Raw genomic sequence first — 144,179 nt, 5'->3', positions numbered from 1 at the left:
TCTGTGGGGACTGATATCCATGTGAAGGTCTGAGGCCAAGGTTGCTGCAGAAATCCAAAGGAGGTGAAGCAAGCTGAAGTTAGACAGCCCCTGCAGCTGCCACTTTTGCACTGGCAGGTACGCTAATATTAGCAAGAATAAAACATGAAGAAGAAGCCCATCAGATTAATGCAACAGAGATCAGGACAAAACTATTAGCAGGGCTTTAGATTTGTTTGGTTTGAGGAATCAAAACCATTCTCAAGAAGTCTTCAGGCTAATGGTAGCTCATCACAAAAACTGCAAGATATTTAACATAAAAAATATTGATAAAAGGAACAAATTTGCATGCCATTTTCAAGTTTACTGTATCGGGTTAATGTTACAAAATAACCATCGCCAGGTTAATGCAGCATCTGTAAAATACGGTAATGCTACGTCACACAAGAGAAAACAGTGGTTGGAGACTGTGGCACAACCAAAATTATTGCAACTGTGTGCAATGATTTTGTTACCTTTAGAATGTTTGCTTTGAAGATGGGGACCAGGTCTGCAATCGCTCAAAGTCAACTGCCGTCTTCAGAGCAACTTTGGTCTGCCAACATGGTGATAAAATGATAATAAAAACAGAGTCAGTCTGATATCAGTTTGAGATTGAATGAGTGCTTTAACCCTAAAATGACACAAGCACTCACACAATACAGCCAGTGGGCAACCAGTTGAGTCGAGTCCCCTATTGCAAAGATACGGGTTGCTGATGAGTTACAACCATTTGTACAGTCTGACTCAGATTGATTGCAACATGCTGGCAATCTTTCTGTTTATAAATTTGATGGCAGCTATTTGCAAACCTTCAAACCGTCCAAGTGGGACCATTATTGTTTGGAGGCAGTTTGCTTCTTGCTGAGTGAGCTGTGCGATCAACTTGCAATCAAAGGTGGTGGCCCAGAGTGACCAGTTGGTTGTACAACTACTTGCTGGCAGTCACTGAATGCAAAAACTTCAGTGCAACTGACGATTTTTCTCTGTCACAAGAAAGCTGCTGTCCTATTTTACTATCATTATTGCTAGGTAAGCTGATCCACTGTACTAACTGTATTTTATCAAATTGTACAGCGTAAAGTTGTATTACTATTGCTTTGTACTAGCACTACCTCTCAGCAGTGCAAGAGAGGGTTGGTTAACTAGCTGAGTTTGATATGCAGCATGTATCTACTGTTGGCAGCTTCATCACATCTACGTGAACTTTGTTATAGTGAGAGATACAGTATACATGCTGGTCTATCAGTTCAAGATTCAAGATTCAAGATTCAAGAAGTTTATTGTCATGTACACCACAAAACCCTGTGGTTATGCTGAGCAATGAAATTCTTACTTGCGACTGCTTTACAAACAATTGAAATAAGCAACTAAGTTAAAATAAAATTTAAGAACTAGTATATTAGGAAAGTAAAAGTAGAAAATAAAAATAAATAAATAATAAAGCAAGTGCAATATATACAGATATATACAGATGAAAGAAAGGCAGGTAATCACAGTTTGGTAATCATGCACTACAATATGCATGACACACAGTACAACAGGGCAACATAAGAGTGCAGGACAGTTTTATGAAGGCCTTTGTCTAATTGCCACTTTGGCCAGTGCCAGCAACAGGATGCAGATTGCAGTTCCAGCCACAAATGTTGTTTTCTAGATGCTATTCAGAAAACCATTAAATGATGATTAGCTGCAGAGGTGATACCGATCCTACTTTCTATTCTGTCACCTTGTTTAGAAAACAGCTGTGTAAAATTATCAACACGTCTGTTATCTCTTGCTGCTTTGACAGATGGACACATGTTTACAGTGTATCACAAAAGTGAGTACACCCCTCACATTTCTGCAGATATTTAAGTATATCTTTTCATGGGAGAACACTGACAAAATGACACTTTGACGCAATGAAAAGTAGTCTGTGTGCAGCTTATATAACAGTGTAAATTAATTCTTCCCTCAAAATAACTCAATATACAGCCATTAATGTCTAAACCAGCGGCAAAAAAAGTGAGTACACCCCTAAGAGACTACACCTGTAAATGTCCAAATTGAGCACTGCTTGTCATTTCCCTTCCAAAATGTCATGTGACTCATTAGTGTTACTAGGTCTCAGGTGTGCATAGGGAGCTGGTGTGTTCAGTTTTGTAGTACAGCTCTCACACTCTCTCATACTGGTCACTGAAAGTTCCAACATGGCACCTCATGGCAAAGAACTCTCTGAGGATCTTAAAAGACGAATTGTTCACATGAAGACTGTTATATAAGCTGCACACAGACTACTTTTCATTGTGTCAAAGTGTCATTTTGTCAGTGTTGTCCAATGAAAAGATATACTTAAATATATGCAGACATGTGAGGGGTGTACTCACTTTTGTGATACACCGCAAAAGGGTTTTACAGCAAAGACAAACCCAGTCTGCTAGGACACACACACACACGCACACACACACGCACACGCACGCACGCACGCACACACACACACACACACACACACACACACCACACACACACACACACACACACACACAGTTTCCCACTGAGCTAGTGGAACTTGAATACATATATGTCTGGTTTGTTGCCATGGTTTCTCTCACCTTAGCACCTGCTACTGTGTCTTGCGAAAGTCCCCCAAAATAAAACTTATTACTAAGGCATGAGGGGATTGATTTCATATTGCTGTGGAAATGTAAAGTGTATATTTATGAATAATCAATGAGGTTCACTAAACATTCACTCTGGCGTTGCACTCCGACTTGATAGAGTTTCTGTCTCCTGGTCTGTGATGTTTATCTATTTTCAGCACTGTTTGATTTGAACCATTACGACCAAAATAGCTGCCTTTTGTTTTTGTCCTGTCTTTGTTTGTGTAGTGCTGTTTGATCAAATGCAGTATCAGCTTCCCTTAGGGCAAAGCACCAGAGCTGCCATGCATGATTATTAAACAACAGCCATGGACTCACAAAAGGGCATATTCATGGCTAAAATTAAATGATGTGATTTCATTTTGTGGTTGAAGAAATCTTAAATTTACAGCTGCTAATGGAGGCGACAGCTAAACTTTTTTTAATTATTATTTCGGCTAAATCTGGTTATTGTTTACAGAGCTGTGTAATCTAAAGAAACTGATCTATTTAAAATAGTCAGGTTAGGTTGTTGTTGAATTTCTGTGCTGTTTGTTCTGGATCAGAGAACTAAAATTATACACGGCTGATGTGAATAAACAAAAGAAATAGGAGTGTGTGTCTGGAACAATTTATGAAACACAAACCAACAAACAGCATCTTGTTACATTGTTACTGTATTAATATGAATTGTTTTCCTTCTAACTTTTTTTTTCTTACAACAACTTAAAAGATTCAAACCAGATTTAAATCATTTCTATACAGCAAAACAGAGTTTCCATGAAAGCTGCATCTATGATTGTTCTCCTGCTGGTATTAACCCAGATTATGCTCTGCAGTATTGATTATAATGAGAGAAAGCAAGTACATTATTCACACACACACACACACACACACACACACACACACACACACACACACACACACACACACACACACACACACACACACACACACACACACACACACACACACACACAAATATATCTGTATGCAGCTCCACAGTTCACAGTGAAAACATGACAGGAAAAAGGGCCTTATTCCAATAATGAAGAGAGAGGCTCCTGCCAGGAGGCAGATGACGCTGCATTACTCTTCTCTGCCTGGAAAGAGAGATGGGGAGAGGGAGAGAAAGAGAGAAGACTCTGTTCTTCTTACATAATAGGTGATTTTAAGAGTACTAGGATTCCTGCATCCACCCTGAATGAATGCATGGTTGAGCAGAGGACACTGAAACTGAAATTATTTGAAAACAGTCATGGCTCTTTTGCGTTTTTGTATACATAGAGCTCCCATCCTGGTATGGTGCTCTGACAATATTTGCACATCACAGGACACCAGACACAAAAGCTTGACTTGTTAAACATACAGAATTTATGAGCTTTCAGGACCGCAAAGCCCCGTCAGTGATACTGACAGCAACAAGCATGAAAGCTGTTGGACAGAGCCCCATGATAGACTGCTCTGTAATGGAGTAGAGCGTAATGATAGTGCTACCAGCAGCCATCCTACTGAGAGAAGAAAAATGAGCCTGTCAGGAGAAAGAAAGGGAAAGAGACAGAATGAAAAAATGCCTTCTCAAAGTTCTGATGAGAAGTTTGGCTCAATATCTGCTTTTCGCAGCCAAGTCTCTCCTCAGATTAAAATGCGCTTATTCCATCAACATCCAGGAAACCAACCTGCCAGTTATCCAGCTGCTGTTTGTTTACAGGGTGGAAGAATCTGGCTTTTTCCAAATGAGGACTGAGAGCAGGTCTTTTCCGCGGTTGGGGACTTGTGGCATGCGTGCAACAAGAACCGCCAGGTGTCTAGCAGAAGGAATTTTCACTGTTACAATAATGTGCCTTTCATAAGCCTGATAATTGCAAGTAATCATTTTCCAGATAAATAAACTAATGCATGTTTCCTAAATTATCAGACAGTAACACCACTTTCACTCTTAGCATATGAAAGTGGCTGTTATCATAAATGAAAGTGAGGGTTCAGGCTGAATGCCAACTGTGCCTTGATGTAGCTTACAGTGAATTTCAAGCTGTTGGGAAGCTTATTTCTTGCTCTGGCTGAAGTACAGAACAGACTGGTGGGGTCTATAGTGGAAGGTAAGATAGAGCCAGCTCAGTTTCCTGCCTTCAGCTGGTAAAGCAGATGGCCTGAGAGTCCTGAGGGCCAGTACTGCCACCAATCACCTAACTCTCTATCAGCAGCACTTGTTTCCCCATCACTGTAATTTAACATTTGACAACACTGCAAGGTGTTATGATAAAAAAAATTATTAATAATAAACTGAACCCAGTGTACCTGTCTGCGTCTTAAGCAAACACAGTGTAATTCATTTGTGGCAGCTTTATTATATATGTGACTCTCTCTGCAGTTGAGAGGTATTAAGGTAATTTTAGATTGAAATACCTTCTGGCACAACAGGTCAATCAGAAGCCAGAGGTCACATGTGTTCACTGCTCCCTCTAGTGAACAAGCACAGATAAAGTGTGTGGCCCAGAGGCCCACATAAATCCAACGTTAACTCATTTTCTGTGGAGAAATGCTAATATTTAGAGCTGCAGTTTATTTAAAACAAAAAAAATGTTCAAAAATTTCTCCAAAGCCAAACTTAATCAGTGATTGATTATCTGATACAAAATACGTCCAATTCTCCTCCAAGTAACAGATTTGGCAAATAAACAACAACTGAAAGGTTTGTGTTGTTGCTAAAGGAACTTAATACATCCAAAACGATTGTTTTTGCTTGTATTTAATAAACCTCCAGTGCCTGTTTCAGTGCCACAGTTAATGTTTTAATGACTTAATCAAAACATACATTTTGAATGATTAAAGACAAACAGTTCCTCGGTGCGGAGGAAAAGGCAGAGTATGTCAGCCAAGGATACTGAATACTTTGTTTGAAAAATCAGCACATTTTTCCTGATCAAACTTATTCTGAAAGAAACCCGGGATGGGTGTAGGAATCTGGTACCTTATATTTCCTTCTGCTGTACACCTGCACAGACAGCCACAACTCTGACCATGTAGGAAGCCCTTATTAAGTCAGTCTGAAACAGGGACAAAGAATACAACAATAAATACTCATCCACATATTATCTCTAAAGACATAAAATAAAAAGCATGCACAACAACAACTGCTGACAGCTTCCAGGCTTTTAAAAAATGAAATAATGAAGACTAGCTGCACTGTCTGCTGGAAGATAGACTTCAGACTTCGTTGCGCACACACACAAGGGTGGGTGCAAATGAATGAATAAGTGCAGACACGTAATAACGCACACATGAGCAGGCACAAAGGCACACAGGGTTTGTATTATCACAGATACTTGGAAGTAGCCACAAAGAACAGAAGCCTGCCCACTTCTTCCCAGAACTGTTGGCTAGTTTAGTCGAGCTTAATCAAAGGAGCTGAAGAGCGTGAGTGTGAGAGAATGACAAAGACGCGGGTATGCAGAAGCCCAGACACGCACAAAAACGTTTATGATATTTCAATCAGTTTTAATGATTAAAAAAAAGTGATGCTTCCTCTAATTAGGAGCGTTAGTTTTCACAAAGTACAAACATAAAGAAACGCTAGGATGCAGAGAAAAGGGGGGAGAAGTGAATGAAAAAACATATTTACTTCAGCGTGCACTGTGTTCAATTTCCCCTCCTTCTTCCATTTCCTCTCCTGTCTGTCGTTTTCTCTCTCTCTCTTACCAAGAACAATTTAGAGAGACATTCTTCTTCCCTTGTTTCTCTTCATGTGCTGCCTCTCCCTCTCTATCTCCCCAGTCATCTTGCTCTCTTTGCCAGTCGTCTGTTGCTTTGAAGTGCTTTGCGCTTTCCACACTCAGACAGCCTTCCTCTCCCGTGCACGGAAGGGCCAAGCACAGATATGCTGCTAATTACAGCGGAGTGCGTTAGTGTGTCTGCGTGTGAGATGGCACATCAACCCCACCAAGCCTTTCTCTGTGTAATCACACCAAGTAATATCTTCTCACTGCTTGTGATTCCTGGATTATCCTAGACATGCACTTAATATTCTAAGTATTCTATATTTTTGTTTTCTTTGGAGTAGCTCTGTTATTGTGATCCATAAAGCTGGCTCTCTTAGTGCCACGCTGCACAGGGAGGCCCTGTACTAGATCAGAGAATTTCTTGGCTCAGATATCTTCAATCAAGCAGCCATTTTCCAGAGTGTAAGAGTGAGCCCAGATTATTTTTAGAGCTTTTTTAGATGCAGGAAATTACACCTTCTCCTGTTTTCTGACTCAAAGGAACATGAGCCTTACCTGTCCTCCCAATCTCTCATCATCTCCAAACTGTGATGGAGACAAACTGGCAGACATGTCATCCATCAGCAGAAATCTATTTGACATTTACAGGGAATAAAGGAAGGGAATGAGGTGTGAGACCACAGCAGGGGTGAGAGCAGAGAGGAAGAGAACTACAATATAGTGAGAGGGAGACAGATTTGTGTTGAAATATTTTGGCTGCACAGCACCAGTGTCCACATGTTCACATTTTATGGACAAGAGTAGCAAAGGGAATGCACTGAAAATGTGGGACGGTTTGACTGTTGGATCCAGCACTGAAACAATTTGATCTGGGAGTACAGACAAGAAGTTAGGGCCTTAATGAATATGTCTGGGATCTTGGAGAATATAAAAAGAGTTTTTTTGCATGTGGTTATGTAGCTCTGCAGCAGTTCGATTTCTGCCAGGATACCACTTTAAACATTTGAAGTGAAAGAATAAGCTGCTTTTATGGAGGTGAATACTTGGCTTACAGCAGCAATGATCAATCGAATCAATGAAATTTTCCACAGTCAAACTAGCAAGAAAGGAAACTGACTCCATATTTATTTTTCATGTTTATTCCACTAATATTTATTGGCTATTTCTGGTTTTGGGCATATGAAATATATGGTTAGTTCAAGTTCATAATTCAGGGTACCATGGCTAATGTTTAAATCATTGCATCAAACAGAAACAACTACAGCAATAAAATGGGCCATATGAACATGATGACAGCAATCTTGTACAGGAAGGAAGGAGAAATTCCAGCTGTCATGTGGCAGAAAGTGTAACCAGACTGCAACAACAATCAGAGCACACTCACAGGAAACAAATATGCAGAAAGAGACAATCATAGAAGGATGTGATCAGGGAAGAGGGTGAAGACAGTGACCAAGGACACTTTTAATCACCCAATAAACAAAAAGGATACACACAGCGACAGAAAGAGTACCCGTCAGCACCTAGAAAGGAGCTGAATAATTACAGGGTGGGGGACAGTTGTCTTATGACTCTGAGCCTGTCCTTAATGCTGCAGCCATGAGAACGGCACTTGTTCCGTCACCGCAAAGGACAAATGAAAGAACAGATCCAAAGAACACATCAGCTAATAGCTCTTCATTGTAGTAGATGAAACTTAAACCATTCGCCATCTGGATGGAATTAGATTAATTACAGCGAGAGCCATGTTCAGCCTGCTAATCTAAAATGATATTACACAGAGAGACAAAGAGAGAGAGAGAGGGGATCTGAAAGGTTTGCCTGCAAAATGGTAGTAGTGCCAGAATACAAGCTGTATTGTAATTCCATCTAAAACAGCTTATGATATATGATTTTGGATGGGGGGACCACAGTTGCTCAGGTTGAACAATCAGGACTTCTGCGGCCTGTAGCTCTTTCTCTACATCGAACCATTCAGTAGGAGCACAGTGTGGCCTTTTAATGACTGTAGGCTCAAGCATAGAACATCATACATGTACAGCGATCTCATTCGGGTCAAGTTAAGTCAAACCACATACAGTGCATGCACACTTTTGGGTATTCAAATATGCACACATTCTGGCCAAGCTGGAGTTGTTTGTTTTTTTTTTTTCATTATTTTCAGGTGGAAATTCTTTTTATTCACAATTTATTCAGGTCACCCATGGTGGGGGAAAAAGGAAAATGTTAATGTGCCTGTCAGTATAAATATCAACTGTATGTGTGACCACAAAATAATCAGTCATACCTTGACATAGGGCAATATGAGTCACAGGAGACAGGTATAAAATCACTCCTCCCACCATAATAATGGCAATAATTCATAATCTGAAAACAGAAAGATCATTGATCACGAAACCTTATAAAATTTACAAAGATTACCTTTAAAAAAATAATTCTTTTAAGTTGCTACAACACACACTGAATTGCTGTATGTGAAAATAGCACCAAATGGACATTTTTGCGACATCATTTTTCTTTTGTTTTTTCTTCTTTTTTTTTTAAAGAGGATAAATAAAGTAAAATAGTTCTTTTTACCACGAGCCTTACTTGATCACAAGTATACACTCCATTATTCTGATTTATTTCCAGTTCACACTGCTTTCACCAAACTAGTGTGCTTTAATCAGGTATCAGCAGCTCCACATGGGTACTATGGTATGGGTAGGGGAGCTGTGGCCTTGGTTTCAGAACTGGTTTCAGTTATAGCCCTATAAAATGAGCCTGTGAGGACCAGTAGCTTATGCATCCAACAGGTATGGAGCAACATTATTAGATCATTAACTTGTCAAAATATATACAATATGTGTTTCATGTAGGCACACCCATGACAAAGGTAGTTGGATGAGGCTGGCACAGGTGACTGAATGGAAAGTTTTGGAACCTCTTAATTTTCTTTATTCACAGAACAAATTTTGGACTTGTAAAACAGACTTTTCTAGGTGGTTGAATCCACCCGTGGATCATCTGAACAGTCCAATAATGTTTTAAGTTCTTCTTGTTACACATATTTGCACCTGCAAAATTGGTTAGGTTGGTGTAGATTTCCCTGAATGAGACTACAGTGAGTGGAGCAATAGGCTCTGCCCTGGACGCAACCCAACACATGCCTGTCTAATGGCTGTGATATGTGAGTGGGACCGAACATGCTCTGCACACTGCACCTCATTGATGAAGACGGGAAGATTTTCCTCTGAGCAGGCATGGAATAGCCAGGTGGTCTGCCCTTGACATTTTTCATCTGTGAAAATTGGTTTGTGTGGGGTAAAGAGCATGAGAGAGGACGAGAGAGAGAGAGAGGAAGAGAGACCGACACACACACACACACACACACACACACACACACACACACACACACACACACACACACACACACACAGAGTGATCAAGTGGGAGAGAGAGAATTATGCTTTTCTTACTCCAAAGTTTGTGTTGTCCAAAACTAGCATAGGTGTACGGTAACCAGACTGGAAGAGGACAGATGAAGTGGTTTGGAACAAGGGCCTTGCTGCCAATGTCAGACTGCTGTTCTTCCATTAACACAGTTCAGTAGCATGTCTGCCCAGTGGATTCGTGAAAAGCACCATTGTATTTAACAATTAACTGGTTTATTCTTACCTTCATTTATCTGGGCAGGCTTCAGAACACATGGTTTTATGTAATATGTCACATTCTTTAGTTATGCACAATCTCTCCTGCACTTCTACTGCTGCTGGCGTCTGACAGCTTCAATTATGTGCTTCGCCCAAGGACTGCTAAAATATACAGTAGTTACCATGGAGGAACATTAGTAAAGGATTAATCTTAGTCTATAGCCTATTGTGTGTAAATAATCTGCATATGCTAGATTTTTGTAACAAAAAGGTGATCCCTCTATTGAGCTTTTTTTTTTTTACATTCAGTGTTTAATAGGTGTGGTTACACTTCAGTCTCTTTATCTCTTTGAGCTAAAAGCAATATGTTGTAGGTGGTGCTAGACAAAACTGTCAAATGAGAGTGGTATAATGTTCCTTTATTTATTTTAATTTTTGGTTTACCTGTATACTTCTTAGACATATTAAACAAGGGAGGTCAAGAGATAAATCTTTACTACAGTAACAATTACGCTTAGTTTTATATAAAGAAAAAGTCTGCTTGCTGTTTCATGTGCCTGGGAAAAACTAGATGACTTAAATTAGCTGGAAATGTGGTTTATATTTTTTCCCATCTGATTGAACTTCATTTCATTTTGATCTTGGACTGAAATAACCCTGAGTGCTGTCACTGTGTCCATAATACTGATTACTGGAGAACAACCAGAATTTTTATTGCAATGACATCATTAAAGAGTCGTTACTCTCTTGCTTTTGACTTTGTGTCAGCGTTGTTCATGTTGATAAATGTGGAAGGCTGTGAAAATAACCTTGTGAGGGCTGCTGCAAGGGAAACTCAACATTTCAATAACAAAGCACCCATAAAACACTACAGAAGGAAAACAGAAACACGCAGTTGCACACGCCACCGGCCAAGATGCGATTTTATTGTTCTTCCATTACAGAAAAGTATCAGTTTAAGTTTGCCAACTTTATTAAATCACATGACATTCATTTCAAGAAGCAGTTTTGAGGTATCAGATGCATTTAGATGATGTTTACCAGTTGTTCCAGCTCATTTCTGAAAAGCACCCTCATGAACTATTTTTCTATGGTACAGTAGGCTTGAGGTTCAAAGGAGAATCTATTTTAAATTCTATTTTACAAATCTTTGATAGTTTTCTGGCTTTTAGTGTGAGCGGGAGACCTTTGTAAAAGTTTTTAAATAGCGACTGCTGAATGCTGGCATTAATGCCAAGACCTGTTCTCACTGCAATCCTGGGAAAATCCTTTCCTATTTGTTGAAACCCATATCTATCTATTTCCCAACAGAGGTGAGGTCTGATCCTTAACTGATGACCCTGGCCATTACTGAGACAAGCAGCGAGGGCATGTGGATACACATGCACATAAACAAAAAGATGAAGAGATAGTGTGAAGAGGAAAAATGGTCTCCGACTGTCCTTGCTTCACATACTTGGGAATGTATGTTGAAAGACATGCAGATGGGTTGATAGACACACAACAAACACACACACATGTACACATACACACACATACACACACAGCAAATAGATCAGGTGGCAGGAAAGTGTCTAACGGTGATGTCTACAGATCATAAATCACAGCAGATGTTGCAGCAACAGCCTAAACACGCCACTCACATTTGGGTTCACATTACAAACAGTAACACTTGGAACAACACCAACGAGTAAAAGCCGTGCAGCAGTGCAGCAGCTCACCTACAGGTTATGAGTAAAACTGATGCATTTAAAGACGATTTCGGTCCATTCTAAAATATTTAAAATCCTCTGCCTAAATAAACTAGCATTTCAGAGGTTCCACATATATTTATTCTGCATACCTGATCATAGCTTGAATTGTGAGTTCTCATTCTGAACTGTGGCTGTTTTAAGCACTGAATTTTACATTATCTCTTCCACCTAAAGAAACCCACTAACAACTGAGTCAGGCTCCTCTGGCTGGAACTTGCTGGACTTCTGTTGAATCTTCAAAACTAATAAAATCTCTTCTTTGAAGTGTTCCCATCTGATTTCCTCAAAAATGTCTGCATCAAGTGGTAACATGTCATGATAAGTGTCAACTTGGTCCAGCTTGTAATGAAGTTAGTCAAATCAGTCAAAAGAAGTTTCCGTCTTTTTGAGTTAAGACTAAATGTTCCTCGAATGTGCTTTGTCTGTGAAATCTAATTTCCTCTGTGGGATGTATTCTTAACGCCAGTGCTCTTTTCACCTTTTTACTGTCTGCTGTTCTCCTCTTCCATTTCATTAGTCTACTAGCTGACTACCCATTTCTGAGAATAAAAAGTATACTGAATGATGAGACTGAATGTGTCACTTGCAAACTCCAGCTGGATGATACGCAGTTTTCCATGTAGAAGTGCAAACTGGATATGTGAGCATGCTCACGCTTACACACATGCGCCAAATGTGTGAAATCTAGCACCGTGGTAGCAAGTTCACGTAAAATGCTGACAAGAGCCATCATTTATGGCCCTTTTACAGTAATGCACTGTTGGAGGTGAGCTGCTGCTTGTGTTCATAGTACGTGTGTGTCAAAAGATTGAGAGGAAGTGTCCCATCACTCATAAAAAGAAAAGCCCTCAGTCGACGTTTGGGTCTCCCTTTCTCCACTCTGTCTCTTTACACTGGGTTCCACGACGGTGAGCTGGTCAAAGCTCCTTTACAAGGACTACGACTTGGTAAGCTGGAGCGAGTTGTTAAGGGTTTAAGCTGACAATCAAGTGAGCTGTGTGTGTGTGTGTCTGTGTCTAAGTGTGTAGCAGGAAGGTAAAGGGATAAGAAGTTGACTAATTCTCTGTCTGACTGTGTGAGTGATTGTACCTTCTGACTCCCACTGCGCCAGCCATGGCATCTAAAAGAGGAGAATCCAGTGACACAGCAGTGCAATAGTGCCAGGAGTGATGATAGAAACAGACAAAGAAAGTAAGCAAACATCAAAGAAAATATTTGAGATAACAGTGTGAGAGAGTTCCAAAGACAGAAGATAGCAGTCACTTACGTGCAGCATATCTCTGCATCACTGCCCCTGTGTGACGGGTATCTGCGGTTATAGCGCTTTACTGTGTGCTGCTAAAGTCTTCTAACATAATTTCATCACATTTCAGCAGCTATGTGCAAAAGTACCATCTGACAAAGTCATTCCTCACCTCAGGACTCAGTGGACAAGCTGAACTGAGGCAGACCTCATTCAAATCTCATAAGCCTGATATTTCCTGGTGGCACTAGCAGTTATTGAACAAATCAGGAATGGACATGTAGAACTAAAGCTCTCTGATTATTTCTTTTGTTTGGGATTGTGTCTGCCTGTGTGGAGTTCATTTACCTTATCCACTGTGATCCGTACTTCTCTATAAATAGTGTTGTGCCTACAGATTCTACATATGAATATACAGAATCTGTAGCTAAGACACAAGATTTTGGGCACTGAAAAATCAGCAGACTTTTGTTGTGTGCAGGTAAATGGTCTACTTGAAAAAGATACAATTTAGCTTTTTAAAAAGCTTTTTCAAAGTGTATCTGCATTTGGAAGTACTGACAACACAAGGAAGAGAAAGCTCAAAATCCGTTGGTTACACCTGAAGTCTGACATATTGGCCATTATCTCCCGTGTCAAAAAGGCACATATAATCCAGTTACCACTGCCAAGGAGGTTATGTTTTTGTTAGCATTTACATGTGGGGGTACCATTCTGTTTGTAAAACTTTGTAGGGGTGTAGAGTGGGGGCATGTTAATAATCCATTAAAATTTGCTTCACATCCACCAAGCTCTTCAAGGTCAACTTAATGATTTATTGGTCAAAAACTGACAAAAAGCCTTTTAACTTAGAAACTGTGATTCTAATATGTGTGGTGTGTATCACCAACATATAGAAAGTACTTTATAAATATTTTAAATATGTCACATTTGACCTTTGACCACTCCTTCAAGGTCAATGAAGTGATCTATAATGCTAGATAATGCTCTAAATATCACATTACAGTTTGCACCCAAATATCACATTACACTGGACCTCTGATCTCACTTTTACATTTAATATCTGCCTTTTTTTTAAGCTGCCTAGTTAGAAATATACTGTCGTACAATATTATATAATAAGCTCAAGTAATTCATATCCAGTTTGCAAATTATTACCTATTACCCATTACCTCCTCCTACATAATATTTGTGTAAACAAAGTAAACATCTGTCATGCTGACCTCATTCTTACTGCACTACAAACTTCATAAAGTATGTTTAAAAAGAAAACAAAATCACCACATACAAAACGCAATACTATTCCCTTAAAAGTAAATACTACCCAGAGAGTGAGGAGCCTTGGAATAAGTCTGCGATCCCAGAATGCTTCTTGTTGATAATTTTTTAATGCATATAAAATTTAAGAGTAAACTGAGAAAGCAAATAAAAAGCAAGCCTTACTGCAAGTTGCCATTACTGCTTCTGCAGCTTAAAAAAAATAATCAGACTAATGGAAACTCCTTTTGTGTGGGTGTTGGTACATCTGTTTGTGTGTGTGTGTGTGTGTGTGTGTGTGTGTGTGTGTGTGTGTGTGTGTGTGTGTGTGTGTGTGTGTGTGTGTGTGTGCTTCACAAGTGTAGGAAAAAAAAATCCTGAATTCAATTTTTAAAGAATAAAATGACACTAAATCAAAGAATTAAATAATGGTTTAGTTAAATTTGGGTGTGTGCTCTTGTAAGTGTGTAAGAAAATTGCAAGGTGGTGTGTGTGTGTGTGTGTGTGTGCATGAGCGTGCATAGTGAGGAGAAGTGGTTCACTCAAAACTGCATGGTTAAAGCCTTTGTACTACCTCCTCTGCTGATATTATATTTACTTTTCATTCACTTGAGTAACATATTTTGCAGAGGAGCATCTGCTGAGAGTTTTGAATCTCTCTTACTTTCTGCTTATTTCACTGAATGAATACATTTTCAAAGGTTATGGAAAATCTGATGAAGTGGCCATGCTGTACAGCATCTAAAAACATTCTGGTAGACTTTTGAGGTTCTCTTTATGCAGCTGACTTGAATATACCTGACGTAACTCATTTCTGAGCTTGGTTTGTTAAAGACACTGCCTTCACTTTCTGTTGCTTGTGTACACAAGTTCAGTTAGAGAAAGACATGCAAAATGCTGTCATGTCTGTTGTCTTTTACATCATCTCCTCCATCTTCTTGTGTGGTTTGGTATTCAAACCCTGCTTGGAGGGAATATCTGGGCAGCTGGCCACCTCACCCACTCTCAAGCCTTTCCTCTTTAGAATCGCCCTGACTCTCTCCCTCTCTCTCTCTCTCTCACACACACACACACACACACACACACACACACACACACACACACACACACACCCATACCCACTGCCGCCATCTCCAAACACACAGGCATACTCACACAATTGCTGAGACACTCTTTTCAAACCATGCTAAATCTTTAGGCCTAACAATGCAGGCTGGACCTAATCTTATAACCCCCGTCCAATCAGAAGGCTGGAAACTGAAGAGTGGAATTGATTGGCTGGTGGCCACAGGGGCCAGTTAGGGGAAGGAGAACAAGAGGAGACAACCATTGTTGATTGATTACCATGAAAGACACTTTTGTTACTGACTTGAAGGTAGGACACTGCGCTTGTATCAAGAGGAAACACTAGCAGTCTTAAAATAGGTCACCACTGCGCTAACGTGCATACAAGATACTTCACCAAGATAGTGAGGTATGCACAAAACAGTCCCACCACCCCTTCTTAAAAGAGTAAGGTCCACAAATCATTAGCTGTGAGCCATATTGATTTGTTGCAGTGCAAAGGTTAACAGAGCACTTTCTGTCAGTGTAGCATGTTGAAGGATGAAAGCATTAGAGCTGGAAGAGAAGCAGTGAGGAAACATAGTTGAATAAGCCTTGGCTGTGAGGTTATGAAAATAAAACGAGGGCTTTGTGCTCACTCGACAATGTTTTTATTTATAATTTTTCTTTTTAAAAATTGGCTACATGAGCAAACAACCATCGTATCTTTCTTCATTGTAGGTTATGAAAACTGCAGATCTTGTTTGCTCTGTTGGCAGCTTCTCCCATCCACTTCCCGAAAAAAATCCTCAGTAGTATCCGCACACACCCAGGGTATACAAACAGGGATTTGAAGTGCAGCTCAGCATGATGAGGCTGAAACATATTCAACTCCATTGTCAAGTTAAAAAACGATTTGATGGTGCAGTAATCTTCTTCAGTCCCCTGGGTTTGGAAATAACTGAAAGTGTGGTCATGATACTATAAAACTATATGGGCGCTTGTACAATGTGGACTGGGATTTTATTCATGTGCCTGTTAACGGATATTAAAACATGATTTTCTCTATTTCATATAATCTTATTGAATTAGGTTTTATGGACTAACTGCTGTTTCTAGAATTTTATCTTCCACCCTACAGGCGCAGAACAATACTGTCCCTGATTCTCATTCAAGTACACCACCAACTGTTTGCAAAACACACATGCACGCACTTTCCCAGTCTCCTTGTTTGTACTGCCACATACAGTCTGCTTACTTCATCTTAGTCTCTGCACAGTCCAGCTGCAGGATGATCCATAGGGTGTCTCCACAATCCGCATATATCTTGTATTGGCCTGCATTTACAGTCTATTCACATGAGGGAAAGCATTAATGCGTGACGCAGATCAAATAGCAAATGCAGGAACACCTTCCAAGTGAGCCGCTGATCCCACATCCTGTTCACAATGCTACAGGCTTTTGAATCTGAATGTGACCCTGCAAGGGAATTTGCTCCAAAGATGAAGGCCCTCACTGTGTCAGTGGCACTGATAGAAAGAGACAGATAGACAGCGTGCCTCTATTCACAGCCAACATACACATTAGCATAACTCCCTTGGAGCGGGTAAACCACCTAGACACCTGTAGCTGCGCAACTCAGTAACCTCACTTCTCCCATGCTGCTGCCACAACTTAATTCATATTCTCCTCTTGCATTTCTTGCATTTACAATTGTGTACATGAATGTGTGCAGTTGTAAGTTTCTTCACTGCTGATGCCAGCCAAAGCCTGCTGCCAGACTGTTTTGAGCTAATGAAGTGAGCGGGCTTGAATGGCAAGCAGACATCCTTTGTTACGCATGGAGCAATCTGGAAAGAGCTTTGTAGAGTCTGTCTCTCATGAGTAAATGGAAGGGGAGTAAAGAGTTTAGAAATCCAAAACAAAGACAACATGACTAAGAGGATGATAGTGTCTTCTGGGTGTGTTTCTAACTAAAGAATCTTGTGCATATCTGAGAGATCAATTTTAAAAAATACAGCTGGAGGAACTTGCCATAGGCTGCTCTCTCTTTCTCTCATGTTAAGTTGTTCTAGAGGAGGGCTTTTGATGAAAATAACGGGGCAGAAGGAGTGTCCTGAAGGCCAGTGGGAGCCTCCCCCTGAGGTTGTGATTGGCTGGAGCTGCTGTGAGTGAGTCCAGGGGAGTCCAGTAGGAAGGTGAATGGTCTGGGAGCCTGCTAGGGGGCAGGCAGCAGAAGAGAGCAGCTACCACAGCCTCTTAAAACCTAGGTACTCCTCATTACAGCTACAGACTGATAGATAGAGAGCAGGAGAGGGTTGGAGACAGATCTAAGAGAGGTTGAGGGAAGAAAAGTGAGAAACTGAGCAGGGAAAGTTAGAAAAATAAGAAGTCCTACTTGTTTTCCCACCCTTCCCTGACTGCTGCCTCCCCACTCCACCACCTGAGGCACACATACACACACACATAGGAAAGTGTTTCAGGGAGGCTTAGAGGGTCGACTCTCCAGGGAAGAAGGGAATTAAACACTTTTGTTTTCAATCCGCTGCGTTCATACTCAGGAGAAAAAAAAGGGATTACAGCTTGTACGCCTGCCCCCCTTGTTTCTCTCTTCTCCTTGCATTTTTTTTTTCACTGAGTTACTTTGGAGACTTTGGATATAACCTTCTTGAATTGTTGTTCTGAACTCATAGAGGCATGGCACCCGGACAAAAGAGCCCCAGGTGGGCATTAACCCAGGGCTCCTTCAGCTTGGCACTGGGCCTGTCGCCCTTCTCCCTCCTCCTTCTCCTCCTCACGGTCTCGGCCGCAGATGAGTATGACTACTACAGCTGGCAGTCGGACAACTTCCACAATGGCCGCTTCTACACCAAGCAGCCCCAGTGTTTGGACATACCAGCTGACCTGCGCTTGTGCCACAATGTGGGCTACAAGAAGATGAGGCTGCCCAACCTCCTGGACCATGAGACCATGCCAGAAGTCAAGCAGCAGGCAGGCAGTTGGGTGCCCCTTCTGGCCAAACGGTGCCATGCTGATACGCAGGTCTTCCTATGTTCACTGTTTGCGCCGATATGTCTTGACAGGCCCATCTACCCCTGCCGCTCACTTTGTGAGGCTGTCAGGGACAGCTGTGCCCCAGTAATGGAGACCTATGGCTTTCCCTGGCCGGAGATGTTGACCTGCGACAAGTTCCCCATTGATAACGACCTCTGCATCCCCATGCAGTTCACCGGGAACCATGCAACCCAGCCACCAGGTAGGGCACAATCATTCAAGCACACTCATACAAAATACAACCAAGTTAAATCCCAATGAAATCATAAGTTATTTTAGTTTGTATGGCTCCTGAAGAGGTTACTGGTTAAAATTATAGCTTTTGCAGCTGGTCAGAGGATTTTCTGGTGCTATTAAAATGACACTTTCCACAGATTGTATTTTGAATATAAATATAACTTAAAATATCACCTGACTGTTTTAGAAATCACTTTTTTAAAAAGGCTTAATAATTTAATAAGTATAACTTTAACACAACTTTGTTGATCTTTTTTAGCTTCAAAAGCATTACTGTATTGACCGTGTGCTTAAATATTCTATCCTAAATACGGCTTATGTTTTATAAAGTTAGATTTAAAGGGTTTAAAAGACATTGCCATGAAAAATACTGTGTTGTGTTTTGCAGATGCAGATGCTGAGATGAAAAACTATTAGCAGAAAATAAGTGAGGAAATACAGTTTGCCTCTGCGTTCTGAATTTTCATCGCGTTTAAAATATTACTTTAGCGTATGATCGCTCAAGTCCTTGCAGTCGGAGACACTGAGAGCCTGTAAACTGTGAGGAGGACAGAATCAGATGGCTTCCGTGCATTGCCATAATGACAGATGAGCGTTTAAGTGGGAGACTATTTAGAGGAGGTCAGCGAAAGAGACAGGAGCAGGAAGATGCTACAGGGGAAAGTTCTATGTGGACAGTTAAGGACGGCTCCGTGCCATCTGCATATGCCTCAGGGAGGTACAGAGACAGACCGACAGAGCCAGGAGACTTAGAGACTCCAGAAGCCAGATCGCTCACTGAGTTAAGATAGATGGACTGTGAGGTATTAACTGAAAAAGTTACACAGAAGCACAGGCACGGACACACACCTTTATCAGTAGTCATCCATCTACAGCTAAACAGTCAGTCAAAGAGTGAATGAATAATGTTTTCGTTCATGGTTTGCAGAGTGTCAAATTACCCAATTAACACTAGCTTGATGAAACAAAAAGGCATATGTCATGTGAGGGTTTCTGAGAGTGATTTGATTTGAAAAATTGAAAATATTATAATATTTTTCTCAGGCAATGAGTAGGAGTACCAATAGTGAATAGTGGGACTGAGTGGGAACTAAATCCAAAGAGGTGTGCAAATGCTTGTGTGTATGTCTGAGTGTGTGTGTGTGTGTGTGTGTGTGTGAAGCTCAACTACTTAAGCAGCCTCTTCACAAAAGCAGTCAGTGCTGAGAGGGAGAGAGAGGGAGTTGATGAGAGTCTTTAGACACTGGAGGGGGACAGTCCCCACTGTGCCCCAGTCCGCTCAGCCTTTGTTGGGTCTGGCAGCAAGCAGGCCAATTAGCTAGAAGGCCAATTACTGAGTTCCCACTAATTAGTCGACATGACAGGACAAGAGACGCAGGCAGAGAATGGGAATCACGAAAGTCTGATTGTCCCTGAGAGAGCAGAATGAAGAGGAGTGAAAGGAGAGGGAAGCAGGAAAGTAAAGACAGGCACACAGCTTACAAAAGAGGAGAAAAGCTGCTTCCTGCAGCATAAGAAGTGTTTGCCTCTGCTTTCAATAAGAACTTGAAGAAAACGGTTTAGATCCGGTTTAGAAAATAGTGCAGCTCTTTTTAACTATTCCCAGAATTAGATCTAAGTGTGCTGAGGGTGCTTTCAGTTACTGTCCATTCATCCATCCATCCATCCATCCATCCACATTCAAAAATAAACTCAGTTTTTTTATTCTCACAGGCTTAGACTTACTTGCCATCTTTTTTTTTTCTTTTTTGGTGGAAAGGTTCCCGTTTCATTTAAGATAATTATGAAATCTCCGTTCTGTTACTTGAGCTGTTCTTTGATAGTTTAAACAAATTTCCTAAAGTACTGAAAGGCAGTCATTAGAACAATATTGTTTCAGTCTTGTCAGTCAGTTGTGTGGCATATCTTTGCTTTTTATCAACAATGGTCACAGCATACTGACATCTAACTATCTAATCTGATTTACAAAAGAAGTGGGAAAAGATCATAGGAGGATTCTTGGATGAATTAATGTGGTTCCTTTTCCATTAGGGAAAATGGCTGTTCTGTTTTTGTAGGACTCGTATCAACTATGTGACATTTTGGTTTTGCAGAGTTATAATTCATTCTTCTACATGCTCTCTGAGAAGGAGGCAGCTTGAAGTTCATCTGTCGCCTCCCCAAACAGGCAACTGTTTGTTGATCCCATCTCTTCAAACAATGATGATAGGAGGATAGATTACAGAAGGTCCTGGAGAATCAGTGAAAATCTGAAGACGGATTTTTGGCATTACAAAATTTTATGCGCAAAGAGCAAAAGATAAAAAAAAAAATGCTGAATTCAATTTTTAAAGAATAAAATGACACTAAATCAAAAAATTAAATAATGGTTTAGTTAAATTTGGGTGTGTGCTCTTGTAAGTGTGTGCATGTGTGTGTGTGTGTGTGTATTCATGTGAGCATTTGAAACTGAGAGTGAACCCATATCACTTCTAGCCTGAAGGCTCAGTCACTGACATTTTGCTAAGAACCAGAGATTCTCAGATGTGCCGATGAGGCCATCCTGAGGACAAGCTTTTGGCTCCTAAATCCACATGCACGCACGCCCACATGCACACACACACATATGCACACACATGAAAACACAGCCAGCAATAATAAAAAGGAATTTCAGCTAACAGCTCTTAGAAGTGAGTTTCCTGGGAAGCCTCTGTGTCATTGGAGGACACTGATGATTTTCTTTACACTGGCTCATATGAAGAATCTTGTGGTAATCCAGGTGAATCTTTGGGAGTTGGATCAATCACAGGAATTAGTATTGCTTTACCCGCTGTTCTCCCCTGTCCGAGAGGCCCCAATGCTATCTGAGCTATTCTGCAATTACATGATATAGCATGGTTCGAGGACTCCTGTGGAAACTAACAGTACAGAGTAAGATTCACTTTCCATCTCTCTGTCACAGCCAAAACTGGGAGAAACTCACCACCACCTGAGCTTAGGTTGTGTGTTGGCGCATGTGCCTACTGTATGTGTGTGTGTGTGTGTGTGTGTGTGAAGAGCCCAAGGGGTGTGATTATGTGAAATATAAGTCTCTATATTACACCGCAGAAGACAAGCTGACTGCTGACAAAAGAGGGCCCAGGCATCCCGGAGCGGGAAAAGGCCAACCAAGCTGAGTCTGTCAGGCAGGGAACAATTAATGCCACACCATCAGCTACATCTCATTGTTTTATGTTTACACCAGAAATTAATACTCAACATATATCCATGCCAGTGAAATTTCATGGTATGAAAGCTCTGTCCCTGCTTCAGACTGTGATATGACTAGTGTGATTTACATCCATATTAAAGAAGACAGACAGCACTGTCAGGACCCCAGCAGCATAACAGGCACTGCTCATATGAATTTGGTTGCTATATGAAATGGAAAATATGATCCAAATCTCTGGGTATGGAGGACTGCTGAGGCCTTTTGAGAATGTATTTTCTTTTCTGTATAGGCTTCCTACAGATGCAAGAAGCATGCTGTGTTTTAGGGGCCCCATGGGTTTCCTGAGGGCTGTGTTTTAGCTCTCCTCTGTCCTTCTGCAGGCCACATTTTAACAGATGTAAATCACGCTGAATTTCATCTCCGTCATAATACCATTTTATGGCATAAGTGCTGCTGCTCATAACTTAAAAGACCCAAATGAGGCATAAGATAGTGACCGGCACACACTTTAAATGGAGCATTCTTGCTATGAAAGTTGCTGTGAAGCTCAGGCAACAACAGATGAGGTACAAGAAATGTCAGGGAACCAGATGACAGTGTGGTCATCTTATTTGTGAAGACATGCGTTTGTGTTTATTCAAAGTGTGCATGAGAGAAAGAGGCAGCGGTGGCATGTTAACTTCTTCCATTTTTACCCAACTGTTAAACTGATTCCAAGCAAATCAGTCAAATGTAACAAGTATGATTTACAGTGTTTGTGTTTTCAGCTGCACGTCTGAAGCAAGTTAATGAGGTTGTTACATGTAATGTAATGACAAGTGGTGTCTTTTAGGAATTCACTGTGAACGGGCAAGATGATTTGCGCGATGACCATAATTTATATTACCCATTAAATTTCATGCCAGAAAGCAATTTCCTAAGCTACATGTAAGTAGAACAAAATGACATTAACTATGTGATTAAAGAGAACAAATATTCCTTTGCGTTGATGCACAATGCCATGTCTTTGTGTGGCTTTCTATTCCCAGATTATTTTGTAAATCACTTTTCACTTTTATAAGTTTAATAGGTTTTGTTGGAGACACTGCAGAAAGACTGAAGCGTTATTAACCTCAGAGCTATGAGTAAGTGAAGTTTTGGAGAAGTTCTCCCCTCTTGCTTTGTACCATTTCCACTTTGGCTTGCTGTTTAAAGATTAACAGCAGTGCCTTCCACAAGATCTTCTCCCTACTCTCCCTCTTCCCATTATCCCTTTCCTCTTATCCTTAATCATCAACTCCCAACCTCCTTATCCTCCACAAGTTCTGTAAGCCCTGTAAGACAATAACATTTGTCTCAGTAAACTGGAACATTAAAATTTCTATGATTAAGTTTATAACCCAGTAGGTAAATGCCAAAAGTAGCACACAAGAGGTGGTCAAGTCCAAAGTCAACCAGAGCGAGAGCATGATTTTCACAATTTAATCACATGGTGAAAAATTCTTCAGCTGCTTTGAGATGATGGCAAAAATACGTTAATGAGCTCAAAGTCAAAATATTTACTGAGCAGAAATGCGTCCAGGAAAAAAAGCAGCAAGCCACGCAGCAGTGACTCCCATCAGAACATGACGGTGATTCCCTCGACAGAGACCGGCGATGAGGGCAGTTGTTCCTTAAGTGATTTCTCAGCACCATCCAAATGCTGGTTTTCGATCCAAGCTCAACTAAGTTTCACGGAGGGACCGCTTTCTCCTGACACATGCTCTGGCATCAACGCAACCAGGCCTTCTGCCAAAATACCACCCCTGTGAAACCAGAATGAATTACCGCAGAATCTGAATAAGACCAAACGGCTTCAAGGGAACCATTCAAGACTTACAAATCCAGAGAAGTTTTGTTGTCTCTTGTTCTGGGGTGGTGTGTGTGTGTGTGTGTGTGTGTGTGTGTGTGTGTGTGTGTGTGTGTGTGTGTGTGTGTGTGTGTGTGTGTGTGTGTGCGCATGTGTTTCCATGCTTCTGTCCCAGTCTTCATGTCAGCACCAAACAATTAGAATCCTGACCTTGTAGGTCTCCTGCCTATGAAAGCATGGGAACCCTCAGAGGAGAAAAAACTGGCAGTTAGTCTACAAGAACATGGTTCAGCTACCTCCAACACACACATATGCAGACACACACATGAATATACTCAGTGGTGGTTAGGGGGTTCACCTCCCCATGACCCAAGCAGCGAAGCATGCTAAACTTTGACCCATCTCATTATCTGGCCAGACGCTGAGGTTTGGGCTGGGGTGATAACCTCTGAACCCTGACTTTTAACCCAGGGCCTGCACTGTGCAAGGATAGGCGTGTTTTTTTGTTTGTTTTTTTTTTTTGCATAGGTGTGTTTTAGAAGTGTGAGGCACAGAAAGAAAGAGAAAGAATAGGGAGCTGGGGGGGTAATAACATATTTTGGATCTTGTGATGAGCGAATGTCAGAATAATTTAACTCTCCTATAAGCAGTCATCTCAAAAAAGGCTGCTAACTCAGCAAAAGGTCTGCACTGTTTTCCCTTGCAGCTGTCAAATTTGTCATCTAGGTGTATAGGTATGTTGTGAGGGCAAGATTTCTATACCACATCCTTCTCTCTGTGGCCCTTTCTAATATTATAGTTTGGATTTTTTTTTTTTTTTTTGCTCACTTGGCTCAAGGCTCTGTTTTGTGGATGAGTAGCCTGATATTAGATGCGTAGAGCTGGAACCAGCCTCTGAAATTACATGGAGTTGATGCAGTAATTGTCGTGATAATGTTTTATATTGAGGAGAAAATTACAAGGTGGTGTGTGTGAGTGTGTGTGTGTGTGTGTGTGTGTGTGTGTGTGTGTGTGTGTGTGTGTGTGTGTGTGTGTGTGTGTGAGAGAGAGAGAGAGAGAGAGAGAGAGAGAGGATGACTCCAGAAGTCTTGGGACTCCTATAAGTTTTATAAATTGATTGAATTGCTAGTCTGCTTCAGCTGTAAACATATTAAAATGTAGAAACAAGCTGTAAATACATAAAAAGGACTTTATGCAGGCCTGTATTACTTCCCTCTTGTGATCTGTCTTCACTGTGTGGGCACACAACAACAATCACAAAGATCCATATCAAAGTTAGACAGGCCAGACATGCTCTTGAGTAAAACATGCATGACAGTAAATTTTGAGTTAAAAATAAACTGAACTTGTTGCTTTGGTTTCCCCTTGCTCTTTCACAATATGTGGTTGCTGTGTGGCCTAAGTGCTGGCTGTGTCTGTGTACTGAATCACTTTTCACCATGTTCAGCAGCTCCTGCCACAGCGTTTACCTTTCTGCACAGCCAAGACCACGCCTGCGCCACCAAAATATACAACGGCCAGAATAAAAACATTTTCGCCAGTGTAATTGCAGGGCAAACATCAGTCAGCCTACTGGACTCTGCATTCACTCAGCAGCAAATAGCCTCTGACAAGGGGGGGGGTTGCAAATAAGTGCTCCAGAAGTGCTCAGAGCTTAACGATTTCATACTGACACAGCTTTGGTTTTGCTGGCTGCACTTGACCTCAACACAGCCGTTACATATAAGCTAATCTGGTCTTAAAAACACCAGATTCAGTCTAGGTGATGACAATTTTTTTTTTCTTGTCCCCTCAGTGTCAAAGGTGTGCCCACCCTGTGACAATGAGCTGAAAACAGACAACATCATGGAGCACTACTGTGCAAGTGACTTTGGTAAGTAGCAAAAATTTAAAAGAATAAGACCTGCATATGGATACAAACACTAACGCACAGCAGGGTCGCCCTAACCGAGAGTCTGCAGTCAGGTAAACTTTAAAAAGTGAGTGTGAGAGACTGACAACGCAGAAAAGTGCAATCGCTTTGTGCCCAATAGTCAGCCAAGTATAGTGTGAACAAAATATTTCATCACAGGCTTGATTTGGATTTACAAGTCTGTTCGTGAGGTAATAATAAAATTGATTATTTAAATATTGTGTTGAAAATTAGTAATAACACACTAAAAAGTCAAAGCACTGTGTCCTTAAAAGCTCCCATCAACATGAATGGACAGAATTTTACGACAGTGTAAAAAGCTACATATTTACAAAAAGCGTAATCACACTAAAACACAGATTTAGGGTGTCCGTAGTTAAATAATATGAAGATTAATGGTATTTATACCATTTATGTTTGCTTATTAGATTAAAAAAAAAAATGAAAGCAAATCTCACCTGTGCATCCCTTTTCTCACTTCTGATCTTCCCTTGTATTAAATCTCATGTTTGTGGCATTCATTTTGCAGCACTAGAACAAACTTTTTCTTCTCATGAACTGATAAATTACTGAGCTTCAACACCCTTTTCCAAACTTTCCGCTTTCCAGCTTTCCTGTTTCACAACAGTAATGACCTTCACGCAAAGCCAGAGTATAATTATATAATTATTCCATTATTTGTGTTTGTCGAGGCTTCTGGCCCATCATTCTCCACAGCAGCTGAATTTCTGTTTGTATAGACTCTTCCCCCAATGTTTAGAGTTAATGATACAGTGCTGTCTATTTGCTCTGGTCCAAACATTTTGAGCACCAAATAAGGAATGGTGACAAAAAAAAAAAATTGTGAAATTATAAAAGATGTGTGGCCAGCATGATGCAGAAAGCCATTTTCTGTGTTTGGTAAAATCTCAAATGAATATGACCCATGACCCATAATAAATGATAAAGCCCCATCCAACAACAACAAAATACGCCTTTGTGCACCTTCCTCACACGCTGAGCTGCAGCCAAAGTACAGACTCGTCCCTTGTAATTAATCATGACATTACCAAATCACAGATATTTATTTGTTTGATTGATTATAGGATTACATATCTCAATCTTTTAACATGAGGTTGCTTCAGGGATCAGAAAGCAAAACACAGATTCTTTCTATTCATTAATGCAAAACATGATTAATGCAGATTCAAGCAGATAGCCACAGAAAGACATTTTAGTGGCTTAGCATTTATGTGGCTGGAGGAGACGAAAAGATAACTGTGACATATGGATTTGGAGATCAAGGAAAGCATGACTCTACAATGTTATTCTATATGGTGAGAGCTTGATCTCATGCCTCATGAATGCTGCTACCTATTCATCTTCAGACACTGTTAACCCTCAGAGAGGGTTTGTTACGATCTACTTTTCATGTGTAATCTCTTGATATTCCAGCCGGACAAATGGCAGGAGTCTTGTCTAGCCTACACCTGGTTGTTAGAGTAGGTTGCTTGCTTTTGCTTTAAGAAAACCTGTTTCTCCTCAAAACGACAGCACGCTTCCAGCTGCTTCTACCTCTATGCCCTCCTCTGCTCACTTTAAAGAGAGTGACTTTGTATAAAGACGTGGGTCCAGCTTGTCACAAAGATGCTGGCCAGGCTACACAGAGGGCCCCACTGCACCACGTATGACTAAATATGACTGATTATGGGTGGGCATTTAAAGTGAATCAGAGGGAGATGAATTATCCTTCGTACCTTTAGTGAGCACGTGCCGTACATACACATGAATGCAGTCTTTCACAAAAATACACACAGCTCAGGCACGCAAATATATTGCATAAACATACTCACAGTGAAGGAGCTGGATGTGAAACAGGACGTGAACAAGGGGCAACTCAATGCACACATTCCTTTTTGAACACGCTATCACTTCACATGTACTGTATACCTATCTGAGTGTACTGAGGGATGTTTATGCAACCATAGACAAGCAGGCGAGAAGTGAACTGGCGATCTTCCAACAGGTCTGGGTACATAGCGATGCTTCATACCAACCCCACACCTTTGCCCGACCCATGATTAATTTCACCTGTCAAAATGTTCACCCAGAGAATTCCCCTCTTGAATGTCTGGCAGTTCAATTTTAATCTCTCACATATAAAAAAATATGAACTTATAAACACAAGGTGCAATGGGAGATACAACTCAGTACTTCATTAGGCTGATAAACTTTGAGTTTGTTGCAACCAAATTGTGCACATAATAAAAACACAGAGGTTCTGTGTTCTGTTTCTGCCTAAAAATATGCAACAGTTCACAAAACACTGCACTGAAAGTGTGTAAACAATGACACAGGCAGTGCAGACTGACAACAGATGATAGTGACTGCATATAGTAATATTAATCATCTTACACTATAAGCAATGCTTTAGACTTAAACCTTTACACTTGGATATAGGTTTTAGTAGCACTTAGAGGTTGACCTAAACCTGACTACAAACCTGACATGATGTGAGACATGAGACAACAGGAATAACTCAACAATAACAAAGAGAAGACTTGCGTTTTGAATTGCCAAAAGAGATGTTTTACTGTGGAGTTTTTCCCCGAGTCAGACATTCATAAGGATGCAGTTTTTGCACACTGCTGAGGAAAGTCTAAATGATGATACTCAGGGGAGGTGTAAAATAGCTACTGCTTTAGAACAGAACAGAGCTCAGTGCTAGAATTCCAGAAAGAAAAAAAATACCACAGCTGCTTAAGTAAAAATGAAACAGGGGAATCATAGTGACACATTAACAGCTTTAGGGTTTTATTGGATAAAAGTGGCTTTAAATATCTCCTTCTTTCCTCCTTCAGTCCTAAAGATGAAAATCAAGGAGGTGAAAAAGGAGAAGGGTGACCGGAAGTTGATTGCAGCGCAGAAGAAGAAGAAAGTATTAAAGCAGGGTGTGCTGAGGAAGAAGGACCTGAAGAAGCTGACCCTGTACATTAAGAATGGTGCCAACTGTCCATGCTCCCAGCTGGACAGCCTAGGCTCTAACTTCCTCATCATGGGCCGCAAAGTGGACCAGCAACTGCTGCTCACGTCCATTCACAAGTGGGACAAGAAGAGCAAGGAGCTTAAGTTTGCCATCAAGTTGATGAAGTCCTATCAGTGCCCCACCTACCACACCGTCTTCCAGTGACGTGGTTCACTGCAATGTTTGCTGAACTTTCCAAAACTTTGCTTTTCAGATTCAACCCTGTTTCACTTAGATCATAGCTGTTATTTCACTAATGCAAAATCCTTGCAAAATCTATTACCAGCCCTGAAGCTAAACATAAATCAGGTAGTTGTCCTGATCTCCACTGATGTCAGAGATTATTCTTATTCTTATTGGAGAAGGGAAAACTACTCTCCAAATAAGTCAAGTCCCCCACCACCACCAAGAAAAAAACAAAAAAAACAAACAAAAAAAAACATTAGGATGATTTCGTATTGATTTGCACTCTACTGTACTCTTTATTAACAATCCTGCTTCCCTCTTCTGATATTATAGAATCATTTAAATCATATCTTAAAGCAATCTTCTTAGATAGCAGCATTAAGAAATGGAAATTTAACCATTGGAAAGAAAACACACTCAATACTGCAGTGAAATAGAGGGGATGGGAAGGTTTGTTTCTGTGTAAAAAGAGCAGAGAGCAATGATAGAGTAAACATATGAGGACTGTGCAGTGTGCCAGTGCACATGCTGGCACAGTGCTCCGAGGAACAACATCAAAGCAGAGAAATATTGATGATCCACTTAACTGCATGTTGTAAAAAGGAGGTAATTCAGACCTATTCTAAATGCTTAGAAAACTGGGATTTTTTTTTCTTTCTTTTTATCCGTGATGGGAAAGAAGAAGACTGATGGAATGAGACAGACTGATGCTTTCACTGACTTTGTACAGAACCATTTTTGTGGCCTGAAAGAGGGAAACTTGAATATTTTTTTACTTTTTCATTTTGAGAAAGAATAAAGTTAGGGCAGAGAAGACATCTTCCTGAAAACAAGTGGAGAATTAAAGAGAGAGAAAGAGAGAGAAAGAGACTCTGGACAGAGCCAAAAACGTTGGATTGATAAGTCTCTTGTACTTCCTATTTTTCACTATCGGTCTTCAAATGTTTCTTTTTCTTTTACTTGTTATTTTTTAATTTGCTTCAGTTAAACATCTATGGTATGAAAGCAGAACTCATACACAAAGACCTTAGCACCTGAACACACTGTTGCTGTAGCAATGAGAGATATTTTTTTTCTAACCTATTAACCTGTAAGTAGTTCTGTTACTGAAATAGATCTTTGTTTTACAAAAAGTTAATGAATAAAATATATTTGAAATTTTTATAAAGAAAACCTGCTTGAAATGTCATGTTTCTTTAGTTATCACAGATAAACCACAAACTGTATATTGATGCCTAAAAAAATCATTTTCAGACCATCATCTGCATGAAATGTTTGCTTGGTTGAAAAACAAACAAACCCTCTAAGTTACTGACACACACTTAAATGAGGAGGCACTTGCCTGTATCTGTTTCTCCTCAGTAGTTTAAGCCTGCATTTATTTTTAACATATTTCATAGTAAACAGAAATTTTTCTCACTGACCAATTAGATGGAGTCAAGCAATGGGATAGATAGAAATGGAAACTACTCTGATTTACCGCTTTTTAAATTTTTTAATCTATCACTCAAACTGTCAAAGCATAAAATAAAGTTGACAAGTTGAAAATTTCTTGGTCTGATGTGATTGTCTGATAATCTTTAAATTATTCTGAACACTCTCCAGGCTTCAAGTATTTCTGATTGTTAACATAGGCTGTATATATAAGATGGATGTAGCCATAGTGATGTCAATGCCAATTTTTATGTTTGGTACTTTGGCCGTCTCTCTTGTGATTTGACTAGTACAGGAGCCATTTGGACCCAGTTTCCACGGAAAAGAAAACACTGAGAGCCGCAAATACTACCGGAAGCCAGTAGCCGCTACCGGCTTCCGCGAGTGATGCATATATTGAGAGATGAAAATAATAATAATAATAATAATAAATTTATTTATTTTAATATTTCAAGATCATAATAATGTTCCAATTTAGAGCTACAACAAAAAAATGAACTAACAAAAATAGGGCCAAGACACACAGAGCCGCAGCATGAGGACGAAAGAGCCGCATGAGTCGCGGGTTGCCGACCCCTGGACTAGTACATAACAGGCTTGAAACAAAATATAATCTCCTTACCGTACTAGAGAACCTGAAAAGTCAGATCCTCATGCTACAGTCACACTAGAAAAAACAGTGGTTGGAGACCGCATTATGATCAGAATTATTGTGACTGTTAGCAATTAACTTGCAATCTTGCTGCCTTTGAAATGGTTGCTTCAAAGACAGGGACCAGGTCTGCAACCACTTGCAGTCAGTTACCATCTTCAAAACAACTTCGGTGCATCATGATGACAATAGTTGCTGCAGGGTGGTGATTTACCCAGATAAAAACATAGTTGCAACCTTGGCAATCTTGCTTATAGAAATGTATAACCAGAATACAACCAGTTGGAAAGCTTTTGAGTTGAGTTCCGTATTGCGAAGACACACATCACAGATGTGTTGCACTCTTCGGCGCAGACTGATTCAGATTGAGTGCAACATGTTTATTTGCAAACCTTTGCTGATTTGTCTGAGTGTGGTTGCAATCAGTCTCAGATCTGACCACAGTTGTTGGAGACACGATTTTCTCCCACCAGACAACTTGTACAATAACCTTGTGACTGAAAGTGGTTACGGGTGTTGCACATTTAAGTACACATACAATATGCCAACTATGTGCAATTGGTCTCCAAAACTGAAAAAAAAAAAAATTGAATGCAATCATTGGGCAACCACTGATTTTCTGCTGTCCTTTACTCTAGTGTGGCTGAACCATCAGTATATGTCTTAATACAACTGAACACTGTACAAGACACCTATCATTCAGAACATCCATGATCTTAGTTATCCATCATTTTAAACATTAATAATTTAAACAAATGAATTGTATAAAATAAATCTCTGCATAGTTGTCTTGAATACAGATATTAGTGATTAGGACCAAAACTGTTTTCTGTAACAGGATGAAAATGAGTTTGTTTGTTTGATTGTTTGTTTGGTTGGTTGGTTGGTGTTTTTTTTTCCACTGGAAATTTACCATGGTAGTTGATGGGGGACGGCTTGCTTGTGTGGCCAGTGGTCATTCAAGGAAACAGGTGGCACATTATTTTAGGTTACCAAAGGTAGAGTTACACATACCCAGTATAAGCTGTAGCTTTTCCAAAAACATTATGGATAAGGATCGTGAAAAGGCACATGGTCTGCCATGCACCTTCATTTCCATTTACAAAAGGAAACAAAGAGGTGAAATCTCATTTACTCTCTGCTCAGTTCCAAAACCTTCCAGATCCACACTGGGCCCTCAGCTCTCAGCAAAGCCTCGGCTACAAAACCACCAGTATTTATTGTCAGAATAAAGGGGTGATGCAGATAGACAGCAGGCTGCGATGAAACCGACCAACTTTATCAAAACCATACATAGCTTGATCACTCCGGACACATACACTACTAATTTACAACAATAAAAAAGGTTTGGCATCTTTGTTCTCCAAAATGCATGACGGATCAACTGTGACACATTACAGTGTTTACTGTCTTCCACCCATATTTCCCGGAATGTGGAGACTTTTGGAGACTGTTTCAAGCGTAAACGCCAATGGAGTGGTGACCTATTTCCAAGTGATTGTCGAGATAGAGCACAGTCTTTAGACTGTGGAATGACAGAAACAGGACGGGACAGGCATATTCGGTAGAAATAGGTTGGTCAAGACTGCTTTTACTGAAAACTGAATCAAAACGATTAAAAACTGAGATAAAAATGTAAATGCTACAGAGCTGATATGAGGAAGCCTTTGTTGGAAAGTGCTGACCTCTCCTTTAGAAGCGAATCAGCACACATGCAGTAGGTTAAAATGTACCTTCAAAGAAACTGATGAGCAGCTTTCATTAATCAAGACATGACTTAAAGCAAAGGAAGGCGCAGAGGGAAGGTGGAAAAGGAGACAAGGAAAAACTTGGCTGAGTCCCAAAGACACCCATCAGCACCTCCTCAAAGGTCACTTGTGTAGTTAATGAGGGCCTGATGAGGGACCAGCGACAGATGAAAAATGCTCACATACATTCAAGAGACACACATGTTGGGAATATTTAATAAGATGACAAGCTTACATTACATTGTCTATTTCTAAAGAGACCTCGATTCAACTAAATTTTGCTTCTAGCAAACATGCAGTGTATGCACTATAACACTGATTAAGTTCAGAAAAAAATAGTAGAGAAAAGGGATCACTGCATGTGCACACACACACACACACACACACACACACACACACACACACACACACACACACACACACACACATGCACAGAGTAGAAGAATGGCCACATTGTCTGTTTTTATTGCAGAATCTTGATAAGCGCCACCTTTTTCTCAGTTAAATTGTGGCTGTCAGTCAGGCTGTCAACTGTATGCACACACATGTACAGTAAGCACATCTCAGACCACGGTCACTCACACAGTGTCATACGTTGTACATTTCAGGAGTGATTTTGCTTTTTTATTAAAAAAAAAATTTACATATTTTCCACCATCCACCCACTGGTTCTATTTAGGCTGCTGATTTTCTGCATTTTCCTTAGTTTCTTTTGACAAAACCCAGAGTGCTGGGTGTGATCGACTTTATAACCATTTTCTTTTTTCAACATTTGAAAAAATATTTTTCTTGTGTGATAACATTCATTTGGGAAACGAGCTTATGAAACATGAATGTATGTACTGTAAAACTGATTTACAATGAAATCAGTTGCTATTAAATACTGATTTTTTTCAAGTAATCTTAAAACTCTTTATCGCTTAAATTTGATTTTATTTCTTTTTGAGTTACGGGCAATAAAAGGGAAAGAAATGTCTAGTGATCCAGTATTCAGGGTGGGGGAAGAGAGAACTGCAGAAAAGCCTAGATGGAAACCTTCACTTTTCAATTTAACTGACAAAAAGACTCGCATTAAATGCTGCATTAAAATTGGAGGACTGGGTACTGGCAACAAGTTATATTTTTTCTTAATAACACAAAAATACCATCCATTTTCTTAACCGCTTATCCAATTTAGGTTCACAGGGAGGGCTGGAGCCTATCCCAGCTGTCATTGGGCAAAAGGTGGGGTACACCCATGCTCACATTCATACCTATGGCCAATCACTAATTACCCGAATATGATGTCTTTGGACTGTGGGAGGAAGCCAGAATACCCAAAGAGAACTCTTGCAAGTACAGGGAGAACATGCAGGTTCAAACCAGGACCCTTCTAGCAATGAAGCAGCTGTGCTAACCAGTGCACCATAATGCTGCCTTTAAAATGCCATTAACACCTGAAATTGTGTATTTACAAGAATAAGTTTCATTCATTGGTATTTATCAGAATAATTATGAATAATCTCAATGTTGGTTCAGGTTTTTAAAACTTCTTCAAACAAAAACATGATGCAGACACAAACATCAACTTTCAGGCCAGTCAGCATATGAATGAACATGCACACACATACAGGTTAATGAGATTTGACTAGCCTGCCTCCAAAGAATGAGACCATTATATAACATCCTGGAGAGTCAGAATAATTTCTATTAGGTGCTGCACGCCTTCCTCCACCCACCACACAAGGTACCATTAAAACAGCATTAGACAGTAAGCCAACATCCTTCTGGTCTGAAGCACTAGACCACCTTTCTGCAGGAAGGGTGGACACACAGACTTGTTCTTTCATTTAGAAGAAGAGAGCGCAAGAGAGAATGGAAACTGTAGCACACTGACAGAAGCACTGCACTGGCTCTTAGCCCTGTCCTGTCTTGTTCAATAAAATGCAATAAAGATGTTTGATATTGTTGTTGTTGTTGTTGTTGTTGCTGTTGTTGTTGTTGTGTATTTGTGCATGTGCATAAGTTTGCTATGAACACTCTTTTTAAAAGGCCTAGAGCGAGCCAGTGAATCATTTTCTCCCTATAATAAAGTCAGAGAAACTTTTTACATGTGGTACTCCCAGTGAGAAGTCTGTTTTCCACAGCATTGTTCTTATTTACATGCAGACCTGCTCATGCTAATACACCAGTTCCAATAGCGGCATTTGTCATCATTTCTCTGTGGTCTCTGTGAGACCCTGAGTTAAAGAAAATGCCAACAGTGTAGTCAATATTTAAAGGTGTTCACATGTGCTCATACTGCGTCCTGTCTCTCATAACAAGATGAAATTGCAAAATAATATGTGTGTCGTGCACCTCAATCATCACTTTAGGTTACTTATCTGTCTGCATCGATGTTGAGCTCTTCTCTCTTCTCCAAAGGGTGCACCTGAAACTGCTTGAAAGTGTAATTGCTAAATAAATAAATGATTAATCTGTCAGAATCATGCAGATCATTTGGTAGTTTCTTTCTTCTTTGATCTTCTTTAATAAATGAGAATTAGAATATATGGGGATAAACTGTATATAAAACCCATGAAATGAGATGCATCTTCCTTTAAACTTCTTTTAAAACTGGCTAGATTGTAAGCTAAGCTACATCCAGAACAGGGGACAAAGTTCAACATGACTGCACCAACCACTTCTTAGCAATCCAACTGCAATTCTTCCAAAAAGCTGACTGCATTTAAATTTTTTTTTAATTTACTTTAAATAGCTATCCTATGCACAAAATATGCACAAGTGTGAAATACTACATGCCCCACACTGCCTCACCAACACAAAGATTCTATGACAATGATAATCAAAGCATGTCAGCTAGCCTGTAGCACAAAGATTAGATGCACAGAACATGCACAACAACACTGACATGGGGGGAAGAGGGCATGGGACAGGGGCTTTGGAAAAGAATGAGAGGGCAGAAAAGACTGGATAAGAAACCAACCAAGCTCCTCTTAAGGAACTTTGGCATTCGGAAACAATCACACTGCCTCAATGTCTCCTCTGCAGTGGAAAATGAATAAATTAATACTGTAGGTGACATAGAAGGCCTCCCATGGGCAGGGCCCTAAAGCCATCTGTGAAGGCCATCAGTGTGTCCCAAACCTGCTGTTTCACTACTGAACCAACATGTCAGTCTGGAGATTTACTGCCACATGGAAAGCGCACACATAAACACATGCCCACACACCGACACCATCACACATACAAAAACCAAAGAGGGTACACCCATAGGTGCAGCCAAACACACATCCACACGTATTTATACAGAATCGTGCCAGGATGCAATGGGTCAGACAAAACAAATATTGGCATAAACACATAAGTAGAAACTAATGCTCACACTCTTCACACGCCCACGTGTGTGCACAAACACTTGGCTGGAGTGGAGATTTACACCCGTTTGGAAAGACAAGCATCAGCCAATAAATAAATCTGTTTCCCTGGAGACCTGCTGACCCTCTGTGGCTCTCTTTTTTTTTCACATGCACAACAGCAGAGGTCAAGGTCAGTCAGAAGGTCAGAGGGAGGTGAAAGTGTGTTGTTCAGTGTGTTTGTGTGGGGGGGCTTGTAGGCTGACAAAACTCGCACACAGTCAAAGCCCTCATTTGCAGCTGGGGGTTAGGAGCCCCCATGTTTTGGCAGTGAGGTCATGAACCCTGACCCCATCAGACCCTGAGAGACAAGGAGGTTTGGTCAGGTGGGACAGTGGCCACTAAATGACATAATCTCCCATCTCCCACTTGCCAGTCTCTTTTCAAACAGATCAGGCTAATCACCATGTTTCAGAGAGAGTGTGTTTGGGTGGCATTCTATTATTCGTGCGGTGAAAATAGTCCCAGTGTTTGCACTGTCCTTCTCTTCCCTAGCAGATCTGAATTTTTTTTATTGCTTGGTTAGAAAATATTCAGTATAATCAGAACCAATAGTGAATGTAAATTGCCTAGTAAGATTTGGATTCCTTAACAGCTCTGGAAAAGTTGGCAGTGTGTGTTGGATTGTTACAGGCCAACTGTGGGGAGGCTTGTGTGGTGTGTTGCAGTCCAAGACTTACCAGAACTAATTACAGGGTTTCATATTGGCAGGCGGAGAGTGAGCCTGAACAGAAGTCACTTATAAAATGCAAAGAAATGAAAAGAGAAAGGAAATATTCGGTATAGTTTCTTTTTGACTTACAGGCAGACAATAAAATCAGCAAATGAACTCCTTCAAGTTTGTCTTTCAAAAATAATTCTGCAGTATGCGCCATTCTAACAGTAAAGCTGGATTTACTTGCACAAATGTTCTCATGTTAATCAGCTTTGTCGAGCATTATTTCAGCTCTCCTAAACCCTACCTAAGCCTGTTTTTGCTTTCTTTTAGGCTTTCAATTCTCTGCATCGCTATATTTTCAGGCTAGCAGTCTCACTTTTTCTTCTCATCTTCTTTTGCTTCTCTTTGCCCTGATCACAAGCCATACAGTTCATGCTTTACTCACACTCAGACTGCACTCTTTTTTTTTGTTATCATTAACTCATTGATCTTGTAACCACATGAGTCAATACACTACACACAGTTGGATACATCTACAACATTTAATTAGTAAAAATGTGATATCACTCAAGCTTAATTAAGGCAATTACTTCTGTCTTTGATTTTAAGAAAAAAGCAAAATCAGATGTTAATACCTTGGCATGAGCATCACTGCCTATCTTTAGTGCTAACATAGGATGTGTGCACAATGTGTTTAGAAGTTTGTTTTTTTGGTTTGTTTTGCTTTTTTTTTTCTAGTCCTCTAAACTTTGCAATATATCATAAAGACTTGGAAATCTTTGCCAGAGTTTTTACAATAAAGTGTAATGCAGTAAATATTCATGGAAATCAGCTATAACTGAGGTTCTTAAATGTTTCCCACTGGTATTTGTCCTTGGTGTGAATACAGACTGCAAAGCTTTAATCATCTGATTCCTTTCCATGAGCAGATTGCTCACCCAAAGAAAAAGAAAAAAAAAAATCAGTACTTTCCCCCTGCTGCCTAAAACAATAACCCCACCAAATGTAGCTCAGTTTCAGAGAAATTGCTCTTCAGTGTTTGAAGTGTTTATGGACATTAATGGTCCAACATTTCAAAAGAGCAGCACATGTTTGGCATAGCAGAGCACTTGGGTAAGCAGAGAGAGCATGCTTCAATGGAAAATGTTTCATCGGAAGAGTTGTGTTGTTTTATAGTGTGGGATTTGAGGGCTGTGTGGTCTGGGTTGGGTGAGCACTCCAGGGATGTCAAAACATCAAGTGTCCAACCACAAAGACATCTAAGACGACCAATGAAAAACAGGTGTTTAAGTAGAAGTCAGAGCTCCTCGGCCACAAATACAGATTTCAGATTTACAGATGTCATGTCCTCCTCTTGTCAGATCAGCTCCTTCATTTGATATATATACTGTTGGGATACAACTATTCGCTCCCCTGTCATTATCAGTCAGTCTGTTAACTATTTTCTTGACTGTTCAATGGCATCAGAAGAATTTTCTAACAGCCGAACATGACATCTTCAAACTGCTTGTTTCTGTCCAATCATGCTTTGTCGAAACTATTAGGGATTAAAACTATGACTGGGAAACTGAAACTAGATAATATCTAATATCAAACTAAATAATACTACAGATTATTAAAAGACCTAATGATTAATAATCAAATAGAAACTTGACAAATGCATTAATTATCTCAAAGTAGGGCAGCTTGATTGTGACAAAAATCATAATCACAACTGTTCTGGTCTATAATGAGATCAGGATTAAAGATGAGTTTGAAAACAAAACAAACATTTGTTACGCTTTTTGTTTTTTTACTTAAATTCAACTGACTGGAGTAAACATGTCACAGCTGGGTGGTAAGTGAGATTAGACTTTGGATAAGGGTAAAAGCCTCCCCTGGGGAAAAAAAGGGGGATATGCCCAATTTAACGCACAAGGCAAATACTGAGCATCATTGCAAAACAGAATGACTTTGTTTTAATCATTAGACTTCAAAGTCATAATTGAAAATTAAATTTGATCAACTGCCCAGCAGTATTTTAACGTAGAATTTAGTTACTGACTCAAAAAAAATCTGGATTTTTATTCTTCATTCATTCTGTTGTATGTGGTTGAGGCACCCAGGTCCTGTGGCTGGACAACAAGCCCAAATCTTCACCCCTCCACCACTACACAGTGGTGAAGGGGTGAAGATTTGGCATGTGATTTTTCTGTGATTTTTCAGATTTTTTTTTTTGTACAAAGATTTGAGGGTAACTATGTGGTAAACTATGAGGTAACTATGTGGTAACTATGAGGTAAACATCTCATTTGGCATGAGATGTTTGTGCTGATCTTTGGTTTTGATCAAAGGTCACGCTGTGCACTATGGCCAAATATCTTCACTTTGGCCTCATCTGTCCAAAGAACATTTTTCCAAAGGGCTTGTGTTTTGCACAGATGCAACTTTGTAAACCTGAGCTGTGCTGTCATGTTGTTTTTAGAGAGAACCCCTCCAAACAAGCCATACACTTTTTTTATTTTTTTATTTTACTGTCATGGACTTTAGAATTTTACATGCTAACTGAGGTCTGTAGAGTCTAAGATGTGGCTCTTGGGTGTTTTGCAAACTTCTGCTTTTATAGAAGAATTTTTATGGAGGTTGTCACGCTTGCTGATCAGTTTAAGTGCATTATCAGCAACAACAGCAACAGTATTTTTCAGAGGACTGTATACATAAATAATGAAATAGTTACCCTCAAATCTTTGTACAAAAAAAAAACAAAAAAATCAGAAAAATCACAGAAATTATGCAGACGAGAGATTCAAGCAGTACAGGCCAGAGTTTTTGTGGTTGCTTAGAGCAGTGGTTTCCAAATGGTGTTGGAGGCATACTGGTGTGCCGTGAGGCAAGTTCAGGATTTTGTTACAACCACTGCATTATTATTGCAACATACAACTGCACAAAAAGTCATGAATTGTCAATTTATTGTATCAGTACTTTGTACACACTTTTCTCCAAGAAGGCCCCTTTTTGGAATTGGAAGCAAAACATCCCTTTTGAGAGATACTTGGCTTACTTCAAACAGCACTGGATCTGTAACAAAAGCTGACAAGTCAATGGAGGCAATGTAGCTGTGGCAAGCTTGCAAAGAAATCACAGGTGTCATGCTAGGTCCCCATACCTAGCATGACAAATGGGCTGTCAAAAGTGCATTAGTCTGAAAAGAATAAGGGATAGAATTTATGATAACAGGCTATCTTGCTGTATTCTTATGAATAGAAGTGTGCCCTGAAATCTTTGGCTTGTCACCTGGTGTGACTTCATAACAAAAAGTTTAAAATCACTGGTCCAGAAGGACAGAGTCAGTACCACCATCTTTACAAAAACTTTACACAATACAATTTTTCATAAATTGTGTAAAAGTTGCTTTTTTCCGTGTGACCCACTGACAACCCCTCTCACATGTGGTAAAAACATGAAACAATGGAACAGACCCCAAGCATGTCCACACGTTTTATGTGTAAGTACAGTAAAGGCAAGTGCAGCTGAAAGCATTTATGTCAATAATATACATCCATGAAGTCATTCCTCAAGGGATTATTACAGTAACTTCAATAATTTGCAAAAACATTGAACTCAACACATGGCAAGTTAGGCTGTCCTTCATATTAAGGGGAAAAAGTAATCAATTTCCTACAGAAGTCATGGAACACTTAAATCACCATGCAGCACTTTATATAAAGCCATCGCATACAGGCTGTGCATGAAAGATATACAAAGACTGGCTCTGAAAAGTGAGTTTAATGTTGAGCCTGCCTTGTTCTTAATGGCCAGCAGGGGGCAACTCATCTGGTTGCCGAAACTCACATAAAAGGTTTTTTTTTAACCCTAAACAAAGGGTAAAAATTATACTGCTGCTCACATGATGTATGACCACAGTAACACTTTATTATGTCTGTCCTTTAAATACAGTCTATCTTGTCATGTTGTGTGCTCCTTTGTTAAGAATTAAACTCAACGGATAAGAATGATTTTGCAGCTCATGGTGAAAGTCTGGGATGCTTGTTCCTATATATGGAAGTCTTTTCGATGGTGCCTATTTTATTTATTATTTATTTATTAAAATTAAAACACATTACTATATGATGCATGTTAAAGATTTCTCTTGCTCTGGCTCATAGTGTCTGCACCAAACCGTTCCTGCTTCACAGAGGGATAGATAGTTTTATGTGCTACTGTATGAGATTCAGTGAAATCACATTTGCTGAGAGGGAACCGCGTTATGGGACATCACAATGCATCACAAAATGTACAAGATGCTCCTATTACTGTACCTGGGTTACATGTGCTATAACTGCAGGCGTTGGGCAGAACAGGAATAGGTTTATTAGTTAATGCTGAGTATCAGTTAATTTAACAGAAAATAACTTCCTAAATAAAGAATGGAAAATGTTCCAGATTAGTGGAATAATGTGGTGTGTGTTATACTGTGACAGCCACATAGAAACTAAACATCCCATGTTCAGTGATATCACTGCATAGTTATTTATCAGTGAAAGAAACAGCCTTGCTTTCACATGGACTACAATGCAGCTTTGTTGTTTCCCTATTGAACATAAAGGGTGCTTTACAGAAGTGTCGAAAAGGCCTCTGCCTGCATGGTAATTAAAACTGATTGGATGTGACACATGACATTTTGTGAAACAACTACTGTAGGTGCACTGAGTTCCTACAGCCTACATGTCCATTTGCCCATCTGCATGATCTACATGTTTGCAGCTGCTTGAAATTCTAGTTTATGATTTGCAAAATATTTGCCTAACTTTTTAGTTTTGTTGTACTTTTTTATCCATGTTTAGAGCAACCCTACTGATGATTGTGTGCTTTTTTTTTTCTTTAACCATCAGTAAAAAGCATAGGGATGACTTTGTTGTTGTATATTCCTGTAAGTACTGTAAAGAAGAGCACAGTGGTCTGTGCAGTTGATGTGAGTGAGTGATGATGAAACCCTAGAAGGTAGTTTTGACCTTCAGCTATCTGAAAGAGCTTCCCTGACTCTTTAATCATACTCTAAACAACCTCTGTCTCTGTCTGTCGACACCAGCTTATAAAGATGAAAAGTCATCACAGACCGACAGCACACACAAACATACACTCGTTTTTGATTGTCTGCTCTGCTATCATAGGTTTTACTAGTGTATTGTTTTGCAATTAGTATATTTATATTTTTGTCTCGTCCTCCTTTAGTTGTCAGCTTGTTTGTGTTCCCTGGCTGCCTCCGGCCATCGTCTGTGTTTCTTGAGTCACTCAAGTTGGTGTGCATTTTGTTATCTTTAGTATCCTGCCTCTGCTCATTTTCTGTGCTTCTTGTTGGCTTATCTTTAGTTTTTATTCTTGGATTCTGCCCCAGCTTGCTCACTCGGTTTTTATTGCTCACCTGCTGTGGTTTTGTTATCAGCTTTATTTCAGTGAAGTTCATCTTCTGAAGCATTTACTTCTTGCCTGCTTGTGTCCTGCATCGGTATCCTGCCTTTTCTTTCTGAGATATAACAGACTGGCAGAATCAAAAGAGAGATTCCCAGCCTATGAATGTGTGCTGCCAGTAAAAGAGGTTTATCTGCTCTCGGTGCAGAACAAACACTGCCACCCCACTGCCTTACCCCTTCTTGTCCTGTATTATCCCTTAGACCCCTTTCCTGGAAACACACCCCTCCACTAATATACATTTATCAAATAGCCCCATCCATCCACCTTACATTCATCATTCTGACTCTGACCAGTTCTGACATCAACTTTCTTTTTACTCAGCACTCAAAGGCTTGGATGAGCTTTACTTTGCTGGATGTGTCACTGGTGCTACCCATGGGACCAACCCTTTGCCTGGAAGGCATGGCGTCAGGTTTTAATCCAAGCTAAGACTCACCACGCAAAAATTCATGTGTAGTGACCCCATTCTTCTAAATTTCACCCACAGGAACAGCTTTTTTCATGTGTTTTGTGCTCTGCATGCAAGGAGTTTGAATTACATTATAAAGATCACTTAAATCAATGTATGGCTCACCAGCCTTAATACAATTAACATGCATTTAATCATTGTCAAAGTTGTTTAAAATAGATGCAGCACATGACATGTGGATAAGGTTATTACAATGTACTGTTACTGGTGAAAGCACTTGTGGTAAAAGTGGTGAAAGCGCTGTTATATACGTCCAAGTGCGATCCAAAGCACATGAGCCTCTACAGTGCCAAAACAATTGTTTCAGTTACAGAAAATTAATTGATTAGAGTTGAATGACTGATTAACTGTCCTGTGGGCAACATTTGCTTGTGCTAGACGGCAAATTTGAAGATGTTCATTATAAAACCATTACATGTTTAGGCTTTGGACTGTTGATCACTCAAATTGAGCCATTTTAAGTCATCAGTTTGCACTCTTGGAAACTTTAGCCCACCCCCAAATGAATGATAAATGCGTACGTTGACAGTATGACTGCTGTCTGGTGTGTGTGTGTATCCTCAGGACGCAGTTTACAGGAGATTATGATCAGTTTGGTGCCAGTCCCGCACTGTGGTCCAGCCCAGTCTCTGCTCCCCTCAACTTCTCTTCCTCTCTTTCTGCCATTTCACTGGCTGTAGATCAACTGCTGGCAGCTCTGTTGGTGTAGAGGGACAAGTCAACAAACGAGCAGCTTCCTGTGCTAAACTCATCATACAACACTCAAACTGTGCTGCACCGGCTCATCCACACATATACACACAGGAGTTTGCATATATACGTGTACATACCAGCAGCACAAACATATACATACAAATGCCTGTGATTAGTCTCATGGTTATACTTGAAACACACAGGATTGTCACTGATGTGCATTTTTAATCTATATTTACCCTGTGCAAACATGACACAGTAACTCACTTCACAGCCAGCAGCTTGGCAGCTGCCTGATTTAATTTTTCAAAGGCTTAGAATACACTTTTACAAGTTTGCCCTACGCCAAAGCAAACACCAACACATTTTCACAACAACAACAAGAGCTCTGAGAGTCATTCAGATCAGCCAGAGATTCCAGTAGAAGCTACAGCTAACTGAGTCAGTTTGTAACATGGGGATTCTTAAACACACACAAAAAACATAGTTCTCCTTATCAGCTGTTCCTCTGTTGTCTTTGCTTTCTGAAATTTAGTATAGCCAAAGGAACAGCAGCAAATCAACCATTCTATATTGTGACATGTAAAAATCAGGCAGCACATGTGCAACAACTGTTCAAATTTTATTAGTCAAGCCAAATGCTTGAGAGTCTCAAAGTTCTTTTCTTTTTTCAAAGATTAAACATACTCACATAAGGGTATTTGAAAAGGAACAGTATGCTCTAAGGGATGTGGATGTACCAGTAAAAAGCAAGTAATGATAAAGTTGCAGGCCTCAAGAATGCAAAGTGGGTCATGTCTTTGTCAAAGGAACTACAGGGGAAGAAGAATGTGTGCATTTAGAAAGAGACAGGGACAGAATGGTTACAATAATTCATCCTGTCGCTCCAGAAAATGATGGCTTTATTGGCCACCTGTCAACAAGAAATGCCTTTGGAGAAGATACCATATCAGAGCGGGATAGTTGTGTGTGTGTGTGTGTGTGTGTGTGTGTGTGTGTTGGTGTGTTATGACCGGTCATGGTCAATGGCAAATAACAATCAATTAGGGTGTGTGCTGAGGCTTCTGGGTAAAGGTTCTTCCTCCTAGACAAGGTCAAAAACATCAGACGGAAAAGTGTCGCAAAAGTTTCATCTAATAATTTAATTTCCAACAAATAAATGGCTAAAGGATGAAACGTCTTTTATTCGCTGAGACTTTTGACTCAAGTGCCATTAAAGACTCCCATGCGGTGAGGCATTAGGACCTAACCTTGAAGAACAACCTGTGGTGTGTCACCTGTGCATGAGTGTGTGTCTATGTGTATGTATGTGCATGTGTGTGACTAACAGCAGCAGGGGCCTCTCAGAGCACTAATGGCAGCTGATGATAGGCTGAGAAGAACAGCTCTTTGACTGATGAAAGCGGCTGCAGTACTGCAGCAGAGGCAGGGGTCAGATTGTGGTAGGGTGCGCCACATCATACAAAAGATAACACTAATGACAGCTATTTCACTATTTACTGCTTGGCCAACACACTGACAAAGAAAAATAAAAGCCATGCCAAATGACCAAATTAGATCATGGTCCTGAAAACCACCTTTCTGAATAAGATTTTTAATGTGATAGATGGTGGTCTAAATTTAGAAAAGTGCTGGCTACATCACAAGAGACTTTTGTAGCATATTTGTGTTTTTGTCAAAATTGTTTTGTGTGGGAAAAAATTATATCATACATTACTACATATATTACAAGAAGGCCACTAACCAGTCTGTAGGCCTGTGTGACTGAGGCCCAGCATACTAGCAATAGCTCATAATGTGAGGTTTGTCCAAATGTGATGTTTGTGTTTCTGTGTATGTCTTTGTTTCATCACAAGCTGTTGTTTCACTCGTTCATCTTTGTCTGTTTTTTAATAGAAAAGTTTATTTAGAATTTGGTATTACTTTTGGGCTTCGATAGTCTTGGGCAAGGTGCACGTCACTTTCTCATGACATGTTTCAGATCCATGCCACGAGGAAATGACGGTGAGCAGGATGGCACTGGTCAGATCATCGGGTCTCGGTGATCTCTAAAATATTTTACGAGCATGGAAATAACGTGAGGCGTACCGTGGGGTCATGACCATATCAGCCACATCCTAACACTTATGAAACTGGACATTTCAGATTGGGACATGAGGCAATCAAATAATTACCAATTAATAAAAAATAATGTCAACGCTCATGGAATAAAAACGCTGTCATATCCAGGTCTAACATGATCAGTAAATGGGACTGATTTAACATTGTAATCGGAGTTACAACATTACATGATAACCATGGTGCCATTATACATGCGGTGTTACTGTACATATATTATTTTAAACATTTACTGTCATTTCTGTCAGTTAAGTTAATTAGCTCTCTGATTTGTTTCTCCTACTTTCCATTATTTTCCCAACTGATTTTCTTTGTTTTATTTTAAATGCCAGTTATTTAACTCCTGTTCACGTTACCCTCATTCATGGTAATTAAGGAATTATAAGCAGCCCCATAAGGGAATCGGGGGGGAGCACCTTCAAGCTAAAAAATCAGTATTGTGTGTTGCTAATTATATTGCAAGTGGAAGTGATAAGATATCCATACCAATATTTTGTCTCTTCTCTGTTCAGCAAAGTAGGAACATTTTTATTAAAATTTTTATTTGAGGACCTGATTCCAGAAAATACTTAAATTCTTGAAGCATGATGAGGGAGGCTGAAACATTTCTTTGGCAAATGATGACTGACCTCATCAACATCAAAGGCCAGCCAAGTTTCTACTGTATAGCCTCAGGCAGACTACTCAACAGTCTGGAGACAGCACTGAGATGGTGCTATAGATTCAGTAGATAGCATCATACATCAAACAAACCCTGGAAATACAACCCTGCTCTTTGGCTGCAGTGGAAAGTGATCTGGTTTAAGTCCACACAAGGCTTCCCGTGGAAAGCGTGCATGTGAAATGTTTCAGTACATGTTTCTATAACTGTGAACGTCCAGCCTCAGCATCCATTTCACAATCTCACTTCACAATCAGCATACTAAGCCTGCATGTTGATTTTAAACTCACAGCACTGGGATGCACAGTAAAATAGGATTTGACAGCTGTTTCTTCTTTAAAATCAAAGGTCTAATGTGCACCTGGTGCTTGACTGCTAGGAGTATTTTGAACATTCAGTACTCCTCCACTCATTCCTTTGCTAAATAGTTGGACGGTGTGTTAAAAGAGAGTAGGAGTTACACCCAAAATGAGGGAGAAAGGGATGGTGGTCATCCCCTTGCTCAATCACACTTGATAAGGGAAAATTTAGATTTTATCTGATGTAAGAAAAATCAACAATATAAACCTCAGCAGTGTGTGTTCCTGGAGACATGTACCGCACACCACAGACAAACATGTACACATGATAAGTTATAAATACAAGAGACGGAAGATGTTTGGATAGAGCTGCACACTCTAACCTCACTAATCTCTCTTCAGACTCATAACAAGTGATATACAGACTCTTTATTACTGTCCACACAGAGAGCATACAGATACTCAGTTGATACAGTATACGCAGACAGCAGACACAACCTGTAAGCATTATACAGGACATGGCACCAGGGAGCCCACACACCACACTGAGTCCTCTGCCCTCAGGCTGAGAGCAAAAGAAGCTTCCGTGGTGAAAAGCTGTAATTGCAGCCTAAGTATGCAGTACAAACACAAACAATTTGGTCATATCCTGTATAGATAAAAACAAACAAAGGCAGGGGGAGGAAAAGCACAGGAACACCAAACATATGATGCTGACAAGTCTGCGTGCTTTTACAGACATTTACAGATGAGTTAATATGATGAGAGGACTGAAGAGAAAGGGAAATCTGGTTGATGCCAGAACTATTAGTGGAGCTATGAAAAAGGCAATAGACTGAACTAACATGTAAGGGAATGAAAGTGGGCAAAAGGTTTTTTGTTTTTTGGGGGGTTTTTTTGTTGGGGGGGGGGGTCTGAGTTTAGGAGACCAAGGAATGTTAATCCTCTTTGTTTCCCAGCAATGATTAAACTTTTCTAATATCAGGCATGACAAGAAAAACCAGGTCAGAAATGGGTCAGCTGTGGGAGAAGAGGAAAAAACAATAGCAAAGCTGGTGGTTATGCTTCACAGCATTAGAGCTTTTTTTAAAAAAAAGATCTCACAAAGAAAAGCCACAAGCAAGCTGGAGTTACTGCCTGCAGGCATTTATGTACAACATCAGAACCAAAGCCTGTTGGTAGTTAACATGTCTCAACTCCACTGGACTGGCTGCAGATCAGTCGTAAAGTGGACATGCATAATTGCATCCTAAATGAAGCCAAGCTACCTGAACTGTAACATACTGGCCTGCTAAGTCATACCCATTCATCGCAACACCTGGGACCATGTGACTTTAAAAATATATCATGCACGCTCCTACTGTGTGAAAAAGGCTTTAGATCTGGCAGGCTGAGCAGAGGAGTCGCAGAGAACCACTTAGCAGCTACGCAAGGCTAATCAGGGGTGGGAGGTCACTACAAAACTGTGTGTGCATAACCCCTGCGCTTCCTGGAAACTGTGTTCTCTGGAGAAGGATGAAGAGACGACGAGCACACATTTTCCACAGTTTGAGAATTCCCTGAGGCTCTAGGGACTGGATGTATCCCCCCCCCCCCCTTCCACCACTTTCAATGAGCTGCATCATTACCAGCAGATTTAAGGGCAGGGCAGATGAAGAGCAATACAGGGAAGTGAAAGGCAAAGGGTGGGTTAAGTGGAGCATGTACGTGTCTGTTATGCACTGGTGTCAGCAGGGAGACAGATTGGAGAAGTATTTCCTTGCCTTTCAGAGGAAAGGCCCTCTCACAGGAGGGCTCAGACATCATAAATCCTCAGCGATTTTTTTTCCATGCCCTTCTCTCTCTCTCTCTCTGAGCCCCAATTCTAGTTGTAGTGTCGAAAAGGATCTGATTCATAATTTCCCCCCGCAGCACAGCATTAGCAGGCCTCACTTTCACATGGACTATTCATCAGGGTCTGTAGTCACACACTCTTAACCTGCATTAACTTACAGTACCAGCCTGTCCAGCACCCACAGCCACACTGGACTGTTCCCTCCGATGTGATATGTGATTCTGCTATGTATCACGTCAAGTATTACAAGTACTTTATTGCTTTTATTGCAAAATGCCATAGACACCCACTTAAGCCTTTCACACGCTCTCACTTGACTCTATATATATTCTTCCATCAAAAGCAGTGCAGCCCTGATCATTAACATTCTTACATCCAAAGGGAGTTTTATCACTCCAACCACACAAAGCAGCCCCTCCTTTGAAGTTGAGTTATGGACAGCGTCAGATGAGCAAAAACAGTTGAATCTGGCTGTTTGAGAAGGAAAAGGGCCACTGTGTATCTGCTGAGTATGTGACAGAAGGATTTACACCCTCACCACTGGACCAGTTCACTCATCAGGTCATTGCTTCGCAGGGAAAACCCACTATACAGTATGAATCCCTCTCCCCACGACCACCATGCCCCCAAGAGATAAAATCTCATATACAAACATACATATATCTAAAAACATACATGGGTGCAGGCCAGTAATTATTTGTCCTGCACATGACTGCCCTCTTCTGGTCTTTAACCTTTAAAGTGAATGGTTTCATATATTTTCAATTAGTAAAAAGGGGATTTTTACTGATGTCATCTGTTGCGATAAGTATGCGGCAGCTTTAAACCTGATGTCTAAGACTGTGATTTTTTTTTCAATGAAATTCAAAATATTTTAAAAACTGGTTAGAGAAACAGTGATACTGTAGGTAACTGCATTTTTTGCCTGTCAATTCAACTCAATTCAATTTATATAGCATGGATTCATAACAAATGTCATCTCAAAGCACTGTAGGCTATAGACCCTACAATATCAAACAAAAAAGAAAAGAAAAGAAAAGAAAAGTCATGAACTAGATAATTTTAGGTTTGCTGTGACAAGCTGCCATGAGGATTTTTTGATTTTTATTTTTTTAATAATTCAGAAGATGGAAGCTGGGTTCGTCATTTTCAAACCTGAAACAGCAGCCCATTTGCTCCAGGAGGCTTGAAGGGGACCTTTTATGGTCCGTTTTTAGCTCTATATTAAGACATTTTAGTAATTTAACTAATTATTCATTTAACAAACAGGGGTCTCAGTAGCATATGGAAGAACTATACAAAGCCACAAAAGCCTGGTACCTCCTCCTCATGCTGGTCACCAGCTTGGTCACACTGGTGTGGGATGGCATCCCATTCTTCAGCCAGCATTTGTCACAAGTCAGTCAGTGTGGTTGTGCTGGTCACTCTGGCACGAACAGTACGCCCAAATTGGTCTCACAACAGTTCAGCGCGGTTGAGGTCAGGCCGCTCCATTCTCTCCACTCCCAAATTCTGGAGGTAGTCCCTGATAAACTTCCACTCTCTGGAGGCAAGTTTTGTCATCTTGGAGGATAAAGTTTGGGGAATGCCACTGTTTGCAAAATCTAGATATCTCTCTGCATTGAGATTGTCTTTTCATCTGCACAACTCACATACTCAACTCTGCTGCTCAACCCACAAATGCATTTTAAATAAACAGGTTTTCACGTCCACTGTGGTCTTCCTTTTTTCCTTCCACCTCCATCTTCAACATCCCTTGCCCAATATATCCACTTTCCCTCCTCTGTACTCATCCAAACAATCTCAAACTTGCCTCTCCAATTTTGGTTCCAAACCACTCAACCTGAGCTGTCCCTCAGATATAATTTCTAATCCTGTCCATCCTGGTCATTCCTAATGACAATCCTCAACCCTGCCACCTCCAGCTCGGCCTCCTGTCTTTCTATTAGTGCCACCAGCTCCAAACCATACATCATAGCAGGTCTCACTGCTGTATTACAAACTCTCTCCCTCCTTTCTTTTTGACAGGAGTTGAAAAAAATTTCTGGAACTGAGCAGTTAGAGCAGACTGAAGCCTGAGTTTTTGGCCCACATGGATTTGTTGCACTTACTCTGACCTCATTAATTGAATCTTTGGCCATGTTTAATATGGCCATTCATCACTGTAACAGTATATATACGACAGAATTTAGGGAATGTATAATAGGTCCACTTTAAGCTCTAAGTGGACCTATTATTAAGCTCAAATAAAATAGAAATAGAAACGTGCCCATCCTAGAAAACCTACTTTTCACTTTTGCTTGAAAGCTTGTGTTCTGCAGAATGACACTTTTTCTCCATTTCTAACAGCAAAGGTTTTGATTTTTAAAATTTTCCTCTCCTGTCTGCCATCAGAAGGCTGATGTGATGATAACTTACAAAAATATTTTTATTTCAATAATATTACTCAGCTCCAGGTTACGGTGGTTTGGACTACTTAAGAAAAGCTAAGGACAGTTCCATTGGGGGGGGATTTTCTTCAGGAACCTATTGTCCTAGAGTCCTTTTTGTCTCGTACTATGATTTACTGACGAAAATGGCATGTCCTGCATCATTTTGCTGCACACAACATGTCTACTTGATGCTTCTTTTTTTTCTTTTAAAATATTTCTCTGTATAGTCCCTAATGAAAAAATTTATTTTTCATTAGAGACTATACAAAGCTTGTATCCTTTTGGATGAAATGTACAGTAATAGGTTACTAACTTGTAATACATCACCAACACCAACTGTAGTGCCCCTTGGGAAAGCTGCCTGTCAGCATCATTGTAGTCTGTGCAAACACACACACTGGTATCTCAACTTGCCACACACTAACACATGCATACCTTATGCACACACTTTTCTTGTGTCCACCACGAATGGTCGCTTAGATGGTGTTGATGTGCAGCAGATGCGCACCACTGAACCACATGTGCTCATTATTGTAATTGCATATTTCCGGATGTTTGTTTACAGAATGGCTACTTGTAATTCTGAAATAAACCACATCTACTGTCTCTGACTCTCAATCCTGTTTAGTCTCACACACACACGTGCAAACACGCAGGTAAAGCATGTTTAGTCTGGTTATATTATTTCCCCTTTAATTTCCTCTAAATGCTACGTCACTTTAAATAAAAGCAGCTTGGACGGCCCAGGTGCACAAAACATGTGAAGAGTCTGAGTCAGATAATGACAAATTACAAATCACATAAACAAACGCATACACATGCACGCTTGAAGATCGGTGATTGGTGCTATTTGAGCCACTGATATTGAAATTTCAGCAGATGAAGTGTTTGTTTTAAAAGGGTGAAGAAGTGAAGTGGTGTATGAATGTTCAGAGGTGCGTTCATACACCCAAACACACACATTTGTTACTTGTGAGGTCCCTCATTAAAAACACTGTACTGTAACTCTGGCTAGGATTGGTCTAAAACATCAAGTGGCCATTAGAAAACAGACATTAAAAAAAAAGTCATACACCCATGTTCCCTGTCTGTCTTGCTCTCTCCTTCTCTGTCTCTTTACTTCTCTCTCTCTGACCCAGCTCCACTGAAGCAGCTAAATGCCAATTAGACACTGGTGAAAGACATGAACAGAGGAATTTACTAACTGAAAGTTTAATCCTTCCTCGTCCAATCTTCACTGTGGGTTCCCTGTTGAATGGTCAGTTTCACCAGGTCTGATCATGTTTATAAATTACATGCATACATCTGTGTTTGTGTCAGCGTGAGCATGTGTTCCTGTATGCGACAGTGTTCGTCACTTAACAGGAGCAGTCTGTATGTGCACTGGCTTTCTTAATGTATGTGTAAAAGACTGACTAAAAGAATTCAGCACTGCAGAGGAAAACAAAAAAACATCTCGGGTCTTTTAGGGATTTAATTCATTTGTGATTTAACAGTGTCAAATACCGGGTTTCTTCTGAAACAGTCTCTGATTCAGGTTGGCCTACTTTCCAAACTTTTCATTTTAGATCTCTTAATCGCAACAGTTTTTCTAAAGTCTCTGTTCTTACGCCAGCCATGCTTAAATGTACATTAATATCATATAATTTTGTGGATGCTAGCTTCAGCAAAGCACAGAAAAAAAAAAGTTACAGAACACCTTCAAAAGATGTGTGGCTCTTGCTGTGAGACACATGCCTGACAAAGAGCCTATGGATCAAAAACTTTCATTATAGAAATGTTTTAAGAATTAAATTATTAATTGAAGCTAATTATTGTGCAAACCTTTTCACATTGTATGTTTTGGACAGCACCTAAAACGTATTGCCTGGATGTGTGCACATTTGCTCTTTTTTTTTCTTTTCCTCTGAGCTGCCATGTATGTTTTTCTTTCCATCTTGGACATAAAATGCAACAGAGAGAAAAGGCTTGAAACTAACTAGTTCCTTGGTTACCGCTAGGTAGCTTAAAAACAATACATAAAACACACCTCAGTGTGCTGGACAGACCCATAAAGCATGGCTGGTACACCCACTGGACCACTTCATTTGAATGGCAAAACTACCCACTACATCATAAAAAAGAAGTGCTACCACACTCTATGTAGGTCATACACATACTGTATGTATGATATATAACCCTGCACAGTCCTCACTTCTGACCTAATGGAGACCCTCAGGTGGGTAAAACTGCCCCTCCATTCTGTGCCTGATTATCTGGAATCCACATCTGGAGCTAACCAAGCCCTCAGGGCCTGGGGTGAACCAGAGTGTATCCCGTCATGGTCAACACATGCTGCAGCAGAACAGCTAAAGCACCTGGGCTCAGGATGCCAGGGCTGAAAGCCTCCAGGTGAATGATACAGCACAGAGTGATACTTCAATCTGTGCCCTGAAGGAGCTTTTCAGATTGGTAACAATTTAATCATCCATCTGCACCTAATAAATCACATGCAAAATACATGCAAACCCTCCTTCTCCCTGTCTATTCATTTTGAATGTGTTACTGTTTTACAGACAGAAGAATGGCAAAGACATTTTCTCTAAGCATTTGAAGGAAAATGTGTTTCTGTGTGTGTGTGTGGTCATATGTGAGTGTATATATTGGCCTGCCCTGCGTATTGAATATGTGTATGTATCCTGGGATCTTCTTGGCTATAAGTGTTTATGATTATTCTTTATCTAAAAGCCTGACTGAGCATTACCAACATGAGTAAGGCCTGTGTCCGCCTCAGCACCTCATAAATCTCCTCCCCACCCTGTCCCTGCCTGATGACACATTTCTGCGTCTCACTAAATATCTTGTTCCAAAACGTTACTTATTCCAAATGCCACGTCATTAAGGGACACATTTTCATTACCAGAGAGTGCACATGGCCTTTGGCTTATTTATACAGTATACCCACATAGAGACACACACAGAACATGCCAAATCATAAGAGCACAGAGATACATAATATCCAAAAACAGTTAGAGGAAACAGACAGATGGGGCTTTCTGTTACGATACATAGTGAGAAAACATAGAGACAGCTTCAGGGGAGCAGATGTGAAGCAACAGGATGCAGTGCAGCAACCAGTGGGACAGAGTGCTCATGTGATGGTGTGGCCAGCAGTCTTCTGCATGGTGGATCTCCAGGTGTGATTAAGCAAACAGCCTGTTATCAGCAGCTGTAATGGATGTAAAATACAGTGCCAAGGAGACATGCCTCTTCCCCTGTTTACCTTTCATCCACACTGGCCTGAGAGCCATCATTACTGATCACTGTATCATCTGATATTTCCCCCAGAAACTGTATGTCCACCTGAGAGACATCAATCACTGCCACTGAACCTACTGAGGCAGGAGCAAACACAAGAGAGCCACCTTGGCACAGCAGTCAATCATGTTTTGGCAAAACACACCAGAAGTGGAAAAGAAAAATTTAGGAAATGATGGCTATTGAATTAGTGGTATAACAGTCTTCTCTATCACACACACACACACACACACACACACACACACACACACACGCACACACACACACACACACACACACACACGCGCTACAGTATAGGCCTCACAGGTAATTCTGTTTGATGACTTTGACAAGTCACCACTTCCATTTTTCTTGGAATGTCTGTTTAAACACTTGCAGTGTAATATGAAATTTTATGTTTGCTCTGGCCAAACTGGAACAGGGTAAGAAGTGCACGCAGCAGATTCCAGTGTGCACAGCAGACTAGAGTACCCTTGTGAAGTGATATTGTCACATTTATTAATTTGTGAGGAGTGACGGGAGAAAAAAGTGTTTCCATTTAAAATCATTTTACATACACCTGCATGGAACAGATTTGGGTTTGAAAACAGATGTTTGCACTATCGGTCCAGGGTTCACTTCACAAATTGGTCTGTTTGTCTAAGACATTTTTACATATCAGATTCTCTCCATTTCCCCTCAGTTTCTTGGGTCAAAAGTGTTTGAAAAACCAGGTCGATCCAGTTGTTATAGCATAACTGCTTCTACTTAAAGCTTTAAGCAGATTTTAACTTAAGGTCAGATTTAAAGCCAATTTTGTCTGAGACTACATTTTCTACAAAGACCGATGGCGATATGGTCTGGCAATATTATCAGCCAATGTTGGTCTATTGTCTATATATATATATATATATATATATATATATATATATATATATATATATATATATATATATATATTTGGAATAATTTAGAAATGATGACATCATGTAATTTCCACAGCAGACTCTCAACACTGTCTGCAGCACATGAAGCAGAACAGGCATCAGAGAGTGGTGTATGCGTCCTTCATCAATTATCACATTTGTGCAATATATTGGCCATAAATAAACACATTTAAAGTTAATTCATTTCCTCTGCTTTCTTTCTCTCTTTTTCCTTTTGAAGTTTGATATAACTGCTCTAAAAAGTATCTGTTCCATCTGTGCATTGCTTCAAAATGCACCATGAGCCATAATTCATCAAAATAAACATCGTATACTATCCCACATAAACCAATGGCCAATCCCTGGAATGCTGCCATTTGAAAGTTTAAATCTCTTCTGACTCAGTTCATTTTGAAACTTTTCAAAATATACCACATTCGTCCCCTCAAGTTCCTTTGGTCGAAACGTCTCTAACATTTTGAGGGGAGACAAAAACATGTTTGTTTTGTTTATTTCTTTCTTTTTTTTTCCTAAACAATTAATCAAATTGACTCCAGATGTGAAAGGAAGCATCATGTGCGTTCAGCTTATTGACACAGTTTTGAGACTTTAAACTGTTTGGCTGTGATGTCCAAGTGAATTTGGCAGCAAACGCATGAACAGGAAGCGAGCCATTATTCTGCAGGGATGAGCATTCAACAGTTGTTTTGTGCCTGTGTGTAAACTGTGAGCTGTATTTGTTGGTGAGTTCCTATTGTTGGTTGTAAGTGCAACTCAGAAGATGGGTCACGGTGTAAAGTTTCGCACTCTGTGTAAGTCACTGGTAAACTGTAATTTTATCATCTACTAGAACAATGAACTGCAGGAGACGAGTGGTCAAGGTACAGGTCAAAACCCCAGCAAATATGTAGAAACTAGTACCACACACACACACACACACATGCACACAGTCACCAACACAAATACATGGATGTGACTGCACAGAGACCCTACAGCATACGGACCCCGTTAATGTTTTTGTTCGTTTCCAACCACCAAACCATGAGTTCAGTCTTGTTAGCTGGAAAGCTGAGTCCCTTTTGTTTAGAAGAAAAAGAATAATGGCTTGTTGGAAAGGGTTCCTATGCTTTACTGTCATGCTGGTGGTTGTTACGGATTTCTGGGGATTTTAAATAAAGCCATTTGAGGATCATGTCATTGTTCAGAGCGGCATGGATACATAGGGAATGGAAATTCACAAAGCTTAGGTACAACTTGCGGTTCAGCGTGTTTGGAAAAGATGATGGAAAGATTAATCTGCAAACTCAACTGTAGGTGTGTTTATGTACATTCTGAGCCATGCAAATACATGAATTTCAATGTGTGCGCATGTGCATGTGCATGTGCATACATACGGGATTCTTAATCTGAGAGCTGTGGGAAAATCCATCCTGCTTAAATATACCAGACAGATCTAGATAAGACCTGAATGAGCAAAGGGAAAACTCGGGAATGGAAGCTCGAGATGTGATGAGGTAGAAAGTGGGGTTTAAGGAATTAAGATGACCCCCACTTCCTCAGCAAGATAGGAACCGGATCGTGAGTCACACAGATTGTTGGTCAGGAAGCAAAGTACTTTATGTGGCTGGGAACATTAGTGATGCATTGCAAGAACACGCTCTTCAACCAGTATGGCAAAGAATACATACCACAATGCACACAGAATGTAAATACATGTATGTACTGTAACATAATTAAAATCATCTGGGTACAAAGACACACACACACACACACAAACCCAAGCAAAGGGAGACACACAGCGAGTCAACGCAACCGTCTAAATTCCAAGGAGACATCTGTAATGAGGGCTTAGTCATTTGGATGTAATTACAGGCAACCAAGTGGAAAAGATGAAGTAAATCAACTCAAAGTGATTTCAGTAAAGAAAAACTCAATTCCGCTGTGTAAACTCAATTCGCCGTAAATTTAATTAATGTTGGTTTAAATGGAAGCGCTCAGCCTATTGTGTGCCATAAAACACTGCTGAGGTTTTGACTTGACTCCTTCTGTCTCTCTTACTCATGTACTCTCATTTGTTTCTCCTCTAATCTCAGCTCGGCTAGTGTGGAGTGAAACTGCAGTGCTCTAGCGCCATCTTGAGTTCTCTAGTTACCCCTACAACAAATGAATCTGTCCTCTACCCTTGTTTTAGACAGATAGTCACCAGTCATTCTTTTGGGCACATGCCAAAACTTTAATGCAATCCAATACAACACCTGTGCTACATATGATACACTTTCATTTTCTGTTGACGTTCTCAAAAATGTGATAATTCAGTTTTATTGTCAAGGTAGTTTTTTGTTATATTGTTTTTAAAAAAAAATAATAAATTTAAAAGTGCCCCTATGATTATTTCCAGGTAAAGTCTGAGTTATATAACACATTTAAAAACAACAGGAGTTGGCCCAAAGGGCTTTCCAGTCATCAAGTATACAAAGTATACAACATAGATAGTGACAGCCATGAATAGGAGGCACAAAAGAATATGAAAGTATATACAAAATGTGGCAAATAGAACCAATAAAAGTAGATTTTAATGAAATTTAAAAAAAAAAACACCCTATGAACAAATGTTTTAACATATAAATTAATTGCATTTCACCTCACAGGCATACCTAATAAAGTGGTCAGTAGATGTAAATCTACATGAATGGAAAGGGTCTACACGGCGTCTACAGACTCTTTCATGCCTGTCACAAGTGCTCACAGTGACAGGCTAATGCCAATCAAGCTGCACGGCGCTGGGCTGTGAGTACAGATCCCACTGAAGCATGGCGGGCCCTCGTGCAATCTGATTCTGACAGTTTGGGCAGAAACATGCACGAGTACTCTGCTGGAGGTCATTTTGTATGGCTATGGTAGTGTTCCTCATATTCCTCCCCACACAGAGCAGCAGAGAACACCTGCTGCTGAGTTGAGGCCCTTCTACAAACCTGTGCAGCTCTCTTCATCTAATAACCTGTCTCTTGGCATCTCGAGACTAGTGGGAGACACAACAAGCCTTTTTGTGCCATCCTGGAGGAGTTGGATCAGCTGTGCAACCTGAATAGGCTGCAGGTACCGTCTCATGCTACCAGCAGTGACAAGCACACAAGCAACAAGCAAAAGTAGAGAAAAACCAGTCAGGGAAAATCAGAGGAATAAGGAGAGAGCAACAGTCTTTAGCCACCATCTGCAAAACCATTTCTTTTGTGGGGGGTTTTCTTGTTGTTGCTTCTGCAGTGCAGCTGTTGTCACATTCATTAGTGCCAAAGCAGGTGAAATCAATTCATCATGGTTTCTGCTGCCTAACTGGACAGACTGATATCCCTGAAGTTTAAGTGGCTTTTTTTTTTTTTATACTGTGATGATCAAGTGTTCCCTTAATGTTTCTGAGCAGTGTTTGATATATACAGCATTTCCCCCCCACACACACAAACTGGTATTAATTAAACAAATTTCACAGTTGTTTTAGAGCAAGTGGAGCCTGAAACAGTGAAACAAAGAAAAATGATGATAAATAACAAAATCAATTTCATGGAGGTTGCATTTCTTATAATTATGTTTTTTTTATATATAAACAAACCTACCTAAATTAATATGAGTTCCTCTCAAAAATTACAAGGAATTCGGTGTGTAACAAATTTTTCAGATTGTTCCTTTTATTATTTTTATTGGTAACTGTAATAATCTGCTTAATTTGCATATTTTTCCTCTTGTTTGTAGTTCAAACTTTTTTTTGCTCATGATTTGACAAGTAAGCTCATCAAAGACACATTTCTCTATCACTTTTCTCTTAGTGAATGTCTGACTTTCATATGTGATCAATTTGGACTTCTTTACAGTTGCCTTAATAGCCATTTGTAATAACTTGTGGTGTAAACAACGATTTTATGCAAATGATAAAGTCAGCAAGTGTTGGCTTAAAATGAAAGTGGAAATTTTCCTGAATGACCTAAAAACATGAAAAAAGAATGCACATGCACATTTCTTTCCTTGTGCATGAACACAGATTTTGTCATAAATCCACAAAATATTTTTGCATCTGGCAAATAGAGGTACCAAGGGCTGCCAAGGGGCAGTCATAAGATAAATGTCAGATAACTAACAGGATCATAAGGAAGAAAATATAGCTCTTTGCTTTATTTTTTAAGACACTAACCCTAAATTGTTCTTTTTTCTTGGTGAAAACCAGCTAATAGAGTGGGAGAGCTTTTAGAATAAGGCACGCTTATGGACCCTGCATTGTGCTCATTTCTCCTCTAGATGGACACAGCTACCAACTGCAGACTAGACGGTTAAAGGAGGACAGCATTTGCAGCACCACAGGACTTATTAAAAATGCGTGAAGGTCAAAAAAAGTCATTGTTCTCTAATTGCAACATCTTCTTCATCATATACTCATCAGCACTTCAGTCGTCGTAGCTGCAGATTTGTGCGTGCTATTTTGTCGAGAAACCGAAAAGGAAGAAAGACAAGAAAATACACGTAGAGCTGTGTGTGTGTGTGTGTGTGTGTGTGTGTGTGTGTGTGTGTGTGTGTGTGTGTGTGTGTGTGTGTGTGTGTGAGAGAGAGTGGGAGGGGGGTATAAAATGAGCAGTGTCGGTATTTTACAAAGACAAATACGACAGAAATTGATTCACAAGTGTCCAGCTAATTTGTTTTTCACACATCCGTTTCATGACAGAATCTCATGCATATTCCGCCGACACCGTTAAAAATACAGCTCTTGGCATCTGATGACAAGTATCGCGTCTGTACAGTGGGGCTGACATAGATCTGTCTGTCACCTCATGATAAATCATTTTCACACAAGCTGAGGTCACACAGGTTCGATGATGGGTTTCTTGATTTGGTACGAGGAGAGAAGCTGAATATTGGGTGGAACAAATAAACGGGTGGAGCTGATGGTGAAAACATTTGTAATGTTTGCCTTAGAGGCAAAATAGGGCTCGGTGTTTGGATTGCTTTTATTAGGTTGTTGATAAAGGAAGAACACACTAATCACAAAGATGAATCTGTGTTTGAGCTGACTCTGTAGATATTACTTTTATGTTCTCACTCTATCTTGCCAGCCTGGTGTTCAGGGTGGTGACAAGATCATGTTAATTTTGATTTAGCTCCCTCTGCACACCCTCAGTGTCAGCTGTCCTCTATATATGGCTGTTTGTAAGTGATCCAAGCTGTAAGTGTACAAGCTGCTGATGCTCCTGAAATTAAATCTCTCTCTCTCTGGATTTGCTCTCACCTGTTACCAATAAACACTTTATTGGAGAGAACATCGGACCTTTATTTGTCAGTATCCACTTAGTTTTACATTCACTTAACTCTTACACACACACACAGGCACACTCCACATTCATGCACTCTCACGTATGTTGATGCATTTCTGTGTCTCTGACCTGTGGCGGACAAACAGGCATATCAGTTTTGCAAATACTTTGGGGACCACGATTCTTGGAGCCGGCCCTTCTTCTTTTTCTTTCTCCAGCTATAATGGGCAATCCACCCTGCTCGGCTCGCCACCAACTGGCAGTGCCGGCAGGCTGCCCCCAGACCTTGGAACAGTATCAAGCAGACCGGGCCAGTATCCTAGCAGCCAGAACCCAACAGATGCACCACACTGAAGACAACATCACAAAATCAGGGGACTTACATTTACAATATTCTCCCTCACACATAAACACATATTCAGAGCTAAATATAAACACTGCCTCAGCTACGGAGTTTAGCAGATGAGTGGAAATAAAATCTGGTGTATCAGTTTGATCTCTGCTGTTTCTCTTTGTCCTTGTGGGTGCTTCGCTGTGTCATGAAACAAAGTTTCACATGTTCAGATGAGGGTCTTACAGTGTCCTCAAAAAGGTCAGTGTTAATAATAATATCATAAATTAATTTAAAAGGATATGCTTCTTGCTTTGAGGAGTATTGCAGTCCACCTGTGTTAATTCACTGTACCCTCAGGAACGTTTCTACTGATTTACATGTGTGTTATATTTAATCTATTCATTGAGACCATAATAAAGAGATTATTTCCAGCACATAATCTTCTCCTCAAGTCACTGTGATCCACAGCCACCACCACATCTGTTCTACGGGATCAAACATCTGCACAAAATAACTGAAGTAAGTGAATTAAGGGTGCAAAAAAAAAAAAAAGGTGTATCAGTAACGTCATGACTGATCTGCCACTATCAAATATCAACTTCTAAATTATTTCTATTTGTGTCTGTTTCTCTTTTTCCCCCCCTGTACAGCATTGAAAGACAGTTTCAATAATTCACTTCATGCTAAAGCTGACCAGTGCTGTCACCTCACAACAATGTTCTGTGCAATCCCTGTTAGGTGTTTTGGTGTAGGAACATTACCATCTCATTTGTTTTTCATTTCAACAGAACACTGCTTGTTTTCTTTGCCGTGAGGCCCTCTAATACTGGATTAGTTGTTAGGGCTTGTAAATGCTGTAAAAGTCTGAGAACAAACATCGATCTTGCAGTTTAATGAGAAATAACATGGGAGAGACCCCTGGATCGTCTCTCCCTCCCTCTCTTTGGCACTCCATCTCTTTCTAGTTTCTTTTTATTGACACAGAGGCACCTGGCAATCAAAGGAACCACAAATCCCCCCATCGTGCAGTCACATCAGCAGGCATCAGCAGCTGGTGCGTTTTACCTGAGAAAATTAGCCAAAGGCAAAAGTGCATATTATGATAGGAAAATTGATTTTACTGTCAAGGAAAGTCACACAAAGTTACACACAAACACAGAGAGAGAGAGGCACATCCTGTCCTCTTTCTACAGACCAGTGCTGACACTATGCGTCCTCGGGCCTGCCTTAGCTGGTGGTTTGATAAATTGGTCCTTTCATCTCGTCAATGTGCATTGTGTCAGTGGGTTTGTGTGTATTTGAATCTGTGAGTGCATGCTCGCGTGTGTGTGTGTGTGTGTGTGTGTGTGTGTGTGTGTGTGTGTGTGTGTGTGTGTGTGTGTGTGTGTGTGTGTGTGTATGTGTGTGTGTGTGTGCATGCACGTCTGCCTGGGTACATTGTCTGAGCTGTGAAGTGTTTGGCTTCCTCACTGAGGGCTGCTGTCACAGCCTCTGAAAGCATGTAATAGGCGCCCATTCTCCCGGAATGAATACACATCCATACACTAGTGAGAAAATGTGGCATTTCAAAAAGACTCGGGATAATCGAACAGCAAAATTATTAAAAAAAAAAAAAGGGCATGGCAATGTCATTCTTTTCAGCTAAGCGCTAAATTTGATGCACGATTGCTTTGGGAACTGTTTGCAGGCCACAGTTAATTAATGCCATTTCTGATAGATCAAGAGCAGTTTTTTTGTTGTTGTTGTTGTTGTTGGCTGTGGTAAACATCGTGGCTTCAGACATTGGGTTTCTGTGAGTTTCACTGGGATTTACGGCTGTGTTAAATTGACTCGGTTTGATTAGGATTCAGAAGCAATGGTTTGTTTATTCAGATTCCACTTCAAAATAATTCCTCTTGAAACTTTGGGTTCATTTGCAGCTATTTATTTTCTGAGATCATCATTTATAGACTTTGCCAGGTTTAACATGACAGAGTTTTGCTCCAGCAGGTATTTCCACTCTATGAATCATCTCCACTCTGTGACTTCTCTTCTGACAAATCATTGTTTTCCACTAACATAATATTGAAATATCCATAGGAAATTGTACTATGAAAGGGAAAACTTTAAGCTATAGGAAATATATTTATAAAATATTTTTAGTATAACTGATTATTTTTATTATTCACTTTTTAAATTAAAATCTGGCATAGATCTAACATATTACTTGTTTGATATTCTAACAGAGTAATAAAGATCATTTCCATTTGGCCCAAAGGTCATTTCTAATTTAATCCCTACAGAAATATTCTAGGAATCCTGTGAACTGTCCAGCACACTTCCCTGTGTTCAGTCAAATGCATGCTGGGAATGGTGTGCAAAGTTGCAATACCTACAACACCTCACCTGTGGCTGATGACCTGTTCACAGAAGAAAAGTCACACTGGCTCTATGTTTTGCAGGTCTGCAGGCTGCCACCCTGTCTAAGAAGTTGCATTAGTGGACTGTAAGCAATACAACTAAAGACTGTTTCATTTTTTTTTTTTTTTTTTTAAAGTTCAGGGGTCTTATAGGACCATTTTAGGTTGAAGAGAACAAACTTTTTAATGTAAAATGCATTGTTTATTCTTAAAATCTATCAGGAATGAGAAGATGCTGATCTCAAAATCTCACCATTGTCCCTGTGTGGCTTACATGTAAGTGCGTATAGGTGCCCAGCTAAATGGGTGGTCAGAAGGAAAGGAACGGTGGGGGAGAGAGAGAGACCGTTTGGTGTGCTGAGTTGTTTGTATCTTGTGAATTTTTGCAGGTGTGAATGTGTTAGGGATTATTAAATGTTATTAAATGTTTGCAGCACCCAGAGCCATAACAAAACTTTAAAATTTGTTATACAAATGCATTAGTAAGTACCAATTTTGGAGCCCTTTTTAAAATCTGGATAACTTTTTTTTTCCACAAATAAACACAAACTATTTATGATTAGTCTTGTATTACATCAACATAGTGATTTAGCCTACAAATGGAACTAGGAATGTGGCGCTTTGTTTGACAGTGTCCTGAGATGAAGTCAAGTTTCCAGCCTTAATTACGGTTTAAGTGCACCTTCGCACATCGAGTACATCGATGAAGACCACACAACTGGAAACTACAGCACACCTTATCGTCTAGACAGTAACCATGTGTCCTGCGCCTCATAATCAAATTACAGCCATTAAAAAGTGTAACTGAGTGTGAACAGAGACGCGTCAATTAGGGGTACATCAGGATATGGAAAGAATGCATCGATATTACAACGATTATGTGACAGGAGATTTGGGTGCTCTCTCGGTTTATGTTTATGTAAAATGACATGCATGTGGGTGCACAGTGCGGAGACCTACTCACTCGACCAGTGCTCCCACTCACTCACTCTACAAATCGAGCGTTCCGTGTATCACACACGCTGCGTAAGCCGAGAGCGCTTTCTGCCTTTCATTCATCCCAGTGAAGGCTGCTCACACTTTCTTCTTCTTCTCTGCTCCCCCCCTCTCGCCTACTTCAGGCTGGGATAGCTCCCTTTCTGTGCGTGTATGCGTGTGTGTGTGTGTGTGTGTGCGTGTGTGTGTGTGTGTGTTTGCGTGCGTGTTTTTTTTTTTGTTTGTTTGTTTTGTTTTTTTTATTTAATTTTATTTGTTTCCCCTCCGCGGTGCCTTTCGCACGGAGTAGTGGTGGATGATATCAACAGAGCTTCGTTTCTTCTTACCTCCGCGATACTGAGGATTGGAGATTGGAGTCGCTAGAGGACACGCGCATCACGACAGACGGCAGCGCGAGGGAGTTTTTCTTGGAGGGGGACATCGCAGCTTAAAACGAGGAACAAATAAAATACCTAAACTGGGCAGACTGTCGTTAAGTTTTTGCGGATTTTACGGTGCAGGTGCACAGGTGCATCGGGTTCGTGGAGAGGAGTCACTGCCTCTGCGGAAGGTGAGCGATGGACTCCAAACTCTACTGTCGCTATGCCCCATCAGTTTGTTCAGTAGATGACTTATTGGCCAGTATTGACTGACCTTGTTATTTGACTTGTGTGTAGAATAGCTAAGTTTTTACAGCGCTCAGTACTGGATCAGTATCCCAGTGGATTTGCTGGGATACTGATCGTCAGTTTGGGGAAACCTCTGCAAACTTTGCTTTGTTCTTAAACTGCAGACAAACTTGAAACGTGGCATTAGTGCACAAAGTGTTGCTGCATGGTGTCACAGTTTTCATATGATCCTCAAAACATCTTTCGTAACTGTTTTATAATTTAAAAAAGCTGCACTTTGGGTTATTTATTATTAATTTCTCCAAAGGGTCCCCTCTGAGTGTATTGACTATAAGAAGTTAAATTGATGTGGACAAATCTGATTTAGGTCTGCAACAGTTATTATCTAGGTTGTTATTTATAATGTAGTTATTTATCTGGTCTGCAAAATATCATAAAATCCGTTACAGGATGCCACGGTCCAATCTGAGGTCCCCAAACGTTTTACTTGTAAAAATCCAAGGAGTGTAGTTTACAGTGACACAAAGAGAATACCTGCTACACTGGAAAAAAAATTACACCAGAGAACAGATGGACTTTTTTTGCTGTATAAATGACTTTAATGAATAGTGCATTATTAAAATAGCTTTACATCAATTTTCTGGCAATCGGTTATTGAAATATTTTACTAAACACTGCAGCTCTAGTTCACTCTTGAATTAACTCAGAAAGTTGGCCACATGATTTAGTTTAAATTGGATGCAGGAAATTTCCCCATTCTCAACCTTTTCAAAGCATCTGGCCCACATTCAGTAATGACTTTCTGTGAAGTCTGAAAATGAGACACGTCAGATATAATATGGAATAGTTTTGATGCTGCATGTAGTTTCACTGCTGCCTATCCATTCTCATTAAGAGCACTCGTGTTGCAAGCATCTGTCACTTTGGGAGGAATGTCCAGTGAGCCTGATACCAGGTGTCTGTAGCAGAGTGATAAGAGCTCATGGTCTTTTCAGAGCACTCACCTGCCCGTCAACAGAACAGACACATATACAGACGCACATATACAGCGCAGGCTTTCCATAAAAATCACTCACTCAAGCATGATGTAATGAAATTCATTTGGACAGTTGCATTTATTAATATCACAAGCAGCCATCATCTCGGACTTCAGAATGTGTCCTGTTCAGAGTTGAGTCTGTTTTTTTCTGCAACAAAATGAACTCTACACTGAGCATATATGACTTCCACTGAGTGGCACTCGGTCAGTGTTTCCGCATGTAGCCCAGCTGTCCGAACTGCCGAAGCCTCATGCTCCGTTTACACGGACTTACACTATTGATCACAAGTAATTGCAAGTGATCTTCAGTCCTGCGCTGTCATGGATTCAGCCTGTGCTGAGTTTTACTGTACTTCAGGTCAGTGCAGCAGAGAGGCAAGCTGAGTGTCAGAGCACTGGAACAGAAAAGAAAACCTCCTCTCAGAGCAACAATTAACTAATTATTTACATCACTGTGAAATTTGTCAGATAAAGGCAGTGAAAGGCTCCCAATGCCCACAAGAAACCACAGTTCTAAACTGTGAGCGTTAGGTTACTGACATAAATAATAAAAAGTAGGAAATGATGAATTGAGATGATTTAGAGTACACACATTGCTAAATCAACTAACTCAGCTTTACAACATATTCATTTTATTTGCAACTGTAAATATGTTTTATGCTGCACATTTCATTGTACTGCTCCCTTTCAGTTTTATGCAGTGTATAATAGCTCAAATAAAGTATTGTTATTGACATAAATATAATCGTTCCAGGTATTTGTGCCAGTTCCTTCTATGCAGCATCAGTATTCATGCGCTAACTGAAGATTTTAACAAAATCACCCCTCAAAAAAATAAAGCAAGTTTACTGGCATGCTCATTAGAATACACTTTATGCAGTGTAGTTCTTTCCAACTCTGAGGCATCAAGAAGCATGATAGCCTTCTTCATTCTCCCCCTCTCTGTCTCTCTGAGACTCTCTGGTGAAGAATCTGATTAACCAACTGGCATAATTTACCCTGTCCTGAAGGAACAAATGGAAGAGCAATGCTGTTCTTGAAAAGTGCCCCCTTTTCTTTTCTAAATATAAATAAAACACATGAAGGAAAAGACACAAACGCTGAGATATAAACACACAGAGTCCGAGAGCAGTAACTGAAGCTGTGATGCTCTCGAAAGTGGCCGCAGCTCCATCACTTTCTTTGGATGCAGGACAGGACAATGACTGATCGAGCATGTGCGTATCTATACACGCGTGTGTCTGTGTTTATGTTCGCGGGTGTGCGATTGCTCCCTTTTCTTTAGGATTGATAGAGCGTCATGTGTAGGTGTGTGTCTTTCTGTGTATGTTTTCCTCTCAGAGTGCTCCATAGCAACAGGCAGCATATCTTCAAATATCTTCTCCTCAGTCACTGTGCACCGTGACCTTACTGCTCACTGTGTGCTGTCTTTGCATGGGTGCATCTGCTTCTGTGCTAATGTGTGTATGTGCAAGAGAGACTGTGTACATCAGTGTGCAGGCCATTTGGCTTCTCATAGTGTATGTTCATTAATAGCATTATAGTAACTAATATGGACCCGCCCGCTCTGACTGTCTACACAATCAAGATACTGAGTCCGTCTCATAGCAGCATCAGTGCAACTAGAGCTTTTTGTTCTCTTTTTTCTCTCAAACAAAGTAGATATCATCACAACTGTGCAATACTGACATTGATTTGGTATGCTTTGAACAAGTGGCAGTTTATCATTTTTGGCCTTTTTTTGTGTATCTCTCAAAGGAAACAAGAGCGACATCTTTAATATATATCTCGACACGGTTGTCGTGTTGTGTTAATATCAGGGTTAGACTAATAACTGGTTACGTATTTCATATCCGGGCATAGCAGCTCTTTAGAAATCAATTTTCTTTTGCTACATCACCATGTTAGGAAACTGGCCTGCTGCCAGAGAGGGAGGGAGCATGGGGAGGAGAGGGGAATATTGTGGGTGCATTAGTGAATGAGGAAAGAAAAAATATGCTTATCAGATGTAGAATGCATGCTTTTGTCTTTATTTCTTTCTCAAACTGCATTCTCAAAAACACACTCGCACCAAAAGCAACAGATGCAAGTTGAAGAAGCAAAGACACTTTATACAGGCTATTTATACGGGCTAGGTGCTGCAAGGTCATACCCTATTTACTTCATGCCAGTGTGTGTCTCTGTGAGTATACATGTGTTTGTGTGATGCACAGCATGTTTTTTACGTTCAGTCATATCAGTATCACATTCCTTTGCGAGCATGTGTGTGTGTGTGGTCATCACACACAGCGGGAACACAGTGCAGAAAGCTGTTTATGTAGATACTGTAGAGGTAGTATGGTCATGTGGAGGCTGTAAAAACTCCCATACCTATAAGCTTGCTGCTCTATAAAAGAATCTGTGCTGTACTGGAAAGTCTGTTGGAAGTATTTCTAAGAAACAAAATAAAAACTGGCTTCTCATTTTCAGTTGTCTCTCCAAACTCATATGAGGTGCCGCAGCAAAGTTTCATAACTCATCAAAAACAAGAAAACGTGCATAACGTGCATGATTCAAGTTTGCCATTGGTCCAAGGTCACCTCGTTGTACAGTGCTGCACCGAGGGGGGGTGGGGGGTGTTGAATACTTTTATTTTACAATAGATAGTGTTCAAATTTTAGCTACATCTAAAATGGCTCAAGCTTTTAGTTGCTTTCTTTCCTGGTTAATTTCGACTTTATTCCCTTTGTTGCAGCAGTTGGCTGCTACTTGCAGTAATCAATCTCATTAACTGCTTCCCTGATCTTGGATCTGCAGCTGATGGAATTACCATTCTCAAACAAACACTCAAGGGTTAAGCAAGCTCTGAGAGTCGAGCCCAGACTTCTCTTTGTACTGAAACTTATACTGTCTAAAAAAAACAAAAAACAAAAAAAAAAAACAATGCACACTAAGCAAAATTTAAACAAAATTAATTTTCAAATTGGCAGTTGCAGGCAGCTTCCTTTATCACTACTGCAGTCACCAGGCTTGGCCCTGTGCAGCTTAACAGCAGCAATTAGTGGTGTATGGTATTTGTAAGCTTTAATATTATGTAAAAAAAACATTACCTGCTGACATACAAAAGCAAAATCGTTTATTACTTCAGCTTTCAATGACGCAATTTGCACACACACACACCTTTACACACATATATAAAAGATAAGCCCAAGGACTGACAGATGATCTTACCATGATATTTGTGTGATGACGTAAATACAAAATCACCTCAGCTGCATCATAGTCAGATTTGCGGTAAGAAGAGGTTATTCAACTGAATTATGTGGTGAGATAATCTGTTTGTCGATGCTTCTGTAATTTTTGAAGCTAAAAGAGCTTATTTACTGATTAGAAAGAGAGAAACATTCATATTGGTAATTAGCTGTATGAAATCATGTCAATTCAACAATAGAGACAGAATAAAGGAGGGTTGGGAGATATGGAGGGAGAAATGTTTTTACAAAGCCTTATGTGGCTTGTGTCACTTCAGTCATTCCACACGTTGCAATTTTATGGCTGATTTCTTTCACATTTATTTATCTTTCCAGTATGTTCTTGAATTTTGTGCGGCTCCCTCCTGCTTAGTCTCTAATGCGTATGTTTTGTGTTGAGGTGCATGCTGCCTTTTGGGAAATCTGTATGCTTGCTCACTTTTGCTCTAATCTGCTTGTATAATATGTTTTATATGTGAGAAAAAGGTTCAATATTGTTCATGTATGAGGGTATTTGGGGGGTCATGAAAATACTGGCTTATTCTTTGGCGCTCTGATCCCACTTCCACTCACGGCCTGTCAAAGTGGGTTTATGTGTGTATAGCTGCTGCTGCTGCTGCCATAATGCACACTGAGATAACCATTAAAAGCCAAAATCTTTGAAGCATGTTCTTTTGTACAAAGTTCGTCTCCATTTTCTTGCTTATATTGGATCATCAGCCTGTGCTTTGATGTCACACAGTTTCTGGGTGAATCTTGGTGTGTCATCCAAATACCAGGTCTGCATTTTGTCAAATTTTATTTATTTATTTTTTTTACCATTTTCAGTGGGAAATTTAAAAATGAAAACATGGCTAGAAAATCCTATAAGATAGAAAAAGAGCATCTGACCAAAAGCAGCCAAAGTATATAAGTATATAAAAAGAAAATGCAATCAGTTGCTAATGGAACAGATAAACCCCAACAGTTTTGTTGCCATCTAGCATAGCATTCCCCATATGTTAAAGTAACTTAACAGCTCCCATTCAAATTCCAGGCTGCCTTTGGTCTCCCATCATTAACTCAGTTTGCCTAGAAGTGTGTTACTGAATACACACACGCAGGGAGCGAGACACTAAGGCGGAGATGTGAGCTGTTAAACTGCAAAAACCTAACTTTGCCCAGGATAATGGTCTTCTTTCTCCCTCTAATGAGACCATATTATGGCCTAAAGGGTTAGATCTGTTATTAATACCATTAACAACTAATGGTCCACTGAAAGAGATTTTCAGAGAGAAAACTAGCAGAGTACCCTCATGAATAAAAGGGTCTCATCAAGGCAGAGGGGTTATAAAATGTAAATAAATGGATAAATAGGGGTGACTAATACACAGTTTGCCTTATGGTAGATCATACACACATACAAAGCACAAAAGTGCCGCTGAAGCACTTGATCTATGCAATCCACACCAATACCGACCTCCATTCGGTATCTTTGTCTGTCAGAAGTACAGAAGAGCTTAACAGAGAGCATCCAGATAAACTGTCTTCACCAAGCTGACCAACAGTATAAATATTCTTGACAGAAACAGTTTTCATGTTGGCTCAGAAGAAGGAAATAAACAAGGTTTATAGATTTATTGGTTTCATTGATGTTTTTGTACTGAAAGTAAAACCAGATAGCAGGTGCACAATCAATTTTACAGAATCACATCTTGGAGTGTAAATTCTTAGAGTCTTTCTAAACTGATTTGTGACATGGGCAGGTGATAAAAGAAGATGAGTGGAGAGGTACAGAATGAAAGGTGTTTGGAGTCCAGTGGGAAGTTTCCACAGTCTGTAATGATTTGGGGTGCCATGTCATCTGGTGGTGTTGGTGGTGGTTGGTCCACTATGTCTCATCAAACCCAAAGTACACAGCTGTCTACCAGGAAATTTTTCAAGCACTTAATACTTCCATCATCTGAGAAGCTTCATGGAGATGCTGATTTCTTTTCCAGCAAGATTTAGCACCTGCCCACCTTGCCAAAATGTTTTGATGGCATGTGATTACTGTGCTTAATTGGCCAGCCAACTCACTTGACCTGAGAATCTATGTATTGTCAAGAGGATCATGAGAAACACCCGACCAAAAAGTACAGATGAGCAGAAAGCTTCAAAGCAACCTGGGTTTCAATAACACCTCAACACTGCCACAATTTGATCACCTCAATGCTACACCACACTGATGCAGTAATTCACGGTAAAGGATCCTCAACCGAGTACTGACTACTGAGATACTGAATTTTGATGGAGTATATATATATTCCTGTTTAATCAATCAAGCTCTTTACACAGTCACTGCATCACTACTCAGAAAGTATTTTGAATTTCAAATCTGTTTCCATAGTAATTGTTTACTGGGCTGTTAGCACTTCAAAAATGTGGCAGGACTTATAAGTTATTGCTGTGGTTGAAGACCTCCTGTGTAGATACCAAGTGGCATCCTCCTGGGCTGAACGATTAAGCCAGTGCCAAAGTGCCAAAAATTACAGTTCCTCAAATGGCCATTTTTGCCTACCTCTTAGAGTGGATAAATTCCCAATATATAGAAAAGTCAGACGTGACCACTGTGATTACAAAAACCAGTGTCAGAGGCTGAAAGTTAGCACTGTGTTTGTTGCTATCCTGTTTTTTTGGAGCCAAAATTAACCACATTTGGACAAGAGGGTGATGTGTTGTCTGCTAATGTTAGCAGTATTATTTCATAACCTGTATAGGTGCATTGACCAGACACAGTCCCACTATAATGCCAAAAGTATTCACTCAACCATCCTAATAATTGAATTCAAGTGTTCCAATCACTTCCACGGCCACAGGTGTATAAAACCAAGCACCTAGGCATGCAGACTGCTTTTACAAACATTTGTGAAAGAATGGGTCACTCTCAGGAGCTCAGTGAATTCCAGCAGGGTACCATGATAGGATACCACCTGTGCAACAAGTCCAGCCGTGAAATTTCCTCACTACTAAATATTCAATAATCAACTGTTAGTGATTTTAGAACAAAGTGGAAGCCTTTGGGAACGACAGCAACTCAGCCTTAAAGTGGTAGGCCTTGTAAAATCACAGAGCGGGGTCAGCAGATGCTGAAGAGCATAGTGAGTAGAGGTTGCCAACTTTCTGCAAAGTCAGTTGCTACAGACCTCCAAACTTCATGTGGCCTTCAGATTTACTCAAGAACAGCACGTAGAGAGCTTCATGTAATGGGTTTCCATGGCCAAGAAGCTGCATTCAAGCCTCACATCACCAACTGCAATGCAAAGCATTGGATGCAGTGATGTAAAGCACGCCGCCACTGGACTCTAGAGCAATGGAGACATGTTCTCTGGAGTTACAAATCACTCTTCTCCATCTGGCAAGCCAATAGATGAGTCTGGGTTTGGCGGTGTCTGACTTCACTGTGCCAAGTGTAAAGTTTGATGGAGGGGGGATTATAGTATGGGGTTGTTTTTAGGAGTTGGCTCTGCGCACCAGTGCACAAAGCAAGGACCATAAAGACATGGATGAGAGAGTTTGGTATGGAAGAACTTGACTGGCCTGCACAGAGTACTGACCTCTATTCAATAGAATGCCTTTGGGATGAATTAGAGCAGAGACTGTGAGCCAGGCCTTCTTGTCCAACATCGGTGTCTGACCTCACAAATGCGCTTCTGGAAGAATGGTCAAAAATTCCCATAAACACATCCCTAATCCTTGTGGAAAGTCCTAGAAAAGTTGAAACTGTTATGGCTGCAAAGGGTGGGCCAATGTCATATTAAACCCAATGGATTAAGAATAGTGTACTTGCTATTTAAAAATATTACTAAACGGTTATTCTGCTATAAAAGTAGAGCACAGGTTAGAGTACAGATAGTAGACCATATTGTTAATTCTGTTAAAAATACTGAACATCATAACCAACATGAAATCAAGTTCACTGACTCAAATTAGCTCAAATCAGCTACAGCCACCTGTGTTGCCATCCACCTGTCAGTCAAAGCTGCCAAACTCCTGATAAGTTATTTAAAAAAAATCCCTGTGCTCTGCACAATAGACATAATTTAGTCTGTTCAAATGTTCAAGCTAGACCTAGGGGAACCAGAATTTTTTTATTTATTTTTTTAAGCTTATTTTATTAAGTCACTATTACGCTTTAGGATAATCATCTCAGGATGAGCTCAGGATACACATATACATCCTTCTGAAATATTACATAGAATACCAGCATATACCTCTCAGAGGAATGAGAGTCTCTGACTTTAGGTTGCATTGCAATTTATTCAAGTAGTAAGATGCATAATATAGCAGCTTATCTCCTCTTCTTTCCCAAGAGTGGATCAGTCTAGCCTACACCATTTTTCATGAATAATCCCTGCCCCAAAGGGCATTATTCCACCACTGGGAGAGAAAAGAGGGAAATGAAATGAAGATAGAGAGATGAAAAGCATAGTGTGAGTATGTGTGACTATCTTTGACTAGCAATATTAGAATTAGGGATGAGACCAGTATTACAGTGGTAGTGGTTACAGATTCATCGTTATCCAAATAAGTGCCCCAAAAACACTGCTGCTATTGATATTTATGTAACATTAACTCTAAAAAATGCAGATGTTGTCAAGTGGCAATTGTCAAGCATTCACATTTGTTGTGTGTATATACACTACCAGTCAAAAGTGAGTGTGTCCGAACTTTTGACTGGCACTGCATTGTGTGCTCTTCGGTGTGTTTGGTAACAATGCTTCTTGCAGTAAATCTTTTATCGCTGGAAAGCCTGTTCATTTCCCCTTAAATGGTGCCACATTTATAAGGAAAATGCATTTGTGGGTTGAGCAGCAGAGTTATGTATGTGGGTTGCACCCATTAAAACCTGTCAAACAGTTTATTCTGCTGTTGACTATTGTTTCGAGGTACTGGTACCCCAGGTGCTGGCAGTCAGGCTTGTCATTGGAGAAAATCTCAGTGCAGAGAGATGTGGAGGTGAGAGTCTGCAACCAGTAGCAATCCCATACTGTATCTCCACAGTCAGGGACTGAACTCTATCCTCCAAGATGAAAACGCTCGCCCCCACAGAGCGGGGTTTATCAGAGGCTACCTCCAGAATTTGGGAGTGGAGAGGATGGAATGGCCTGCCTGTAATCCTGACCTCAACCCCATCGAACCCTTGTGGGATCAGTTTGAGCATGCTGTTCATACCAACAGCCACTCTGACTGTTAAATCAAGAATGGGATGCCATCCCACTGCAGTGTGTGACTAAGCTGGTGACCAGTATGAGGTGCCAGACTGTTGTGGCTGTGTATGGTTCTTCCACATGCTTCTACAGGCCCCTGTTTGTTAAATGAATGAATTGTTAAATTGCCTGTATGTCTTGTTTCTTCAGACTTCAATCATTCAATTCAATAAACGACGCCAAACAAGAGTCTATAGCAGAATAAGCTGTTTGGCATTGACAGAGAAGATTTGGCAAGTTTGGGCGCAACCCACATATTCAACTTTGTTGCTCAACCCACAAATGCATTTTCCTTACAAATGTGGCATCATTTAAGGACACATTAAACAGGCTTTCCAAAGGTACAAGATTTATTGTCAAGAAGCATTGTTACAACAAAGAAATAATCAACCAAACACAAATTTCCTTAATTTCCTAAAGTTCATTAAGGAGCATGAGGGCATAGAAAAAGTGTTACAAAATTCAGACAAAGAAGCCCAGACAGGAATAGCTATACAAACTCGTGGTGAGGAATGCATCACTAATTTTGGAATAAAATGTTTTTCTTTTTCCTGCACCATGATCATACACTTTCCTCTTTTACTTCTTGATTAAACTTGCTGACTTTAACTCTGGGGAACAGATGGGACCTCTGATTCCACATCTTTAGCTTTTGGCTTTATTTCCTTATTTGACAGCAAATGCATGCGCTTGTACCCGGGCTATATTTGAGGTTGTGTATGTATGCAGTTTGCAGTATTTAACAAGAATAGTACAAAGCAAGCTCCTGCAGTGCAAACAAAATGAATGTGGATTTGGATTTTGACTTTGGCTCCAGTTCCTTTGAAGACTTTGTTCCCTCAGTCTATTACCTTTGATTGCTACTGTACAAAGGGGAGGGTTATGAATCTTGAAGTGTGTGTGTGGGTCTGTGTGTGTGGAGGGGGCTGACGAAGGGAAGACAGTGTTCAGAAAGATTACATTACGAGGAGTGAAACAAGAAAAAAAAATGTAATGTGGAACATCAAAGTGACACGGCACGGTGCTTTTGCAATATAGGGTTCCATATTACTAACCCTTCAACCCTTGCTCTTGTCATTGCCGTTTGTGACTCATTAGATAGGTCATTGGCTCACAGGCTGATGTCAATATTTCAACATCTGTATGCATAATTTGACAGTTAAATGAGGGAAGGACTTTATTTCAAATGAGATAGAAGCTGTATGAAAATGTGAGCAGAGGAAATGGAAGCAGGGAAGAGATAGTCCAGTTCACAGCAGCTACCCCCCAATGGAGCATAAATGAATAAACTGAAAAAAGGGGGAAGGGAAGACAGGATCTTATAAAAAGAGTCTCTATTTTTCTTTTTCGTCCGCTAAGTTCATCTTCAGGACACATTTTACCAATAAAGTCGTGCTGTCAGGCCATGAAAGAATGTATTTGTGATAGGAGTAGCGTCTCTAATGCACCCCACTGGGAAAACACTCGGTGCTATATGTTTGTCTACAGTGGGGTAGGACTTTTGTTTATTACAACACTATCTAGTTGGAAGCAATATTACAATCTAATTAATGTTCTTAAGTCTATGCAACAGCCTCAGTCTCTGCATTTATTAGGAAGAACAAAAAGTACCATCTATTTCAAGGGCAGAGGCTGAGATTTCAGCGAAGTCTCAAAGTTCACATCTATGTTAAATACTTGATGTGGTCTTAAAAGAGCGTTCCCTTTTGTCTTCAGATTCCTTCCAATGATGATGGAAGGATTGTGCATATGCCGGCTAAGACTCATTTACTTTTTATAATTCTTTCCAATTGGGTTTAGAAGTTTTTTATTTTTAATTTGAGGTGCTGTTTTTGTTTTCTGGCCTCACTTTAACTCTTAAAGTTTTTACCTTTTTGTCACATTTTCATTCCAAGACTTGTTTTTTCTTTCATACTTTACCCAAACCTTGTGTGTCATCCCATCTACCTGCCAAATATCTCCAGTCTCTTATGCTGCTCCCAGTCTCCTGCCTGCCACACCTACCTCACCTGCCTCCACACATTCAACTCCTCTGCTCTCCACATCCACTGCTCTGCCAGATTTCTTGAAGCCCTGTCCATATGTACATTGGTATTTTGGCCAACATAACTTTTCCATGTGTTTTGGACTTTGTCCACACAAAGGCATTTTAGGTCACTGAAAACTGAGCTTTTGAAAGGCTCCTAAATTTCCCCTATATTATATGCATATATTATATGCCTATATTTCCCCTTTACTGCATTGTAATGGTTAGGTCTTCTTTGTGACACAGGAAATCTTGTGACATTTCAGACGGGTATCACAGCAAGGATGTATTTCCCCGACAAGTCTCCCAGTCCACATTTTCTAGTGTTTCTGTCATTTTGCAGTTCAGTGTGACGTTGTTGAATGGTTCAACTTTAATGTCTTTCCACACACTTTTTCCTCTAGGCGCCGTCTTTGTTTGGCCAATAACTTTTCTACTCCTGAGCTTTCTGTAAGGTTTGGATTATATCGCCACTTGTGGCTTAAACATGCTCTTGGCAGTGCTTGATATTGTTGTAGATATGCTGGTGTGGATGGGATTTTAAGAAGAAAATGTGAGTGGAAAATCAAAATATTTATTTAAAATATTACACTGGTATACAGTATTGAAACATGTGGGCGTAGCCTTAGTGTGTGTCTAGCACTCCGATTCAGTTTTTTTTTCATGTTTTCCTTGAAAGTCTATTAGAGAACTTTTGTCTGATTTGGACCACAATCACTGCCTTGCCCTCTACTTTTGTTTGCCTGTATGGTACCACCATAAATTCCTCCCTGCCTGCCTGCACAGTTGTTAAGCTACATCCACACTGGAAGCAATTTGCAAATCACACATCACTTTGAAGCTGACAGCTGGTCAGTTGCCTGGGTGACCCTCTGAAGTATTTACTACCAGGTCATGTATCAATCAGTCTTCACTTTCATTGGTAGTCACTTCAGTTGTTTGCCTGCAAGTTGAGGAGTTGAGTTTATCTTGGATTCCCGTATACTCCCCGTTGCCTCCAGTTATTTCGCCCATAGTTGCTTGAAGTCTATCATTCACTTTCTGTGGTCTCTGTCTCCACGTCACTGCAAAATCGCTACCAGTGTGTATGTAGCTTTACAAAAGGTATAGTTTCAATTACTTATTTCCTAATTACTTTAGTGTACTCTTAAATCGCCTGAAAACTTCACATTAGAACTTTTTTTCTACAATATTAATTATTCACTACTAGATTTCCATTGTAGGGCCTCCTATATCAAACCTGTAAAAAAAAAATAAAAAATCATAATTTGTAGGAAATTAGAAATTATGGCCATGCTGTGCTTTCAGTTATGTTTACAAGTATAACCCCAATTCCAAAAAAAGTTGGGATACTGAGTACAATGTAAATAAAAACAGAATGCAATGATTTTCAAATCTTATAAACCATTTTTTATGTACATCAGAACATAGAAACATGTCAAATGTTTCTATGTTCTATGAGAACAGTTGCTGGACTGGGTCTTTGTTGCTGAATTTTTTATTTGGGCCAAATGTTTTTAATTGGTGAAAGCTCTGGTCTGCAGGCAGGCCAGTCATGCTGTTGTAATAGATACATTATGCAGTTTAGCATTGTCTTGGTGGAATATGCAAGGTCTTCCCAGAAAAAGTCATCTGGATGGTCGCATATGTTGCTCTAAAACTTGTGCACACCTTCTAGCGTTGATCCAGATTCCACTTTTACTCAGTCCATTTTAAATGAGCTTTGGCCCAGAGAAGATGGCATCGTTTCTGGATCATTTTCACATACAGCGTCTTCTTTTCATGACAGAACTTTAACCTGCATTTGTGGACAGTGAACTATATCCACAGGCGGTGATTTAGGGAAGTTTTCCTGAGCCCATGCAGTGATTTCATGCCTGTTTTTAATGCAGTGCCATCTAAGGGCATCCCGAACTGATTTTCAGCCCTGTCACTTGTGTGTGGAGATTTCTCCAGATTCTCTGAATCTTTTGATAATGTTATGTACTGTAAATGACGAGATGTTCAAACTCGTAATTTTCTGTTGAGGAACATTATTCTGAAATTTTCACATAGATACATTGTTTTGCAGATTGGTCAACCTCTGCCCATCTTTCTATCTTCAGAGAAACTCTCCCTCTCTAAGATGCTCTTTTTATGCCCAATCGTGTTACTGACCCGTGGTCAATTAACCTGATCTGTTGCAAAATGTTCCTCCAGGTGTTTCTTCTTAGTCCAACTTACTTTTCTCAGTTTTCTACATGGGTTTTCTGTTTTTATTTCTATTTTACAGTGGCCTAACTTTTTTGGAATTGTATACTGTACAGTTGTGTATGTATGTGTGTGTGTATATATATATATATATATTTTTTTTTTTTTTTTTTTTTTTTTTTAATAAGTCAAATTCTTTCTCAGAGAGAAGCAGTGTTCAGACTCTGTTTGGTACTCCATGCCCCTGAACAGAAATCTTTAAAGGGCTTAAGAAAGGCTGATCATTGCGATGCAGTACAGTTTGCACACTTTTCACGACTTTATTTATTTATTGGACAAAGTCACTGCAGGTCTATAAAAAGTCACTAAATCTTGTAACAGACTAGTTAAGTTTGCAAAAATGAGGTGAACTGAAGCATGATGATGATGAATGCAAGGGATATCAGGCGCTCAAGATGATGATAGTTTCACATTTAAAAAACCACCAACAAGCACATTATGACATTGAAAACCTGATACCTACAATGAATTATTGAATATTCAAGTGCAGGCCAATGTTACACACCCTTTTTGCTGATATGCTGTCATTTAGCTGATACTTAATGTGATTAAGTTCCTAATAACAAATTTACAGCGACAAGGCTGAAAAAAGAAATTGCACATTCCATTACAGTTATCACTGAGAGTACCTATACTACCATCCACGTTCCAGTTAAACTTAATGGTGTAAGTGTGAGCCAAAGAATTACTTTCAGAATTGTATTTATATCTATTTATGTCAACTCCTGGAAAGAAAATTCTAAAGTGCAAGCTCCACATGGAAAGTTTTGTCAGTTCACCAGTTGTTGTCCCTCAGCTACAGCATGCTAGGAGCTGTGAGCTGGGCAGACTGTGTCTGCCATTTTTTATTAAACATGTACAGTGTGTTAACTCACAGAGGTTGAGTTTGAGTTTTTAATCGGCCTTCCTACATGAACAGAATACATTACTTCTCTGCTCATTCTGTACAGTTCAATGCACCAGCCACTTCACTTTTTGGTTATTCTGTTAGAGGAAAATCACTTTGAAATCTATGAGCTGCATCTGCCAATCACTGGCCAGTTTCTTGCAGTAGCCCCTCTGATAGCCACTGACATCAATATTTCCAGCTTTGGGCCCAGCTGTTTTGTTTTGCTGTGTTGGTGCCACCTGTACCACTCGTGTGTGGTGGAAATTACCTCCACGCATTCCCCTTTTCCTTTGATGTGCTGCTGGTGTCCAATCTAGAACCACCTCCACCTGTTCTAGATTGGACACCAGCACCCCACCAGTGGATAAGGTGAATGTGGAGCTCTTTTCAACAAGATTGGTTAAGAAATATAGAATTATGTTCACTTTGTGCATTTCTAAGTTGAAGTTGAAATGGTTGTTAAGCTTATGTATATTGATTTATTCATCAACCAAACTTAAATTAATATTTATCATGTTAAATATTGAAATGCGATTAAAATGCGATTAATTTCGATTAATTAATTACAAAGCTTGTAATTAATTCGATTAATTTTTTTAATCGAGTCCCACCCCTAATATATATATAAAATATAAATAAAACTTTATAATATATGTACGGTATGGTACAAATGGTATGTATTTATGGTTTGGTTTGTACAAAATCTGCCATACATACGGTATGTATCGTATGGAATGTACAGTACATACAGGTCCATACAGTCTCTACGGTATGTTCGGTACATACGGTATTATACGGTAGGTGTGTAATGGAATGTACGGTACGTACGGTATGGTATGTACGGTATATTTTAATATATTTATATATATATTTATTAATGTATAAATATATGAAAAATAAAATATAAATAAATATATAAAAATTACAAATATAAATTGTAAACATATATTTTTTAATGTATATTTTATATTTATATAAATATAAAAATAAAAAGATAAATATAAACATAAAATTAAAAATGTATAATATATGTATGGTATGTATGTACGGTATGGTACATAGTGTATGGTACATACTGTTGTAGAATGTACGGTACATAGGGTAGGCACAGTATAGTATGTACGGTAAGATACGTACGTATGTACGGTATTGTATGTAAGGTACGGTATGTATATTTATATTTACATATATGTATTAAAATATAAAAAATAAATCTAAAAAATTTATATATGTATATAAAATGTAACTAAAAATTTATAATATATGTACGGTATGGTACGAATGGTATGTACGGAAGGTACGTATGTTTATATTTTAATATATTTATTAATATAAAAATAGAAGAAAAATAAAAATATAAAAAATATATAAAAATTAAAAATATAAATTATAAATATATTATTTTTAAAGTATATTTATATATTTTCTATATTTTTATACATAAAAAAATATAAATATAAAATATAAATAAAAATTTATAATATATGTATGGTATGGTATGTACGATATGGTACATACTGTACGTACATACTGTATGTATGGTGTGGAACATACGGTATGTACGGAAGGTATGGCATGGTTTGTACAAAATGTGCCATACATACGGTATGTGTCGTATGGAATGTACGGTACATACAGGTCCATACAGTATCTACGGTATGTTCGGTACAGACGGTATTATACGGTAGGTACGGTATGTGTGTAATGGAATGTACGGTGCGTACAGCAGGTACAGTATGGTATGTATGGTAAGATACGTACAGTACATAAGGTACAGTGGTGTGAAAAAGTGTTTGCCCCCTGCCTCATTTCCTGTTTTTTTGCATGTTTGTCACACTTAAGTGTTTCGGAACATCAAACCAATTTAAACAATAGTCAAGGACAACACAAGTAAACACAAAATGCAAGTTGTAAATGAAGGTGTTTATTAGTAAAGGTGAAAAAAAATCCAAACCATCATGGCCCTGTGTGAAAAAGTGATTGCCCCCTAAACCTAATAACTGGTTGGGCCACCCTTAGCAGCTACAACTGCAACCAAGCGTCTGCGATAACTTGCAATGAGGCTTTTACAGCGTTCTGGAGGAATTTTGGCCCACTCATCTTTGCAGAATTGTCCTAATTCAGTTACATTAGAGAGTTTTCGAGCATGAACAGCCTTTTTAAGGTCATACAACAACATCTCAATAGGATTCAGGTCAGGACTTTGGCTAGGCCACTCCAAAGTCTTCATTTTGTTTTTCTTCAGCCATTCAGTGGTGGACTTGCTGGTGTGTTTAGGATCATTGTCCTGCTGCAGAACCCAAGTACGTTTAAGCTTGAGTACACGAACAGATGGTCTGACATTCTCCCTCAGGATCTCTTGGTAGACAGCAGAATTCATTGTTCCATTTATCACAGCAAGTCTTCCAGGTCCTGACGCAGCAAAACAGCCCCAGACCATGACACTACCACCACCATATTTTACTGTTGGTATAATGTTCTTTTTCTGAAATGCAGTGTTCCTTTTACGCCAGATGTAATGGGACACACACCTTCCAAAGAGTTCCACTTTTGTCTCATCGGTCCACAGAATGTTGTCCCAAAAGTCTTGGGGATCATCAAGATGCGTTTTGGAAAAATTGAGACGAGCTTTAATGTTCTTTTTGCTCAGCAGTGGTTTTCTTCTTGGAACTCTGCCATGCAGGCCATTTTTGCTCAGTCTTTTTCTGATGGTGGAGGCATGAACGCTGACCTTAACTGAGGCAAGTGAGGCCTGCAGTTCTTTGGACGTTGTTGTGGGGTCTTTTGTGACCTCTTGGATGAGTCCTGAATTTCTTTGGATCTCGGCATGATGTGTAGCTTTCAAGGATCTTCTGGTGGACCTTACTGTGTCAGGCAGCTCCTATTTAAGTGATGTCTTGATTGGGAACAGGTGTGGCAATAATCAGGCCTAGGTGTGGCTAGGGAAATTGAACTCAGGTGTGAAAAACCACAGTTATAGTATGTTTTAACAAGGGGGGCAATCACTTTTTCACACAGGGCCATGATGGTTTGGATTTTTTTTCACCTTTACTAATAAACACCTTCATTTACAACTTGCATTTTGTGTTTACTTGTGTTGTCCTTGACTATTGTTTAAATTGGTTTGATGTTCCAAAACACTTAAGTGTGACAAACATGCAAAAAAACAGAAAATGAGGCAGGGGGCAAACACTTTTTCACACCACTGTATATATATATATATATACAGGGGTTGGACAATGAAACTGAAACACCTGGTTTTATACAAGTCCTGCACAGTGGACAGAGGGATTTTAAGCCATTCTTCTTGCAGGATAGTGGCCAGGTCACGATGTGATGCTGGTGGAGGAAAACGTTTCCTGACTCGCTCCTCCAGAACACCCCAAAGTGGCTCAATAATATTTAGAAAATATTGGTGACTGTGCAGGCCATGGGAGATGTTCAACTTCACTTTCATGTTCATCAAACAATCTTTCACCAGTCTTGCTGTGTGTATTGGTGCACTGTCATCCTGATACACGGCACCGTCTTCAGGATACAATGTTTGAACCATTGGATGCACATGGTCCTCCAGAATGGTTCGGTAGTCCTTGGCAGTGACGCGCCCATCTAGCACAGGTATTGGGCCAAGGGAATGCCATGATATGGCAGCCCAAACCATCACTGATCCACCCCCATACTTCACTCTGGGCATGCAACAATCTGGGTGGTACGCTTCTTTGGGGCTTCTCCACACTGTAACTCTCCCGGATGTGGGGAAAACAGCAAAGGTGGACTCATCAGAGAACAATACATGTTTCACATTGTCCACAGCCCAAGATTTGCACTCCTTGCACCACTGAAACTGACGTTTGGCATTGGCACGAGTGACCAAAGGTTTGGCTATAGCAGCCCGGCCGTGTATATTGACCCTGTGGAGCTCCCGATGGACAGTTTTGGTGGAAACAGGAGAGCTGAGGTGCACATTTTTCTGCCATGATTTGGGCAGCCGTGGTTTTATGTTTTTTGGATACAATCCGGGTTAGCACCCGAACATCCCTTTCAGACAGCTTCCTCTTGCGTCCACAGTTAATCCTGTTGGATGTGATTCATCCTTCTTGGTGGTATGCTGACATTACCCAGGATACCGTGGCTCTTGATACATCACAAAGACTTGCTGTCTTGGTCACAGATGCGCCAGCAAGACGTGCACCAACAATTTGTCCTCTTTTGAACTCTGGTATGTCACCCATAATGTTGTGTGCATTGCAATATTTTGAGCAAAACTGTGCTCTTACCCTGCTAATTGAACCTTCACACTCTGCTCTTACTGGTGCAATGTGCAATTAATGAAGACTGGCCACCAGGCTGGTCCAATTTAGCCATGAAACCTCCCACACTAAAATGACAGGTGTTTCAGTTTCATTGTCCAGCCCCTGTATATATATATATAAATAAAATATAAAAATATAAATATCTAAAAATTTGTAATATATGTAAGGTATGGTACGTACGGTATGTATGGTAAGATACGTACAGTACATACGGTATGTATATTTATATATATTGTTAGATGCCACAGGTATTTACCTCTGTGACAGCTACTCCGTTTCATAGGGTCCAGATCACTTTCATCAGTGGGGAATTACCCTCTCCTGCAACTCAGTGACACTACTTAAGCTGTGACGGGGTGACTCATCTGGCTTCTAACCACTAATAATCCTAACCTCTGCCCCGCTTCCTCTATACTCCAATGCCGCTGATCAGGAAGGCTTCCACAGTCGACCCCGAAATATAGTCCGAATTAGTTGTAGTGGCTCATCCCTTGATCAGTGCACTTGTTACTGGCCAGATTATTTTATCGGCTCAGACAGTGAGCCCAAGGGACATAAGTAAAGTTGAAGTGGATTACTAACGACTAGTGTGTCCAAACAGAACCAGATGTTGTAGCTTGACTTGCCTAGAGTTTTACTGTTGCATGGATGTAGATGTACCGTTAATGGGGAAAATAATTCTCAAGAGAATTATACTGACTTTTTAGAGTCAAATTTTATTATGCAGGTTTCAGCTCAAGCAGTTTGCATTTAGCTCAAAATCAATTCTTAATCAATTCTCCAAATTCAACAATCAACTTAGAATTTAAGTTTCAGAATCAAAATGAATCAATCACAGAGCATATCTTTCAGAATTACTAGATCTGAATCAGGATGGTATACTTAAGAGCTGGGTTGTTGAGGAAGGGGCTTGAAAATATCCAATTGGTTAACATCCTATTTTGGGAAGAAAGGACTTCAAGTGAGTCACTCGGCCGAAGCGACCACACCCGATGTCCAGTCCGTTGCTGCCGCAGTGAAGTGGGGAAAAAGGAGAAGTCCAAAAAGAAAGATGTTGGTTTTCTTCTGTCAACTGTCCTCTTTTATAGTCCTTACTGTTATGCAGAAATCCTCCCTGAAATCCAACAGCCTAGGTACTTCCAATCTTCAACTGAAAATACAGGGAGAATGCACTCAAAACCATTCCAAGTCAATTAGTTGTCCACAGCTGGGTTGGCCCTGTCCATTCTGCAGATCAGTCCTGGTGCTGGGAAGGGCTCCCAAGATTCTCTTACTTCTGTGCATCGCCTTTTATATTTTAAATCTAAGACACATCCTAGTTTTAAAACATCATCATGACAAATTATCACTCCAATGCCCAGCTTCCAATTATGGTATTTGACTTAACCATTACTTCATTTCTCGTAATACAAGGCCTGTTAGGTACTTTCCATCTAAAGCTATTTTCAGCTTGTAAAAAATATAAATATCTAAACATTTATAATATATGTAAGGTATGGTACGTACGGTATGGTTTGTACGGTATGGTACATACGGTATGTATGGTATGGAATGTACGGTACGTACGGTAGGTACAGTATGGTATGTACGGTAAGATACGTGCGGTCTGTACAGTATTGTATGTGAGGTACGTATAGTACATACGGTATGTATATTTATATTTCTATGTATCTATTAAAATATAAAATATAAAAAATATAAATATCTAAAAATTTATATGTAAGGTATGGTACGTACGGTATGTGTGTACGGTATGGTACATACAGTATGTTTTAATATATTTCTATATATATTTATTAATGTATAAATATATGAAAAATAAAATATAAATAAATATATAAAAATTAAAAATATTAATTGTAAATATATATTTTTAATGTATATTTTATATTTATATAAATGTAAAAATATGAATAAAAATACAGTATATATCATACTGTATTTTTATTCATATTTCTGTACGGTATGGTACATACTGTATGTACATATGGTATGTATGTTGTGGACTGTACGTATGTACGGAAGGTATGGTGTGGTTTGTACGGTATGTGCCATACATACGGTATGTGTGGTATGGAATGTACGGTACATACGGTAGGTACAGTATGGTATGTACGGTAAGATATGTACGTATGTACGGTATTGTATGTAAGGTATGGTATGTATATTTATATTTACATATATGTATAAAAATATAAAAAATAAATCTAATATATATATATATATATATATATATATAAATATAAAAAATATAAATATCTAAATATTTATAATATATGTAAGGTATGGTACATACGGTATGGTTTGTACGGTATGGTACATACGGTATGTATGGTATGGAATGTACGGTACGTACGGTAGGTACAGTATGGTATGTACGGTAAGATACGTGCGGTCTGTACGGTATTGTATGTGAGGTACGTATAGTACATACGGTATGTATATTTATATTTCTACTGTATCTATTAAAATATAAAATATAAAAAATATAAATATCTAAAAATTTATATGTAAGGTATGGTACTTACGGTATGTGTGTACGGTATGGTACGTACGGTATGTTTTAATATATTTCTATATATATTTATTAATGTATAAATATATGAAAAATAAAATATAAATAAATATATAAAAACTAAAAATATTAATTGTAAATATATATTTTTAATGTATATTTTATATTTATATAAATATAAAAATATGAATAAAAATACAGTATATACCATACTGTATTTTTATTCATATTTCTGTACGGTATCGTACATACTGTACGTACATATGGTATGTATGTTGTTGACTGTACGTATGTACGGAAGGTATGGTGTGGTTTGTACGGTATGTACCATACATACGGTATGTGTGGTATGGAATGTACGGTACATACGGTAGGTACAGTATGGTATGTACGGTAAGATATGTACGGTATGTACGGTATTGTATGTAAGGTATGGTATGTATATTTATATTTACATATATGTATAAAAATATAAAAAATAAATCTAAAATATATATATATATATAAATATAAAAAATATAAATATCTAAATATTTATAATATATGTAAGGTATGGTACATACGGTATGGTTTGTACGGTATGGTACATACGGTATGTATGGTATGGAATGTACGGTACGTACGGTAGGTACAGTATGGTATGTACGGTAAGATACGTGCGGTCTGTACGGTATTGTATGTGAGGTACGTATAGTACATACGGTATGTATATTTATATTTCTATGTATCTATTAAAATATAAAATATAAAAAATATAAATATCTAAAAATTTATATGTAAGGTATGGTACGTACGGTATGTGTGTACGGTATGGTACGTACGGTATGTTTTAATATATTTCTATATATATTTATTAATGTATAAATATATGAAAAATAACATATAAATAAATATATAAAAATTAAAAATATTAATTGTAAATATATATATTTTAATGTATATTTTATATTTATATAAATATAAAAATATGAATAAAAATACAGTATATACCATACTGTATTTTTAATAATATTTTTGTACGGTATGGTACATACTGTATGTACATATGGTATGTATGTTGTGGACTGTACGTATGTACGGAAGGTATGGTGTGGTTTGTACGGTATGTGCCATACATACGGTATGTGTGGTATGGAATGTACGGTACATACGGTAGGTACAGTATGGTATGTACGGTAAGATATGTACGGTATTGTATGTAAGGTATGGTATGTATATTTATATTTACATATATGTATAAAAATATAAAAAATAAATCTAAAAAATTTATATATATATATATATATATATATATATATATATATATATATATATATATATATATATATATATATATATATATATATATAAATATAAAAAATATAAATATCTAAACATTTATAATATATGTAAGGTATGGTACGTACGGTATGGTTTGTACGGTATGGTACATACGGTATGTATGGTATGGAATGTACGGTACGTACGGTAGGTACAGTATGGTATGTACGGTAAGATACGTGCGGTCTGTACGGTATTGTATGTGAGGTACGTATAGTACATACGGTATGTATATTTATATTTCTACGTATTTATTAAAATATAAAATATAAAAAATATAAATATCTAAAAATTTATATGTAAGGTATGGTATGTACGCTATGTGTGTACGGTATGGTACGTACGGTATGTTTTAATATATTTCTATATATATTTATTAATGTATAAATATATGAAAAATAAAATATAAATAAATATATAAAAACTAAAAATATTAATTGTAAATATATATTTTTAATGTATATTTTATATTTATATAAATATAAAAATATGAATAAAAATACAGTATATACCATACTGTATTTTTATTCATATTTCTGTACGGTATCGTACATACTGTACGTACATATGGTATGTATGTTGTTGACTGTACGTATGTACGGAAGGTATGGTGTGGTTTGTACGGTATGTACCATACATACGGTATGTGTGGTATGGAATGTACGGTACATACGGTAGGTACAGTATGGTATGTACGGTAAGATATGTACGGTATGTACGGTATTGTATGTAAGGTATGGTATGTATATTTATATTTACATATATGTATAAAAATATAAAAAATAAATCTAAAATATATATATATATATAAATATAAAAAATATAAATATCTAAATATTTATAATATATGTAAGGTATGGTACATACGGTATGGTTTGTACGGTATGGTACATACGGTATGTATGGTATGGAATGTACGGTACGTACGGTAGGTACAGTATGGTATGTACGGTAAGATACGTGCAGTATGTACGGTATTGTATGTGAGGTACGTATAGTATATACGGTATGTATATTTATATTTCTATGTATCTATTAAAATATAAAATATAAAAAATATAAATATCTAAAAATTTATATGTAAGGTATGGTACGTACGTTATGTGTGTACGGTATGGTACGTACGGTATGTTTTAATATATTTCTATATATATTTATTAATGTATAAATATATGAAAAATAAAATATAAATAAATATATAAAAACTAAAAATATTAATTGTAAATATATATTTTTAATGTATATTTTATATTTATATAAATATAAAAATATGAATAAAAATACAGTATATACCATACTGTATTTTTATTCATATTTTTGTATGGTATGGTACATACTGTACGTACATATGGTATGTATGTTGTGGACTGTACGTATGTACGGAAGGTATGGTGTGGTTTGTACGGTATGTGCCATACATACGGTATGTGTGGTATGGAATGTACGGTACATACGGTAGGTACAGTATGGTATGTACGGTAAGATATGTACGGTATTGTATGTAAGGTATGGTATGTATTTTTATATTTACATATATGTATAAAAATATAAAAAATAAATCTAAAAAATTTATATATATATATATATATATATATATATATATATATATATATATAAATATAAAAAATATAAATATCTAAATATTTATAATATATGTAAGGTATGGTACATACGGTATGGTTTGTACGGTATGGTACATATGGTATGTATGGTATGGAATGTACGGTACGTATGGTAGGTACAGTATGGTATGTACGGTAAGATACGTGCGGTCTGTACGGTATTGTATGTGAGGTACGTATAGTACATACGGTATGTATATTTATATTTCTATGTATCTATTAAAATATAAAATATAAAAAATATAAATATCTAAAAATTTATATGTAAGGTATGGTACGTATGGTATGTGTGTACGGTATGGTACGTATGGTATGTTTTAATATATTTCTATATATATTTATTAATGTATAAATATATGAAAAATAAAATATAAATAAATATATAAAAACTAAAAATATTAATTGTAAATATATATTTTTAATGTATATTTTATATTTATATAAATATAAAAATATGAATAAAAATACAGTATATACCATACTGTATTTTTATTCATATTTTTGTACGGTATGGTACATACTGTACGTACATATGGTATGTATGTTGTGGACTGTACGTATGTACGGAAGGTATGGTGTGGTTTGTACGGTATGTGCCATACATACGGTATGTGTGGTATGGAATGTACGGTACATACGGTAGGTACAGTATGGTATGTACGGTAAGATATGTACGGTATGTACGGTATTGTATGTAAGGTATGGTATGTATATTTATATTTACATATAAGTATAAAAATATAAAAAATAAATCTAAAAAATTTATATAAATATATATATATATATATATATATATATATATATATATATTAGGGGTGGGACTTTAACGCGTTAATTTCGATTAATTAATTACGGGGAAATTAACGCGTTAAAAATTTTAACGCATTTTAATCGCACTTTGCACCGTGGAACGTTTCTCAGTGCGCGAGTTCCCGGCATACAGATTATATCGACGCACAATGTCCAAATTAGGGGCCGCATCCTGCGAAGGACCCGGCCCACGTCTTTCACAGCCCACGAACACCACAAAGGCCGGAAGTGAGCAGCTAGCCTTCATATCAGCGTCACCTGCCATCACCTCTGTGTAGCTCATGTCGCCTAGCAACCGTGAGTGCGAAGCACAGCTGTGTAAAAACAGCTGGTTAAACGGAGAATGAACTTTTTCTCCTTTTTGTGGTTTAATTTTAAATCTTTAATTCAAAATAAGCTGTTAAAACAAGCGTAACACATTTCAACATCAAGGAATACAGCTGAGCTAATGATTAATTTCCAACTATAACAAGTGAGACATTAATGTTGAATAAAACTATCCAGTTATGAAGCTTAACTTTAATTTCAGGAGTTTGCTTATCACAGGAGCACTTCCACCCTTCGTTGGTCTGTGTAGCAGACTGGTGGGAAAATAAACAAGATTTTGAAGTTTAAAGGTTAATTATGAATATTTTTAATTGTTCTTCTTTATTTAATTGTCTCATTTACATAGAAGAGCTGTTTATCCTCATAGATGACAATAAACAGCTAAGTACTTTCTTGACTGTAAGGATTTGAGTTACAGTAATAATTCATATCATTCCTCATCATAATTCACAGCACAAAGTATTTAATGCATTCCACCTACAGATGGTCAGTTCCTTGACATATGAGTATATCAATAAACTTTACCAAGTTTGCAAGTTTGGCATAAAATTTGTGTGTTTACATCGGACTTACCACACAAATTTTATTAATAACAAGCAGCTCATTAACAAAATAGTTTTTTTCTGGGCTTAACTGATGACTATACACCAGCTTCTACTCCCACATAGCTTCTATTTATAAACTGTCTTTATTTGTCACAAGTGATTACGTAGCATCCAAGTGGGAAAAAAAAGTTCAAAATTAAACTACCAAGACAGAACCAAAAGTTGAACTGAAGTTAAACTTTCCACTGATACTAAATATAACACATATATAATACATGCTCTGTGGTCCACGGTAGCTTTAAAATTGATGCTAAAGCATGAACAGCGCATCTATTTAACCCTCCCACTGCCTACCCAACCTTTTTTTTTCCCCTTTTGCCTTCCCTCTTCAATTAGGTTTCCCACTATCTGTCTCGCCATCTTTTTGCTTCATTGGGCCTGCCAGTCCATTAATCTTGCTAACAGATTGCTTCTATTAATTAGTCTACATCCCCCATCTTGCATGTAATATTCAGAGGTAATTGAGATATTAGGAAGATAAGGATAGTTCTGCATTCACAATCATTTTTAATTAGCCTAAAGATTAAAAGATAGACTCATTTCCGCCTGGCTGGCTTCCAGGCAGGCAGAGCAAGGTCTTTTCCTGTCACAAAATTATGGGAGGTTGCAAATTCAGCTGCAAATTTAATGTGTCAGTTTCCAAAATATATCTATTCTATCATGCCTCATAGGACACTTCAAATTGTGGAGGTAATAATGCGTCTAGGCCTCCAGACAAAACAAGTTTACAGCTTGTCATCTGTGGCACTTCAGACTGAATATTGTGCCTCTCAAGCACGTGTAACTTACTGAGCTCAAGTAAAGATGATAGTAAATTTTGTTACTGTAAATCAAATGCAGTACCTTTTTACTTTACAGTACCTTATATAGGCTTCACTGCAGGTTCAATTAGATAATGAAAGATGTGCCTATACAGCATGTCTGCAGTTAATTGGAAGGTCCGGGGAGCACTAAACAGACAAGATGAACAGACAGGGATAATTACCACTAACTCTCTCTCTCTCTCTCTCTCTCTCTGTGTGTGTGTGTGTGTGTGTGTGTGTGTGTGTGTGTGTGTGTGTGTGTGTGTGTGTGTGTGTGTGTGTGTGTGTGTGTGCGCGCGCGCGCGCGCGTGCACGCGCATAGAAGGCAAACATATTGGCTAAATGGAGTTAAACACTAGAACTGAAACAAAGAATACCAATTCATTTTCCCAGCTGTCACGTGGACTACATTTAGTCTTTTCTCATCATCAAAAGGCCCTCTATCCTGCCACTTCCTTGGCAAAAAAGACCTCAGACAGTTTAATGGCTGTGGTTTGTGCACCATTCCCTACAGACCTGTTACTCACTCTTACCATGTCAGAGCGGTGCCTATAGGGTACACATAATGAAGAGAACAGAAAATTGAACATAACACCCCAGAGCACATCATTAAACTGTTTCTATTATGGTATTCTGTATATATGCAAAGCACTGTACTACATTCTGAGCCATTGCTCCCAGTAGGTTTCTCGGATTTCCGTGGTTTAAGTGGTTCCCAGCACTCACCAGGAAAACACCAGAAAACACACCTTTTCTCACAAGGGAATGTTACTGGAAACAATTCACAGAGATGGTAAACCTCAATAAAGATCCCACTGGCTGTACTGTTTGCCTTACAACATTATTACTTTCCTTCCAATGTTCAGAACTTCCTGAGAGTTTCAGTTGCTTACAGCATTTCCACTACATACACTGAGCAGCAGTGAACTGCCACTAAATTATTATGGTTTGCACCACTGAAATGTTTTACCTGGTTCATTTTTACAACAACAGAACACCTCCACAAGTTGCACTTTCTAAAGGGCACACGGGAGACTATAATGCATATAGTAAAATTTCAATTTAGCAGTCCAACTGAGGGTGTTAATTTAGCTAATGTCCATGGCAAAAGCTGTAGAAATACAAGTATAAACAGACGTGGTTCCAAATATCCATGGCAAACCAGTCATTAGAAGCCAAGCTTAATGATTATTACCCTATTATTAAGTACTGTAAGTATTATGTACTTAGGTTGGGCGTCTAATTAAAAGGTAGTGAAACTGTGTACTGTGAGGAATTTTACTGAACCATGCAAACGCTCACTGAGGTTGGTACACCATACAGTATGATGAAGATATTTATAAAAAGATTTCAGTTTTGCCTGTGTACCCAAAGTTTAAAATTCTGCCCAAATGATTCTGAGAAAATTAATGTGCACATTTTAAGAATAGGCCTATGATGTCACAATCTCATTAATGTCTAAAATAACATAGTGACTCATTTGTACATCATCTGTTCACATTTGTGCAAAGAAGCAGACATTTGTGCTTCATTATTTCCTCACATTTCATTTATCTGGCTTGCAATGCTAATAACAAAAGCAATAGTATGACAAAAATGTTTGTTTTATTTGCATAAATGTGCACTAAAAAAGTGAAAAAACAAATACCATGGTGCCATGGTGTTTCATTTCTAAAATAAACTGTGTGATGCTCTAAGATCAACAAATCAAAGTTATTCTGTAGCATTTGTTATACTGTATGTGTATGCTCTGTTAAAAATGTTAATATTTTATTTGGTTTTTTATACTATAAGTAATTTCAAGAGCCCTTTAAAAGGCTCCCAGTAATTTATTACATGACATGGAAAACATGCATAATCTTATCAACCTTAAATGATGCACATGCACAAGGTAAAACCTGAGCTAGAGTCCACTACACAAAAATATCACATAAACATCATGAGCTGAGCCACAGAGTTGAGCTTAAACTGAAAGCTTTTAACAGGTTGTTATGGAGATTAAATAAAAATGTTCACAAAGGAATGGCATATTTTAGTGTCCTCTTTTTTGTCTTTGCTTGCATAGCAACCCCATGATTTCATTACAATATCACCATGCAATAAGAAAAAATACAATTACTACTTCTGTTTGCCAACTTCCAGAGCAAAGCAGAACAGATAAAAATGGCATGGAGTCCACTAGACCCCTCAAGGTGTGCTGTGGTATCTGGCACCAGGATGTTACTAACAGATCCTTTCAGTCCTCTAAGTTGCGAGGTGTGACCATGGATCGGATTTGTTTGTCCAGCACATCCCACAGATGCTCGTTTGGATTGAGATCTGGGGAATTTGGAGTCCAAGCCACCTCAAACTCGTGTTGTGCTCCTCAAACCATTCCTGAACCATTTTTGCTTTGTGGCAAGGTGCATTATCTTGCTGAAAGGGGCCACAGGGTGGCTGAAAGGGTTTACGTGGTCTGCAACGATGTTTAGGTACTATGGGTGGTATGTTTCAAAGTAACATCCAAATGGATGGCAGAACCCAAGGTTTCCCCCAGCAGAATATTGCCCAAAGCATCACACTACCTCCGCCAGCTTGCCTTCTTCCCATAGTGCATTCTGGTGCCAGGTGTGCCCTAGGTAAGCGAGGCACATGCACCGTCCACGTGATGTAAAAGAAAACATGATTCATCAGATCAGGCCACCTTATTCCATTGCTCCATGGTCCAGCTCTGATGCTTACCTGCCAATTGTTGGCGCTTTTGGTGATGGACAGGAGTCAGCATGGGTACCCTGACAGCCCCTTACACAACAAACTGTGATGCAATGTGTACTCTGACACCTTTGTATTAGAACTAGCATTAAACTTTTTGGCAATTTGAGCTACAGTTGCTTGTCTGTTGGATTGGACCACACGGGCCAACCTTCACTCCCCACGTGTACCAGTGCTCCTTCCTTGGTGCCATGATGAATTAAGGATAGATAGATAGATAGATAGATAGATAGATAGATAGATAGATAGATAGATAGATAGATAGATAGATAGATAGATAGATAGATAGATAGATAGATAGATAGATAGATAGATAGATAGATAGATCTAACATCCTATTCAACATTGCAAAATTCACATTGTATTTTTTTTCAATGCATTTTTTCATACTGATTGATTTTATTGCTAGCTTTGATTTACATAATAAAATTTAAAATAAAATAATCAAAATAATAAAATTCGGAATGATAAATTAGTAAATATTAGGACTACAAGACTTCCATGTTCAGTGTATTTAAAATGAAATACTGTAATATGCCCCATTCTTTATATTAAGTATTTATTTTTTTGATATTTAAACCAATTCTGGTTTCTCTGCTGTTTCTATTATCAATAAAACCAGAGTTAAGTAAGCTTTTACGTTCAACTTCATGTTACTAAATAATTTTTTAAAAGTTTATTATTAAGTAAAACGCAGAAACTCGGTACAAGAGCCTGAGGCCATTGTTTCCAAGTCTGGAGACAAAATCTATGAGAGGATGTTCTGACAGAGTGGATCAACATATTTTGGGCTGAACTGTCATGATGAATCTGTCATTCTGAAGGAAAAACTATTTCTAAATTGAGATATTTGCATGCTCATGCATCTCAAACACACAAAGTAAAGTTCACTGACATTTTATTCTGTCCTGCATTTTAATCATATTCATATTTGCATATGTTTGGGTGTGTGTGTTTTTTGTAGTCTCCGATGAAGATGAAGTCTGCAGGCGTCGTGGATGGAGGCTTGTTCACAGAGAGCTATTGTAACATCTGCAATGCCCAGCTCATCTCCGAGTCCCAGCGCACCGCTCACTATGAGGTGAGTCCATCTCTGCTCAGTCTTTGAGGTATTTTCTCATATTGTTCTAGAATAAACATGCGCTGGTCAAACACTGAAGAAGACACAAAGGTTCCTATGCACAAAACAAACCAAAATGTTGCAAGGATTATTGCTTTCTCAGGCAGATTCCTGCATGGTACATTTTGCAAATGCCTTATTTGTACCAATTTGTGCTTGTGCCGTTCAAAACAGTGCTCATCCATTATACAGAGCATTAATGCAGCACGGTAATGCTAGTTACTTGCGCAACAACAAATGTGCACTCACAGTTTTTGTTTTAATGTAGTGTAGCTTTCAGCAGACTCTCTCAGAGTAATTTATTGGATGGCCATTCAGCCCTTGTATTATTTAACTAGAATCTAAATGTGTGTGTATGTTTGTACGTGTGAATGTGTGCTTGCGTGAGTGCACTGCATTAAAGTCGTACTTAATTACAAGATACAATTGGGATTAACAAGCAGACTAATGAGGATGAGGCCCTTATCTTGGCAGACTAAAGCAAGGGCAATGGTGGTGTGTACGGTAGGTTTTTGCACGGGTGTGCACCTACGTCATTCACTTGTCAGTAATCTATTTCTGTCCTTCCCAAGTCTGACAAAAACACACAGCCTTGAGTAGAGCAGATGAATAGGCAAGCTGAGTCACTGCATTTCATCAGTTCCAAAAGGTCTCTGCAGAGGTTAGCAGATCAAGGAGACAAGGCAAGAAATAATTTGCATGCAGGAATGTTTTGAATGTTATATTCCATCAGGATCAAGGGCAAAGACGAGCAACTTTACCCAAGCACAGTTAAAAATAACTTTGTGTCTCCACCCTAAAAAACTGTCAAAAGTTCACAATTGTTCTTCAAACATCCCCAATTAAATAATGTACATTGTGTTCTTATCTGAGTTTAAGCCCAGCTTCTAAGCCCAGCTTATGCCCATTTGTTTCAGCCATAGTCAGTGCTTCTTTCAGTTGGATCAACAGGTGAATTCTTCACCTTCCTGAGGGTCTATCTTGAGACACCCATTTTCCTCAGGCCTTTCTGGGATTTACAGCATATCTTCTTCACTCCATCTGGACACACTTAACCCTTCTGTTTGCAATTTTATGCCTCTGCTACAATGCCAAAATAAAAAGTACACTTCATTCTTGTGCCTCCTGTACTTTATCATCCCAGAGGACTATCATTTCAACAGCATAAACATACTGATGAACGTATGACCAGATGACGAGGTCTGGTCTCAGACTAGCTTCTTGGTAAGCTTCTGGCACATCAATCAGCATTGACTGCACTGCCTCTACTGCTCCTCCAACTTGAGTTCACATTTGGAGAAATGGGGGAAAGAAAACACAGAAAAACATGGATAGTCCATTAGAGTAGGGAAAGTGCTGAGGGTCAGTCCAGGGTAACCATGGTGACATTAGGACCTGCTTTTAGTCCATATCCCAGAGCTATCAACTACATGACAATTTATACACCTATGAACACAAGTATACACTCAGACACACACAGGCACTGACAAAATGCATCAACAGTAGTCTGACAAGTGAGCAGCCATGTGAGTTTGTGGTCAGGTTCTTCTCCTTGGGGGGGAAGGATCCAATCAAAGCACTGGAGCATCAACTAAAATGTCTTGTCATTCACTTTCATATCATATGGGTATGATGTCATATGGATTAAAGTATTAGGCTGATAAAATCTTTTGACAAATAGCTTTACTTTGATCTAATCACATTAATCTCTCATTAATCCAAAGTTCCGCATTTTTGCTCTTGATGCATTTCATTTTCACTGCCTTTACTCATATGTCTGCACTTTGCTGAACAATCTGTCTTTGCTACATATGCAGAAGTAAAAGTGTAATCTGTCTGATGGTGTCAACATTTGCCTCTGAAAAATGATGCCAGCACTAGAATTTATAGATAATGATATATGTTATATAGTAGGACGTAATGAAGGCATGAGCACAACAGTAAAATTATATGTATGGAGCAAGATAACAGTGTCAACCAAGATAGCACTGTCAAAACACATACACATTCTGTAATCTTTACCCTGCAGTGTGTCAGGGGATTTTTATTGTTCCATATTAAAGTGACAGTTAGCAGCTTCAAGGATGGCTCACTGTCCTTTCATATAAACAATACCCACACTTATTATAGTTTATATTGGTTGTAGCCTTAAGTACAGTAATGCATGCAGACAAAACCCACACACACCCACACACACTTAGGTGTAGCAAGAATAATAAATGAGTAACCAGAACAAAATAGTCAAGAGTATCAGTAAAATTGGTAGTCAATTAAGAGGCGAGACTCAGATAATGATGGGGAGCGTGTGTTGCATATTCCTGCAAATGTTTCACAGTAAAACGCAAGGTTTCTTCCTACTGAAATGATAAGGTTTTTATTTTAACTTTGAAATGGTTACATGATGAGCAGATTTTGAATTGTAGCATCCTCAACATTAGCTGAAATGTTGTGAATATTAAGTAATAATTAGTTGTTCTACATTTGTTACATAGATGTTTGCAGTTTCTATGTTCAAGGTGTGTTTTCATTCATGTTCATGTTACTGAAGCTTTGAGAGCAGAAGTGCAATGGGTAGCTTGACCAATGACTGTCCATGTATTAGCCCAGTTGAGTGTGTGTGAACCCATGCACTGCTTACTGGAAAAAAAATGTAAATGAAAGGGCAAAGAACCTCAGATGATGTCATTCATTTGTTTTATGAGAGAATGATTTCTTCCTACAGTATTTTATTATTCAATTGTAATACAATAAAGTAAAAAGAAGAAGTGGAAGTGTTTTGCAGTGTGCCTTGGTTACAGCCAAACAGAAGGCAGTACATGAAAAATGAAAGCTGCAAGCTGCAATGATGAGGCTTGTACCATGTCAGGGTCATAGACAGTATAGATGGACATAGCCATTTTAAAGCTTCAACGTGTTATGGTGTTTTTTGGGGAGCAAGAAGTTATTATGTATGGATGAAACAATGACGTGCTAATCTAGTGTTAAATGACAAACTAATAAAATACTACCAAGCACAAAATTGCTGGATGGGTTGTACCACACAGCACCATGGATATAGTCACATAATCCCATTAAAAATGTGATAAAATGCACAACCTGACATCCTCAAGGTCTGAAGATCCTTCTGAACACATTTGAGGTCAGACGAAGTACATCAAAGTATAAAGCTTGTCATTTCATGTTGCCACGAGGTAGCGTTATACCTCTCGCTCAATATTAACAGTGTAGTTTCTTCTTTCCAGTTTAAAAGTGCTTCCTACATTTATCACTTTACAGTGTCAATGTGTGCAGGTCAAGCAAAGAGTCTTTATCCCCCTACAACTAACACAGTACTCCACTCTTAGTCAGAGCTCCACAAAGCTGAGGTTGGCTCAGGCCATTAGTCACCTGGCCAGGAGCAAAATGTCTGCTAGCATTATCAGTTGAAAGAAGGATAAAAGCCTTCAGTGAGTTGCTAAGGTAGAGTGACAGTCATTGATTTTTTTTTCCACTTGGCACCACTTGATAAAACAAAATTCGCTTCCTAGTTGACCCTCTTTCTCTCTTTCTGTCTTTCTGCCAGAGTAAGAAACATGCCAACAAGGTACGTCTGTTCTACATGCTTCATCCTGAAGATGGAGGACCACCTTCCAAAAGACTGAGGCCAGATAATCCAGTATGCTTCCACTGTGTGTGTGTGTGTGTGTGTGTGGGCGCGCACGCGTGTGTGTGTGTGTGTGTGTGTGTACCTCTGTGACTAAATTATATTTTCTCATTCCAAGTTCAGTGTTTAAATTGGAAAAAATGTATTTAATATTTATTGATGAACTAAATAACTTAAAGAATTTCCAGTTTAATGCAAACTCTGGTACCAGCAAAGCCATTTATTCTGAATGCCCTTTATCCTATATGTATGACAAAAACCTGAGTTGACTAGCTTTAGTCTAATCCTTTGCTAGGCTCGTCCACTTTCAGCCTTAACCATTGTAGCGAAGCGCTTATGGGAATGTTTGATCTCTTGTATGCAGTTGTGGGCTATAATTCTCCCAAGAGAGGTTATGCCTGTTTCTGGTCAGATTTAGTGAAGGCAGACGGCGCCAAGCAGCTCTATATCTGACTATTGCAGGCCATAGCTAAAGAGGTCAGTGCATTACCAATGTTTGTGTGTCTGTCTGTGTGCATGTGCAGTCAGAAAGCCATTGTGTCTGTATTTCCAGAGCCCCATTCTACAGCTGTGGTAAATGATGAGATTGCATTTGTATCCTACATTGAATTGTTGGGCTTCAAACATGAAGTATAACTGCTATTTTGGTAGTGATTAAATTTTGGTGTGTGTGTGTGTGTGTGTGTGTGTGTGTGTGTGTGTGTGTGTGTGTAATCGACTATTGTGTAGAGGGAGATTTACTATAGTACATTGTGTGCCCCAATTATTTGGCTTGTCCCATGTGGCATAAAATATACACACACACTAAAAACACATACAGAGCACACTGTGAGGACACAGCTGGTGGAAAAAAGGTTTTAAAACTAACTGACAAATCTAGCAGTCCCAGAGAGAGAGAGAGGGAGAGGGAGCGAGCGGTGAAGAAGGTGAAAGTCTCTAAAGGTTTCAGAAATTAAATCCAGTGAGACTAAAGCATAAAGACAGACCTGGAATAACAGTTTCAAGCATTTGAGCAGCCAAGTACAGTGGTAGTGTTTAAACTATGCTTCTTGACAGATTTATGTTATTTGGTGACACCCAGACATTTGTCCTTGCATTGATTTGTTCCCCCACAGTTCACCTTCACGAGGCATGATCATTCTCACCATTTCCTTTATCCGTTTCCAAAGTCTCCTTTCCTAATCGGTACACAAGTATAAAATTTAAGAACCATTCTTTTAGATAAAAGAAATCATTGTCCATCAAGCAGTTCTCATATTGTATACAAGTGTGTATAGTGTGTGTCCATTGAAGTAAATGCAGCATTTTTAAGATTCACACTCAACTACAAATTCCAACTGCAGCCACAAAACAATGAGAAACTGAAATGTTGCATGCACAGACAAAACTAACTGAATTGTTTTATGCTGTAAGACTCCTGAAATGGGCACCTGCTATTATGTTTCTTAGGCCTCAGTCTCACAGGCCTGGAGCCCATGCGGTGGCCCCATGGCAACCACCAGTCCCTAGGGAATGGAAAATTGTTGCTGGAGATTGCTGGCTGTTATAACTGGTTGCACAGAGGGTCCTGCACAAAAAGCCTCCCTGTGATTGCTTTGTTTGCTAGCAGACTGCCACAGTTCTCCATAGGTTGCATGGAAGACTCCCGCTTGTCTGCAAACACTTGCCAACTACTGGCCAAGCAGTAGTGAAACTGTGAAAAGTGCAACGCAAACCGGAAATGGAGATTGTCTCCTTCAAAGTAAAAGTCGTGTCTTACTGCTGTAATCAACACATTTCAAAACGTTTAAATTCTGTTCTGTTTCTGGACCCACAAGGAGGTTTTTGGTGCTACACTCTATACCTCTTTGTGACCAATTTTAACTAGTGACTACCAGTAACTACTCACAAACCAGTCAGGGAAAGCACATTTTTCCACCAAGTCTGGTTGCCAGGGTCTCATCAACTGTGCTCTAAGCCTGTGCGTCTGGACCCTCACTCAACCAATGCAACCATAGTTCACAACACAAGATGCAAAAAGGTAACACATAACACTGCAGACATTGATGAAATAATATGTCAAAGGCTTATGGGTTCACACACACACACACACACACACACACACACACACACACACACACACACACACACACACACACACACACTGTAGATGTATGCACACCTGCGTCGCCATCTGTCTCTCTAAAACCAAATAAGACCTGACTAAGCCCACTGTGGATTTCACCTCATATTGGACACTAAACACACATAAATAAGCCATGTGCACAAAGACACACACATCCCATGACTGCTATACTGTAACCTACTGTGAGTGCCACAGCTCGCACTTTGTTCATAACCTTTCACGCAGAGATGTGACATTGATTATTTGACAAGGTGAGAAAACTGATGTAAGATGAGCAGAGATGAATTTCATTTCCCGAGGTGAAACTGTCAGCATTCAAGTCGGAATAAACTTTTCTCGTTTCATCTCTTTCATCTTCCTTTCTCCTAGGGGAAGCGTTGAACAGCTTTTCTCTGTACTTCATCCCAATGTTTTTTTTCCCTTCTGTTTTGTGCTGATTGACAGGGTGCAGTCCAATGGGAGCTGCAGAAAAGGGATTTTTTTTTCTTTTTTCTGCAGAGTAAATGAAATGTCAGTGTAAAATGCCATGCTTTAAGGTTTTTGTGTTTATGTGTACATATGAAAGTTTTTGTCACAGAACAAACATAGAGAAAGTAGGTCGTAAAGGTGCTCTCAGATGAAAGAGGAGAGTTGATCCGTTTTTCTGCCCTATTCTCCACCCTGTACTCTCTCTCCATCTGTGCAGTTTTTTTCACGTGCGCAAAGGGCAAGAGAGAAAAAAAAAAGCTTTTTCTTCGCCTTTTATTCCCCTCCACTGCTGTATTTTCACTGTCACTACTTCCAATTTACTCTTTTAGAGCATCCTCAAGCTCTAAATGAGAGCTCTGTTTCCCTGAGCTGCTCCATGAGTATATTTAGCAATGTTTCCCACAGTGCTCCAACACAGAACAGTGGGGAGAATTGAGGAGGAGCAGAAAAAAGAAAAACAGAAGGAGAGGAAGATAAACACAGCTAATTAGGAATCTATTGTTAGGTGCATGAGCAGATTGAAGCCACCCAAACAAAAAAAACATTCTGCGACACAGACATAACTGTCAGGCAGCGGACAAACAGGCATACGTACGGCATGTGCAAACAAAAAACACACACGACAGTTAGGTCGCATGCAAATCAGTCTCAACAGATGTGCGAGGTGCGACAGGTAGAGACAGCGAGGGTTGGAAAACAGAGAAATACAGTAATGAGCGATGGCAGAAATTTAGAAATCAAAAACAAAGAAAGAGAAAAGGTGACGACTTTCAGCACGACGGAGGAAAAACTGTGAGTCAGAGATGCTATTTACTGTTTGAAGTGGTTTGGTAGAGTGGCAGCTGTAATGAGCTGACAATTATTCATGTGTCAGTCACCCACACATGCTTCAGATTGTTTAAAACATTCCCCACACTGTCACTGGATTTCTGGTGTAGCATCTTTCATTTTTGCGAGTAGATGCTTCTTTGGACTGCTTCGCTTACTTTTTAGTGTGTTGTGAGACTGTTGCACACTGCCACAGAGAACCAGCTCTGGCTTTTTGTCCTGAGTCAAAAGAAAAAAAAAAAAAGCACCACACAGTTATGGGGCATCATCCCACTGTGGTTTTGCTTCCTCCTCCTGGTACAACAAGATCTGAGTAGAACAAGAACTCAACAGCACTGCCAGGGGAAGGAAAATGTAGACAGAGTAGGCAAGGGGGAAGTGGAAAGACAGAACAATGGGACAAACAGTGAAGGAGATGAGAGGAGGCACTGAAAGCACACATTAGAGAGGCGGAGGGGGAGATATGATAAAGAGGGAGAAGGTGAAATGTAGGCTAGAAGGAAAGATGGAGTAAGAGAGAGTCTCCCACTGAAATCATAAACAAAGATCATTAGATAAATATAGATAAGCTGGTTTTTCTTTACATACAACAAAAATCAAAGTGACCTCACAAACACATACACATCCATTTGTTTGGTAGCATAAGATGGTGCTACATGTGTAAACAGATAGTAGTAACAGTTTCTGGGGCCTATGCCCAAACTTTAGAAAGTTTAAAATTCCTTTATTGAAATATCAGCTGATATTATGCGCAAACACTACTTTCCAACAAGTGTTTTAGAGTCTGTTTAGCAACTTACTGCTGTCAAATAGTCCACTTGACCTCACACCCCACAAGCCTCTCCTGCTCTGCTGTAATGCATACTTTACTGCATGTGCTGCAGATAGTGGTCTCAGTCTAACCTGCTGTGCTTCAGAAACTATGTTACGACACTATTTCTAAAATCTTCCACACATTTTTTTTTCTGTATTATTTTTTTGTTAATTAAAAAGTTGCTTATCAGACAACAAATAGTACTGTATGTGTACTGTATGTGTATGCAATACACTAACAGTCACACACAATATATAGGTCAATACTGGCTGGTGATATCAGCAAAGCAATATAACAATGCAGCTCTAATGTTAATGGTGATGGAGGGGGGAGGTCTGGGACAGTTCATAGCAAGCCTTTAACATGATCACAGCAGGGAGAGTCAATGAAGAGGGAGGAGGCGAGGTAGGAGGAGGGAATGGGAAGGAGGAGAGGCGGTTGCGCAGGCCTGCCAATACAGATAAATATTTCATCCCACATCACACAGAGTCACTGAGAGTGGTGCCCAGAGGGGGAGAGAGGATGCAGAGAGGGGAAGAAATATAGAAAAAGGCTAAGAGTGAAGGCAAGGCAGAAAGACAAAACATAAGAGTAGAAGAAAAAGAGAGAGAGAGATAGAGACAGAGAGAGAGAGAAGGGACAACTGAGAGACAAAGCTAAGCCTGCAAGGTAAAGGTGTCCTTAACTCTCACATCCAGTGACCATGATCCTAACCAGAGCTGACATAAGACACACACACAGTCACACAAACCCACATACACATGCATCCACAGAGAAACGCTGCATGCACCCACATACTCAGATATGGTGTCTCAGACACATTTCTATTATTGTACTTTCATCGAGACTGAGGTTTCTCTCCTCCAACTCAATTTAACACCTGGACTAAAAAGAGCGCTGGTGTGAAAAGAAAAAGAAAGAAACCCCAGATGAACAGACAGAAGGTGGAGGTTCAATGTGAAGAGTTAAAAGAAGACATTGAAATATGTTGCTATAACAGCCTCCAGTCATGTGGTAACACCAAATTTTGGAACCTGGATTTGACTCCTTTAAGATGCCAAAGCATTTAGTGAAATTAGGGCTTAAAACTTAGAAACTGTCTACAGCTGTTTCTTTAAAAGTGGACAGTGCTAAATACCAGTGTAAAATAATATGACATACTGTATTAAGACTAGATCACTCAGACCACTTGCCAAAGTTGTCTGACACCATACCTGTCTTTCTTAGTCTTTGTGTCTTAGTCTATGTGCCCAAGGACATAAAAAAAAATGTAAAATCACTGTAAGGATTTTTTTCTTGTCCTGCACACTTTCACAAGCTGCAAATGATTTTGTCCTGCCATTTTCAATAGCTGGAATATTCTAATGATAGTGTATGTGCATGTTCTTGAAACATTTGGCTTTCTTTGCCCTAACAGATCTCGTGCTTGACTGGCCAAAGATGAATGTAATAATTGTGCACAGGGCCCACTGACCCCACTGTAGACTAGAAAACTTGAATGCAAGTGGTCAGCTGGGCAACCTGGAGAAAGATAACAGAGATAATGTGCCTCAGCTGTCCACTTTTTTCTAAGGCTGAGGGATGACATTGTGCAACAAGAAAGTACCTTTCCCAAATCTTATGCCACAGAATTGGAAGTATACAAATCTATAAAATGTGATTATATGGTATATAACATTTAAATTTAATTCAACTGAACTATGAAGCTTAGCCAGAACTACTATATATAAACCCTTCAGCTAAAACACAGGAAAGCATGTTGGCATGTACAGCCCTGTTTGTGGCTGTAGCTCTGGAATATCAGCATTTACACTGATATTTCCCTGTTCTGTACAGTTAAGAAATGTATATTTCTTCAAAGACATCACTGAGGGTTATTCCAGCATACGCGTGATATGTTGGCGCATTTTATTAGTTCAGAGTTAGAGTGGGACGAGGCGTAAAGGAAAGTGCGTGCATACATGTATTACTCATGTTGTGAGTACATAAATATATTTTCACAATTCATCTGTGTGGGCTCACATCCATTTTGGTGAACAAAAAAATGAGTCCCCATAACATAAATCGTTACATTTTTAGGCTGAATACTTGGTTTAAGGTTGGAATGAGGTTAGAGTTCGGTTAAGGTTGGGATTTGGCAAATGGTTATTATAGTTACAAAGTCTCCAAGAAAATAAATGTAAGTCAGTGTACTCTGATGGATCGAAGTATGACTGAATGTGTGGGTGTATGTTTGTGTCAGTCAGGCAGTTGGTTGGTTGGTCTTTTTGTTTGTATTCCCTCTCTTCCATGGGGAGCAACTCCCCCTCATCATTAGTAATGAACCAGCTGCGGTGAAAGGCCGAAGCCACAATCTCAGCCCGGAGAGACAGATGAATATTTGATTAGCCCTCTCTTTGACTTTGTGTGTGTGCGTTTGCGTGCGCATGAGGAAGCAAGAGAGAAAAAGCCCAGTGGGGTCAGTGTAAAGTCTACATCTTTCCATTTCCTTTCCATTTCCGTTCCCCCTGCCTCTCCTCTTTTTCTCACTTTTACCTCTCCTTGCCCTTTTTTTTCACACCATTCCCTTCTTCATCAGCCTATACTTCTTCACTTGCCACTCTCCTATACTGTGATTTATTTTTCTTTCTCAACACCTCTCTACATGCTTCCGGCACTTTCTTTTACCATCTCTTCCTCTGTTTCTGCTACAGGACTGTGCAGAGACAGAAGTGGACAGGAACAAGTGCTGTACCCTGTGTAACATGTTCTTCACCTCTGCAATTGTGGCACAGTCGCACTACCAGGGCAAAACACATGCCAAGAGAGTCCGCCTGGTGCTGGGGGAGCCACCCAACCTACCCACAGCCATACCTAACACTACAAACACAGGTTTGTTAACATAGTTGTTATATCGACGAGTTAGACTTTAACATAAAGATTAGACTCAGATATTCAAACATTGCGCTTACTGAAGCCATGCAGCCGTTTGCAAATGGTTTAGTAAGGCCATGAGCCAAATCCTGATGTGCTGTGGGATTTTGTGTCAACCATAGTTATGAATGAAGGGAACTCCAGTCTCACTTTGCAGTTGCTGGATGGTGGGATTTATCTGTGTGTAATACATCAAAGGCCCGGAATGACAGTAAGGAAGTTAATAAGGGGAAAACGTGTCATTTTCTTGTGTGGATCAACTACCTATCACTGCAGAAGACACACCACTTTTAGAGAAGAGGAAACAAAAAACTGTCAACAGGCTATTGCAAAAGCTATGTGTCTCTTGGCTACAGAAAGACCCGGGGTGTCAACAGTACTCAAATCCATCACCTGTAAGGAGAAGTTTGCTAATGCTAAGAAAGTGCCAAGCAAGATAAAGAGGCACTTGGAAACCAAACAACCCTTCTGAGAGAAACTAGGCCTATTTCAATAGAGTGCTGGATCTGAACCAGAGGCAGTAAGGACTTTTGTTGTGAAAATGTCTGATAATTGGATAGAACTAAGGCAATGGGAGGGCAATGGTCTTGCAATAAATAAATAAATAAATTCAGATGTCATAGTTCAAGGTGCCGCAAATGGGTTGCCAAAAGTGAAACTGCTAAGAATAAAATCTAAAGTAAAAAATAAAAAGATATGTCAGCTCCACTCTTGGTCACAAGTTTTTCAATTCAATTCAATTTTATTTATATAGTATCAAATCACAACTACAGTAACAGTCGCTTCAAGGTGCTTTATGTTGTAAGGTGCATCTCTGCTCTCTTTTCTTCAGTGTCCACCTGTCTTTACTGTTGCTGAGCCCCTTTCAGCGTTTAACAGACTGGTATGTTAAAAGGCTAGCTAGCATTACCCAGCATACCTTTCAGCTGTGTAATTTTGTAACTGTCATGATCTGTGTTCACAGACGTGTGTGTGTGTGTGTGTGTGTGTGTGTGTGTGTGTGTGTGTGTGTGTGTGTGTGTGTGTGTGTGTGTGTGTGTGTGTGTGTGTGTGTGTGTGTGTGTGTGTGTGTTAAACATGAGTCATAAATAAATTTTAGGTTAGAAAAAGTAGCATTCAAAAGTCTTGAGCCACCCCTTCTTTATTTTGCTTCCATGTAGCCAGGCTTTCTTGTAATAGTTTAAAGTGGTCTTGAGCAATAGTTCGTCAGGCTTTCTGAAGGTCTGGCTGCTTTTTCACTCATTTTCAGTCCAGTCCTTGTACCTCACCATTTTCAGAATAATGTTTGTTGTTTTTATTTTGTTATATGTTTGTTGTTGATGTTGTTTTTTTTTTTTGTGGTGGGTTTTTTTGGGAGGTACCTGTTTGTTGAGTCAAATCAATCAAGCATAAAAACATGTTGTGTAGAAGACGACAAAGAACACATTTAAAATTGTATCTTTAGACACGTTGGTGCTAGCAGCTTGTCACAAAAACAATTTGTTTCTTTAGTTGACTCTATGAAAAAATACCAACACAGTTTGACAGAACTATTATCTGAAAGCTTGGCATAGTGTGCAGTGTGTCAAAAATCTGAGGAAACTGGACAAGTGGAGGACAAAAGATAAAGTGTCAGGCCTATAAAACTATCTACAGAGTATCTGAAAGTCGTGTTCTTAAGAAATGGGAAAAGAAAAAAAGCAAAGACCTGACACAAGACCTTATTTGGATCTTCAGTTGATCTATCTACTGTTCACTCAAGCTTCATCAGAAATGGTCTCAGTGGAAGGAAGACTGTCAAGAAGTCATTCTTAAGGAAGGGAAACAGTGAGTGAACACAAAAAGGAACCAACTAGAAGCAACCCACACATCAACAGTGACCAAAACTAACAAGAACTGTAACTCAGAGGGATAAACTAAATCCACAAACGGCCACAAACAACAGACACGATTTCTAAACTTCTAAACATGGGGAGTTAAACTAAAGCAACCACTCAACCAATAGTGACTGAATACTAACTAGAAGAAGAACAAATAGTAAAACACAAATGGCAAACTAAAAGGCCACAACGAAGGTGATAAGGAATAAGCTACAGTGGGAATCTTGTCTTTTTATCAGTTAAAGGATAGATTAAAAATTCCTATCATGCATTAAATGATGACTGGGATACTGGATGTACCAGTATAGCATTCATCATTACTTAAAAGCAATCTATACAGTAATTCTTCCAAACTAACCTATAACCCTATAAGTTTTCATTGTTGATAACACACAAAGCCTGTCATCACCAAAGACCATAACTTGGTTGTCAAATACACTCTCACCTCTGCTTGTATACATCCACTTTTTGTGACATGTATTACTGAACTGAAAACTATTTTTACTTCAAAGCATTTTTTTTTTTATCTGAAGTGGATTTGGACAGCTTTAGTGATGGTTCAGTCAAAACTACTAGCCTGGGAATCAAGGGGAAATGTGTTTGAACATGCCAGGGGCCCAAGAAGTAAAACTTTGAAGATGAGGCACACAGACAGGCTTTAATTTATAGAGGTCTTCTGATTAATGAAACATGTTCTTAACAAATCAAGCCATCCACTGATTGATTTTTATTTATTTATTTTTTTGTTCTGGCACATGATTGTTTAAGATTAGTGTGTTTTTAAGTGTCTCCGCTGCTGAGTTGACTCCGGGGGAGCTTTACATAATGTGATTCAAATTGGATTCAAAGGGAAAACTCACAGAGCTATAAACGCACAATTGCTACAAAATGGAGTGTTATAATCAAGCCCCTGAGTGACTTTTGCTAAACTCTGGCCTACTTCTGGGGAAAGTGTCACTTCTGTACAGGCACTGTAGTGCAGTTTGCTTCATTTTGTGACAGTAGGACCTAAAGGAAAAGAAACAAGAGAACAAGAAGCGAGGAAAAAGTGACCTGGGAGAGAAGAAGAGGATTTCAGGAGAGATTAAAGTCAAAGAGTACCCTTCCTGATCATTCCGTGATGAGCGCTCCACAGAAGATGCACAGCCAAGCTGACAGGCTTGAGCACGCATGGGCATAGAAACACACACATGCGCACACAATCATTAGAAACACACAGAGGCAAGATGACTGTTGCAGGCACTCGTGGCATTCACTTGTATCTCAGGACACATGGACACTAACAAACACACTAACACATATGCCCGCAAACAAACCACACAGTGAGGATAGAAACAGTATGGGCCATGTGTGCTGGAGAAGCCCTTGAGAGGTAGAGAGCAGAGAATGTACCTGCGCTCCCTCCCCAATGCACATCACATCCCCACATACTTCAGACCAACACCTCTTCCCCCAATACACACTCACACTATTGTGCACACTGCCTGTGCCCCACTCCGTGAAAAACATTTATTTCTGCTCCAGTGTGCAGAGGTCACAGTCGGGAGAGGAGAAATGGTGGTGCAACAAGGGATGGAGAGGAGAAATACATTGGAAGGTCTCTCCCTGTTGCAGCTCAGCACGTGCAGTTCCATAGACCTGTCAGAACCGAGGAGCATCATTTACGCATGGGCACGCGCAAATACACATGAATGCTACATCAGAGATTTGAGGATGGACTTGTCTTTGAGCTTAGCAGCAATAAAACGAAATGACAGTAAGAGAGTTACAGGGCTGAGTTTTGAAAGTGAGATGATAGCAAACACAAGCAAAGCAAATGTGAGTGGGTGTGGTTGGTGAGATGAGCAGAGACACAGCCATAGATACAGTAACTATGTGAACAGAGCCTGAAGACACATCAAGGTATGAGCAGCCAATCAGCTTGCAGGACTAGAGTCAAGCCAGCACAGGCCCCCACGCTAAGAAGACACATAAACGAACCCACCTCACACTCGTGGTCACTGGTCAAGAATTCATGCTGGCATTTGTTATCAGTGAGCTGATGGTTGTTGTGAAAGAAGTGATATGACTCATCTGGGCTTTAAAGCATGTGTGAGTGGGCTTTTGTTTGTGATATAAAATGTGAGATAAACGTGCGGCATCGGGGCTGTGTACTCACAGTCAGCATAACTCGAGAGTCATTGACACATTGTGGATGGCAAATCGGCACATTTGGACATGCCATCTGGCACTGTAAGCTTTCTCACGCAATTTGGCTGTGGACATAACCCCCTCCCTGCCATCCCTTCTCAGGATAATTTGTTTGGTACACATACTGTACCTTACACATGCAAACAGCTTATTCTGGAGCTTTTTTCTCACACCCGCGTGCGCATGCACATATACAAGACTTCACACATTTTCTCAAGCGTGGCTTACACATTCAGTCCGTCACCCAAACACCCACATGCACACACAGACACACGTGCAGCCACACGCGTGTACGCAGTCACTATGTGAGCTACAACTCCGTCCTGTGGACATGTCAGTGCCTGTTGGCTATTAATGGGCAATCACCATGGTAACCAGTGCCATGTCATGAGTAGCAGGTCACCTGGAAGTCTGCCATTTCTTTTATTTTTTCATTGCCTTACAGAGGAGAGGAGAGATGGCACAGGTTGGGAAAAAAAAAAAAAAAAAAAAGATAAAACATGAAGGTTCAGAATTCAGGCTCTAACACTTGCAGACTGCACCCTGGAGTGCAGATGGCCTTCTTCCAGCCCTCATCTATGCTCCACATATGTGGCTGACAGCAATTCATTTGCTCTGTGCTCTCAGCCTGGATCCCTACAATCTGATTACTGAGTTTTTAAATGCAAATCTGTAAATTTACAGAGCAAATTTTCAAGCGTGCATTTGAGATTTCATGTGTCTGTGAGCGTAGGTGCGTGAGAATCTGTGCAAATGCATCACATTTTCATGTTAACGAGTTTAATGAAAATATTTTCATTTCATGCAATTTTCACATTAGAGCTCGATTTGCATTTGAATTCATGTTAATATCCTCCCTCCCTCACTCTCCCTTTCCTTTGCCTGTCCTCATTTTCTTCTGCAATTTTTTATCCCTCACTTGTCTCTAACGCCTATCTTTTCACTTCTTCCTTCAGATTCCTCCCCTTCCACCCCACTGCCCACAGACCCCACATCGTGCCCGCCTCCTCCACCTGCCCTACCCTGGCCCATGGCAGTCGTCAGTGGAAACGGTGGGAGAGAGGCTGGGAAGTACTGCTGCCTGTGTGGAGCCTGGTTCAACAACCCTCTGATGGCCCAACAGCATTACGAGGGCAAGAAACATCGAAGGAACGCAGCCAGGGCACGCCTCCTGGAGCAGCTAGCAGGGAGTCTGGATGCCACAGAGAGCACAGGTCAGCCTCTTGGATCCAAGCCCAGCAAAAGTGGCAAATGAAGGGTAGCAGGGGTGTTACGACTTTTAAGAGGAAAGACGATAAGTGGGAGATTAGATGCAAGATGCGCAGCAGTGAATGAGTACTCATGAACTGCTCATATGCCTTTCAGTGTGGGGGTAAAAATTATCATCACCCTTTTAAAATAAGGGCTAAGTCATTTTTAATGAAAGTTTTATTTTTTCCTAGATCATCGTATTTTCAATGTTTGGTTCAGTTTTTTGTCTTTTCTGAAAAACCTGAAAAAATGACTTAGGCCATTATGTTAAGAGGGTGACAATATGTCATACTGAGGTAAGACAAACCACTGATAAAACTGGCACCATCAGCAATTGCATTTGGAGAAAAACATGATAGTATTTGCAAGAAATTAGTCCAAAGCTTTTTCCTTAAGTCAACTACTTCTTAATTCCTCCTGCTAGTATCTGTCCCGCTGATGGCCACAATAGACTCATATAATAATCCTTATAGACTTAAAACAATTAAAGACTTTTCTTAACTAAAAAAAAAAAGTTATTTTATGTCCCTGTTGCTCTAAGAGAGCTTAGGCCTCAGCTACACAGGCCTGAAGACTGGTTAGAAAAATCTGGTAACCATCAGTTACAAGTAAATAAAGTGTTTTCCCTGACCAGTTGTGAGAGGTTGCTGGCAGTCACTGTGAAATCAGTTGCTATATCTTAAGATAAAAAGGCTAAGAGACTGGTCAATGAGGGAAAAGTATGTATTCTGGGACCTGTTGGGAGTGGGTTCTGAAAGTTGCTACACTGAAAACCTTGCAGTTGTTTTGGTCACTAAATGGTTGCAGCAGTTGCCCGCAGTTTGCATGGAAGATGTACCAAGCACCAGCACCTGCTTCGAATGTTATCAGGCAGCAGTGAAAACTGTAAACGTGCAACAAAAACCAGAAACCAGAGACTTCAAAGTAAAAGTTGTGCCTTTTGAAATGTGTTAATTGCAGCAGTAACACACAACTTTTACTTTGAAGGGATACATTACACTTTTTTAAGTTTCACTACAGCTCAGAGAGTAAAATGGCAAGAGGTTGCAGAAAAGTCAGTGTCTTTCATGCAAACTATGGTTGATCACAGCAATCTGCCAGAGGTTTTTGGTGCAGCACCCTCTTTGCAACCCATTTCACCCAGCATCAAACCAGCAACCACTCACCAACTGGTTGGGGAATTTCCCTAGAAACCGGAGGTTGCCATGGGTTCATTAATGGATCTTTAGGTCTGTGTGACCCGAGCCTTGAGCCAAGTGAGAGAAAATCACTCAAGTCACACAGTTTGGGCTTGGAGGGTACAGATGTGTTTTAGAAATCCTAGGTTATTGACTTGAGAATGAGGTTTGAAATACATGGGCAATTACCAAGTACCATGAGTTACTTCTATCTATCTATCTATCTATCTATCTATCTATCTATCTATCTATCTATCTATCTATCTATCTATCTATCTATCTATCTATCTATCTATCTCTCTTAAAAGTTTTGACGCAGTCACCTGTTCATATGAATTGGTGAGTGTGTCTGGTGTTCAGTACTGTATGAAAGTTGTTTTTCTATTTAACAGAGATTATTCCTTTTCCAGGAGAAATATTTGTCTCTCTGTAACTGTGAAAATTTTTCAGTATGTTTGCTGCAGTTTAACCTTCGATGGGGTCTCTTTGAATTACAGCACAGTTTTCACACTTATTAGCGCCAGCACTGCAATGTGTTAAAAAAGGAGGGCAACTGCTGGCATGTTGCGAAACGCATACTTAAGAGATAATGCAGTGCACAGTGGAAAAGACTCAGCAGCTGACTTCCACCACATTGCAGATATATGTGCTAAGGGCTGATGCACCAAATGACATGTAAAAGGGTCAAACAGTAGTAAAGAAGCAAATGTGGAGTTGATAGGATACTGATTCCCATACTCATACACACATTTCTAACAGATGGATATTTTAATTAAATTATGAATAGTGTTGGCACAGAAATCGCTTTCCCTTTTCGGGTTCCTATGAGTGATATCATCCAATATGATCTAACATGACTGCCACCCAACACCTCTACCGCACACATACAAGTTTGACGCACGCTTGTGCAACACAGCACACAGTCTGTGCCAAACATAAATCCACTGAGAAGCCATAGCCGTGCCATTCGCTGCGTGCTCCAGGTGCCATGACACAAATCATCATCTCAAGAAGCCAATCATATTAAAAGCATGAGTCATGTTGCCGCCTACACTGGCTCAGAGGCTTTAAGTGGTGTCATGTTAGATATCGTCCTCCATCCACATACTGTGACCCAGATCCCACAGACTCCAAATTTCACAATGTAACCACAGAAAATGTTTTTTTGTTTTTTTTTTTCCAAAAGTAGATTTTAGCTTCTGTTTGCATTAAAGTACTTGTACTCAGTGAAGAGCAATGCTGCTCTGCAAAATCTTTAAACGTCTCCTTTTCAAGGGCAATGAACTGGTCGACGGTCTCTGAGTGAGCTTGCTGCTGACGTGATTTATTATACATGCCATCAATCATGTGTTTGTTCCCGGGCCTTTAGTCTGGAAGGCTTTGTTCATGACAGCGCAGCTCCATTGTCGCTACTTTTTTGTTCTTCTGGTAGGAGCATTTCCATTGGTCCAAGACTCTCACGTCAGACTGGCTTTTATCACCTCTTAAGGTGTGAAGTCACAGGTGTATCAAGTGTAATCTCAGTGGGAGGGTCGAACACGGGGTGGCAGCTGAGCTAAGAGAAACACACAGAGGAGGGGAGGAGAAACGAGCAATTCGGTCGCTGCCAAGCACAGATTCATCTCTGTCCTTTTGTCCTCCTTTTCTCTTTGTGGAACGGTTTTCTCTTTGCTTTGTTTTTATCACTTTCCCACCCCCTTCCTTCTGCTCCACTCAGTCTTTGTTTTGGTTGTTTTGTGTCTAAATGTGTGTGTGTGGACACTGCTATGGTGTCCGATCTGTCGTCACGTCTCATCTGTCATCCTTATTAGCTCCCCCACAAGGCACAGGTGAATTATTTACACACCAGTATTCCCTCTCTCTCCAAACTATGGCTACAGAGTCTGCCTACTGTATTTTAGTTGTGTCCTATTGATGATACTGACCTTTACTTGTACTGTATTATCCCTGTGTGACCATGAACGAAACTTATCATAAGAGCCCTTGACATTTAAACAGATACCGTTTCTTATTTTTACTGTATTTTTCTGGTGTAATTGCACAGACAGGGTACCAGGAAGAATGTCGTGATTTTCCACAGCTAGGCGCCAGACAAAACCCTTGGAGATGGATTATAGAGGTGGACAAGGGAGTTGCAATCGGGGTAGCTACTGACGAGGGATGGGGCCCAGCTGACTTGGCTGTGTCTTTACATAAATCATGACAGGGGGAGAAACCCCTTAAGACAGAGCCAGCGCATTGTCTCTACTCTCTGGAGACTCCAAAGACAATTAGAAGCAGTGAGATAAGCGTCTAGGAATGTCTGCGTATGTGTGCGCAAGGACCCAAGAGAGGGTGAAGTACTAAAGCAGAGAGAAAATTGTGTGTAATTGATGACTGTGCCAGAGTTGTGAGACAGAGCTGACCTCCTCTCCCACTTACTGTGGCACAGTCACACATCAAACTTACATACAGACACTATGATGTAGTGTAAGCAGTGTAGATGCAAGTATCAGCTAGGTCTGGGCATTAAAAATCTTTACCTAAAAAAATTATATATACAGAAAACTAGTGTCTACTTTTAGGCTTTTTTAAGTACTCTTTGAGGATATATTTTCTCATTTGTGTTAAAAATACCCACATGGTCTTATTTAATCTGATACAATGAGTTCAAAGAAATGTGTTGTGTGAAAAGGTGACTCATACCGAAGATCGTAGAGAAAATTATCACACAACTCCTCTCGGCTCTGTGGAGCAGTTTAACATTTTTCAGCTCGTTGTTGTTTAACAGTGTAACTGGCACATCTTTATTTAGTCTCACCACCCTCGTTGGCGTCATTTCCAGTGGCAGCGAGCAGCTGTTCTCACCAGTGATAAACCAACTACCTGTCCAGCAACACATCACATGAATAGAGCAACTCCCAGGTGAATGTAGCGGAGCATTTAGCAGCTAAGGACCTGTATATTTCCCCCTGGAAATGACTGAAAAAAAAATAATCAAGTGAAATACAGGACTTGCAGCTATGAAATTATCAGAAACATGTCGTTAAACGCTTGTTTGCATTTCTAAATTCACTATTGCAGTTTTAACAATGATTAAATTGGCAGTTTTGTGTATTTCGTTGAAAATGCTAAGTGAAGTTTCGTTTCCTGAACTCGAGTATTTCTAAAGTTGTACTGAAATATTCTGGAAATAATCCACAAATCCATGAGCTTCATCTTAATAAGCTACCTTTAAGAATTATTAGTGGGTTACAGTGACGAGCGAATCAGAACACTTAATGAACTGTAGCAAACTTGAAAAATCTAAAAGAATCTGGTCATCTTTTTTTAAAAGCAATAGTTCACTAAGATAGTTTCCCGCGCCTGATAATTTTTTTCTTTGTCTGAAACAGATGGTCCCTCCAATTACTGTCACGCTGGCTGCAAAAATAATTAGTCTCTCTCTCTCTAAGTCCTTCAAAGTTTGCTGGTAAAATTCCACTTGGATTTAATCTGACTCTCACCCAATGCTCAACCCCTCTCTTCTATGGTATTTGTGATATATTCCTTTGAGAGGCTCTGTCAAGTATTTGCTGCAGACTGTTAGTTTTGATTGCATCTCAATGGGCTTCTTTTTGGATTCAGTTCATTTTTAATCTTGCAAAGCGCATGGTAAACTCAAGCACAAAGGCTCTGGGGTAGTAAGAGCTCCATAAACTAATATCCTACAAGAACCATGAATAAAATTACACACAGGGAAATTAGAGGAAACTCTACCTTGAAATTATCCATATGAAACTTGATGTTCAGTGGCTGTATTGCATGCTTAAAGCTCATTTCCTCCCTCTATGTCTTTAAACCATCCCACAATTCACCAAAAGTGTCCATGGAACACTAGATTTCACACCTGCCAGTGCTGACCACTACCTGAAATCCCCCTGCGTCTCTCAGATAAAAAGGGGCTGCAGTTGGAGCTTGGCAGAGCATCCTATTGGAACAAGCCACAAATATCAGGCTCCAAATGGGTCATTAATGTTGCTTGAGACGAGAAATTGTGCAAAAGCTGAAAGCTAAAATTCATCACACACTGAAACTGCAGCAGGATGTTAAATTTCACTGCAACAAGACTCTCGAAACAAACATAATTTTCCCCAATTTTCTAAGCACAAAATGTAGCTCATTACTTTTTTGACAACCATTTAGGCATCTCCATACCAGGGGTGCCAGCAATGCCAGGAGGCTCTGTATGTTAAACGACAGCCACAAACAGCTCCGCACCCACTGCCTTAGCTCTTCTCACCCCCTCTTTTCTCTCTTCTTGGCATATCTTCTTGTGTAATTAACGAGGCTTAGAACTCCCTCACAAATACTGCTCATGCTCACAAAAAAAAACCTACATTCACAACCCTGAGCTGCATGCTGTCACTAGAGTTGCACACACTTTCCCTGCATGTAATTAACATGGATTAGGGCACAGCATGGTCTTGTGCCAGAACTGCTTTATTAACCAAACCAGGCTATCTGTGCATGTGTATATGCTTGTGTGTGGGTTTAAAAAAGACTGCCGCTGACACAAACTGCATCATAATGTACATCACTGTTACTCGGCCAGGCGAGTGTGGAGGTGACATCAATCAGGCTAAAAGCAGAGAAGCTGCCTTTGTCTGCACACACGTACACATGCACATGTAACACACTTAATCGTGTATAGAAGAATAGACCTCTTTATGTAATCCTTGCAGCAGTATAGAATTACTGGGAAGAGAAAGGAAAGAAGAAAAAGAGACTTATCTTTCCTTTCTTTCTAAATTATCTCTTTTCCAATTAATAGCCTTTTCATTTAGAGAGAACAGAAGTAATGACATTTTGGCAGTAGAAGATGTACCATCTCTCATTTTCTCTCTCACACATACACACAGAATTAGTTTTTAGCTCCTAATAGATGCAAAAATATCAACATTTAAGCCAAGACAGCAGTTACTCCAGGCAACTAATTTAGTCGTGGCTTTTTTGTAAATGACTGCTTGTCCTTAATCACCTCTGAAAGGGACTAAGGGACTCTTGAGGCAACAGGGAGTAGATATGCCACATTATGCAGCTCTACCCCAGCCTAAATGACCTCCCACCACTGCTAACTATATTACAACTTCATCTCCCAATGTACTTCACCAATTACCGCTACAAAAGGTCAAAAGGTGATGGAATACTAAGACAAGTCATAAATCTCAAGGATGATAATGACATCAGAGAAAAGGGCACACACATACAAGCAAGCGCACCCAAATTTTTTGTTGCACTGCACATGCCCATTGACAGAAAATTAAAAATAGAAAAAAAAAAAAAGCACACAGACGAAGAGGGGAAACACGGAGGAGCTGAGAGGGGAAGGCTTTGAGCAATTAATTTTTGACTTGTTTTGTCATACAACCCCAAAGTGTCAAGGCTGATTTTTTTTTCCTCATGGAAGTAAAGTTCTGGCAGTGACGGCTCTGCAGTGTGCAAAATGTGAGAAAACAAAAATAGCTCTTCATTGTGTCTCTGACAGAGGAAACACAGGCAATTATAGCATGTTGCTGATTGCCCACAGAGATCATTTCCTCTGCCTCCTTTTATGAAAAAGAAAGAAGATTTTAAAACCGGTGCTGTAGTTACCACGGGACGTTATTTTGGGGGTGGATACCCATTTTTGTGTGGTCATTAAACCCCAGCACGCATGCTACATCAACGCTGCAGTGCAATAAATCATTATCCATTTCCTCCTCTGTTTAAAACATCTTATTATTCTCTGGATAGTTCGTCTCTTTCCCTCATTTCTTCTACCTAATCCCCATCTCCGTACCACCAAATCTCTCTTCACCCCACCCCATCAGTATCTCCAAACTCATCTTTCTATTTTTGGGTGTTCATCGCGACCACCTGCAAACCCTCTAATTAGTTAACATCTGTGTCTGAGCTGCACCATCTCAAGCTTGCATTCACCAGCACAATAAAACTGTGCATGCACACAAAGTAGACATGCACACATGCCACTGTGCTGTTCGTTTCGGATTCCTCGAGTTCTAATTCTTCTGTGGTACCCTGCTTTCAAGTGCAAGTTTTAAAAAGGAACCCCTCACACACATACACAAGCATTAGAAAGAAGAGGGCACTGTTCCAAGCATCTAAAAATGCAACTGGTTTTCTGCTACTGATTAATCTAATCAAATTTCTTTCCAGATACACTCTAATTAGGAAAATTACCCAGCACTACTGAGTGGAATAATAAGACTGTTACTTAGTGTCAGTTCACATTTTTATTGTTGCTCATGTTGGCCTCACTACTGCTAGCTGGTTATCCAGATGATGATGATGACGACAGCTTTTAGGAATTATTATAAATCTTACTTAGAGAAAGTGACTTACAGTAACCAGTGTGGTAATGTGTTTATGGCTTTCTAGGGTTGCGAAGTAGTTACTCTTGCAGTGTCTGCAGTGTGGTCCTCAACTCCATCGAGCAGTACCACGCACACCTCCAGGGCTCCAAGCACCAGAACAAGTGAGTACAACAGCGTAAAGGGGATTTATACTTCTGTGTTAAACCTACATCACAGGTGTGTCATAACCACAAACCCTATGCCATAATCTATGCTGTAACCTGATGTGCACCTCCTTAGAAATTGTAACTACATGTCGCCTTCAGTGCAGCCTGCGTGGGTATAAATGCTGTCAATGGCATTAGCCACTATACGCTGTAGGCTCTACATAGATTCACTGCAGAAGTATAATTCAGACCTTATGTACAGTTGTGGTCAGAGGTTGACATACACTCTTCTTGGGCATGAATGTCATAGTAATTTTGGACTTTTAATTAGTTCTTTAAAATGTTCTATTTTCACGGTGGAGTGATTGTATAGCATAAATCTTTGGTGAGTGTAAAAAACAAGACTTGGGTGCACAAGCTAATTCACACTGGGTCATAATTATATATGCATGCTCATACAGTGGGGAAAATAAGTATTTGATACACTGCCGATTTTGCAAGTTTTCCCACCTACAAAGAATGGAGAGGTCTGTAATTTTTATTGTAGCCCACTCCTCCATACAGATCTTCTCCAGATCTTTCAGGTTTTGGGGCTGTTGCTGGAAAACATTGAGTTTCAGCTCCCTCCAAAGATTTTCTTTTGGGTTCAAGTCTGGAGACCGGCTAGGCCACTCCAGGACCTTGAAATGCTTCTTATGGAGCCACTCCTTAGTTGCCCTGTCTGTGTGTTTCTGGTCATTGTCATGCTGGAAGACCCAGCCACAACCCATCTTCTATGCTTTTACTGTGGGAAGGAGGTTGTTGGCCAAAATCTCGCAATACACGACCCCATCCATCCTCCCTTCAATACAGTGCAGTCGTTCTGTCCACTTTGGACAAGTTCGGGGAGGGGCAGTCATCTGCCATGACCAGTTGCTGGTGACGGGAGGAAGACAGGACAAAAGACATGCTGTGGAGGAGAGCCAGAGATTAATAATAACTAATGATTAATGCGGAGTGGTGTATAAACACATAGAGAATGAAAAGAGGTGAGATACTCGGTGCATCACGGGAGCCCCCCTAGCAGCCTAAGACTACTGCAGCTTAACTAAGGGTGGGTTCAGGGTCACCTGACCCAGTCCCAACTTATTAGCTTGATCAAAATGGTTTTAAGTCTAATCTTAAAAATAGAGAGGGTGTCTATCTCCCAAATCTAAACTGGGAGCTGGTTCCACAGAAGAGGAGCCTGAAAGCTGAAGGTTCTGCCTCCCGTTCTACTTTTAAATACCCCAAGAATCACAAGTAAGCCTGGAGTCTGAGAGCTCAGTGCTCTGTTGGGGTGATACAGTAAGGTTTTTAAGAAATTATACAGTTGTGTTACAACTTTGCCGAGTTCTGGAAGAACACCCAAACTGAGGCAAACCCAAAGGTTGCACCTTGCTAACCAAGCTAGCTAGCCAGCATAGGCTGACAACTCTCAAGGTCTATCCTCTTGTGCAAACTCACAGAAATCAAGACAAAATGTAAAAACAATAAGCTTAGTCCACAAACCAATTGGTGACATCATGCACTTTCTGTGCCCATCTTTTTGCTTGTCTAGTCTATGCTTGAAACAAAAACAGAAAATACAAGAGAAAATAAAATAGGTTTAATGATAATAGCTTACTTGTGCTCATAAATGCCTATAAACAGACAGGAAAAAAATGACTGAATGAACAGTATAGGCTCGCTCTGTCCTGCGATGAAAAGCATGTTGGACTCCTATTAGTCACAACATCACAAAACATATTGTGAAATAGTTCACACAACAACAGAGAAGGTAAAATAAATATTGCTTAATGACCAATGACACAGAGTAAAGGTTGATGGTTGTGGTACATTCAGTATTAGTCAAATGTGTATCTGGCTTATAATATATGTACATATACAATAAGCCATGTAAGGAAATTTGGAGCTGACTTGAGTATTAAAACAGCAAAAATGTTGAGCTATTTATTGTAATGATTCTTTCGCATTGAGGTTTGGGTCATTACTAATTTAAGAAAATCCCAAGCAATCACAGCCAGTGTGTGGGAAATTATATCCACCAGCAGGATAAGACTGTGATATGGAACAGTTACATTTCATGCATTTACCATGAGATAGCTCTTAGCTTGGTTATAGGCAGTGCAGTGTTGTGTGTCTATGTGCATGCATGCATCTCTCCATATTTAAAGGAATACAATGTAAATGACATCCATTATGAATGGAGCATTCATCAGATAAAGGGGTGCTTGAGGATATAATATTGTTAGTGCAGCTTTCTTCAGCTTTTTTGGCTTTTTTTTTTAGAAATTTGAGGCATTTTTTTGTTGTTATTTAATTACCCCAGATCATAAGCTGTCTGGGCTGCACATACTAAAGTTGTGCAAACAAGTTAACTCTTACAGACTGGTGGGTGTAGTGAGAAACCCAGCAACTATAACACGGACGAGAAAGAACAGAGAGAAAGAAGTGGCAAAAACAGAAAGCAAAGATTTTTGTTAAATATATTTAGTTGTAACTATAAAGAGCAGAAGATGCACTGTATGTTTATCATTATACATCATAAATTCTCTGACAGCTTTATAGGCTATACAGTATGAGGACAATTTACAAGAATAGTCATATTTTTATCCTGCCTGCACAGCATTTTGCTTGACTAAGTCACACTATGGAATTACTGCAACCATGTGAAGTTCAATTCAATTCAATTTTATTTATATAGCACCAAATCACAAAAATACAAAGCCTCAAGGGGCTTTATATTGTAAGGTAAAAACCATACAATAATTACAGAGAAAAACTGCAATGAGCTTGCAGTCGCGTTGCCTTTGAAATGGTTGCTTTGAAAATGGGGACCATGCCTGTGAGAACTTGCAGTCAGTTTACATCTTCAAAGCACCTTTGTTGCATCAAGATGGTGATTTAACTCCAGTAAGATGGAGTAAGTCTGCTACCAGTCTGCTATCAGTTTGAGATTGAACTGCATCAAGTTGGCAGTTACATGCAGTCAGTTTGTGATAATAAGGTGATTAACCATGGTAAATTGGCAAAAATTGTAAATCTGTTGCTGTCTACATGAAGAGAAATTCACATCAAGCAGAAATTCGCAAAAACTACTTACATTCAGAGTCCAGCCAGAAACAGAAACCTCTTCACAAATAGTGATTTAGTTGCTGCATGTTGGCAAGTTATCTGCCAAATTACAGATGTGCTCAGCAAACCTTGCTTTTATACAGGAATATAACCAGAATACAACCAGTTGGAAACCAGCTGAGTGGAATCCCTAATTGCAAAGAGGTGCATCACTGACGAGTTGCACTCATTGATTGCAACATGTTGGCAATCTGTCTGCATTTGAAAATTAGATGCCAGTCTGAGAGTAATTGTAGTCAGTCCCAGGTGCACCACAACTGTTTGGAGACAGACTGCCTCCCACCAGGTGACCCTTGCTAAGCTAAAAAAAAAAAAAAGTTCAGTGCATTCACCAGACAACAACCAGTCTTTTCTAGTTGCAAGGTGGTTGCAACTTTATCTTTACTCAGGTGTGACTTAACCATTAGTCATGTGGTTAGTTACAAAGTTATTGTTACAGTCAGTAGGGGGATTTCTATCTAATATTTTGTACTGTGAATACAACAAAGAGAATTCAGTTTAAAGAAAACTTGTAGGACTCAGTAAATCAAATAAAATATATTTTGTTTGTTTGATAACACACTTCTTAATATCACTAGTGACCCATCTATGGTTAGGCTTATGGTTGGGTTTTGTTTTAGCAGCTTAAATAAAGTCTCCTACATTTTGCCAAATTTTCATTCAGACATTTCAGGCAAAGATTCAGTAAAAAAAATGTGGATGTTAACCCAACCCTACCCTTAACCCTAGATGGGTCACCAATCACCTGATGGATGTTAAAATGGTAATATCAAGGAGCAGAAAGAAACTAATTTGTGCAAGTGCCCACAGCTAAAGCTACAGGTGAGGTACAAAGGCAGAGGCAAAGTTTAACCAAATGTTTTTTCTTATCCACAGTGCCATCTGTCCCTTGAGAGACCTTGAGTGTGATTTGCTAATCTACAAAGATACAGCAGCTTCTCACATCAGTACAGATAGTACCTGATATAATAATCAGAAGCTGATTGTGTGATGAGATGTGAAAATGAGAATTAGCAGGTGCAGTTTTGTAATATGTTCTCAGTGAACTTTCATGACTAGTTCTGGTAATTGCTGTGACTAACGACATTACAATATTTCAAAAGCGATGATACTAAGTTGGAAGAAAATAATTTTTTTCATATTCTGTGGTAAGATTAAAGGTCACAGAAGTGATTTCAGAAGTCACCGTTCATTTACTTCTACAAACCACTAAGCAAGGTAACTCAATCTAGTCAACCTTCATAAGAACATAAGCTAAACTCCTGACGTGCAGTTGCTGACTTGTACATCTCTTCCCAGAGAAGGTAAATCATGGGGAAATGGTGGCTCATAACTCTCGCCTTCTGTCAGTTTTACTGTTGCAAAGCAGAGAAGCAGGCAGACTCACTGAAAGAGTCATACTTATGAGAGAGAATGAGAGAGTAAGCAAGACTGATAGGCACAAGAGAGACAGCATGCACCACAGACACCATGAGACAGATGGGATGAGAGATGCAAGCAGACACATTACTTTTGGGACAGAGGAAAAAGAAATAAAAAGGGTACAGAAGAGATGACAAAAGGCAAAAAAAAAATGATAAGGAAGGACAGACACAGAGAAAAGTAGTAAGACAGACAGAAAGATGCAAAGTAAAACAAAATCACAGTGGAGTAAATCTCCTTAAAGTGAACTGAAAGGTGGGACCAGAGATCTAGAGAGCAAATATGGAGTGGGCAATGAGATGAACCCACTGCTGCAGACAGCTGTGAGGCTTTACTACTTAAGATGGAGAGGATGGATTTACAGGGCATCGATAGATGGGGGACTGAGGGAGAGGTACCAGAGAGATATACAAGGGAACCACTAAAAGGTCACTGAATAGAAAAAGAGTAAGTCCCTCGCCCATTTTATCTGACAGGCTTCTAGGAAGGTTGTCAGAAATATAGTTTGCTGGATAAGTGGGCAGAGCTGGTCTTCAGTCATTTTTCAGAGCAATGGCATTTACTCAGGTTTGTTCAAAACATGAAGAGATACGGTTAAATAAGCACCAATATAGGCATGAAAAAGAAAGTTCTCATATAGCTCTATGCAGTCCAGTGAAAAACTAAGTACACGCCATGATTCAATAGCAAATTTGGCAGTAGTCACTAAAGGTGTACTTAGTTTTTTCATAGGATTGCAAAGAGTAATATGGAAACATTCTTTTTCACATGAGTGTAAGCTGGATTTATTCTTTGGTATCTTGGAAACAAGAAGACACATTGTGACATTTAGGGCTTTTCTATGGCTTCCTGTGAAGAATGATGTATTTAACATGTACTTTAATGTGTGTGCATCTCATTTAATAAGAGAACAGCAGCTGTTTTCCCAATTATAATGCAGAAATATTGGAAATTGCCATTTTCTATTTTTATTACTATTGTATAAACTATGAAAAGGGCCCTTATAACACATGCCATTTAAAAGTGTGACAGCTGTTGTCACTTGTGGCCTCATTGCATTCACATGCCGAATTCTGAAGTCTATGAGAGTGAAAACTGGTACTGTAAAAAAAAAAAAAAAAAAGTGCTGCCAGCCCTGTTGCACTGCTGTTATTGATCCTCTGGGAAACAAGAGAACAAGACCAAAGGTTCCACCTCATCAGCCACACTTCCTCTGCCTTCACCCAGTCACTCAGATGAAACAGAAAATGGGCACATCAATGTGTGTGCGAAACCAATAAATCTCTGTTACTCACAACTCAACTGTTTCCACATTACTATGCATACCATTTTAGTTTTGGAAGAAAAGTGTACTATCAAGTTTTGATATGGCAGAAAATAATGCCCTTTCACGTTCTGTTGTGCTAAAAAAAAAGTGTTTTCCTGCTGACATAAAAGTGCAAACACACGTCTGTGCGCACACACACACACACACACACACACACACACACACACACACACACACACACACACACACAGGCTGCAGCACAAATAAAAGACTAGACTACTTCTAAGGCATTGCAAGTTTAGATATGAATGAGGGCAGTGTGTTTTTTTGCTTTAGAGTTGGTTTTGTTGACTGGCTGGCACATGGCCTGAGTACAAATGTTTTTACCCAATCTATTTCCTTTAGAAAGAGGCTGTTGAGCTGAAATGTATTTTATATTTTTGAATGTGTCTTGAAATATGAGATAACTTATGGAAAGGAAGCTTCTATGATTGTTCCTTTCATATTGCAGGATGGACAAGACTTTGGCAAACATATGTACAATCTTCTACCTTAAGTTTAAATCTGTGTGTGTGTGTGTGTGTATGTGTGTGTGTATATATGTAATTATGTGTGTTATTTCACACTCAGGATGAGCTTTGGCTTGTGTAGGGAGATTTCCAAAAAGCACGGCTGACAGCGGCAGGGGATTAGCTCTCACCGAAGAAACAGCCATGAAAAATGTGTGTGTGCGTCCACATCTATTTCTGTAGGTTTGTGTACGAGTGTGCGATGTTTGGCATTAGGAATGTGTCACCATAAAACAACAAGAGATTTCTGTATTCTTTAAACAGCTGTATGCATCTATCTGCCAGCTTTCCTTATCAGTACTGACTGCTTCAGCTGCAGGTCATTTGAAATGCCGCAGACTCCAAACAGTTGCTCCAGACTGGCTGTTGTAATTGGACCTGTACAGGATGATAACAGCAGTGATAAACTTACTGTAAACTCCCACAGTTTACAGTACATTGCAATTAAACCAATGCACCGAGCTGGCCAGGAGATAGAGACACAAGCAGGCAGCAGACAGAACTGGAACAGACAGACGAACATTAGATCCCCATGTTGGTTTCTAACTCGAGTGCTGTGTTGAAAATTAAAGAAGGAACTTAAGGCCATCAGCCGATAAGAGCTGAACTGTTTTTTTTCCAGCCCTACTGCTGTGTAAAAATCTGGAAAGTGTTCGGATGATGGGAGGCAGTTCCCAGCAGAGACTGTATGCCTGCACTCATAGCGTGGGTAATTTGAGATCAACTTTTAAAACTTCTACATAACTTTGTGCCCAAAATAAAGATTCATTTGAATTATCCTGCAACACAAGGTTATCTAATGAAACTGCAGATGTACCCTATATATGCTACAAACACAAAATCAAGAATTATAATTGACTGAAAAAAAAAAATAATTAAGTTGTAAAAATAAATAAATATTTTGTTGTGAAGTGTGCAGGAGGAATTCAGTAGCCTCGAAGCCTGAGCAGGTGGTGGTACAGCTTTGTTTGTATTGCTTGCCAGTTAGCAGCAGGGTGAACAGACTTTGCCTTGGATAGGTACCAGTGTAGAAGCAGGAATCAGTAACCTTTGACCTTGGTCCAATTCAGATGTGCCTGTGGATGCAGCAACTACTTCAAAAAATTGTCTCTCAAATACGCTACAGTGTTTGTCAATTACTCTGCATGAGTTCCTGTTTATTATGAAATGTTTGGCAAGTATGTGCATATTACAAGCACAATTTTTTTTTAAAATCAAGACAATGAAAAGTTGCATTTTCATTACTGCAAGCAACGCACGAACACTAATATGCTATATGTATCTTCACATTACCTCCATACTTGTTATATACACATATGCAAATAATATATTGCATTATTTGCAATTTCCATAAAACTGATTTCATATTAAGAAGATAGTATTATTATTATTTAAAAAAAAAAAAGCCTGGAAAAGATAGAATCAGATAACTGTTTTGACTTAACACCGTACACCTTCAGTTCCCCAGCTTATGTTCTCTCTCCCGCTCTCTGTTTCCTTGCTCCTGCTGAGGCCTGTTTGAAGGCTGAAGCAGTGAAGGCTGCATTAGGTGTGCACCACACAGTTGTTGTGACTTTGACCAGCACAGTACGTGGTGTTGCAGGTGGATAGCACTCAGTTAACAACAACTTTTCTGATGGACATCCAGCTTCACGTTCTGTGCCACAAGGAGGACTTAGTGCTGCTGGTAGTGATGATTCAAATCTATTTTCACAATCAAATGTCTAATCTTTTTAAATATTATATATAATCAAATTTAGAATATTAATTGACAGCACTACTGAGACTGTAAAACATTTACTGGTAAGCCTGACCAGTCTCTAATAAAAGGGATCCTTCTGGCTCATTTAACATTGTTCTTACTGTTCATATTAGGTGTACGGGCTTTCAAAACTTTTATTAAAGAAGTAATTGACATACAGATTATCCTAAAGGCTATTTTCCATTAAATGTAAAGTATACTGCCAGATCCAGACAGTTTTTGTGTGTGTGTGTGAAATAAAAGTGAACAGCATAAACAAAGAAAGGTCACTAATTGGCTACTTGGAAGCCACAAGAGAAAACCAAGTAGTCAAGTGCATTTCACTTGATACGAACTATCAGCATGGTTATAAAGTGTATTTATTCTCTGACACTGCCTGAGCTTTAAATGCCCGTATAATTATTGTTTCTGTTCACATTGACGAACAGGTTTGCACGGCCTTTGCTTTCTGGGCACCTCGTTTTAATACATTTACAAGCTCTGGCTCGTATTTACAGTATGTGTGTTTATGTGCACTGTGTGTACTTTTGTATGATGATGCTGCAGGCCCCAGGGGTATGATGGTGAGGTCTGGGACAATCCATTTAGCCTACTCACCCTGGTAATTATTCAGCATCAGCATCAGAGAACACATACACACAAACCACAAAACAGACTAATGCACATTTAAAAAGGAAAGGCTCACAGAGAGGGTGGCAACGACTGTTGGAGATTACAGTGCTTAGTGTAAGATAACTTCCAATGCAAATGGTTGAGTTATTGACCTGCTAATAGGCCAGGCTTGCTGTATTGTATGCGTGTGTCACAGCCTATGTGTGCATGTGTGTAGCCTCTTCTCTGCTTGAGGCAAGGTCAAAGGTTTTTTCAGGACTCATCAGTTAGCTCTCGTCTCACATGCCCCCTCTGTCATACTTGAACACACACACACACACACAAACACACACACACACACACACACACACACACACACACACACACACAGAGGCAGGCTCATGCCCTAGGCTCTCTTCATCTCCCCCAAAGGGATTTGTCCTTGTCTTCCCTCACACCTTCAACCCTAGAATCACACAAACAGGCAGTCTTTGTAATCACAAACACACACACACACACACAAGCCTACACATAGACCGCCCTGAGCGTTGCTGTCTGTTAAGTTAATAAGGTGAGGGTGAAAAGGGGGAGTGTTATTTATTTTATTATTATTTTTTATTTATTCATATTTTTAGGTTGGTGGTTTGTGTTGGGGGATGGGGTTGGCTGGATCATGCCTGAACCATGACTCACATTGCTGCTCCCTTAGCAACTGCCACTGCTGAACCGTATACCTGACACGCAAAACACACACACACCCAAAGCGTGCCAAGGTGACCTTCACATCCTCGCAAACACCTCCCTCGGACACAGAGGCACATGCACTCCCTCTGCCCTCTCTCTCACACACACACACACATTCTCATCCTCATATATCTTATATCCCACATGTGTGGCCCTGGGAGAGATTATTGGATTAGTCTATTAACAACCCCATTCACTCACAGACCGTGACCTTTATTTCTTCCCCTTTCCCAGATTCACCTTCTCCTGTCCCGCTACTTTCCTCGGCTCTGTCATCCCTCGTGCCCTCATCCTCTTATTTCTCGCCATGTAACACCCTGCTCAGACACCGGCTGCGTTCAAATATTTAATTATACAATTTATATACTAATAAGAGTATGTCAAGGGAAATCAATCAGTTAAATTCATTCAACTACAATAAATGTTTTTGTTAAGCAAATGCTCAAATACACCAGGAAAATGCATAGAAATTTACTATGTCAAAAGCACTGAATGTAAACGTTGCATGCATTATGCAAAAGAGAACATACTGGGTATTTGTGTATTCACTACACAGTCAAAAGATTCCTCAACCATGTTGTTCTGTAGAAACAGACCGGTCAGAGGACATTTTCAAAACAACATGATAAATAACATTGCAATTAATGGAACCTTATTCTTGCGCATATACACCATGCGGACCTAAATTTAAATGCAATTAGAATTCCTACACATTTACCCAGGCAAAATTTCAAACCATAATATAAATCCCCAAGACCATTCACAACCTTTACTTTAATTATTTCATAGAAAATAAATTGCAATCTGTCATTACACTGCCCTTTATGAAACAGCTTTACACTTACAGAAAAAAAAAAAAAAGTATGGCACTTGCTCTCAGGTATCGGGGGAAATCATTCTTTAACGATACATACCTCCTGCACCAAAAGATGTGATAGAAATTCTCAGACATGCTATAGTATACTGTTTATCAGTTATTTCTTATACAGGTATGACATCCCTTTGAAGTTATTATGAACTGTTTGGCAAGGCTTTGCACACTGCATGCACAAATTTAAAAAAAGATTAAAAAGACTGAGCTCCTTAATGTATTATTAAACAACTGCAGACATGCCCTTCACATGACAGTGACAAGAAAAGTATTGAATAGTTGAATTTTACATTCAAACAAGCAAGCAACATTTAACCTTGTGCAACACTGAATGTGTTAAAGGTAGTACTAATAACAATAACAGTATTATGCTGTCATATGAAAACCAGCTGTTGAAAACTGTTAATAATTGCAGTAAATAAAATGCATCGTGTATTGTGCAGAAGATGGAGGACATGAGGTGAAGCCGTTGGAGCCTGTTGCAACTGAAGTCTGCTGACTTCCTGTAAGGGTTACAGAAATTCCTGCTAGTAAAATAAGAAACGTCACCTGCCTAACTGTATCAATCTTCATAAAAATCTATGTAGCATAAATTTGTTGGATTTTTTTTAGGTATGGCTGCTTTCCAGTTTAGCCAGCTACTAAAGCTAACACACACGAAGCTGGAAGCTGGCTGTTAGACAGCGGAGACCAGCTGCAGCTCTTAGTCATTTTTAGCTTGTCCAAATGAAGGACCAGTGAGCTTATGCATTGGCAAGGCGACTTCATCGGTCACAATTCTCAAGAATCCCTGCTCCTCTTACAGTATTGGTCAGATTTTAGTAAAATGAGTGTCATGGTCCTGGGCCATGTGCCCAGCATCTTGTGTTTTTGCTTTATTTTAACTGAGTCATGTTCCCAGTTTGTTTTCCTTCTCAGTTCCTATCTGGTTCTTTATTTCTTTTTGATTTCCTAGGTCCCTTTGTTCCTGTCTCCCCTGCATCTGCGTCTCTGTCTCGTGCCCTGGTCCCTGTTCAGTTTCCACTGTGTGCCATTCCCCCATGTTAAGCCTACGTGTACCTTGTTAGGTGTGTCCTGTTTTATTTTGACAGTCTCGTGTTCCCTGTACTTTGTGTTTAGTTTTGCTTCCCCTGTGTAATTAGTTTCATTTGTTCCACCTGTTGTGTCCTGCTGTTTCCACTTGCCCTAATTACCTGATGTGTATTTAAGCCCTTATTTTTCTTCTGTTCATTGTTGCGTTGTCATCCATTTTCCTGGTTGTGTGACTCCCTGTTCTCTGGTCATTAAGTTTAGTTCTGGCTCCCGTCCTGCCCTGTTTATTTTGCACCAGTTGTTTTATTTTCAATAAACCTCTTTTAAGTTAGTTCACTGTGTTGAGTCCTGCATTCGGGGTCTGCCCTTGCCTGTCTGCCACAGCAACCGTGACAGAGAGATTCATTTGTCCTGGATATGACTTGTCAGTGAGTTTTAAATCTCATTAGTTTTTGCAATGCAACCAACCAAACAATTACAACAAAATGTATCGCTGTCTTTCTGCACTTCACACATTGTGATGTATTGTGAGTCATCACTGACATTCTGGGTTTTTTTTTAACAATACTGAATGAAAAGAATGCAATGATTTCCTAATCTTTATTCACAAAAGCACGTAGAAAACATGTCTGATGTTTAAACTGAGAAATTTTATCATTTCATGAAGAATATTAGCTCAGATTAAATTTAATGGCAGCAACAACTCAAAAAATTTGTGATGGTAGCAACAAAACACTGGAAAAGTAAGCGGTACTAAAAGAAACAGCTGGAGGAATATTTTCATTAGGTTTACTGGTAAAGATGGGCAGAGGTTCACTAATCTGCAAAAAAACTGCATCTACAAATTGTGGAACAGTTTCAGAATAACATTCCTATCAGAATCAGCTGTGCGGAGTGTGGTGGGAGTTTGAGGACCCAAATGCTGAATGCCGAAGACGGAGGTGAACGTTAAAAGAACATTTATTGCGGAACCACTGACGGGAAATCACAGACTGAAAACGGGGAACATAATCCAGGTGTCAGGAGGGAAACAGGAAAACACACAGCTTAGAGCAACAGCTCAACAAGAGGAACCAGGAGGGGAACACAGCTGAAACTAATCAGAAACGGCCAGACAAGGGAAGTAAGCTAAATACCAAACACATGATACACAGGTTACCAAAATAAAACAGGAAATAGCCAAAAAGGGGAAATATCACTGATTGAGACATGGCACAAGAGAGAGACCATACTGCTTGTTATCAGTTTCCTAACTTTTTTGAATTTGAATTTGGAGAACGGTCAAAACAAAACCTCTGCACTAAATAATTAGTAGTTTATACTGAATGCAATCATTATAGCATGAATTCTGTTTTTTTTAGCATATTTCTTTGTGTACCAACAACAAATTGAATGTATTATGTTTACATATTTAAGGTACTTAGAACTATTTAGTATAGGAACTATACTTAGTAATAATTTGAATTCAGACCCTTTCTATCAGCTTACATCACTCTGTTGACTTTCTTTGACCCCTTCTCTTGCCCCACACTGTTTACACTCTGCCCCTCCCATGTTGTTACCCTTGCATCCCTCCTTGCTGCTACCTGTCCCCTCAGAGGGAATAATACAAGCTACCAGAGTCGTGCCCTCCACTCTTCAGAGAGTCTGGCACGCTAGATGAATCCTGACAGACCAGACAGGGTGTAGAGGCCACTGTTTTAACAGCCATTACCGGAATAGGTGCTGACAGCTATGGTGCCCATGAATCCTCCCTTTTTCCTCTCACTCTGTTTCAGCTGGCTACGTGTGTGTGGGTGCGTGTCTGTGTCTGCACAAGAGACGCTGGGTAGGTGGGGACAACGGTCCAATTAGGACAGGAGTGACATTTTAACAAGGACTGCGTTGAAAATGGTGGAATTTGTTGTGGTGTTTGGGGGACACGTCAGCCTCAGACTGATAGCCTCGTATGAAGACAAACATCTCATTTTCACATTATGTGCGTCTGGGTGTGCTGAAGTTTAGTTCATACTGAGGCAAAAACCTTTCAAAACTACGTTGTGAAAGTTACAAGGCACCTCAAACCAACAAGAGGAACAATTACACAGCAATGCTGCACAATTACACAGCAATGCTGCAGAGATGAAGGAGGTGTTGCACATTATTGTTGGGATTTCTGTTATGACATTTAGAAAAGTGAAACACCAAGTACTTATTTAATTTTCTCAAGAACTGAGTCCTTTGAACAACCTGTGCTAAAAATGCCTGCTCAGTTATGTGTGTGTGTGTGTGTGTGTGTGTGTGTGTGTGTGTGTGTGTGTGTGTGTGTGTGTGTGTGTGTGTGTGTGTGTTGCTTGGCATGATCTTCAATCCGATTTATCTCCTTGTTTTAATTAAATGTGGCATGTTTGCGCTGCACTTGCTTTGTTTTGTGCCGATAAAGCTACAGAATGCAGCCGCAGCAACTGTCATCGTGAAAAACAATCAGCAGTTCAAGATAAAGGCCAAATCCACAGTAATTACTGCACCTTAAACATGAGAGTTTATGCTCCTATCTTTCTCCTTTGTTTCAATTTGGAGTATAGCCAGATAGAAGGCTGCTATAATTATGAGAAGATTGTGAAACCGGATTATTGGTTAATGCTTTACATAAAGTCGAGCTGTCACTCTCAGTAAAAGGGAATTCTTTTCACTGCAGCAGATAATGCGATATAATAACAGCAATGCAAGGTTACAGTGTCTTGTTATATTACAAATGAGGACTGTGTTTATTTTGCCGTCTGCACTATATGAAAAACGGCATGAGACGTGGATTTACAGGTAAATTAAATTACTTCCCCGGGACCAAACATATGAGACACTAAAATATCTTTCGCCCCATGGGCTCGATATTCCCTGTGGTTAAAGAGCCCTGTCTTGTCAGATATGCCTATGTCAGAGGAAGAACAAGACTAACAAATTCTTTTCTGTGTTTTGTTTTCAGCCTGAAGCAACACCAGCAGTAAGCCAGAGCGACAGGCCACTCTGGAAAGAAGAAGAGATGAAGACAGAGATTATTGGAATAAACAACTTCAGAAAAGTGGACTTTTCTTAGAAGAGTATGAGAAAGTAGTGTAGTGCAACTTCAGTGTGTATGTGTGTGTGTGCTTGTGTATATAGCCTATATGTGTGTCATAGGCACCTATGCACGCATCTGCAGTACGAGTGCGTAGGTCATCGTGAGTGTGTTAATTTCGTTAAAAATAATATATCTTTGAGATTTATTGAGCACCTTCGATGAGTTCTCAACACTGATGGCCACCAGGAGACCTGCGGCTGCGCATTGCCATGTAATTCCAGTGTGAACCACAATCCTGAAATTGAAATGATGTCAGTGCAATGCTCGGAGTAGTGAAAACCATTACAATGATCGTCACAGAACAGCAGTTACAATAACTATGTAACTAGCAGTCCCCCAAGTGCTCTGACTGTGAACCAAGTCTGACCAGAAACTTCTGTTTTTATGTGTATTTAATATGCAGTGATGCTGACGGTGCCGTGAGCATGGCTCACTTTCAGACCACTTGAGACCTACTCAGGCCCAGACTTTCAAGGACAAGAAACTTCCCAATGACCTCAACCATTGCAGATTGCATGAATTTCCATAACTTCAAAAAAAAAAAAAAACCTAGTGTTGTCTATCAATTGCAGATGTGTCCTCTTGAAAACCCATCTTCATATATTCCAAAAATCAAAACCTGGAGATAAAAGGGAGTGAAAAGTAGAAACGAAACTTTTGAACTCCTGCTCTAAAGAGGGTCCGTGCAACTTTGTGAATCGTCTACTGCTGAAAACATTCCCATAGCACTAAATCCTGATGTCAGATGCAGTCTGGAGGTGATACAAAAAAAAAATCTTTCTGAGAAGGGCAACATGTAGATATAGTTTTTATTTTTCTGTTACTGCCAGAGAAAAGAAACTTCACACCCATGTAGCAGCCACTGTACAATACAACTGGGACGTAATTCAATGCATGCAAAGTGTAGAACATTGCATTCACTTGCCTTTTTGAAACCTACTTCTTGCGCATTTTGGTAATAGCGCTGCTTTGTAGTGATAGCTGCATAATGAATTAATGCACATGCTTGTACCTGAACAAAGAAATCACCTTTTAGTGCTGAAGTGGCTTCATCTCAACATCTTACCTATTCATCAAAAGAAAAAAAAAAGGGAGAGCCTTTTTAGATATTAGTCCGGTCACCGCTGTATGACAACCTCATTCGTAAGTGTCTTCAGAGTGTCTGAAAAGTGAGTTTTCAACAATGGTTTGTAGCACCACAAGATGAGCAAATAGAAGCAGTGCTCCACTTATCAGTGCTGGCACATGAGATTGGCCCTGAGCAGCATTTCTCAAGCAGGGGAAAATACTGAGAAATACAGCAATCAATGCAAAGCTCTGTTTGTTCTTGTTTGTCATCTGTAAACACATTAAAAAAAAATGTTTTTTTCTGTTTTGTTTATTTCATGGTGAAGAGAGTGAACATACTACTTGATTAGAAACTATTTTTCTTCGGCAGATATATGGTTGAGTAATGGTTTTTATGCAATCGTGCTAATATTGACAACCATACCATGTGGGTTTGAAGTGAAATAGTTCAACAAAGCAAAAAAAAAAAAAAGTGGTTTGTGTAAATAAAGCAGTAGCTGCAGGTGAAGTTTGTGTTTTAAGAAGTACAGGATTTTTTGTATTTATAGTGTTTATCTGCACTGAGCCACAGGTGATAAGGGAAATGTTTCTTATATTATTGAAAAATACAAATATGTTGGCACTGGAATGAGAATAAAGTGTCTTTTGTTGGGTCACGTTTTGCATAGATAAACATAAGTGAGAATAAAGTAATCGTGACTCAAGGAGTCAGTGATGATGGACCAAAATTCTGTGTATGGAAGCCAGTGAGTCATCACCTTTACTTAGAGGGATTTTGATAACCGTCATTTTTGTGAGGAAAACTGCAATCGCTATAAAGACAGTCCCCGCAGAGAAACATCTGAAATGCCAGTGGATTCCTAAAGCTGCCAAAACAACAAAGCAGGACTACAAACCGTTGGATATTTTTATACCATAACAAAACCACAAAATTGAGAAATCTTTTTTTTTTTTGCTTGGCAATGTGCATCATGACTGTTTTGATGACTATTTACACTGACTCCTTTCTCTCAAGCACTGGTGTGTTCACAATAGAAAAGATGTCTGTGTATGATGATATCACAGTCTGTGTAGATGATGACTGTGCCATGAGTCACATATTTTAGCAGATGTTGCATAATATATGACAGAGATGTATCTATGGGTAGGAACTGTGTGATATGATGCTTGCGGGTGGGTGTCTGTATGTGAAGCTATCAACTGTGGAAGACTTGCTGCGAGCTGTGCAGCCTGAGCACATTTGTAAACACATGCGATGATGAATACAATGGTACCTATATTTATTTTCTCTTGCAAAAGCCGCACCTGTGTTTTCCTGCCTGTGTGCACCACCGTAAAGATGTATGAACTTTCCTTTTATTGGGAGCATTCATGTTACCACACTCCTCAAAGAAGTTGCTGCCGCAAAAAGCCCTTTTGTGATTACTTTGGTCACTAGGAGATTGTCAAGGTCATCCATAGTTTGCATTGACGACAGAGACTTGTCTACAAACACTCTCCAACTTATTCACCAAGAGGTACTGACACTTGAAAAAGTATGACACGAACTGGAAATGGAGACTTTTTACCTTTAAAGTAAAATTTGTACCTTACCACTGCAACATGTTTCAAACATTTTCAACTTTTTGCGTTACACTTTTCAAAATTTCCAGGTAGTGAGTGTTTGTAGACAAGTAGGTGTCTTCTTTTCAAACTATAGGTAACTGTGGCAGCCTACTAGTGACCAAAGCAATTCCAAGGAGCACCAACCAGTTTCAACTGCTGACTGCCAGCATCCATCTGAGAACTGGTCAGGGAATGTACATTTTTCCCTAACATCCAAAGACCACTGACCAGTCTTGAGGCCTGTGTGATTGGAGCTTTAGTGCTCAATTTCACAGCCAGCAACCACTCACCAACCAGTTAGGGAGTATACATATTTCCCTAATGACAGGTGATTGCCAGGGGATTGCTGACTAGTCTCCAGGCCTGAGTGACTGAGGCCTAAATCATTGAGTTTATCAGTTAAACTCATTTAGCTTTCCTTCATCACTTTCCATTGGCATTTCTTTCTCCAAACCTACTTTTTTATATGCTCTTTAGACAAATTATAATAGATCACATTACACAAAGGTGCTGTGAGTTTTACACACAGAAATTCATTAACTAATCAATGTTTTTAGTGGGCCAACAGCATCATCCTCTTGCTGCAAAATCTGACTCTGAAAATATTATTATATATATATATATATATACACACACACACACACACACACACACACATGTTTTTACAAAGTGGTACTGCTGTATCTGCTAAATATCAGCTTTTTCTTGACACACACCTATAAATTCCACCAACTATCACCAAGCTGCAGATCGATATATCATACAGATTTATCAGATGTTCTTATTCCTGTCAGAATTCTGGAGGCTCTTATATGTACGCATACATGCTGTTATAGCTGCATGTTCACCACGGTGACAGCTCATTATTAATTGATGCAGAAGAGTAGGAAGTATGTGAAAAGTGAAAGCTTCAAAGTCAGGATCTGAACAGTAAGAGAGCAGATCAAAATGATAGAAAGATTTATACAAAGAAAAGTATACACGGAATAAGAGAGGCAGAAAGTCTGGGTGGGGTATGCCAAGAGGACCATCATAAGTACACACAGATGCTTTCTTTAAACTTTTATTTAAATAAATGAGCATAATAACTTGCTGAGTGGAGTGAGGGTGAGCTGCAGGAAATCTTTATCACATGTAATTTTCTTTCTAGAAACCAAATTGTTATTCCACCCCCCAAAAAAGAAGTACACTAATTGCATAAAAAAAACAAGTGCAAGAGAAAGGGAGAAGAGGACGCAGCAGGTGGAAGAGTGCATCAGTGTAAACAGGAGATGCTGCACACGAGTAATGGTTCAATGTAGTCAACAGGAGATGAGCTAAATAAAATATTAATGCTGGTATTATGTCATTTGCACTGCACCACCCAACCTCTGTGTACCAGTCAGTGGGTATGAGAATATTAGGTCACCGCTCCACTTAGGCAGCAGTAGGGTGTGCTATCCAGGCTCATCCATATTCATGACCCTATCAATGTAGCCCCATGTTCTGCTGGGATGGGTTTTTGAAAAGGAAATCTCTTCACTGTAGGCGCAATACACAGCTCACTTTCTTCAAGTCCTGGCATGACTCTGCATCACTGTGGCGTTTACTCTGAATTAGCTGCAGTAATCACCTTAAAAGACATCCAGGGATATCAGTACGTCGCAGTGATGATACCCAGTGATTTTTACGGTTATCTCTCTGCGTCAGCGTGCAACTACCCCATTATTTGAAGCATTTGTTGAAAATGTCAAAATAAAGATTCGGTACATCTCCAGCTGACATTTTAAAGGGCATATGTGGCACACGGTGTGAACAAAGCTAAATCTCATACTGAGGACATAGCTATGAGTGTGCAGCAATGGTAAACACAAAGTCACAACTTTTTAAAGCAACTAAATAAAAAAATAAAAAAATTTCTAAGCTTTTCTTTGATTCAACAATACTTTTATTTGGTAGAATAAGAACAATACCTGCCTGATGGAGAACGTTACACTGATTGCCACCAGTGTAGCAGGAGTGATTTTAATTCTTAAAATCTCTTAGCAAGGGCAGACAATAAAAGATTAAATAAATAATAAAATAGTTTTCTTTTTGTCTTTATTAAAAAATACGTCAGTACGATATTAGACATCTAACCTGCATATTTCACCAGATCAAAGGCAGACTTAGATTTTCTCCCACTTTATCATGTTACACGCTGTGCCTGTGCACACTAGCTGTCAGCTGTGGTGATGTGACCCCAGACAGCCCAGGAGCAACAGATTTCCACTCTAGTGTTCTGCTCCATTCAGCAGGCGGTTGTACTTAGAGCCTGTCAGAGCCTCCCTGTCTAAAAATCATTCTTGCCATTACAATATTGAGCCCACAGCCCCTGCTGGCTCCTGAGCCAGCAGCTCACAGGCTGGCGGGTAACTTAAGCGGCTTGACATATATGCAGCAGGCTGAACTGAAAGCATCTGCATTAAAACCAGACAACTAATGCTAATATGATAACTCTTAAAAGGCAGAAATGAGTGTTATCTTGCAGCGACGACCAATCTGTCTAGGCCGACTTATTCTTAATGGGCTACAGGCTGCCCTTAGACCTGGAACACATTAACTGTCCTTCTAAAGGTCAAAGCAGTTGGGGCACATAAGAAAGACAAACTATGCGTGCATACACAGAAGGCAATTAATAAAATGTACAATTCAGGATGAGTCACAGTTCCATACCTTTCAGTCCATTTTCTACCACTTATCCAGGCTCAGTCTAAGGCAACAGTCTAAGGAGAGATGCCCAGGCTTACTTTCTCCAGGAGGAACACCGAGGTGAGCCTAAGTCAATTGAGAAACTTAATTTCTCATAGCCTGGGTCTGTCCTGGAGTCTCCCACCACTTGGATGTGCCCAAAACACCTCACCTTGGAGGCTTCCAGGAGGCTTCCTGGTCTGATACCTGAACCACCTTCTTTTAATGTGGAGGAGTGGCACCCACACTGAAGGTGCTGATGCTTGTGCTAGCAATGCTAATGTTAGCCACAGTCACAAAACCAGTATGACACTGTGCGACATTTCAGTGCATTTTGGTTACTGAAGAACATTTTAACTCCTTAAAGGTATATTCAGTTTTTTTTTTGTTGTTTTTTTTTTTTTGTTTTTTGTTTTTTGTTTTGGTTTTTTTGGGGGGGGGGTATTTAATAGAAAAAACAGTAAACACTGATTAGTGTGTAATTACATCTTGCAACAAACCAATGCATTCTCACACACTTAGAATGAATCCATGAAATAAACATAGGCACAGGTTTTTGGAAGCCACCATGTTGCCCCGCCATCTTGAATACAGTGGCCGTGATGGACATCCCAGTTCTGCCTAATCATATTTTTATGCATGTGGCTCGAGACTAGCTGCATACGTAGTACGCCAAAGAGCAGAAAAAAATTCGTAGACATTTGGGTGCTGTGGAGACAAATTTTTTCTGAACCTTCAAATTCAAGATATGAAGGATTATACTGACGTGTTATCACCTGAGAAGGGGTCCCCTTCACCAAAGAAGTGAAAACATGAAGGAAAGAGGCAGCACGACGAGCATCTTAATATTTTCTTCTGCCTCACTTCAAGCCTCATCTCCTGAACTGCATTCAGGTCTCTAACACAGTAAAATGTTCATAAACACACTTATTTATTCCCATAATTGTCTCAATTACTTATTGTCAAAGAATAAGTAATTTTTGTCGCATGTTTTTGTTTTCTTAGACTAGTTCATTAGTTGGTATTTTTTATATCACATTTAGTTGGTGACCACAGAGATAATAGTCATTCTCAGACAAAGACATTTAATCTTACTCGATCTCACACTGGGACAGTGACAAGATGACAGGCTTCTGAATTAAAAGGATGTTGGGAAAATGAAGCATTTGGGCTCCATTTATGGTCTGAAATCAAAAATCAAGATTACTACTAAAACATCAAGTGCTAGATATCATAAATGTACAAAAATTAAGGTAAATGATACAAGACTGTGGCTAATTATAATGTTCTTATATATTCATGCGTCATATTTCTCGGTAACCCATCTCCACCCCACTTCCCTTGTTGATAATTCTAAGTGAACCTTGAGTACAGCTCAAGTGTTTACACCAATGTGCCTGTTGTGAATTAGTGTCCCATCTGCCTTTGTGAGCAAGGCCAATAGCTACATAATAATGAAATTATATCAGGAGTAGTGTTGACAGATTGCCTCAGTATTTTTAACCTTGTTTTAAGCCAAGACAAAAAGGCTGTGGCTCCAGTCAAGCAGAGATGTTATTTTGGCTTCTGTTATAATCCAAATCTGTCTCTTGCTGTTTTTCAAACGGGGAAGCTTTGCCAAGTGCCAAACACTCCTTCGGTAAAAGCTTTTTGTTGTTCCTGCTCTGAGGCTGGCCAGAGACTCTCCAATTAAAACTCTGATCTGACACATTCACTGTTTCAGCCCCAAAGTGCGTACACTTTGGGAGCTGTGTTTCTCCATGTAAAATAAGTGTGCACCAGTGTTCCTAGCAAGTGAATATGCATGTGTAAACAGATAATGTTTATTTATTTCATTTTTCTTTGCATATTTCTTTTCTTATGTGTGTGCATGTGTATCTGTATGACAGATTTATGTGAGTGCTTTGGCAAATAGTATATGCTGTGTGCATGGGTCCTAAAAAGCCATCAAAAGATGTTCACTCAATCTAAAAGCTATTTTACCATCAGGGAGATTTTCACGACAAATCACTCTAGCTCCTTTAAAAGAAGTCATCCAACCTAAATAAAACCAGAGCGCTTCACAGAATGCAGAAAAGCCAACATCTGGTTCAAGCAAATACTGAAATTTATCACCTACCAAAACTAATTTACCTGATCTACTTTGCTCTGTGAGTTACATTAAATCAAGGGGACTAAGTGTAGAAATGTTACAGGGATGGCACACAGTACCTTCCAGACACTTCCAAACTAGGCTATGCCTAAACTGGGCCAGTAAGGCAGCATTTGGCCTAATACAGTATGTATCTGGGCCTCGACTCAGGAGGGGGACAGACAGTGCAATAAGTCTGTCAGCTGACGGCTACATCTGATAACCCCCTCCTGTGATTGCTGTCATCTCATCTTGTTCCCAGCCTGCAGAGCGTACTCCAAACCAGGGATCTAAATCTGTAACCAGCATGCAGACATAAACACACATACATCCACAGGCAGCCTGTCTGTAGCTGAAATTATAGGTTGTCAAAGCCTAGTCAGAAGCCCTTTTCACCACTTAACATCCTTTTATGTCCCTTCTATGAGAAATATAGAATCAATAACCAAAAACAGGATTTAAACACAGCTACACTATATTGCCAAAAAATATTTGCTCATCTGCCTTCACACGCATGTGAACTTGAGTGACATCCCATTCTTAATTCTTAATTTAATAGAGTTTAATATGATGCGGCTCTAACAGCTTCACCTCTTCTGGGAAGGCTTTCCACAAAGTTTAAGAGTGTTTGCTGGAAGTTTAGACACTAATGTTGGACAAGACAGCCTGGCATGCAGCTGCCTCTGTAATTCATCCTAAAGATGTTCTTTCAGGTTGAGGTCAGGACTCTGTGCAGGCCAGTCAGGTTATTCCACACCAAGGGGCCATCCCCAAACTGTTCCCACAAAGTTGGGAGCATGAAATTGTCCAAAATGTCTTGGTATGCTGAAGCATTAAGAGTTCCTTTCACTGGACCTATGAGGCCGAGCTCAGCTCCTGAATACAACCCCACACCGTAATCCCCCCTCCACCAAATTTTACACTTGGCACAATGCAGTGAGACAGGTACCGTTCTCCTGGCAACAGCCAAACCCAGGCTCATTCATCAGAATGCCAGAGAAGCATGATTCATTATTCCAGAGAACACATGGCAGCGTGCTTTACACCACTGCATCTAATGTGTTGCATTGCGCTTGGTGATGTAAGGCTTGGATGCAGCTGCTCAGCCATAGAAATGAAGCTCCATGAAACTCTCTACACACTGTTCTTGAGCTAATCTGAAGGCCACATGAAGTCTGGAGCTCTATAGCAATTGACTGTGCAGAAAGTTGGTGACCTCTGCATGCTATGCACCCCAGCATCCGCTGAGCCCACTCTGTGATTTTACATGGCCTACCACTTTGTGGCTGAGTTTCTGCCATTCCCAATTTCTTCCACTTTGTTATAATACCACTAACAATTGACTGTGGAATATTTAGTAGTATTTAGTCCTTGCAACTGTTGCACAGGTGGCATCCTACAGTATCACCGTACCACTCTGGAATTCACTTGGAGTCATTTTTGACCAGGATATGTCCTTCAATCCACATATTAAACAAATATGTTGGACCGTTTTTTTGGATTTGCACAATATTTCTAAAATTAGTAGCATCCTTTCTCAGAGTGATGCTGAAAAGCTAATTCATGCATTTATTTCTTCTAGGCTGGGTTATTGCAATTCATTATTATCAGGCTGTCCTAAAAGCTCCCTGAAAAGCCTTCAGCTGATACAAAATGCTGCAGCTAGAGTGACAGGGACTAGAAAGAGAGAGCAGATTTCTCCCATGTTGGCTTCTCTTCATTGGCTCCCTGTTAAATCTAGAATAGAATTTAAAATACTTCTCCTCACATACAAGGTCTTGAATAATCAGGCTGCATCTTATCTCAAAGACCTCACAGTAGCGTATCACCCCAATAGAGCACTTTGCTCTCAGACTGTTGGCTTACTTGTGGTTCCTGGGATACTTAAGAGTAGAATGGGAGGCAGAGTCTTCAACTTTCAGGCCCCTCTTCTGTGGAACCAGCTCTCATTTTGGATTCGGGAGACAGACACCCTCTCTATTTTTAAGATTAGGCTTAAAACTTTCCTTTATGATAAAGCTTATAGTTGGGGCTGGATCAGGTGAATCCTGAACCACCCCTTAGTTATGCTGCAATAGGCCTAGACTGCTAGTTCTGAATTTTTGTTTCTTCTTATTCACCTCTTTTTGCTCTGTTTAAACACCACTCTGCATTTAATGATTTGTTATTATTAATCTCTGGCTCTCTTCCACAGCATGTCTTTTGCCAAATGCTTGCTCATGGGGGTCATTTTGATGGTTGGGTTTTCTGTGTAATTATTGTAGGGTCTTCAACCTTACAATATAAAGCACCTTGAGGTGACTGTTGTGATTTGGTGCTGTATAAATGAAACTGAATTGAAATTGAATTGAATTGAACTGAGCTCCTGGGAGCGACCCATTCTTTCACAAATGTTTGTAGAAGCAGTCTGCATGCCTAGGTGCTGTTTCATACACCTGTGGCCATGGAAGTGACTGGAACACCTGAATTCAATGATTTGGATGGGTAAGTGAATACTTGTGGCAGTGTAATGAATGTTGGAGAGGTTTTTATTGTTTTGTTTTTGTTTTGGCTTGGTTTTTTTGGTGCTAGGGGGGTCATTTGACAGGCAGAAAAAAGTATGACAACTAGCATTTACAGCATTAACTAAACTCATTCATGGACTATGGTTAGTTTCTTTGCTACTGCACAGGGACACAATGTCATTCACATACTTCATATGTCTACCTTCATAATGACAACAAACTTTATTTGAATAAAGCACAATATGGTGAAAGGACATACCCCTGGGGTGGAACTGATGGTAGAATGGATTCAGACAAAATGCCAGTGACCTTTTAAGACTTGTCATTTAAAAAGGTCAGTAAGCCAACCTATTAATCCAAGGTCTCTGGATGTTTTGGATTGACTGTGTGGCTGCTGGCAGGTCGATCTTCTAAATTATTACATTTCTTATGGTAACTGTAGGTAACATGTAGCAACCTGTAACATGTAGGTAAGTTTTTGCATCATCCCATTGACTCGGGAAGTAAAGTGCCTTTATCATCCTCAACAGCAAATTGGATGTGATCCAATTTTGAATAAACTCCACCCAGAATTTTCTTTTTTTTTATACTAACAGACAAAGTCTGGTATAAAACATTGAGCACAAGTATAAGCAGTGAATTGCTCCAGAGACAAGAAGCCCTATTAACGCTACTGGATA

At 39.6% G+C, this 144,179-nt stretch overlaps 2 protein-coding genes across 2 annotated transcripts; both read left to right on the top strand.

The window, feature by feature from the left end:
- Positions 1-17,569: 17,569 nt before the first annotated feature.
- sfrp5 (secreted frizzled-related protein 5) lies at positions 17,570-29,872 on the top strand. Its single transcript, XM_030748235.1, has 3 exons — positions 17,570-18,544; positions 25,393-25,470; positions 28,350-29,872. Exons 1-3 carry the CDS (start codon positions 17,986-17,988, stop codon positions 28,676-28,678), a joined length of 966 nt encoding a protein of 321 aa, XP_030604095.1. The 5' UTR covers positions 17,570-17,985; the 3' UTR covers positions 28,679-29,872.
- Positions 29,873-63,859: 33,987 nt separating this feature from the next.
- Positions 63,860-135,780, top strand: LOC115792835 (zinc finger matrin-type protein 4). Its single transcript, XM_030747395.1, has 7 exons — positions 63,860-64,315; positions 95,066-95,182; positions 98,784-98,876; positions 105,793-105,970; positions 111,018-111,275; positions 118,890-118,986; positions 133,348-135,780. Exons 2-7 carry the CDS (start codon positions 95,072-95,074, stop codon positions 133,367-133,369), a joined length of 759 nt encoding a protein of 252 aa, XP_030603255.1. The 5' UTR covers positions 63,860-64,315; positions 95,066-95,071; the 3' UTR covers positions 133,370-135,780.
- Positions 135,781-144,179: the final 8,399 nt, after the last annotated feature.

This window comes from Archocentrus centrarchus, chromosome 15, assembly GCF_007364275.1.
Source record: "Archocentrus centrarchus isolate MPI-CPG fArcCen1 chromosome 15, fArcCen1, whole genome shotgun sequence".
NCBI lineage: Eukaryota > Metazoa > Chordata > Actinopteri > Cichliformes > Cichlidae > Archocentrus > Archocentrus centrarchus.
This window is presented reverse-complemented; position numbering and strand designations above follow the sequence as displayed.

What these genes read in the sequence shown, in the direction of transcription:
- LOC115792835 (XM_030747395.1), top strand. Translation starts at nt 95,072, where the DNA reads ATGAAGATGAAGTCTGCAGGCGTCGTGGATGGAGGCTTGTTCACAGAG. An exon ending in ACCTAACACTACAAACACAG is followed by an intron (nt 105,971 to 111,017) that starts GTTTGTTAACAT and finishes TTCTTCCTTCAG; the next exon opens with ATTCCTCCCCTTCCACCCCA. An exon ending in GGCTCCAAGCACCAGAACAA is followed by an intron (nt 118,987 to 133,347) that starts GTGAGTACAACA and finishes TTTTGTTTTCAG; the next exon opens with CCTGAAGCAACACCAGCAGT.
- sfrp5 (XM_030748235.1), top strand. Translation starts at nt 17,986, where the DNA reads ATGGCACCCGGACAAAAGAGCCCCAGGTGGGCATTAACCCAGGGCTCC. An exon ending in CCATGCAACCCAGCCACCAG is followed by an intron (nt 18,545 to 25,392) that starts GTAGGGCACAAT and finishes TTGTCCCCTCAG; the next exon opens with TGTCAAAGGTGTGCCCACCC. An exon ending in CTACTGTGCAAGTGACTTTG is followed by an intron (nt 25,471 to 28,349) that starts GTAAGTAGCAAA and finishes TTCCTCCTTCAG; the next exon opens with TCCTAAAGATGAAAATCAAG.